The 144,179-nt window shown below is 35.0% G+C and overlaps 2 long non-coding RNA genes across 2 annotated transcripts; both read left to right on the top strand.

Annotated features, from left to right (window-relative positions):
- Positions 1–34,890: 34,890 nt before the first annotated feature.
- Positions 34,891–119,328, top strand: LOC144324640 (uncharacterized). Its single transcript, XR_013390073.1, has 4 exons — positions 34,891–34,971; positions 35,640–35,732; positions 108,998–109,103; positions 119,193–119,328. It is a non-coding gene; the product is annotated as an uncharacterized LOC144324640 (long non-coding RNA).
- Positions 119,329–138,281: 18,953 nt separating this feature from the next.
- LOC144324639 (uncharacterized) lies at positions 138,282–141,435 on the top strand. Its single transcript, XR_013390072.1, has 2 exons — positions 138,282–138,417; positions 140,859–141,435. It is a non-coding gene; the product is annotated as an uncharacterized LOC144324639 (long non-coding RNA).
- Positions 141,436–144,179: the final 2,744 nt, after the last annotated feature.

Genomic DNA, 144,179 nt, shown 5'->3' with positions numbered 1-144,179 from the left:
GTATTTAATTACGTGTTTTCCAGAGAAGATTTTGCTCTTACCTTTGCACATTTTATATATGATAAATACCAGCTGATAAGACAACAGACTGGTGGAATATTGATTCAAGGAGTCAGTACAATAAAAAGAGTAAGTAGTCAATAATATTTCATAAAAGATAAAAAAGTAAATGAAAAGGCAGGTATTCATATATTTGACCTTAGGAATCTTATATATCATATATATATGTATATCTTATATATAGGGTCACTTGGGTGGCTCAGCGGCTGAGCATCTATCTGCCTTTGGCTCAGGTCGTGATCCCCGGGTCCTGGGATGGCATCCTGCATTAGGCTCCCCATGGGTAACCTGTGTCTCTCTCTGCCTATGTCTCTGCCTCTCTCTATATTGCTCATGAATAAATAAATAAAACCCTTTAAAAGGGGAATCATATATAAAATATGAGGGTATTACCATTAGAAATGAGAAAACAAAAATTATAATAAAGTGATACCGAAATTCCAAATTGCTGGCCTCGAGGTGGTTCTCCTACTGCCTACTTCCCCCCAGAAGAACAGATATTATTGAATTAAGAGAAATTGGCATTTCCTGGTATCGAAAGATTAGATCTATTCTTTTTTTTTTTTTAGATTTTATTTACTTATTCATGAGAGACAGACAGACAGAGAGAGAGAGAGAGGCAGAGACTCCATGCAAGGAGCCCGAAGTGGGAACTGATCCCAGGTCTCCAGGATCACGCCCTGGGCTGAAGGCGGCGCTAAACCACTGAGCCACCAGGGCTGCGGTTGATTAGATCTGATCTTGAAGAGATACAGAAGAACTTTTTTTTTTTAATTTATTTTTTATTGGTGTTCAATTTACCAACATACAGAATAACCCCCAGTGCCCGTCACCCATTCACTCCCACCCCCCGCCCTCCTCCCCTTCTACCACCCCTAGTTCGTTTCCCAGAGTTGGCAGTCTTTACGTTCTCTCTCCCTTTCTGATATTTCCCACACATTTCTTCTCCCTTCCCTTATATTCCCTTTCACTATTATTTATATTCCCCAAATGAATGAGAACATACAATGTTTGTCCTTCTCCAGAAGAACTTAATAAAGACCTCTTAATGTTTTGATACTTGAAATAATTTATAAATTAATGTGTAATGCTTCCTGTTAAATTTGATGGATTATCTTTTACTATTCTAAAATATGTTTATTCCCTAAATTTTCTCTGAGTTTAAAGAAACTAATCTGTGGTCATCATCACTTTGTCATATTTTCTACTTCCAGAAGATTTGTGGAGAAATTTGTTGGCCTTGTGTTCTCTCTTCCAATATCCCTGGAACTTTCTTGTAAAAGAAGTATCAACAAAATTCCAAGGTCTGTGAAAGACACGTTAGTCTAGAAGTTGTGGAGCTGTGTTTGAAGGCTGATTGATGAGTTCTATCACTTTTTTCCATATCATTTTTTAAGCATTAAAAAAATAAAAAAGAAACACATTTTTTAACGTGAAGAATCTTTCCAGAAATTGACACAGCATTATAGTTTGATACATATCTTCACTTATATTAACACAGATAGATTGAGCCATCTAAAATCCAATTTATTTTGATATATAGGTATAATATACATATATTTTATTGTTTTCATGTTTGTGGACACTTTACTCACCCCCCAAAATTGTAGGCTACAGAGAGGTTCTAGAGATTTATACTCTCAGATGTTCTGCAGTTGACTCAGGCAGTCATGTAAGTCAAGCTCCTAATAGGTGGTCCTAACAACATTGTTTAACCTCTTTGAGACTCAGTGTCCTCATATAAAATGGGAATGATAATCATATTACTTAAAATACATACTGACAGTATGAGTCTCATAAAAATGACATCATGAGTTTTATTACTTTTATCCATCCTTAAATTAAACTGTCTTATTTGGGGAACCAGTTATGGGTGTATCCAGTTCACCTGTTTCCTTTGAGGTACTAAAACCTACTATCTCCTTTCATCACTTCTATAGCTGAGCTTCCTTTCCATGTGATCCTTGTCCCACAGACTGGCTGAGAAAGTTATATTTCCCAATCTAAAACATTTTATTTCTTCCTATTTAAAAAAATTCCTTTCAGCTTAAATATTTAGCCTTGCAAATTTCCAAATATTTAACTATATTTAGTAATACTCTAAATATTAAAACTTCTACCTTTTATCATAAATAGCTTAAATAAGCTCTTATAGATGATTCAGTGTGTTTAAAATTTTTACTAATTCCTGAATTATGTCCTCTTTTTTTGATCCCTTCATGGAATCTGGACATACACAGCAACAATTTTGTACTTGTGGATAGAGGGGTTCTTTGTGAATACAGTGTTTTGTGGCTTATCACTGTTCTCTGCTACATATCAATTAATTGAGAGCCCTCTCATAAAGATGATAGTGGACATAACATTGCAAGATGGCATAATGGAAACTACTTCTAGAGTGCTTGGTCTAAGCAGTTGCTCATGTTTGGTATGCCACTGAAGGAGTTCAGAACATGTCATCTCCAAAATACGTCACTTTGACATGTTGATTGATTATTTTGAAATAAAAGCACTTCAGAAACAATACCTGTAAAGAAGAAATTTTGACCACCAGTACCCCCTTTGTCTTCCTGAAAGCAGGATATAAAACTCCCATGTGAGAAGTATGCCCCCTGTAGCAGAAGGATAGAAAAGGTCCTTATCACCAGAGTCAGAGAATTTGGATCCAATAAATCTATAGGCACAAACTTTCTTACTCTAATCTTTATTTTCCTGTTAAATTTTCACCATTTTCACCATTTACTACCCCTAGCCCAAACCCCTTTGTCTTGTCAGTTTTTTACAAATGCATTGTTTCTTTGCCCAAATGGTATAAAGGCTTCCTCCTTTGGTCACTTTTTCAGGTTTTCACTCTCTTTTGAAAACTCCTATGTGCATGTAAAAATTTTGTAAAATTTTTATGCTTTTCTCCTGTTTATATCAGTTTAATTCTTAGGACCAGCCAGAGACCCAAAGAAGGTAGAGTAGAATTTTTTTTTCCCTCCTATATGACAGACACCCTGGCCTCTGGGATCAGAAGCTAAACCTTATGCAGGGCACTCACCAAAGCAAGCTGGAACTCCTGGGACCCAGAAGTCCACAGGCATCTAAGGAGAAACCAGAAACAAGACATCAGATTCATTGATGCAGACATTTCATGTGTTGCCAGACACTGATCACTAGATAGAAAGACAGTACTAGCACATTGCTCTCAGTGATTAGATCTGTATCTTATTGATTGGCATGCTGTCTTTTTGGAATAAATTCAGTTGTATTGGTACATGCCACATAAAAAGGGTGAACTCATTACTCTGACCTCTAAAACTTCAGGGCACAGATGCCTAGTATGGAAAGGACTATTTCATGATGAAAAAGCATCATGGTGGTTATATGGAACTTCATCCTGTGTCAAAAGCTGTTGAAACTTTAGCAAATCACCTGATCTTGAGTTTCAATTTATTTTCCAGTACTCCTTCCCCTGAATTCTTATTCTGTTCTAGTCTCTGTCATGTTTCACATCAACTATTTTGGGAAAAGCCTTAAAATATATGTACATGGTATTTCCTCATTTTGAAGACAGGAAAACAGAGGCCAAAGAAAGCTTGTCTATTGGGCAAGAACATATAGTAAATAGAAAAACTTGGTATAAAGTCCAGTAGCCTGGCTTTCAAATTCATGATTTTGCAATCCATCTTTAGCTTCAAAGAGTTCTGCTTGTTTCAATATTCAGTTGGTGTGTGGACATCAATATTTTGACAATACATCTTGCTGCAATGTTAGAACTGCTTTGGGACATAGGCACAAAGACTTTGTCTATCCCTGGCAAAAAAGGCAAAGTAAAGCCCTTTAGCTAAATCTTCCCCAACATCTGTCTTCATACATAAAATTTTACTGGGCACAGCCATGCCCAGTAAATACATTTTTAAAGTATTAGCTATGGCTGCTTTTGTGCTACAATTACATAGTGGAGTAGTTGCAACAGAGACTTATGGACTGCAAACACCATAAACTATTTACTCTCTGTCCCTTTGGAGAAATGTGATGATCCTTGGCATCCTATAGACTTTATTCCTCTTGAATCACTTGAAGATAACCAAGCATCTTATACTTTGAAACGAACAACCTGTCTCATTCTAGCTTTCAAATGCAGTGGCAAGATCTCTAGCCCCAGGTGAGGTAGTTGGTCATCAGAAATATCCAGTAGGTGATACATCCCTAGGAGTGGCGTTGTGGATATGAAGTACAAGGTCAGTGCTGGAAGAAGATGAAACTGGGTATCTGTGAAAGTGAATTCATTCACACATCAAAACAAATTATTTAGAAGTGTCTAATTCATGACGAGATTTGCAGTGGGCATTAGAGTAGAATGGTAAAGGAGAAAAAAATGTTCCCTTCTTATAGTTTAAGGAAGATTGATGAAAACAAGGAATTACCTTTTCATTATAATACCTAGGGTTGACCATATAAAAATACTTCTTCCATTTGTATTCACCTTCTGTATGCAGTACTGGGTTCTTTCCTTCCTTTTCCATGCTACATATGACTTCCTTAGGAATATTTATAACTACTTAGGGTTCCCCATGTGTCTCCCAGTTTCTCACCCTAGTCACTGTTCAGGAACAGTGGGTCTTCTTATCTGACCTCACCCTAGATCTCAGAATTTAACAGGGTGCTTAAGTGGATCTGGAAGGGAAAGCACTCCATGCCAGTCAAACTCACTGAGATAGAATTATATGATTAGTGGCTGAGAGTGCGCAGTGGATGCTATATATCTGGGCTGAAGCAAAGAATTTGATGAAGTGTCTCATGAAGTTTCACATGTAAAATTGGTTCAAATTGCTTGGAAAAAGAACACTGTCAAACTGAGAATTGGCAAGGGCTTAAGAGACAGAAACAAAGAGCTTCTGTATGAAATGTGTGGAGTTCACAAATATCTGGGCTTGTGTAAATTGGTGGAGGATGGGATTTTTTTTAGCACTGTTGTAGGGAAGAGAATAGAAATTATATTTCTATATACCAAGATTTCATAGAATATAATATATCTCCACAAATTTCTCTCCAGCTCTGGTCCTTTCCTATTAAAAAGAAACATAATCATTATTTTCATACAGACCAATACTAAAATTCACTGAAGCTCATGAGGAATGTAGATAAAATTAGATGAAGTCCGGAATATAAATAAAGTTGTTTTTCTCTTTTCTCTCCACACCCCAATGTTAGATATCTCTGCCAGATGCTCAAAATTCTGATTGTCATATTTTACCACTACAGGTCTCTAAAACTACTTTTCTGTCACTCCAAATTGCTCCATTACATCACTTTGTATTTTTTATCTCCTTATTAAGCTTTATAGACTGATTGTCCCACCACATTCATCCTCAGCATCTCCCTCTCACAAACTACCCACATCTGTTCACTCAGTTATGGCCCATTTTAAACTCAGGACTATTCTTCTAACTCCATCTGCACTGCCTCTGCTGGTAGGAAATAGCATATAACTCTACCTGGATGAAGACAACAAATCCATCTAGAAACATAGTTCTCAAACACTGAATATCTGAATTATTTAGAGAGCTTGGTCAAACACCTGTGACTGGGCGGCACTCCAGAGTTTCTGATTTAGGATTTCTGGGGTAGAGACTGAGAATTTGCATTTCTGACAAGTTTCCAGGTGATGATGAAACTTGTGGTCCGGGGACCACATTTGGAGAAGGGCTGCTCCAGAACTCCAGTCTCTATTCTCTTCCTCCATTCACACTCCTTATACTTCACTGTCAGAAATAAATTCTGAATTCTGGGAGTATCAGCCTTTTGCTTGCAATTTTCAGGTAGAATTAAGAACAAACTGCTTCCCATGTAAGATCTCTAAGAATAAATCACAGGTTTAAGTTCCAGCCTCTCTTCCTGCTAAAGCTTTTGGACTCCATCCACTATATACTATACATTAGTTATACCAAATTACTTTTGAATCTATAGAGATCCCTTGCCTTTTCTTCCTCTTGTCTCTGCACAAGCTGATTTCTTTTGTCTGCCTGACAAACTGATTCACAAACATTTGTTCTGTATAGACAGTGTCACCTTACCTATAAAGTATTCTCACTTCCCCTGAAAGTATTAGGCACTTCATTTTCTACAGATCTTGCATTTACATATGTTAGAGTACTTATGCCATTGTGTTGCAATTGTTTTCCTGCTTGTCTTTCTCTAGGAGGGGAATATATATGGATCCTTGAGTGTGCTGGCATGAATGGCTTGTCAATATACAATATACAGTCCCACAGCATCTTGCATAGAACCTGGCACATTTTAGATGCTCAATAATTTTTTTAGATTTATTTATGTATGAGAGAGAGAGAGAGAGAGAAGTATAAGTGGGGAGGAGAGTCAGAGGGACAGGGAGAAGCACATTTTCTGCTGAGCAGGGAGTCCAATACTGGACTTGATCCCAGCACTCTGAGATCATGACCCCAGCCAAAGCTGATGTTTAACCAACTGAGCCACCCAGGTGCCCCAAATGCTCAGTATTTTTTTAATAAAAGGTTTTTCCCGGGGTATCTGACTGGCTCTGTTAGTAGAGCATGTAACTCTTGACCTCAGGGTTTTAAGTTCAAGTCCTATGTTGGATGTGGAGCCTACTTAAAAAAATAAAAATAAAAAAGATTTCTCCCTTATGATGCTGCACCTTGGGCCTGCTCTGTAGGCTAGATCTTTCCTTTCTTCCTAATGTTTCTTCTACAAAATTTAAACTAATCAATGCACTATACTAGCCCAGTTATAGGAAGCAGAGGTGTTTTAATATCCTTCCAAAAAATCCTATTAGAAACAATGTCTTAGGTTCATTCTGTGTAGAGTCAGGTTAAGAATAATTATATAGTAGTACTTTATAATAATAACCAAAACAAACTTAACATTTGATATTTATTCTATTGTCCACTTATTATGTTTGGAGATATTACAATTAATTTCTCATAAATCTTCAAAATAATTTTATTACAGGAGTCACTTCTATTAGTTTTATACTGCAGATGGAGAAACAGAGAAATTAAGTATGTTTTTGAGTAGCATATGGATTATAAATGGTAGTTGATGATTTTAGCCAAGGAAATCTAACTTTAATACCCTGGATTTAAGTGTTCTCGAAATATGTTCACCAAACCACCCTTGTTGACTAATATAATTTCAATATCTATGAGAATCCCAGAATAATTAGACATCCTTACCTATAAAGTAGGTGTATATTAAGAAACAATTCATCTTACACTTGGCATAAGAGAGGTAAGTTATCAATATTATATATTGTGGGATTCTTCAGTCACAAATTTTAGTGGTGGCCCAATGTGACACATCTGAGGCAAAGATGTGTCCATTATCCCTAGTTCTTGAGTGGAATTTCTAGTTTGGGAGAAGAGAATTTCTTGAATAGAATTTCTTTCCTGAATAGAATTTCTAGCCATGGCAAAAGAAAATTCCTCCTTCACTAACAGAACCAAAAATAGGTAAATGAGGTTCTGGAAGACCTAAAATAGATTTTATAATTTAGAAGATCCTAGAAGTCATCATTAGACTGAAGGAGCACAGTGAGACACAGACTAGGATGAGAGGGTATTAGAAGATAAGACAGCCCAGCAGAGACTATCTTGTTTGACTGGTGACTTATTAGGACACAGGAGCTTACTGAGTTCTCCAATATGCCATATTTCTTCACAGCAAAGTAGAGATGGACCTTACATTATGACATTTTACTACGTCGTTCTCTGTTATTTGTATTTTTCTAAATCATTTAACAAAGAGTTTCTCTTATCTCAGAAATGCCATTGATCTTCAAAAAAGTGGCAACATTAGCCTCTTTAATGTAATCAAAATAAAATTAAAAAAAAAATTTCATCTCTTTTCAGTTCAGCTCATTCCTATAAATATTTGTAGAGTGACTACTATGTGTAAGACTGTGAGTCAGGTATTCATCACAGATACGTGGATCAGTAAGACTCAGTCTTACTCTTAACATCCAACAGAGAGGACATTAGAAGCTTTGATATACTTGAACAAAACTTCAAATCTAAACAGTCTGGTGCTAGAGCACTGAGTCACTATTACACTCCCTTCAATGAGTGGGAACAATTCTTGAGAAAGAGAACTGACCTGATTAGAGATCCATATTAGGAAGATTAAATCAGGTAGCAATATTAAGGAAAGTTTAAACTAGGACTAGTGTCTACAGAAAGTGTGACATAGAAAGAAGAGTAGAGCAGCATTCAAAAGTTCAAATTTTTCTTGATTCAAATCCCAGTCTACTTTCCTGCTATGTGATTTGGAGCAATATTGTTTAACTATTCTAAGCCTCATTTTCCTTAATGGTAAGATGGAGAATTCCAGTGTTACTGTGATAATTAATTGAGATAATGTATGTAAATTACTTAAGGTCCCTAGCACTTAACAAGTGTCCAATAGTTAATTATTAATAAGATTGCATTATCATTATTTCTGTTATTTATGGTGGAATGAAACATATATATAAGAGATATCATAGAAGAAAAATAATACAACTTGCTGACATGAGGGGAGGGGAGCAAGAAGATATCAGGGTGACTCTAAAATACTGATTCTGGGTGAAGGGAGAGAGAGCAACATTAAAAAGCATGAAATTACAATGATTCCTGATTCCTAAACCATCTCCCAACAAGAACTGACAATTATAAAATGCAAAGATTACTTGAATTCAGTTTTTCATCCAGTCCACCTATCCCCAGTAGAGAGCCCCGAACTCGATTTGGGAACAGAGATTGACAACAGATCAACAAAATTATGCCTATAAGTAACTATTTGGGAGCCAAAGTGACAGCCACTAAGGCAGTCAATTAAACACCATTTTTCCCCCAAAAAAGCATTAATCCATAATACTTCTGGGCTTTTTTCCTCTCTTACTGCCCATTTTTAATCTTTTATATTCTCAGATTTTGTGACTCCAAACTTGAAATGTTCCTCCCCAAAGGTGTTATGTTGATTAATATATCCTAAAAAAATAATTAAACCCATCAACCTGGTGAACACGTAAGGAAGACTTCCTGGCAAAGCTTAAACTTAAACTTTCTCCCATATGAAATTATGTGAGGCTGATTACAAAAGCTATAAATTCACATGCTAATTAAAACTATAGTTACTCTCATTACAAAGCAAAGATTTAGTTTGTAATAACAAATATGTAAAGGAAATTAGTTTATAAGGATTGTGGGAAAAAAGTAAGTCTATGTCAAGTAGCACAAAGTGGTTATAAATTCTTTCCTTCATGTAGATCCATCCTGCACCTGTCTAATGAGTACCCAGGCACCCGCAGACTAACCTTCCATTCTAGGAACTAGAGGTGATGATTAGCCCGCATTGTAATGGTATTAGATTAGAAATACTCCTGGGTAGCTGTAGTGAGCAATTCAAGAAATGTCTTCTAGAGGTCTTTTCTGAGTATCCCATGCTGAAACCAGATCCTACCACTTGCTCTATTTAAGCCTGTGTCTTAGAAATCAAGGTTCTTTTGTCTGTTTATGTTTTTGTTTTGTCCTTTGTGTAACCCTGTGGAGTTAGCTCCCAGCCAAATATCTATGTGCTATATTCTTACCTCTTCCTTCAAGCTCTTTTCTATGGCTTCCATATTTATTATATGCACTTTGTTTTTTCTGAGGGTTTTCTTCAGTTAGATTTTGATTCTCTCAGTAACTTTTGATATTCCAAGTGCTATATTTTTCTTTGTCCTTAGATTGAATACTGGATTGGGTCTGTTGGATTGGGTCTTTCCCTGGGTTAAAGTTGTCTAAACTCTTGCTTGGATATGACATTTCTTCAAGTATTTATGAGTTACTTTACACAGTCCCTAACCCCCAAGTTCACATTAGCTCCTTCTTCCGCTAAATTGGGTCCCTTATCACTTCCAGGATGATATTCTGAGGCCCATTAAGCAAAAGTAAAATGTTAGCATTTAACACTGGAATATAGAGTTAGATAAAGAAGATGCAAAAGTACTTCATATAAATGAACCGTTTTCTACAGCACTGCCCGGATTACCCATTTCCTGGAAACTAAATTACATTATGTGGCGAGTCACCAGAGAGTCAATGGAAACAAATTATCAGACAATAAGGCCTTTCAGAAGCAGAAATATCTGAATTTAAGAAAAAAATATTTTATTTATTTATTCACGAGAGACACAGAGAGAGAAAGAGGTAAAGACACAGACAGAAGGAGAAGCAGGCTACATGCAGGCAGCCTGATGTGGGACTCGATCCCGGGACTCCAGGACCACACCCTGGGCCAAAGGCAGGTGCTAAACCATTGAGCCACCCAGGGATCCCCAGAAATATCTGAAAATTAATGATAGATCTTAAATTTGGGTACAGTGAGGGTTGTGACCTAATACAAGCCTTTGTATTCAAGAGATCTGGACTAATAGTGTATATTGATCCTTAAAGAACCCCCAAGATTTAGAGATTTAAACAGTTCTGGCCCAGATATTATTTTTGTTTCCTTGATAACTATGTGCTAGATAAAAAATAACAGAATTTCTCTGTAAGAATGGGATGTGAGTGTGTTTGTGCATGCATACATGCACACACACCTACAGGTAGTCACGTGTGTCAATGAAGGAGTATGCAAGCATGTCCTCACATGGAGATAGTTACTGGTGAAAAAATGTGTTAGAACTGTGCTTCCAATATCAAAATGCCCAAAGCTTTACCTCTGGGCATTTGAACTTCTCTAATAGTTCTAATCTCTGTGAACAATGCCAACATTACATTATCTTAATTTCATGTCGAACTTCCATCTGGAGTAAAATGAAAATATTATTAAAGACCTTTATTTGTGTATTTAATTCCAGGTCATTTTATAAGCATGGGATTTACTGATAGTAGAAGGGAGAATAGAGCCAAGGACACTTGGTATTTGAATATTTTGAAGAAAGAGGAAGAAAAGAAGTACAGAAAGTGGAGGACTTGGCATTATGAATGATTTTGAACAAAACTAATTCCTTCTACCACTTTACCTGTCCAAAAGAAGAGTAGCTCATTGGAAAGTAAAATTACAAAATTTCCATTCACCATTTTCTTCTTGTCCTTTCCAGGTCCTAACACTAAGATTCCAGGGTCAGCTTGACTTTTGTAACAAACTCTGTCTGTTGAATCAATCTATTTTATTGTAGAATTCTTTTAGCTTTAGAATATTGTTTCTTAAATTAAGCTAAAATTTGACTGTCTGCTATTCTTTCCTATGAGACAGTCCAGGGTAAGTCAAATTCTTATACTTGAGAGTTTTTCAAATAATTGATGGAACTATTGTGTTTCCCTCTAGGTCTTATCATCTAGATTCATTGTTAATATTTTCCTTGGTTTAATATTACACTAAAATCCAGCTTGACAGACTCTTTAGCAGTATTGTACAAATCACTCTATTATTTTGGCATCATGCGGATTTGACCCTATTGGTTTTTAAGATGAGTATATTTCCTTCTTCAGAACACCTGCCTAAAAAGAAATATGACAGGTTAAAAGGCTTTTAAAATTTGAGTACAGCCATACATGCCATGAAATCATCAAGGAAAGTAGTAAATTCAGTTTTTCAAAAATTTTGGAGATTGTTGAGTTGTAAAAAAATATTATATATGATCAGGAAGTCCAAAGGGATAACTTTGGTTATTATCCACTAAAGAACAAATTTCAAGTATAAAATTTAAAACTTTTTAACTCCTTTTCTGCCTTTGAAAAATGATGTAATCAGTTGTATTTTGTGAGACAATTTCTTCTTTCTGTCTCTCTTTTTTTGATATACAATTACTTTGTTTTGGCTTAGGTTATTGTTTCATATAACTTCTTCTGATTTTCCATATCTATTTTTGTATTTCTGATTAAGTTTCATCTTTATTATACAATTATTTTATTGATTTTATTACATGGATTATTCATAGCATAGTTAATGAAGAAATAGAAACTATAACAATCACTAGACCAATAGGAAACAATCAAATAGATTATAGACAGTGGGTAAACAAATGCCAACAAATCAAGTAATCAATTATTAAAACAGAGATTTGGTCTGTTCATCTCTTTAAGTAAATAGAGCCTCAATTCTGTGCATTCAGCATTTAAGGTTTATGTTTGAATGAGGAATATGGAGAATGGTTTTTACATTTTTTTTTTGCCAAAGTAACTTTAGAAATATTATCTATCATTTTTTTTTAAATTCCTACATAAACACTTATGCAAAATTAAGATTTTTCTTTAACAAATGACAAACCAAATGACAGACAACCGACAGAATAGCACATTTTCATGTTTAAGACCAATAACAAATTAATATCTAGAATTTCTAATAAACTTCTAAAATTAACAACAAAGAAAGACAAAACATCCAACATTTAAAAAAGAAAACAACAACAGAATGGGAATAGGGAATTCACAGAAGGTAAATCAAATAGACTTCATGAAGTTAGTCATCTTTATTAAAAAGTAGTGCTGGAATAAAAGTATGCATTTTATAAAAGAAGACATAAAACTGTCTTTGTTCATAGATGACATGAAAATCCAAAAGAACTGACCAAAAAACCCAAAACCAAAACAAAACCAAAAACTCTCCTGGAACTAATGAGTAATTATAGCAAGGTTGCAAGATATAAAGTTATCAGTTGCTTCCTATATACCAAAAGTCAGTTGCTTCCCTATATACCAACAATGAATAAACTGAATTTGAAATTAAATACACAGTACTATCTACATTAACACTCCCCCAAAATTAAATATTTAGGTATAAATATAACCAAATATGTATTAGAGCTCTGTGAAAGAAACATCAAAATTCTGATGAAATAAATGAATAAATAAATGGGTAGATTATGTTCATGAGTAGGAAGAATCAATACTGTCAAGATGTCAGTTCTTTTCAGCCTGGTCTATAGATTCAGGGAAATGCCAATGAAAATCCCAGCAAGTTATTTTGTGGATATTGACTAACTGATTCTAAAGTTTACATAGAAAGGCAAAAGATCCAGAATAGCAGATACAATATTGAAAAGGAAGAACAAAGTTAAAGGCTTGAGGCTACCTGACCTCAAGACTTACTATAAAGCTACAGTAATCAAGACAGTGTGGTATTGGCAAAGTAATAAACAGAGCAATAAAAACAGAATAGAGATCCCAGAAATAGGCCCCTATAAATAGTCAGTTGATCTTTGACAAAGGTGGAAAGGCAATATAATGGAGTAAAGATAGTCTTTTGAAAATGGTGCTGGGTTAACCAGACATCTATATGTAAAAAAAAAATGGTCAAGGTACTGATCTTATACTCTTCCCCAAAATTAATTCAAAATGGATCACAGACTAGAATGTAAAATGCTGAATTATAAGACTTCTAAAAGACATTATTGGAGGAAAGCTAGATGACTTTTGCTATTGTGATGCCTTTGTAGATACCACACCAAAATACAGATCCACAAAATAAATAATTGATAAGCTGACTTCATTGAAATTAAAAAATTCTCTTCTGTCAAAGGAAGCATTAGGGGAATTAGAAAACAAGATAGGGATTAGGAGAAAATATTTGCAAAAGACACATCTGGTTAAGGACTCTTATCCAAAATATAAAAAGAATTCTTAAAACTCAACAATAAGAAAAAAATCCAATTAATAAATGGCCCAAAGACCTTAACAGACACCTCACCAAAGTAGATATTATATGGATGACAAATAAGCATTTGAAAAAAATGTTTTGCATCCTATGCTATCAGGGAAATGTAAATTAAAACAATGAGATGCCACCACACACAAAAATCCAAAACACTGATAGTACCAAATGCTGGGATGTGGAGCAGAAGGAACTCTAATTCATTGCTGAGGGGAATACAAAATGGTATGCAGCCACTTTGGAAGACAGTTTGGCAATTTTTTTTTTTTTTTTTACAAAACTCTACACACTTTTACCATCTAATCCAGCAATAACTCTTCTTGGTATTTACTAAAAGAGTTGAAATCACAAAACCTGCACATGAATGTTTATAGCAGCTAGATAGCAACTAAATTTACAAGAAAGTTTGCAGTAACTAAAGTGTCCTTCAGAAGGTGAATAGATAAATAAAGCGTGGTATACCTAGACACCTGAATATTATTCGGTGCTAAAAAGAAAGATCTTAAGCCATGACAAGATATGGAATAATCTTAAATATATATTAATAAGTGAAAGAAGCCAATTTGAAAAAGCTGCATATTGTATGATTTTAACTATATAATGTTCTGGAAAATGCTAACCTATGAAGATAATGGAAAGAGCATTGGTTGAATGGGGAAGAGGCCAGTGATAGATGAATAGGCATAACGTAGAGGATTTTTAAGACAGTGAAAATACTCTGTATGATATTATAACGATGAATATATGTCATTATACATTGTTTAAAGCCATAGATTGTATAACACTAAGAGCCAACCATAATGTAATCTATGGACTTTGGGTGATATGAAGTGTCTATGTAGTTTCACGGTAGATTCATGTTGCTGCTTGATAAAAATGCATCATTCTGGTGGGGGATGTTGATAATGAAAATGCCCTGCCTATGTGGGGGCATAGGATATATGGGAAATCTCTGTAGATTTCCCTCAATTTTGTTGTAAAACAAAAACTGCTCTAAAAATTGTCTTTAAAAAATAGCGTGGACATGAGAACATAAAATGTTCAATTTAATCTATTATTTGATAAATGTGAGTTAAAATGATCATGAAATACTACAATATACCCATTAGACATGAATATTAGAAAGTTGGATAAAACCAACTGTTGGCAAGAATTTGGGACAAGAGGAATACTTGTATACTATTGGTGGTAGTAATACTGGTGACATTTTGTGGTATGAGGAGTATGAATACCCCCTGACAGAACAATCTCAATATTGGACGTGTTTTCAGGAAGAATTTTCACATAATTTGTGAGGGTTCTATGCAGGGAAGGTTGTAGCACCTAATATAACAAGGAATTGGAGATAATCTAGATGTCTATCATCTTTGGAATAGAAAATAGGATTCAGAAATAATAGCAATGGAATTTTGTGGAGCAGTACAAAGACCTGAGGCTGATAGACATAAGACAGCATGGATACATCTTTTTTAAAGGTATCAAAGGAATAAAGAGACAGGATTTATTATTGCCATATATTTTACAAATATCCAATACAATGAGTTGGTGCTTATAAAGGTGTGTGTAAGGATTGAATGAAAGTGAGGATCTGAGAGCAAGACAAAACAAGCTAGATAGAGATAAAGACAGAGATGGAAATAGCAATATAGACTCACCTAGCATCACATACCTATGACATACTATGCCACATACTAAAAATTGTAAATAAATCAATGTTATGTACCTGAGGAATAAAATGAAAAGAACTCTCTTAGAATTAGGACCCAAGAACAATATTCTTTTTCACAAGAAGTACATAACTTCTCTCATCAGTTCATCAATTTTCATTTTCATACTGACTGGACATTAGGTAGAACCCATTTCAAATGGAGTTACCTGGATGATAAAACAACAACATTGAATAACCTTGGATCTTCCTCCAAGGTCTCTTCTATCTACTGGGTGTTGGGGCACATACACATTTTTCCTCTCTATTACTCCCTGGTTTCCCTTCTCTAACTCTTTGGAGAAGTCACTGGTGACAGAGCAAAACTAGACAGAAAATTTTTAGTAAAATAAGATGTAGAAGTTACATTAAAAGTAACCAATATTATCTGAAAAACCAGAGTTCACTGTTCATTTGTTCTTTTCTTTCTTTATTTTTTAATTTAAATCAGTGAGCCAGCATATAGTACATACTTAGTTTCAGATGTGTTCAATAATTATCAATTGCATATAACACCCAGTGCTCTTCACATCACATGCCCTCCTTAATGCCCATCACCTAATTACCCCACACCCACCCACCTCTCTTCCAGTGACCCTCAGATTGTTTCCTAGTTAAGAGTCTCTCGTGATTTTTCTCCCTCTGATGATTACCCATTCAGTTTTCCCTCCTTTACCCTATGATCTTCTGCACTTTTTTCTTGTATTCCACATATGAATGAAATTATATGAAAATTGTCTTTCTTTGATTGATTTAACAGTCAATACTAAGCTCAATGGCAGCTATTTGCCCCCAGAATGGAGACAGCAGTGCAGAGGGATAGAGTTTGAAGAGGGAAGGTGACTGAGAATGTCAGAAGATGAAGAGATTCTAGACTACTATGTGAAGTCAGTGGTACATGGAAACATGGAGTTAAAAAAAAAATCCTCAGGGAATAACATATTTTTGACCTTTCAAATGGTTGGCTATTAATCATTTTCTTTTATATAATGGTCTATACCAGCATTCTCTTGTAGGAATATAGAAGTTATAAAATAATTAATAATCAAAATCTGTGCTAACTTTGAGATGTCTATCTACAGAATCATTCTAGTTGGATGAATCAGGAAAAGGAAGTTAGAGAAACAGGGGGAGCGGGAGCAGTTATATGGCTGTGGTGGGCAGAGTTGAATGAAAATTATCTGACTTCAACTCCAGAGCTCTTTCTAATATATTTCAGCTGTGTTTCTAAAAGTGATAATACTCCAAAGCACTTTGTAAACTGTAAAATACTAAACAAATTGAAAGAATTAGTTTGTTGATACACCAGCTATCCAAAAATTGTTCCTCAGCTCCAAATATTGCATTATGCATTCAGTTTGGTCACTTGGTGGGCAATATATCAAATTCCGATTTATAGTTGAAAGTTTTATAAGAAAACACAAAAACAGTGGCAAGCTTGACAGATTTTTTTAAAAAAACATGTAGTCTGACTTAGTTATATTTAATAAACTTTTACCATGCTTATATGACAAATATTCCCCAAGAGAAAACACTTAGGAAAATAATTTATAGATCAACTATCCCTGATCCAACTTGTTGAAGGCAACTTTCAGCTCTCAGGGCCCAGAGTTAGGTCTAGCCAAAGTTTGAAAATACTCATCAGACTCATAACCTGTCTCAATTCTCCTTATGCCCAGGCTGCCAAGGCTGCAGATGAATTTATATCCAATTACAGTAATTCTATTAGCTGGAGTATTTGGCATATTTATATCCCATTCCCTCCATATAGTATTTGAACTTAACATTGAAACGTAAGTGGTCTTATTTTAAATGTCTTTTATTGTAAGTAAACTCAAAAACTTTTAAAGGAGATATAAATTAAAGTTTTAGTAAACAGAAATTAATGAATATACATGCTTTTGGTGAGAGACTTTGGGAAGATAGCAGGACTATTCAGTCTATATTACAAATAGTGCAGATCTTCCTCTCCTTGCAGTGGGATTACCTCCCAATAAACCCATTGTAAGGTGAAAATTTCATTAAGTCGAAAATATATTTAATACGCCTAACCTAATAAACATCATGGCTTAGCCTAGCTTACTGTAAATGTGCTCAGAATGCTTAAATTAGCCTACATTTGGACAAAATCATCTAACACAAAGCCTATTTTATAATAAAGTGTTGATATCTTATAATTTATTGAATACTGTACTGAAAGTGAAAAAAAAACACACATGTGTACAGAATTGGTTATATTGGTTGCTTACCCTTGTGACCACATGGCTAGCTGGGAGCTGTGGTTTGCTGTCACTTCTCAGCTTCATGATAGAGTATCATACCACATATTACTTCCCTGGGAAAAAAGATCAAAATTTGACATATAGTTTCTATTGAATGCATGTCACTTTCATACTACTATAAAGTCAAAGGTTAGAAGTCAAATCATGTACATATGGGAACCATCTATAGTGAGAAAAGTCCCTGCCCAAATATGATCCTTAAAGAATAGATGTAGAAGGAAGATGTAAGGAAGAAGGAAGGAAAATGAAAACAAATGTGGTTCTAAAATACAAGTATAACTGTCATACCACTGAAGTTTTATTGAATTTGTGTAGCTAATATATGTCTTCTATATTTTATCTTGTTTAATCCTTACACTAACATACATATAGTCATTATTTTTATGTTCCTTATACTAATGCTGAGGAGACTGTGAAGTATCTCTCGTCTAGTTATATGTCTAACAAGACAGAGTTGGGAGTGATCACAGTGCTGTTTGACCACAAAGCCCTTTAAAACCACAGAATTAGTTAAAAACAAAACAGGAAGGTAATTATAAGTCACGGTGATTGGGAGTGGTTTCTTGAAGAAGATGAACCAAACTCTGAGTGGGAGAGTTGGGAATGTTTAGGCAGAAGAGCAGCATAATTGATAAAGGCAGGGATATGGTTCTGGGGTGCATGGGGGCAGCATTTGACAATAAAAAAGATAAGATCCAGCTTGCACACTACATAGTCCCAGGTGTAAATCATTTGTTCAGAGATTTTGCTATACCAGTGTATGAGCTGAAGTACACTTTAATTCATATTTTCTTTATATTGACGTACTTTTTCCAACTTACTTATAAAGAAAATATTGTAGCACATCCACAAATGGAAAATATGCTTTAAATAATAGGAAAGCATAATGTAAACTGAAAGCAAAGCAAGTCCTTGTATTCTTGTAAGATATTGATGCCTGTCTGCATGCCTAAGTAAGAATCTGAGTCCAGAGTCTTCCTTTTATTTTAATGGAAAATAGTAATGATATTAATGATTGCTTATTGAATTTGTGCTTTTATCATGTGGAGGCACTTTGTTTTCTAAATATTTCATATGAGTACTATGCCACAGTTGATCCTGAAAACTGCTTAAAGGAGGAGATTTTATTATCTCTTCCTTAAGGATAAGGAAACTATAACTTAGAGACTTATTTGGCAAGTGGTAGAGTGATATTAATACAGATAGACTAGACATAAACCAGATTTTCCTATACCATGAATGAGAAGAGTTGAAAGAAGTTGAGGAAGGAGCTGACTTTCCAGCAATGAGATTCAGTGTGGTGCCCAGATAATTACTAACGCCCAATGTTCTAGCACTTTACTTAATCCCTCCTCTTGCCACCTACACCATGCTTAGGAGCACTAATGGAGGGAATATTGGAGGTTATATATATTTTTTATTTTTAATGAACTAAACAGTTACTTCATATTTGGTATATGAATATATTCCTATTAGTAGGTAGAAGGAAAGGCAAGTAGTCTTGAACTACTTTATAATCTCATTGAGCTAAGATTCACACTTTGCAGGAAGCAAAAGGAAAGTAAAGCAAAAAGAAATCCATAAAGGATCATAGAAGAGTATCCTAATAAAAATCATGTGGATTTCTTATACCAAAAATGTGTATTGGGGAGACAATTTGATAAATTGAGCAAGGAGTTAAATCTCAGGTATTCAGAAGAGACTTAATCAGTTGTACAGTAGCATGCCTCCACCTACTTTATTTAACTGAAGAATTTGTTTCTGTTGAGTTTATGTTTCATATGCTGACTTAATCAACATATTTATTTCTCTTTGGTTACCACTAGAACAGATTCATATAAGATTTATGAGTCACATTGCTCCTGAACTGCAAAGATCTAGATCAATATGATCATGCCTGCACAACACCATGAAGTTAGGTTTACTAATGAGAAAAAGGAAAGTGCTTAAAAGGCTTCACTGTTTTCCTCTCTTCTAATACGTGAATTTGCACTGCATCCCAATTCATAATCCCCTAAGTGATGTTACAGTCTCCAAGAAAGAGAAGTACGTGTCATAGTCCATGTGAAAGGAGTAATCTTTTCTAAAGGGAGAAAAAGACAGAAAAAAATGCAAGATTTCCATCTTCCACAAGAAAGTTGGACTTAGATAATTGATATTTCTTCACTTGTACTGCCAGGTTAGTAGCAGAGGAAAGCTTAGTGCCAGAGAAAGGCATTTACTCTATATGATTTGGTATGCACCAAAATGGCTTTTATCCACAAATCTTCCATAGCACTATGAAGTTATGCTATTGGACATTTATTAAATAAAAATGTACTATGTATGAGATTTAACGCACTAAACATGATTGACGAACAACATTCATACCATGTTAGTGAAGATTAACTTCTCTCTGAGGATGATGCAGTCATAGGACAGTGGGGAGGGAAGGTCATGGTTACCATGAGGTGTTGCTAATGAAAAAGAAATTGCCATATTCAACAATTCAGAAAGTACTACAGCAGCTTTGTGGGGAAGAAGTGATTGCTAAGAGAGACATTGAGCTATGTTGAAAATGGTACTCCTCCACTTTATGCATTTGTTAAGAGTAGGTTCTGTGTAATATATGTACAGTCAACTAATTAGTCACTTAATTCATTCTGTGTATATTGTAGCAAGTAGAAGTAAAATCCAGGCCCCATAATCTTTTCTGGCAATAACTTCTAATCAAATTATTTAGACATATATGCTTACACTTGAGACACAATTTCTTTTAGCCAGCAAGGAAAATTATTAAAATGACCATCTTTTGCTTATATATATGAGCAGTGCTCTTGTACAATAATGGCTTGTTTTTGTTCAGGGTAGCTATTTCTTTATACACCAGAGCATGAAGCAAGTTTTAACTTTACTGGATCAGATTTTCCTCCTTTGTGCTCATATTGCAAACTGCTCATTTCTACCATAGTCCTAACTATTCAGTATTATCATACAAAGAAACAACAACCACAGGACAAGGCAGCCAGATGAATGGTCCATTTATGAATAGTTGCAAAACTTCAAAAGCAGCAGAGACTTGAGCAAATATGGTACCAAGGAACTTCACGGAGGAGCCAGTTGAACTAGCACTGAAGAATGGATAGGGAATGGAGCAGAGTGCAGAAATCACACTGCGTGAATAACATGATTAAATGCATGTGGTGGGAGGAAAAGAAGTATCTAAAACTCCACTTTCCTGGGGTATTTTCTTGATAAATGTCTCCAAAGCAATTAAAAAAAAATCCCTCTCTATTTTTTCAAACCTCACATATTAGAGAGCAGATCAAAGCAGAGGAAAAGACAAAACAATATGCATGATGAGTCATCTGGGCACCTGTGTTGCTAAGGCAACTGCTTTAGACACAGAGGGAGGGAAGGGAGTGTAACCTAACAACAAATAATTGAATCATATCTACCTCTCATAAAAATGTGTTAGCTTGAGCTGTTGTATTCAATAAATGCCTACAGTCTTGTGAATGTCTTCACAATTGTTTTGTGGATTCAACTCTCTCTAACAAAGCACAATTAATTTTATGTTAGCAACCAGCAATTTGATTTTCTTAATATATTCATATTGGTAATGAATTCTTATAGAGCTCCTTTCATTTTCTTTACTAGATAGATATATTTGTACAAAGGCATGAATATTCCATGCAGATTCATTTTCCAATACCTGTTGAAACTAAAAAAAAAAAGAGTATGCTTTCAAAAACGGTTTTACCAGCCTCATCATTCTCATATCTAACCATGGTGATTAAACTCATATTTAGTACTTTCCCTAAAGATCTGTAAATGCTGGTATAAGTTCCATAAACCGAAATACATTGCTGTAAGGTTAAGAGAATATCATTGTTAACAATGCCCCTTAGTGCACTTATAATTTCCTTGTAAGAATTATTGGCTGAGGGGCATTCCCAAGCCATATGGATATATATTCTCTAGTCATTATGGAAATTCCAATGTGAGCACTGGTATTCTCATATTTTACTATGGGCTGTGTTGGAAGTACAGAATGTCCTCAGTTTGCCTCTTTTTAAAAAATCATCAGAGAGGACCAATGTGGCATGCAAAATGAACTTCCTTCAAATCCAACATTTCTTGGGAATGGTTCTGTACTATATTCAGGTTTATTTTCCATTTAGCCTGGATCATTAAGTCTTTTAAGTTGCCATCATTCAAGACGTTTTTATAACTTGGTATCAGACGACTGCTCCTGGAAAATTTTTGGTCCCATTTTAACACCTTAACATGCAAATCTCCATCATCAGGATCTCCAAGCAGTAAGAAGAATCAGCTTATGAATCTAGAAAAGGGAAACACTCTATGGGGTTTTATCATAGACCAAAGAACTTGCACTCTAAGGAACAGGTTGGAGTATTGAAAACACAGCTCTGATTCCTATTTAAGAATCACATCAAATGAATCCTACTATATACTGAAGCTCAAATCCTGTATCCTCCATGGACTTGTCATGGAAAAATCTGTCCCACAGTACAATCTTTCTTGTCTGAGTATCAACTAGATTTAATTCACTACCACCCAGTCAGGCACTACATCATAACCTTATTACGTATTTCATGTTGCAAATAATTGAGAGTTTCTTTAGAGAGTGATTCTTTGATTGTTTAGGGTTTGTTTGTTTTGGCATGCCTGATACTAAAATTTAGTCCTAAAGAAAAATTTAAGAATATAAGCATTTTTTAGGATATTTGTCAACTAGTAAATGAAAAATGTGTTTACATTTGTGTGCACATATGCCATATAATAACCAGAAAAATTAAGTGAATACTCAAGTCTATAGAGCTAGAATGTGAGAGAAATGAAACTTGAAACCAGATAAATTATTTAAAACTATAGAGGGAAACCCTCCACAATTTTATTGTAAACGTTTGAGGAATTTCATATAACTCTAAAATAAAATTTTGAATATATCTTTGTCACTTATATACCATTTATTGTCATCTTCAATCAATTAACCAACTTCTGTTAATTTAGTGTTATAGTCATCATTCACTGAAGGCCTAAGTACTGTACATTACAATATGGACTTTATTATCATATTTGATAACTTACAAAAGGCCTCTGATGGGTCATATTATCCATCCATATTTTATGTATATGAAAAGGTTGAGATTTCTTTTTTTTTTTTAGATTTTATTTATTTATTCATAAGAAACAGAGAGAGAGAGAGGCAGAGACATAGGCAGAGGAGAAGCAGGCTCCATGCAGGGAGCCTGATGTGGGATTGGATTCCAGGATTCCAGGATCACGCCCTGAGCCAAAGGCAGACACTTAACTGCTGAGCCATCCAACCGTCCAGGTTGAGATTTCTTCTTGATTCTATATTGTCAGTATGTCAGGCCATTTTGTCAGGTCCTCAGTAAGCTGAGGATCAGCGACATCAGTTAAGGTTTGTCTATTTCTAAAGCCTGAGTTTATCCTATTTTGCCACACTACCTTGGATTCTAATCCTTTCATTATCCTATCTTTTCCATCCTCCTTTCATTCTTTCAAGCTTCTGTCTCTTCTCACTTTCTGTGTAACTATCCCTGTCCTTTGCAAGAACTCTCTGTGTCCAGTGACTCCCTATCCCAAAGCTATCTGTTCACTGTTGTTGGTACAAATTCCTCAGACGCATAGATCAGCTTCAACTGCCCACTTCCCTGACAAAATCTTTTAAATGATTGGTTCATTGATATTTGATGAATACAATCTGAAAAGATTATCTTGACAATAAAGACAAATCACAAAGTTAATTCCAGATACTGTCTCCTACAGACTATTTTACCTTCAAATTCCGCTCAAATGAAAGGGCAGATCCAGTATATATCCTGTACATCTATTATACATTCCAATACTGAATTTTCTTTTTCTGACTTTCTTCCAAACCTGCTTAATAACAAACCAGTCATGCTTAAAAACCTCAGTTTTAATATGTCCTTTCTCTCTCACTGAAACTGGCAATTTTCTACCCTCTCTGAATTCCCATAACACTTGTTCTATTTCTGTCATGAAATTCATTATCATTTACTTTGCAACACTGTGTGCATGTATTATCTACTAATTAGCCTAATGGATTTTTGAATGTCTAAGACCTTTGACTCTCTTGTCTATACCTCCATTTCTGAATTTGTCCTATCCTACTACTTTGCTCACCCTCCTATCTCCAAATCTTTCACTCTTAACTTTGCTTGCCTCATCCAGTTATGCCATTCCATGTATTGATTGCTAAGACTTTGGACCTCTAATGTACTCTAGAATGACCAACCATCCTGGCTTGCCTGAGACTGTCCCAGTTTTCCTGTGATTGTCCTACTTTTAGGACTGCATAACCTATATCTGGAAAAATCTTCAGTCCCAGGTAAAAGCAGGATGGTTTATCTTCTACATATCCTCTGATAATTATGCCCCTTGTCTTTGTTAGGCTTTTAATCACCAGAGAGCTTGCCAATTTCTAGCTGATTAGTGGCCTGTATCTTTTCTAGACTAATCATAGTGTTCTATTATTCTCCAGCCTCTGCCAATATGACATCCTAGGATTTCCCTACTGCCTAGCCAGTTTTTCTCTTCTATGATAATATCCTTGCCTCATGTCTTTTTCTCTATTCCCAGGGTTTACAATCTTACTTTTGAGTGTGTTGTTGTTACATTGTTGATTTTTTGTCAAGGTTATAATATTCTAATTAGGATGTTGTTCCTGATATTATGTGGATCATAATGATCTGCCAAGTATAGACATAGTAGTTGATGTGGGAAACAAAAGCAGGAGAAAAATTATTAAATTTCCTTACTGCAAACAGCCTACTGACAAGTCCTTGAAACAGGCAGAGTGACATTCCTCTAGGGACTCAACTCCCTCCATGCAAATACTTTGCTAAAGGCAAAAGGCAATCTTAGCCCTATCCCCAAATCCCGTAAATCTGCTTTAACATACAAAAGTTTCTTTAGAAATTTCCTTTATCGCTAGCCACCCCCAAGATACATGTTGGCAGTTATCCCCAAGCATATGGTCTACTGATATACATCTGAAGAATTTCATGACTAAGGTTTTATTAGTCGGTAATAAATTACCTTTTTCCAATGATAGCTAGACCCATCAAGGTCCTGGGAACCTTGCTTCCGAAATTCCTTAGAGACTTACACTATCTCTAAACCCCTCCCAACTTGAAAGTATATTATGGGCCACACCTTATGACTCCAGCACAGCTCTTTCTGTCCACAGGTCCTATCCCCGTGCTTTAATACAATCACTTTTTTGCACCAAGACATCTCAAGAATTCTTTCTTGGTGGACAGCTTCGAACCCTAATGTCTTTTCCTACATCAGTAGTTTGTCTAATTCTTATCTCCAGACTTCAGAGTTCAAACTCTAATTTGTCTAATTTCTGCCTGTTTTCTTTTCCTTGAGAAAGGCTGCCTTATTTGAGGCTTGACTTAAAGAACAGGCTATTGATAGATTGGTAAATATTTATGAATTTTAGATTCTTCATTGTAAATGTTAAATCTGTTCATCTGTTAAAATCTTCATCTCTAAAATGTTATTAGCAAGAATTTCCTATTGGCTTTTTTGAGAGAATTAAACAGGTGGGGACAAAAAATATATCCAATACCTGATATAAATGCTCAATGAATCATAATTTATTATTAGAAAAAAGCATTAGGGATATCTTAACGAAAAGAGTAAATGCTGATTTTCCAGTAGGATTACCATCCTTTGACACACCTTGCAGGGACCTTCAAACACTGGGCCACAGAGGATAATAAAAGTAAAGGAAGAACCATTCAGGGGATTCTCCCCTTGTTGTTTGCAGTAAACTAATCCCACTCCTATTCTGATGGTGATTTTTATTCACCTCAATGCTTATTGCTAATTTGACAGAAAATACTCTGGTGAGATTCATCTTGAAATGTATTGTAAAGTAACACAAAAACAAAATCTCAGAATCTACATATAAAAAAAACATATCCCACAGGGCCAGGACTGGGGCAAGGAAAATCAGATATTTTTTTTAGGCATGCAATTTAAGGAGATTCCAAAAGAATCAGTAGTCAAGATAATAAAATTTAATACACTGTTTTTAAAAAATTTAATACACTGTTTTTTTAAAAGCAAAATTATTGCAAAATATTACAATGAACTATAAGTCAGATTTTAAAATGGAGATATGATAAGTTTTGTCTTTTGTTCCAGGCTCCAGTATGTTTTCTCACACCACTCATCTGCCAATACAAACACAAAACAATATGAAAGAATCTAGATTCATAAGAATATATTCAAAAGTTATTATATTAGGTACAAGGATAAAAGTATTCCCATGGTGTATTCAGCTCGGAGTTTTATATATTTGGTGTTTAGGAGAAAAATTAATAGGAATATTTTGGGACCTTATGGTGATTGTCTCAGAATTAGATAAAACAATAAGCTGTCCGCACTAAGGGGAACAAGGAAGGATTCAAATGTTTACCTGGGATTATGAACACAGAACTCCATGTGTATGCTCTTACTTGATCCTCACAACAACTAATCTTTGTTTTAAACATCAGAAAATTGAAGTTTATGAAGTAAACAGCTCTCCCAAATGATAGGCATCTTGACTAAGATTGTCTAACTTCTATCCAACTGACATCTTCTCTATTACCTTTTATTTAGATTGTTTATACCTTTAAGTAGAATGGAATTGATGGTGTCTAGCTAGACTAGCAGTCCTCTCCTGCCTCTCACTCTCTTTCTTTCATTCTAACTGGCTTGCGGAACTTGCCAAATGTTGTTCTCACTTCCAGTATGTCTTTTCCATCACTTCCGATCTTATAACTTGATTCTTCCAGATGTACCAGTAAGCTTGTGTTCTAAAATTCTGGATCATGAACCCAGAAATGAATAGTGCTAATTAACTGCCACTAACTAGTCTTTATTTTTTCCAAAAAAGAAATGAATTAGATCACGATTCCTAAGAAAACACATTCTGTTCCAAAATTATTGATACATGTCAAGATGAAAGAAATGGGCTTATTGTGGCCACTGAAGTACTTTAGAATCTCTTTTGCCTGCCTTAATTTTAAAAGATTGTGCAATTTAGAATGTGAATATCAGCAGAGGAGGAGAGTAGGGACCCAGCAGGGGAAGGAAGCAAATCTGCATTGGTAATGGGTTGATCAGGCTGGATTTATCAAGTCTGATCAGATCTAGAGGATGTTCGGGTGTTTTTTGTAATTGAAATATTAGTTTTATTGTGAAATTTTATTCTTTAATCATAAAGGCAAAAAGGTAAGGGGAAGCAGCAAACAACTACACAAAATGCACATGTTCCTCACTGACCACATAGGGTCTGTCTGCTCTGATGGCAAACCTCTTCATGGACATTGTGGTAAAATAAAAAGATTTGTCCTCCATACCCCAAGAAGATACCTCATGCTTTTGTGGACAGCTCTTCTAACACATTTCTGGAAAGAATCCAGATTCTCCTTTAAGGGAGCCCTACCTAGAGGTGACATATTTCAATCATAGGAGATTCTGTGGGATGTTGTGCCTTCACATTCAGGGAACTATTTGGATTCTTTGCATAGTTACCTTGGAGATCAGAAGATGATTCAGGAATGGAAAAGTTACCCACACCACCCCTCCCTAACCTATAATTAAATAGTTTCATAGAAATTATTTTCTGTTTCTTGCTAAACATCCTTCCAAATTTCTTACATAACTCTTGGCAGGAAAGATACCTGTTTTATATGAATTCATTAACCTTCTCCCTTTATATCTGATGCAGTGCTATGGAAGGCACTCTATGCTTGGTTGAGGGAATAAATGATTTAATAAGTCTATCATTTATTCATTTTTATATGATCATTCTATGGTCATTTATTTAATTATAAAAAATTTAATTTCATTTTATCATAGAACTCTATATAGGTAATTAGACTGTTTTAGTATATTCTAGCCAACAGGGCTCAATGGCTTTATTTTACCAAATGAGGATTTACTTGGTCACTGAGATTAATCTCACCATGACCAGAATTGTCAGCAACCTTGCCAAATGACCTCAGCAAGCTAAAAAGGTCTGCCCTTGGCCCTCTGCCACAATTCAGTGATGACATAACCACTTTCAGAGAAATGACTTATCATGTGAAGTAAACGAAAGATTTCATGATCCTGCGATGTCATTTTGTAAATTATGTTCTACAGTGCTACGGCTATGTTCCCTCTAAAGGTCTGAGAGGATTGAAGTTGTCTTTGGTGAATGACAGATTGTTGCCTTTGGACAATTTACTCAACAGTGATAACATTGAAATGGAGGTGGTAGACAAGCTGGAAAATTAATGATCATTGAATAATGGCAATGATGGGAACCTTGGCCTCTGTTTTGTAGGAAAGATTCTGTAAAAAGCTATCCCAAAGAATTTGAATATTGTGAAAAAGCAGTGGGCAGCCTCCTCCAAGAGGAATGACCAAGAAACATTCACTTCTCATAGATATTCACATTCTCTCCTACCTTTCAAAGGTTTTCTTCATTTAATAAAAATAGTAAAAACTTCAAAAGGAGCTAATACATTTAAATTTAATGTATTTCTCCATGTTGTAAATTTTTTGTTGTTTTTGTTCCATTTGATATGTGATTTTTTTTTATTTGTCACTTTCATTCATAAAGCCACAATACAATAACCCCCTATATGCTCCTGCACACAAACCTAGCATTTAACAGACACTTAACAAGTGAACTATTATGGAATTAGACCTGGGCAAGGAACCATTAGAAACTTCCATTCAGACATTTTACTGATGGCCCAGTTAACTTCCACCATAATAAATAGGGCTATAATTTCTGCCCTAGATGAGATTCTTAAAATTTGGGTAATGATTTCATTACCTCTGGCATTTTCTGAAGTTCTCCTCCATTTACTTCATGCAAAGTTCTTCACACTTTCCCACAAGAATCTCACTGTGTATTCCTTGAAATAAAATTAGTCAGTCAGTTAAGAAGAAACACAGATTATGTGTTCACATACTTAAGTCTTTAATATGGATGTTGATGGTTTCAAAATCTGTGGATATTCTCTGATATAATTTATCTTTCCCACCCTTCCTTTGTCCCAATCTTGTGAAAGCCTGAGATCAGTTTGAAAATATTGTATAAACCCTGATGAGAAAATGTATCCCTACTATGGAGGTAGGACTCTGATGTTGAAGGTAAATGGGGAAGTACAAAATTTAAAGGAAGATGAAGGGGTTGATGCAACAGTTGATATCCTTAGTTGGGAAAACAAGTGGTCATATTGATGGCCTGACAATGAGTTTCAGGCCTAAGCCATGGCAGACAAGATGTAAAATTCTAATTTGGGAGCCACATAGGAGCCTCAGCCTCAAAGGCATTCCAGGGCATTGGAGAACCTCAGATCTAATTGTCAGGAAAGGATACTCCAGAACAAAAGATGCTGGAAAACAATTTACCCATCTATTTAATCTTTCACCAAATACTTACTAATAATTCGCCATTTTCCAAAGTCTAGTCTCATCTTGAGGGGTAAGTTGGATAAGTAGCTGGATTCTAAGTTCTATGTAGTAAGAGACTGAGATTGTATTTCTTACCTCCGTCAAGATGGGCTTCTGCATAGGGACAGGGTAGTTTTTAGGTAGTAGACTTTAATGAACTTTGGGGAAGAAGTCGAGAAGTAGAAGAGACAGAGAAAATGAACAAGGATGAGAATAGTGCAGGTGAATACCCCTTTAGATATTCTAGCAATTCTTGAATTAAATTTTTTAAAACACTTCTATGATTTCTGCTCATAATTCTCTAAAGAGGACACTGGATAAAAGAGTAATACTGCATTACAATTGTTAGCTTACTTTCTAGATATTTCTGATTCAAAAATCCATGTGAATATATATGTATTTGTGTATCTTCACTTGTCATAAATATTCATTTTTCTCTCATCAGTGAGACTTGCTACTTGATTTGTCTGGAATCTGCATATTAAATTCAATTTTTTTATCTTCATCTTTTTGTATTTCAAAAATAGATAATCTATATATTCTTTTCTATATTTTTAGGGTATTTATGAACCAGTTTTGTAATTATCTTATCAATTTCATAATAATTTTATAATTATCAAATATTTTTATATATTTCCAATATAAACTAAAACATTTAATACTACTACACATACATGTCCATATATATATATATATATATATATATATATATATATATACACACATATAATTAAACAACTCCTAAATTCTATGATGTGGGTTTGAGACCAGTATATTAATATCAATCAAATGAAATTGAGAAATCATTTGTTACAGTAAATGCACCATGCCTATCCCTGAATTAAAGATCTCCAGCTTTAATAATTTCATTTTTTTAAAATATTTTTTTTATTTATTTATGATAGTCACAGAGAGAGAGAGAGAGGCAGAGACACAGGCAGAGGGAGAAGCAGGCTCCATGCACTGAAAGCCCGACTTGGGATTCGATCCCGGGTCTCCAGGATCACGTACTGGGCCAAAGGCAGGCCCCAAACCACTGCACCACCCAGGGATCCCAATAATTTCATTTTTTAACACAAATATCCTAAGTTGCATGCAAAAAGTTAGTCATTACATAAACCTGCCAGCCTTAGGAGAAAAAAATATTAACTTGAATCAGTGACTAATTAATATATATATATATATATATATATATATATATATATATTGCATTTATAATATGTAAGACTATGTTTTAGGTGTAAAATTAATAAAATTATGCCAGATTTTACCTCCTTTAAATTCTATAATGGCATAGTTATAATATGAAGAGAAATTATACTAACTTCAATGCACAGAATAAGTACATCATGTCTCCTGAAGTTCTCTGAAGAGTAAAGTTAGAAGCAGTATTCATTCTCTAAGACATAATTAATAACTGATTTTATATGGACAGTCTTCCCCATAATCTCTCCTTCACTGTTTTTACCCAACCAAAATTCAGCCATGTGTTCTTCCTTATTTTCCCCTCTCCTTTTCCATCTACCACAATCTTTTGGTTGTACTATTTTTCATCTGTTACTTATGTAAGTCATTTTAAGTAATAAATGAGGTAGAGAGACTGGGAGAAGGGAATGATAATGTGAGTCACTGATTTTTCATACCTTCTCCCAACTCACACATACTTCATCCATGACACAATACAGAGTAACTACCAAAAACATTGTGATCCTTCAAAACAGGAACTCAACACATAATATCTAAACTGCATTGCTGCTAACTAGACTCAATATTATTTAGAAATAATCATACAATGAAGAGAAACCTAATAATTACTCTATATGCTCTCTAAATTGTAACATGATTAATCAGATAAACAGAGAAAATACATTCATCCACCTTCTCTATTTCTCTATCAAAGGAACCTTATACCATTTAGGGCATAATTTACCATATCCTGTGACCTGTGACATATGTTCTAGAGCTTTCTTAAAAATCCAGACCTTGGGATCCCTGGGTGGCACAGTGGTTTGGCCCCTTCCTTTGGCCCAGGGCGCGATCCTGGAGATCCGAGATCAAATCCCACATCGGGCTCCCGGTGCATGGAGCCTGCTTCTCTCTCTGCCTGTGTCTCTGCCTCTCTCTCTCTCTCTCTCTGTGACTATCATAAATAAATAAAGAAAAAAAATAATTAAAAATCCAGACCTTATAGTACTGTCAATCCATTGTCAAGATAGAATATATGCCTATGATCTAGGTAGGCCAAGTTTACCATTAGTACCTCAGGGCACTCTCCTTCAGTACCACTCACTTTTGCCTTCCATTCATATAGTTTAGAGCACCTCACTCCAGAGAATTCTTCAAATATCCCTGAGTCAGGACAGAAAGCCACAGACTCAACCTCATTAATTTGCCTAGTACCAAAATTAACCTGTTCATGAGCAATTCCACGTGAATCTTTTTACCCAGGTATATCTAGTTCTGCCTTCTTGCTTAACATGTGGCTCATGTGTCAACAGCTTCAGGATCACCTGGGAGCCTGTTATAAATCGAGGGTCACTGAACCCTCCACTTCTATGTACTGAATCAGAAACTGCATTTTAACAAGATTCCTCAGGATTCATAGGTACATTAAAATGAGAAATGCTCTGAAGAGTTTTGATCAGGAATGAATGCTGTATTTTGTCAAATGCTTTCTCTGCATCTATTAAGAGGATAATATGGTTCTTCTTTTTTCTCCTATTGATATGATCTATCACGTTGATTGCTTTACAAGTGTTGAACCAGCCTTGCATACCGAGGATAAATCTCAATTGCTCATGGTGAATAATCTTCTTAACGTACTGTTGCATCCTATTGGCTAGTATCTTGTTGAGAATTTTTGCATCTGTGTTCATGAGGGATATTGGTCTATAATTCTGCTTTTTGGTGGGGTCTTTGCCTGGTTTTGGAATTAAGGTGATGCTGACCTCATAGAACGAGTTTGGAAGTATTCCATCTCTTTCTATCTTTTGGAACAGCTTTAGATGGACTTTCTTCAGAGAGTTGGAACAAATCATCTTAAGATTTGTGTGGAGTCAGAAAAGACCCCGAATAGCCAGGGGAATATTGAAAAAGAAAACCAGAGACCGGGGCATCACAATGCCAGATTTCATGTTGTACTAAAAAGCTGTGGTCATCAAGACAGTGTGGTACTGGCACAAAAACAGACACATAGATCAATGGAACAGAATAGAGAACCCAGAAATGGGCCCTCAACTCTATGGTCAACTAATATTCGACAAGCAGGATAGACTATCCACTGGAAAAAGGACAGTCTCTTCAATAAATGGTGCTGGGAAAATTGGACAGCCACATGCAGAAGAATGAAACTAGACTATTCACTTACACCCTACACAAAGATAAACTCAAAATGGATAAATGATCTAAATGTGAGACAAGAATCCATGAAAATCCTAGAGAAGAACACAAGCGACACCCTTTTTTAACTTGGCCACAGCAACTTCTTGCAAGATGCATCTATGAAGGCAAGGGAAACAAAAGCAAAAATGAATTACTGGGACTAAATCAAGAGAAAAAGCTTCTGCACAGCAAAAGAAACAGTCAACAAAACTAAAAGACCACCTACAAAATGGGAGAAGATATTTGCAAATGACATGTCAGATAAAGGGCTAGTATCCAAGATCTTATTAAACTCAACAGCAAAGAAACAAACAATCCAATCATGAAATGGGCAAAAGACATGAACAGAAATTTCACAGAGGAAGACATAGACATGGCCAACAAACACATGACAAAATGCTCCGCATCACTGGCCATCAGGGAAATACAAATCACAACCACAATGAGATACCACCTCACAGCAGTGAGAATGGTGAAAACTAACAAGACAGGAAACAACAAATGTTGGAGAGGATGTGGAGAAAGGGGAACCCTCTTGCACTCTTGGTGGGAATGTGAACTGGTACAGCCACTCTGGAAAACTGTGTGGAGGTTCCTCAGAGTTAAAAATAGAGCTACCCTATGACTCAGCAATTGCACTGCTGGGGATTTACCCTAAAGATACAGAAGCAGTGAAACCCTGGGACACCTGCACCCCAATGTTTATAGCAGCAATGTCCACAATAGCCAAACTGTGGAAGGAGCCTTGGTGTCCATCAAAAGATGAATGGATAAAGAAGCTGTGGTCTATGTATACAATGGAATATTACTCAGCCATTAAAAATGACTCCACCATTTGCTTCAACGTGGATAGAACTGGGGGGTATTATGCTGAGTGAAGTAAGTCAATTGGAGAAGGACAAACATTATTTGGTCTCATTCATTTTGGGAATATAAAAATTAGTGAAAGGGAATAAAGGGGAAAGGAGAGAAAATGAGTGGGAAATATCAGTGAGGGTGACAAAACATGAGAGACACCTAACTCTGGGAAATGAAAAAGGGGTGGTGGACAGCAAGGTGGGCAAGGTGTTGGGGTTACTGGGTGATGGGCACTGAGGGGGGCACTTGACAGCATGTGTACTGGGTGTTATGCTTTATGTTGGCAAATTGAACTCCAATTAAAAAATACAAAAAAAAAAAAAAAAAGAAACATAGCTACATAAAGAATTGTAAAAAAATTAAATAAATAAATAAAATGAAAAACGCTGGTTTAGGGGTTTAGGGATAGATAATGATTTGAGATGCAAACCTTCTAGGCTGAATTGGCTATTCAAATGCCTACAAAAGACATGGAGGTGATGAAATGTGACAAGAAAGTCAAACATAAAACCAGACAGGAGTAGTGGTGAGAAATATATTTTATAAATGTTCTATCTAAAATGGCACAAAAGCCACATGTTTCTTGTTGATTATTGTCACTCAAGAAAGATTTTAGATGTGTTAGATCTCCTGAATTTCAGGAGAGGAAATAGTTTTTTTTTTTGTTAAATTTTTAATTCTTAGCATACTTGCAACTAATCACATTCTAACACTGTGTGAACCTAACAAATACATTTGCTTGCTGCATCTGGACTATAGGCTACTAGTTTACAACCACTGTTTGGAGGGCTATCTTCACATTAAAGGAGGTTATTTAATGAAAATTCTGACTGAAGGAGATCTTTCTGTTAATATTTTGGATGAGTTTAGTGAATTTCTTAGGAACCAATATCCTAATTATAACTGAAAAAGGTACAAAGCTACAAGGCGTCTCTTTGAACTCATTTAGTATAGAGAACTAACTAGTGGCAGCTTCCTTAAGAAAGTGAAAAAATAGGTAAGTTCTGATGCATGAGAAAAAATATTTAAGCAAAGGAGAGTAGAAGAGATAAGGAGATGTGGAGAACTTTCCAAGGAGAGAGAAAAGTGAACAAAGGCCCAACGTTGGAACATTAAGTGCATATGAGAAATTGAAGAAAGGCCTAATGACTTAAACAGGCTTGTGATTATGGCATAAAAGGGTTAAATCATGAAATCCACCTTGTATTTTTAGTATTTGCTTCTTTTTTGTATGCAAAATAAGTAGGGAAAATTTTGTGACATATAACATTATAACATGACAGGATTTACCTTTACAAACATACCTTTAATTACAATATCCTATTGGCCAGAAAACTTAACTCCTCTCATGGAAGGGAACATTGAATGGATTCTGAATAGACATCTGAAATATTGGAGCCCTAGCTAACATTCTGATTCTTAATGACGCCTCATTTTGAAGAAGGTTAGAGGCATTCCATTCTCTGATTTCTTCAGTCAGCCTTTCATCTGCTGTGAAGGCACTTGAATGTGTCACCAATGTGATGCAAGTTAAAGGGAACAGTAAGATTTTCCTGAAAACGATTTCTCTATTGTCTTGTCTGGTGCTAGAATCTTAACCACTGAATACCCAGTTCCTTCATGAGTAAAATAAGTAATCTTTATAATTTTATGATGTGTGTATTTACATACATATGTGTGCATGTGTATATGATGTAAGACAATGTGTTTGTAGTTCCTAGGAGATGCTGTTATCAATAAATATTAACTCTCCTCTCCTTAGACATGAGGACAAATAAAAATTTAAAGAAAGGTAGCCAAAGAAATTACTTAAGATAAACAGTATAAAACAAGATAAAAGGAAATTTTTGAAAAATATGAATTCATAGTATACCCTAAGATGAGACCTGTTGAAGGAAACTGATAAAAATTATATAATGGATGTTTTATTCTGTTAGTATCCTCAATTTGTATCTATGACTATATATGTATATAACTGCAATGGAAGAGAACACTAAAACTTGAGGACGTTCGTGAATGTCACATAAATTGCCTTATCTTATTAGACTTTATCATTGATTATGAAGTTATCTTCTTTTTCCAGGAAATAAAACCAATCCCTTTGTGTGTTATTCTATAACACATACATATGCACTCACATAAATACATGCACTCTATAATATTTGAAATAAATGTATTCTTAGATCATCCTTTCTGTTGTTTATTTCCAGGTTGAATTCTACCTTATAATTGTTTAAAGAACAGTTATCCTGCAGCATATTCCCTTTGGGGATGCATTCTAATGTCCTAGAGTGTGCTGAAAGGTACAGATTGATTATAATCTCTATTTACTTCTTGGATCAGTAAGTGATAAATCGCTCTCCTTTGGCCTCCACAAGGTTGCAGTGCTGGTTGCTGCATATTTACCCTGGAGGGCACTGCTGAGCCTAAAATTATTTACAATTGTTGGAAAGTTAGGTGCTTCATTTCAGGAAAGAAAGGAACCTTTTAAAAACTTTATCATGCATATGCATTATATTTGCATCAGTAATTTTCTCCTTTGTCTTCATACTCTCTTTTTGAAAAGTCTGTGCTAGGAAGCTGAGAGCTAAAGTATAGATTTCAACATATGACTCTTCTGCTTAAAAAATCTTTAAATTACACCCTATGGCCTGCTGAAGAAAGTCTAAATGTCACTTACCTTTCATGCTTTAGTAAACTATATCAGACCATGTCACCTCTATGCTCCACCTCCATGCTTAAAATAGTCCATGAATAAAGGAATGAATGAACAATAGAAATAACAGGTAATGAATTGACTTGTAGTTACATAAAGACAGTTGCCATGCACTGGCTTAAATTCTATTGGCATTTACCCCCCCCCCCTTTTTGTTTTGATGCATAAATAGCAATATTTGTAAGAAATGGGAAAGAATTTATATACAGTGTCCTAAGAGTATATATGTAATAAAGTTCATCTTAGCAGATACTTCAAACATACTAATTTTATTATTCTCCAGTTAGATTATTTTGTCAGAGCTTCCAAATATGATTAACAACCACACCACAGTAAGTCCAAGAGTTAGATGTAGAATTAATTCAACAAAGGAAACCAAAAATATCATGACATTACTCCTGGTACTCCTGACAACTGAGGTACACTTCACTGTCAGGAGAAATGATCAAAGACTCCATTGGCCAACCAGCTTTCCTGGATCCAAGTCCATATTTCCATAAAACTTCCATATTAACTAATAATAACTTTCTCATATTCTTCTTTCATTCATTTTCTTCATTTGTTCATTTTATTTTAAAAGCTTGCTTTTATATGTTGTGTACTATTGAATAATAAAAGGTTAAACGGAGATATATCTGGACCTCAGAGTACTTATAGTGTTGTTGAGAGATACTGCATTTTCAGAAAACTAAGGAAAGGTATAGAGTAGTAGGGATCCTACCTATACCATGAAAAGAAAACAGGCTTTGAGAAAAGGTTACTGGGTTCCTATTCTACCCCCTGTGCTGTGAAAGTTTGTCAAAATCTCTGTATTTCAGTTGCCTTCTTTATAAAATAGCAATAGAAAGAATACTTCCCTCATGTGTTGTTATCAGTGCTGAGAGAAAATACAAGAAGTCCTTAAAATAATGTATTAAGTTATAAGCGCTCAATATATATTAGAGACCCAAATAAATTTGTTTCCATTTAGGATCAAAGAAGTTTACATTATACCCATGTATGATAATAAATTTTATTTATTTATTTATTTATTTATTTATTTATTTATTTATTTATTTATTTATTTATAATTTTAGTGTTGTTAACATACAGTGTTAAACTAGTTTCAGGTGTGCAATATAGTTATCCAACAATTATTTACATTACTCAGTGATCATCATGGTTAAGTTTACTCTTTAATCTCTATCACCTGTTTCACTCATTTCCCCCACCCACCTCACTTATGGTAACCATCAGTTTGTTCTCTATAGTTAAGAGACTGATTTTTGCTATTTGCAACGACATGGATGGAACTAAAGTGTATTATACTAAGCGAAACAAGTCAATCAGAGAAAGACAATGACATGATTTCACTCATATGTGGAATTTAAGAAACAAAACAGATGAAAATAGAGAAAGGGGTAAAAAAAAATAGAAGGAGATAAACTGTAAGAGACTCATAACTATAGAGGACAAACTGAGGGTTCCTGGAGGGGAGGTGGGCAGGGATTGGGCTAAATAGGTGATGGGTATTAAGGAGGACACTTGTGATGAGCATTGTGTGTTATATGTAAATGACGAATCACTAAATTCTACTCCTGAAACCAGTATTACAGTATATGTTAACTAACTAGAATTGAAATAAAAATTTGAAGCAAAAAAAGAGAGCTACATGAAAAATTAAAAGAAGAAAAATACTATTATCTTTATTTTTTGATACTATTATCTTAAAAAAAAGTCTGTTTTTAGTTTGGCTTTTTTTTTCTTTGTCCATTTGTTTTGTTTCTGAAATTCCACATATGAGTAAAATCTCATGGTACTTGTCTTTCTCTGACTGACTTATCTTATTTAGCATTATACTCTCTAGTTCCAATCCATATAGTGGGAAATGGCAAGATTTCATTCTTTTTTTATGGCAGAGTAACATTCCATTATGTGTGTGTGTGTGTGTATGTATATATATATATATATATATATATATACTATATATATATATAGTATATATATATATATTGTGTATGTGGGGTACATATGTATGTGTGTATGTGTATCTGTATACTATCTCTTCTTTATCCATTCATTAGTCTATAGACACTTGGGCTGCTTCCATAATTTGGCTGCTGAAATAATGCTGCAAAAAACATAAGAGTGCATATATCTTGTTTAATTATTTGTATTACTTGTTTTTATATTTGGGGGGTAAATGCACATTAGAAGAATTACTACAACAGATGGTAGTTCTATTTTTAATTTTTGAGAACCCTTTATACTGTTTTTTACAGTGGCTATACCAGTTTGTATTCCTACCAAATGTGCATAAGGGTTCCTTTTTCTGCATCTCCTCACCAAGACTTGTTGCTTGGGTTGTTGATTTTAGCCATTCTGACAGGTGTGAAGTGATATCTCATTGTGGCTTTGATTCACATTTCCTTGAAGATGAGTGATGTTGAGCATTTTTTCATGTGTCGGTTGGCCATTATTATGTTTTCTTTGGAGAAATGTCTGTTCATGTCTTCTGCCCTTTTTTAAAAAATTGAATTATTAGTGTTTTGAATGTTGGGTTGTACAAGATCTTTATATATTTTGGATACTAGCCCTTTATCAGAGATGTCATTTGCAAATATCTTCTCCCAGTCAATAGATCATCTTTTAGTTTTATTGATTTTTTCATGTTGATCTTCAGAGCTTTTTATTTTGATGGTGGTCCCAATAATTTATTTTTGATTTTGTTTCCCCTGTCTCAGGAATCATATCCAGAAAAAAAATGTTACTATGGCTTATGTTGGATAAATTACTGCCTGTGCTCTCTTCTAGGAATTTTATGGTTTCAGGTTTCACATGTAGGTCTTTAATCCATTTTGAGTTAATTTGTTGTGCATGGTATAAGCCAGTGGTCCAGTTTCATTCTTTAGCATGTTGTCCAGTTTCCCAACACCATTTGTTGAAAAGACTGGGTTTTTTTTTTCCTCCATTGCATGTTCTTGCCTTCCTTGTCATAGATTAAATGACCATATAAGCCTGGGTTTATTTCTAGGATCTCTATTTTGTTCTGTTGATCTGTGTGTCTGTTTTTGTGCCAGTACTATACTATTTTGAACACTATAGCTTTGTAGTATATTTTGAAACTGGGATTGTAATACCTGTAGCTTTTTGTTTTGTTTTGTTTTTCAATGATTGTATTTATTTATTAAACAGAGAGACAGAAAATTAGCAAGAGAGAGAAAGAAGGAGCAAGAGGGAGGGACAGAGGCAGACTCCCTGTTCTTTGGGGATCCCAACATGGGCCTTAATCCTGGGGCTCCAGGATCGTGACTTCAGCCAAAGGCAGATGCTTAACCAAGTCAGCCACCCAGGTGTCCCATAATACTTCTAATTTTATTATTATTTTTTCAAGATTGTTTTGACTACTTGGGGTCATTTTTGGTTACATACAAATTTTAGGATTACTTGTTCTGTGCTGTGAAAAATATTGCTGGTGTTTAGATAGGGATTGCTTTAAATTTGTAGATTACTTTGGATAATATGGACATTTTAACAATATTTTCCCCCAATTATGAGCATTTTAACAATATTTTCCCTCAATTATGACACTTTCCATTTGTGTCATCTTAAATTTCTATCATCAGTATTTTATAGTTTTCAGAGTATAGGACTTTCACCTGTTTGGATAAGTCTATTCCTAGGTATTTTATTATTTTTGGTGCAATTGTAAGTGGATGTCTTTTCTTTCTTTTTCTGCCACTCTATTATTAATGTATGGAAATATAGTAGGTTTATGTTTATTGATTTTGTGTCATATTACTTTACTGAATTTATTAGTTCTAATAGTTTTTCAGTGGGGTCTCTAGGGTTTTCTGTATATAGTGTCGTATCATCTGCAAATAGTGAAAAATATTTTTCTTCTTTTTCCAATTTGAGTGCCTTTTACTTCTTATTTTTGTATGACTACTATGGTTATGATTCCCAGTACTGTGTTGAATAAAAGTGGTGAGAGTGGAACCCCTTGTCTTGTTTCTTAGGGAAAAAGTTCTCAGTTTTTCACCATTGAGTATGGTGGGTTTTTCATATAAGGCCCTTATTATGTTGAGGTGTGTTCCCTCCACACCTACTTTTTTGAGGGATTTTTATCATGAATGAATGTTACACTTTGTCACATGCTTTTTCTGCATCTGTTGAAATGATCATATGGTTTTTATCCTTTATTATTGATGTGATACATCATGTTGATAAATTTGTGAATATTGAATTGATTGTTTGAATGATGTTTTAATGTGTTGTTGGATTTGGTTTGCTAATATTTTGTTGAGGATTTTTGCATCTGTGTTCAGAGATATTGTCCTGTAGTTCTTATTTATTTATTTATTTATTTATTTATTTATTTATTTATTTATTTTTTATATTTTTATTAATTTATTTTCTTGTACATCTTTATCTGGTTTTAGTATTGGGTAATACTGGCCTCAGAATGAATTTGGAAGCTTTCCTTCCTCTTCTATTTTCTATAACAGTTTGAGAAGAATAGGTGTTAACTATTTTTTAAATGTTTGGTAGAATGCAGATGTGAAGCCATCTGGTCCTAGAGTTTTGTTTGTTGAGAGTTTTTTGATTACTGGTTAAATTTAATTGCTGGTAATTGGTGTGTTCAATTTTTCTATTTCTTCCTGATTCAGTTTTGGGAGGTTATATGTTTCTAGAAATTTATACATTTCTTCTAATTTGTCTGATTAGTTGACAAATGATTTTTGTAACATGCTTTTATAGTTCTTTGCATCTCTGTGGTGTTAGTTATTTCTCCTCTTTTCTAATTTTATCTGAATCCTCTCTCTCTCTCTCTCTTTCCCTTTCTCTCTTTTTAAAAAATTAGTCTGGCACAAATTTGTCCACTTTTTTTTTGTCTTTTTAAAGAATGAGTTCCTGGATTCCCTGGTCTGTTCTATTGCTTTTTAAACATTTCTATTTCATTTATTTCTACTCTAATCTTCATTATTTCCTCTTTCTCCTATTTGCAGTTTTGTTTGTTCTCTTTTGCTAGCTCCTTTGGGAGTAAATTTTTCTTGCTACTTGAAGTAGGCCTGTAGTGCTATAATCTTCCCTCTTAGAATAGCTTTTGCTGTATTCAAAGATTTTGGACTAGTGTTTTCATTTTCATTTGTCTCCATGTGTTTTTAAATTTCTGCTTTGATTTTTTTGTTTGACCCATTCATTGTTGAATAGCATGTTATTTAACCTCCGTATACCTCTGTTCTTTCCAAATATTTTCTTTTGATTGGTTTCTAGTTTCATAGCATTGTGGTCAGAAAAGTTGCATAATATGATGTCAGTCTTTTTTAATGTATTGAGACTTTTTGTGGCCCACTTTGTTTTCTATTCTGTAGCATGTTCCATGTACACTTGAAAGGAATGTATATTCCACTATTTTAGGGTGGAATATTCTGAATATATCTGATAGAACCATCTGGCCTGTTGTGCCATTCAGAGGCACTGCTTCCTTGCTGATCTTCTGTTAGAATTACCTTCCATTGATGTAAGTTGGATGTTAAAGTCCTCAACTTTTTATTAGTATCAGTTACTTCCTTTGTGTGTGCTCATAGCCATTGTATGCATGTATTATGAACCATGTTGGGTAAATATTTATGATTGTTATATCTTCTTTTTTGGATCATCACTACCATGATTATAAACTATCCTCTTTGTCTCTTGTTACAGTCTTTATTTTAGTGGCTTTTTTGTTTAAGTATTGCTACCCCAGGTTGTTTTCACTTTCATTTCCATGATAAATGGTTCTTCATCCCCTCATTTTCAATCTGCATGTGTGTAGGTCTAAAATGAGTCTCTTGTAGGCAGCATATAGATGAGTCTTCCTTTTTTATTCATTCCATCATCCTCTGTCTTTGGATTGCAGCATTGAGTCCATTTACATTCAAGGTATTTATAAGTATGCACTTATTGCCATTCTGTTACTTGTTTTACACTTCTTCTCTGTCCCTTTCTTCTTTTGCTCACTTTTTTCATGGTTTGATGGCTTTCGTTGGTGATATACCTGGATTCCTTTCTCTTTATTTATTTTCACTATTACCTGTTTTTGATCTGTGTTTGCCATTAGGTTCATATATAATATATTATGTATATAGCAGTCTGTATTAAGTTGATTATCACTTAAGTTTTTTTAAATATTTTATTTATTTATTCATGAAAGAGAGAGACAGAGACAGAGACATAAGCAGAAAGAGAGGCAGACTCTATACAGGGAACCCGATGTGGGGCTCCATCCCAGGACTCCAGGATCATGCCCTGGGGTGAAGGCAGACGCTCAAAAACTGAGCCACCCAGGGATCCCCTGTCACTTCAGTTTAAACCCATTCTAAAAGCACTCAATTTTTATCTCCCTCTTGACATTTTAGGCTTATGATATCATATTTTATATCCTTCTATTCTGTGAATCCCTTGAGTGATCTTCATTGATATTCTTGATTTGACTGCTTTTGTGTTTCCTACTTTTCTTTTTTTTTTAATTTGTTTTTATTGAAGCTCGATTTGCTAACATATAGTATAACACCCAGTGTTCATCCCATAAAGTGCCCTCCTCAGTGCCCATCACCCAGGTACCCCAACCCCCTTCCCACTTTCCCTTCTGCAACCCTTTGTTCATTTCCCAGAGTTAGGAGTCTCTCATAGTTTGTCTCCCTCTCAATTTTTTCCCACTCATTTTCCCTCCTTTCCCTTATAATTCCTTTTACTATTTCTTACATTCCCCATATGAGTGAAACCATATGATGATTGTCCTTCTCCAATTGAGTTACTTCACTCAGCATAATACCCGCCAGCTCCATCTACATCAAAGCAAATGGTGGATATTCGTCTTTTCTGATGGCTGAGTAATATTCCAATGTGTGTGTGTGTGTATGTATGTATGTATATATATCTGTGTATGTGATATCTCACATCTTTATCCATTCATCTGTCGAAGGATATCATGGCTCCTTCCATAGTGTGGCTATTGTGGACATTGCTACTACAAACATTGTGGTGCAGGTGTCCTGGCGTTTCACTGCATCTGTATCTTTGGGGTAAATAGTCAGTAGTGCAATTGCTGGGCCATAGTGTAGCTCTATTTTTAACTCTTTGAAGAACCTCCACAGTTTTCCAGAGTGGCTGCACCAGTTGGCATTCCCACAAAGAGTGCAAGAGGGTTCCGTCTTCTCCACATCCACTCCAATATTTGTTGTTTTCTCTCTTGTTAATTTTTGCCATTCTCACTGGTGTGAGGTGGTATTGCATTGTGGTTTTGATTTGTATCTCCCTGATGGCAAGTGATGCGGACAATTTTCTCATGTGCTTGATGGCCATGCATATGTCTTCTTTGGAGAAATTTCTGTTCATGTCTTCTGCCCATTTCATGATTGGATTGTTTGTTTCTGGGTGTTCGGTTTTAAAAGTTCCTTATAGCCACATCTTCTTTATCCATTCATTCAATGATGAATAATTAGGTTGTTTCCATATCTTGGCTACTGTAAATGATGCTGCAATAAACATAGGGGCACACATACCTTTTTGAATTAGTGTTTCATTTTCATTGGATAAATACGCAGTAGTGGAATTACAATTTTAGAATGTTTTCATCTCTACAAACAGAAATCCTGAACCCTTTAATTATCACCCTGCCAGGAGATCTATTTTTAATTTTTTTGAGGAGCCGCCATATTGTTTTCCACAGTGGCTGCACCAGTTTACATCCCCACCGGCAGTGCGTGAGGGTTGCTTTTTCTTCAAATTTTTGCCAACACTTATTTCGTTTTGATTTGAGCCATTCTGCTAGGTGCGGGATGATATTTCATTGTGGTTTTGATTTGCGTTTCCCTGATGATAAGTGATGTTGAACATCCTTTAATGTGCCTGCTGGACACCTTATGTCTTTTTTGGAAAGAAATCTATTCAGGTCGTCTGCTCAAAAAAAAAAAAATATAAATAAAAAATAAAAAAATAAAAAAATAAAAAATAAAAATAAAAATAAAAGTTCCTTATAGATCTTGGATCTAGCCTTTTATCTGATATATCATCTTCTCCCATTATGTAGTTTGTCTTTTAGTTTTTGTTGGCTGTTTCTTTTGCTGTACAGAAGTTTTTTTATCCTGATTAAGTCCCAATAGTTCATTTTTGCTTTTCTTTCCCTTGCCTTCATATATATCTTGGAGAAGTTGCTATGGCCAAGTTCAAAAAGGTTGTTGCTTGTGTTCTCCTCTAGGATTTTGATGGATACTTATCTCACATTTAGATCTTTCATCCATTTTGAGTTTATCTTTGTGTATGGTGTAAGAGAATGGTCTAGTTTCATTCTTCTGCATGTGGCTGTCCAATTTTCCCATCACCATTTATTGAAGAGACTATCCTTTTTCCAGTGGATAGTCTTTCCTGCTTTGTCAAATATTAGTTAACCATAGAGTTGAGGGCCAATTTCTGGGTTCTGTATTCTGTTCCATTGACCTATGTATCTGTTTTTGTGCCAGTACCACACTGTCTTGAGGAACACAGCTTTGTAGGACAGCTTGAAATCCAGCATTGTGATACCACTGGCTTTGGTTTTCTTTTTCAATATTCCCCTGACTATTCGGGATCTTTTCTGATTCCACACAAATCTTAAGATTATTTATTCCAACTCTGTGAAGAAAGTCAATGGCATTTTGATAGGGATTGCATTGAACATGTAAATTGCCCTACGTAGCATAGACATTTTCACAATATTAATTCGTCCAATCCATGAGCATGGACTATAATTCCATCTCTCTGTGTTTCCCTCAATTTCTTTCAGAAGTGTTCTGTAGTTTTAGTGTAGAGATATTTTACCTTTTTGGTTAGATTTATTCCTAGGTTCCTTATGGTTTGGGGTGCAATTGTAAATGGGATTGATTCCTTAATTTCTCTTTCTTCAGTCTCATTGTTAGTGTATAGAAATGCCACTGATTTCTGGGTATTGATTTTGTATCCTGCCACACTGCCAAATTGCTATATGAGTTCTAGCAATCTTGGGGTGGAGCCTTTTGGGTTTTCTATGTACAGTGTCATGTCATCTGCAAAGAGGGAGAGTTAGACTTCTCTTTGCCAATTTGAATGTTTTTTATTTCATTTTGTTGTCTGATTGCTGAGCTAGGACTTCTAGTACTATGTTGAATAACAGTGGTGAGAGTGGACATTCCTGTTGTGTTCCTGATCTTAGGGGAAAGGCTGTGAGTTTTTCCCCGCTGAGAATGATATTCACTGTGGGCTTTTCATAAATGGCTTTTAAGATATTGAGGAATATTCCCTCTATTCCTACACTTTGAAGAGTTATAATCAGGAATGGATGCTGTATTTTGTCAAAAGCTTTCTCTGCATCTATTGAGAGGATCATGTGGTTCTTGTTTTTTCTCTTAATGATGTGATCTGTCACGTTGATTGTTTTATGAGTGTTGAACCACCCTTGCATCCCGGGAATAAATCCCCCTAGGTCATGGTGAATAATCTCAATGTACATTTGGATCCTATTGGCTAGTATCTTGTTGAGAATTTTTGCATCTGTGTTCATCAGGGATATTGGTCTATAATTCTTTTTGGTGGGGTCCTTGTCTGGTTTTGGAATCTAGGTAATGCTGGCTTCATAAAGTGAGCTTCAAAGTATTCCATCCCTTTCTATCCTTCAAAACAGCTTTAGTAGAATAAGTATTTTTCTTCTTTAAACATTTGGTAGAATTCCCAGGGGAACCATCTGGCCCTGGACTTTTGTGTCTTGGGAGGTTTTAGATGACCACTTTAATTTCCTTGCTGGTTATTGGCCTGTTCAGGTTTTCTGTTTCTTCCTGTTCCAGTTTTGGTAGTTTGTGGTGTTCCAGAAATGCATCCTTTTCTTCTAGATTGCCTAATTTGTTGGCATATAGTTGGTCATAATACGCTTTTAAAGTCATTTGTATTTCCTTGGTATTGGTTGTGATCTCTCCTCTTTCATTTGTGATTTTGTTAATTTGAGTCTTTTTTTCTTTTTAATAAGGCTGGCTAGGGGTTTATCTATCTTATTAATTCTTTCAAAGAACGAACTCCTGGTTTTGTTGATCTCTTCCATAGTCCTTTTGTTCTCTATTTCACTGAGTTCTGCTCCAATCTTTATTATCTCTTTCTCTGCTTGGTGTAGGTTTTACTTGCTGTTGTTTCTCCAGTTCCTTTAGATGAGAGTTTAGCTTGTGTATTTGAGGTTTTTCCAGTTTTGAGGGATGCTTCTATTGTGATGTATCTCTCTCTTTTTTTTTTTTTTTTTTTTTTTTTGTATCTCTCTCTTAAGACCACTTTTGCTGTATCCCAAAGATTTTGAACAGTTGTATTTTCATTTTCATTAGTTTCCATGAATCTTTTTAATTCTTCGCTAATTTCCTGGTTGGGCAGCACAGGTGGCTCAGCGGTTTAGCGCCACCTTCAGCCCAGGGTGTGACCCTGGAGACCCAGGATCAAGTCCCACGGGGGGCTCCCTGCATGGAGCCTGCTTCTCCTTCTGCCTGTGTCTCTGCCTCTCTCTGTGTGTGTCTCTCATGAATGAATAAATAAAATCTTTAAAAAATAATAATAATAATTTCCTGGTTGACCCATTCATCTTTTAGCATGATGCTTTTTAACCTCCATGTGTTTGAGTTTCTTCCAAATCTCTTCTTGTGATTGAGGTCTAGTTTCAAAGCACTGTGGTCTGAAAATATACAGGGGACAATCCCTATCTTTTGGTATAGGCTAAGACCTGATTTCTGACCCAGTATGTGGTCTTTTCTGGAGAAACTTCCATGTGCACCTGAGAAGAATGTGTATTCACTTGCATTCAGATGGAAAGTTCTGTATATATCTGTGAGATCTATTTGGTCAGTGTATCATTTAAGGCCCTTGTTTCTTTGGTGATGTTGTGCTTAGAATATCTGTAATTTGCAGAAAGTGCTGTGTTGAAGTCTCCAACTATTAGTGTATTACAATCTAAGTATCTCTTTACTTTGGTTATTAATTGATTGATATACTTGGCAACTCCCATATTAGAAGCATAAATATTCATGATTGTTAGGTCTTCTTGTTGGATAGACCCTTTAAGTATGATATAGTGTCCATCTTCATCTTTTACTACAGTCTTTGGTATAAACTTTAATTTATCTGATATGAGAATTGCTACACCAGCTTTCTTTTGAGGACGGTTTGAGTGGTAAATGTTTCTCCACCCCTTGCTTTTCAGGCTGGAGGTGCCCTTAGATCTAAAATGAGTCTCTTGTAGACAGCATATAGATAAGTCTTGCTTTTTTATCTAGCCTGATACTCTGCAACTTTTGATGGGATCATTTAACCCATTCACGTTCAGAGTAACTATTGAAAGATATGAATTTAGTGTCATCATATTACCTAATCAGTCCTTGTTTTTGAGAATTGTTTCTTTGGGCTTCCTCTTTCTTTTACAGGGTCCCCCTTAATATTTCTTGCAGAGCTGGTTTGGTGGTCACATATTCTTTCAGCTTCTGCCTATCCTAGAAACTCTTTATCTCTCCTTCTATTCTGAATGAGAGCCTTGCTGGATATAGTATTCTTGACTGCATGTTCTTCTCATTTAATATCTGAATATATCTTGCCAGCTCTTTCTGGCCTGCCAAGACTCTGTGGGGAGGTCTGCTGTTAATCTGATATTTCTCCTCATATTTCTCTTTTCTCACATTGCTTTAAGAATTTTCTCTTTATCTTTGGAATTTTCAAGTTTCATTATTAAATGTCAAGGTGTTGAATGTTTTTTATTGATTTTTGGAGGGTCTTCTCTATCTCTTGGATCTGAATGCCTATTTCCTTTCCAAGATTAGGGAGATTCTCAGCTATGATTTGTTCAAATATACTTTGTGGTCTTCTCTCTCTCTCTCTCTCTCTCTCTCAGCCTCTTCTGGAACCCTAACTATATATAAATTCTTCCTTCCAGGCTATCATTTATTTCCCTAAGCCTTTCTTCATGGTCTTTTAATTGTTTCTCTCTTTTTTTTTTTTTCAGCTTCCTTCCTTACCATCAATGCGTCTTCTATGTCACTTACTCTCCCACTACATTAACACTAGAAGTTAGGACATCCAGTTTGGATTGCATCTCATTTAATCTATTTTTAATTTCAGCCTGATTAGATATCAACTCTGCAGTAATGAAGTCTCTAGAATCCTTTATGCATTTTTTTCCAGAGCCACCAGTAGTTTTATAATTGTGCTTCTGAATTGACTTTCTGACATTGTTGAAATCTAAATTCTATAACTCTGTGGCAGAGAGTATTGTTTCTGGTTCTTTCTTTTGTGGTAAATTCTTCCTTCTAGTCGTTTTTTCCAGTGCAGAGTGGCTGTATGAGCAGCTGAATCAGAAATATCAACCATGACCTAAGTAATAATACACCCTAGATGATTCTGGAGCAATCAGAGACCAGAAAATAAAAGAAAAAATAATAGAACAAAATAAAACAAAAGGACCAGTGAAGTGAAAAACAAATTTTAAAACAAAGTAGTAAAAATAAAAGGCCAAAAACCACGAAGAAGAAAAAAGAAAACAAATTAAAAAAAAAAGTTAAGAAAAGAGAAAAGGAGGGTGGGGTGGGTGATGGTGGTGGTAAAGAAGTGGTAGTGTAGAGAGAAAGTAGTCTACCTGAGAAGCCCTAGAGGGTGATCCTCTTGGTTCTGAGTGTATTTTGTTCTGTACATTAGAAGATGCTCAATCCCAAATTTATATAAATCAGCAATACTTATAGAAAGCCCCAACATTGACCACCAAAACATAAACAAAATAAAAGAAGAGGGCATAATGGGAAGGAAGAGAGAATATAATCTCGCAGCATGAACCAGCATGGTATTGGTATTCCACTTGGTTCTGGGTATATGTTGGTCATGTTTTAGAAGGTATTAACTTCCACCATTGTAAAACAAAACAAGCAAAAAAAACAAAAAGCACAAAACAAAAACCCATATGTCATATATCTACCAAAAAAAAATTGAATACATTGAAGGGAATCCAGAAATGAAAAATATATCTAAGACATATAATTGTAGAAATATGAAAGTCAAAAAGGAAAAAGAAACTTAAAAATGAAGAGCTGGTAAAATATTGTAGTTAAAGTGGGCAAAGAAAAAAAAATTGGAAATTTTTAGTCTGATATAACAATGAGTCATAATGGAAAAGGGGGAAAAAAAGAAAAAGAAAGGGACCCTCTAGTTTTATATATTATTTTCCCTCAATTTTCCCTCAGTCCTGGAGCTTTCCAGCACTGCTTGGTCAATAAACTTGCTTTCCCCTTTGTTTTCCAGCTGGTCTTCTGGGGGAGGGGTCTGCTGTGCTGATTTTCAGGTGTCTGTGCCAGGGCACAGATGCCCCGCTCCTTGCCAGGTTCTGGGCTCAGTATGAGCTATTTATTCTGTCAGGCCTTTGTTCCCTTTGTTCCCAACTGCGGGAAGGCTAGAGTGGAACCGGGCCCAGGTTCACCCGCAGTCACCTGCACACACAGCAGAAGGTGCAGACTGTGGTGTGGACCCAGGAGCCGGGGTCAGCATACTGAAGTCAGGCTGTCTGCCTTCGAGGCCCTTCCCCTCTTCCCGACGCAGTTTCACGTCTGGAGCACTTTATAAGGTTGTGGGGGTCAGTTACTACTACACCAGGAAACTGGAATTGTTCACAAATGGCCTACATTCCAAAATATTTTTTATCAATAAACACGAACAATGATTAAACCTGAAAACAAAAAAAAAGAATACATTTTGTGTATTCGCCGCCTCTCCCAGGCACAAGGTGAAACAAAGAGGAAAAACAATGGCAGCAGCCAGATTTCCAGCTCTGGAGTCAGGCTCCCCAGAAGTAACTAACCTCAGTTTCCCAGTCTGCACTGGTCTAGATGCTCCCAGGCCAGTGTGGGTGCACTGATCTGTACAGTTTGTGGGGTGCCCATCAGTAGGAGAGTTATCGTTGTCCTGTGCCATCCCCACTTCCACCTGTCCCGGGGGGATGCAGGATCGCTGGCTTTGTTCTCTTGGGCACAGTGAGATCCAGTGTCTTGTGCCACTGGACCTGCGCTCCCAGGGACTGCCTCTCCGGAGGGGAACGGGGCTCAGCCACCTCAATCCAGAGCCTGCCCATCTAACTAACTGGCTTCTCCCAAATGCCCTGAGGGCTGCAGCGCTCCAGCCCTTTACTTATTTCGACTTTGGTTTGCAATGAGCTTTTCCCCGGTGCTCCTCCTCTTATAGTGACTCAGGGAATCTGGAGGCTTCACTGCTGTCCCTGGGATTTTGCCTGGTTTCCCTGCTAAGCTGTTTTCCATCAGGGAAATCTCCGGGGAAGATTTTCAAAGTTCTTGCATCTCCAGGGCTGGGCTTTCCTGTACCAGATGCTTTTGCCATTCTGCTTTAGCCTGGTACTCTGGGTTCCCCTTCCCTATTTTATTCTTATTTATTTATTTATTTACTTACTTACTTACTTACTTACTTACCTACTTCTTTACTTATTTCTCCCACCTTCCTACTTGTTAAAAGCAAAAACTTTTCTCTCTGTAGCATTCCAGCTGTTCTCTCTTTAAATCTCAGGCAGAATTCATAGGTATTCAGGATATTTTGAAAGTTATCTAGGTAAGTTTATAGAACCAGGTGAGTTAAGGACCCCTACTCTTCCACCATCTTTGCCCCTTCTTAGCTTCCTACGTTTCCTTATTCCTACATTTATGATCTTTCCTTTCTACTCAAAGAATTCCCTCTAACATTTCTTGTAAGGCTGTTTTAGGAGTGATAAGTATCTTTAAATTTGTTTACCTGGAAAATTCTTTATTGCTCATCCTCTTCTGAATTAGAGCCTTGCTGGATAGTGTATTCTTGGGTGTAGGGGTTTTTGTTTGTTTGTTTGTTTGTTTTTTGTTTTTTGGGTTTTGGGTTTTGGGTTTGTTTTTTTTTCTCCCTCCCCCCCTTTCTTTCAAGCAGTTTGAATATATATCATGCTACTCTCTTCTGCTCTACAAAGTTTCTATTGAAAAATCAGCTGATAGCCTTATTAGGTTTCCCTTGTATATAACTTTTATTTTCTTTTGATACTTTTAAAATTCTCTTTATCACTACTTTTTACTACTTTCACTACTAATCCTCTCTTTTCACTACTTTTAGTGTGTGCTTTGGTATGAACCTCTTTATGTTGATTTTGTTGGGGGCTCTCCATGCCTCCTGGATCTGGATTTCTGTTTCCTTCAGATTTGGGAAGTTTTCAGGATTATTTCTTCAAAATAAATATTTGACCTCTTTCCTCTCTTTTCTGGGATCCCTATAATGGAAATGCTATTTATATTGATGATGTTGCTGAACTGTTAACCTATTCTCTTTTCTTATCTGTTAGCATGCCTTACATTTTTCCTGAAAGCCAAACATGATATATCTGGTGATTGTAAGTAAAGTAAATAATTTCATAATTATTGGAAAGTAAAGTAGGTAAAGTAAATTAAAGCCTATTGAAGCAAATAGGCTTTATGTCAATATGGCTAGGAATTGCAATGTGTTAAATATTTGTCATATCTTTGCATGCCAGATGCTTCAAATTCTTTTAGGGTCTTTGTTTTTGTCTCCTCTATTGTCTTCATGTTTTCCTAAGGACTATTTATATGAGGTCTCAGCTTTATAGCTCTTTCAAGAAAAAAAGCTAAACGAAATGAAAATCATTGCCTTTTTTTGACTTATCAGAGATGGAAGCTGCTTTTTTTTTTTTCTTAATATAGGTATAGGAGTAATGATTTCTTACTATTTTTCATTTCAGACCTGAAAGCAGATGTTCTCTATATATTATTTTTATAGATAAAATATTGTTTAATAAATTCCATGAAGGAAATATCACCATTTAGAAAATTTGGTAAATTTGTGTTTTATAAAAAAGGAAAAACAAAAAACAAAATAACAACCTGCCATCATATTGTTTAAAGATAACTGGTATTGTCCAAGAATAGATAAGGTTTTTATAGGTTACTGTCCTACTAAAAATGTCTTTTTTTCCTTGTTTGCTTACTTGTTTTAATTGTTTGAAGGCATAATGAAATATAGAGGTAATGAAATTTAGGTGCTAAAAATTCAGAGAAAGAAGGTCTGCACAGGAGAGGCAGAATTTTAAGGGTGTATTTCACATTGAAGGATTTGTCAGTTATAAAATTGGTAGTTAGAAGCTAGGAAGATACATAGATCTTCCAGATATGAGATCAGGGCCTCCTGAGTAAGCAATAGCCTAGTAAGTATCTAGACTGTCAAATGAGATCCCACAGGAACATAAAAATATAGTAAGAATGAAAAGAAAATAAATCAAAACTCAGAACTAAAGATTGAATGATCTCAATCCACTATGTTGTATTGAATGATTTGCTCCTATTACCTTTCCAAATATTAATAAATGATGTCTAGAATCCCATCAAAATTAATCAGAAGTGAAATAAAATACAACTTGACCACAAATTTAGAAAAACAAAAGATCACGGATACATAAGAATTCCAAATAATAAAGGAATCAAATATATACTGAAATGATTACTGTTACTATTTTACAAAATTAAAGTCAACATGAAGACTTTTAGTAAATAATTGAAAAATAAAAATAAATAATAACTGAATTAAAAGAATACAATGCTAATGTTAGGAATACAATGAATGGATAATATTGCAAATTAGACCTAGCAGAAGAAAGAATTATGTAGAATATTGAACAGAATCAAATACACAGATTGAAATATAGATAGGAAGAAAGAGAACATTAAAATGATAAAACATGTATAATAATCTAATATTAAATGTAGTTTGAGTTTTAGTAAAAGAGAGATATTTTTGAAGATGTAATTACTAAGGTTTTTTTCAAAACTGTTGAAAGATATTAAAATATCAGAAGGCACTACTGACAAGAACCTGGATAAATACATCCTAATAGCATCACAGTAAATGTTAAGAGACTAGATTTAAGGCCCAAACAGTGGTAATTGCATTACAGAAAAACTATGCTATGACAGGATACAGATTGAGCAATTGCACTAAAAAAAAAAAAAAAAAAAAAAAAAAAAAAAAAAATCAAATATATTGCTTATAGGAGATACATTTTTTTTTATTTTTTTTTAATTTTTATTTATGATAGTCACACAGAGAGAGAGAGAGAGAGAGGCAGAGACACAGGCAGAGGGAGAAGCAGGCTCCATGCGCCAGGAGCTGGACGTGGGATTTGATCCCGGGTCTCCAGGATCACCCCTGGGCCAAAGGCAGGTGCTAAACCGCTGCACCACCCAGGGATCCCAGAAGATACATTTAAATATAAGGACCTGGAAGTGTTAGATTACAAAATATATCATGGAAACGCTGCCAAAAATGAATCCAGTTGATCTATACTAACATCAAGCAAGGCATTTTGAAGTTAAAATCATCACTAAAGACAAAGAACAATTCATAAAGATAAAAAATTTAATCCATTATGATGCTAAAAAGTACTAAATTATACAAAATTAATAATAAATGCCATTCAAATATATAAAGGAAAACTGACAAAAATAGAAGAAAAATAGACAAGTCAATATTAATAAGAGAGATTTTAATGGATTTTTTCTGCAGTAATTGATCAATAAAAGCTGAAAAGGAAAATTAATATTTTATAAGATATTGAAACACCAATAAAGTACATCTAAATTAATACATGTAAAACTGCATGCAGAGACTTCAAAGTAAACTTTTTTTTCAAGAGAATCACATACATTTTGGAATATTGGCCATTTGCTGGACTATAAGGGAATTAGAAAATTTTAAATGATTGAAATAATAAAAAATATTAGCAAAAGATAACTATAACGTTTCCATGTGATTGAAAATAAAATCATCTAAATGTCACATAGATCAAATAAAATCCCAGAATTTGAATTAGACAGTCTTTTTTCTTTTTTTTTTTTTTTTTAATTTTTATTTATTTATGATAGTCACACAGAGAGAGAGGCAGAGACATAGGCAGAGGGAGAAGCAGGCTCCATGCACCAGGAGCCCAATGTGGGATTAGATCCCGGGTCTCCAGGATCACGCCCTGGGCCAAAGGCAGGCGCTAAACCACTGCGCCACCCAGGGATCCTGACAGTCTTTTTTCTTAATGTAAGTCTTTATCACTGCAATCTTCTTAAAACTGCTTTTTTTTTTTTTTAATATTTATTTAGTCATAAAAGACACACAGAGAGAGAGAGGCACAGACAGAGGGAGAAGCAGGCTCCATGCAGGGAGCCCAACGTGGGACTCGATCCCGGGTCTCCAGGATCACGCCCTGGGCCAAAGCCAGCGCTAAACCACTGAGCCACCAGGGTTGCCCCTTAAAACTGCTTTTGCTGCATCCTGTTAAGTTTTGGATTTCCATTAAGTTTCCCTTTTTTTTTTTTTTTCCCTCAAGATTTTTTCTCTTTTGATTTATTCGTAGATGCATTGGTTGTTCTGGAGTATGGTGTTTAACTTCCATGTAATTGTGAATTTTCCAATTCTCTTCTTATTATTGATTTTAAGTTTTATTCCATTGTGTTCAGAAATGATAATTCACATAATTTCTATCTTCTGAATTCTTGAGAATTGTTTTGATGCCTAACATATGCTCTATACTAGAAAATGTACTATGTATACTTGAGAGGTGTATTATTCTGCTACTATTCCATAGTTTGTTGTATAAATGTCTTTTAGGAACATTTGATCTATAATGTTCACATCCTCTGTTTCCTTTTTGATTCTCTGTCTAGATGATCTATCCATTGATGAGAGTGGAGTAGTACAGTCCCTAAATAATAATTGCTTTGTTGTTCATTTCTCCTTTTTTAAATGTATCTTAGTATTTGCTTTATATATTTAGGTCCTCTGATACTGATGCATAACCATTTACAATTTTTATCTTCTTGATGGATTAGCTGTTATATCATTATCATTATATAATGACCTTGTCTGTTTCTTTCTACCATTGTTAACTTAAAATCTATTTTGTCTGATAGAAGTATAGCTAGCCCTGTTTTGTTTTCGTTACCATTTGATTGAAATATCTTTTCCTATTCATTCCCAGTCTATATGTGTTTTTAAAGCTACATGAGTTTCTTGGATGGAGCATATTGTTGAATCCTCTTGTGGTTCCTCATTCAGCTACACTGTGTCTTCCTATTGGAGAATTTAATTCATTTACATTTAAAGTAACTATTAATAGTTAAGGACTTACTTTTACCACTTTCTTCATTGTTTTTCCTGACTATTGTAAGTCCTTCATTCCTTGCTTCTTCTCTTGCTGCTTTCTTTTATAATGTGATGCATTTTTGTAGTGTTATTTTGACTCCTTTATCATAATCTTTTTTTTTTTCTGTCTACTGTTTTTTTCTTTGTGAAAGGAGGCTTACATAAAATGTATTTCTAACATGGTATTTTAAGCTGAATACAAGTTAATTTCAATAGGATAGAAAAACTGTATACTTTTAACTACCCTTACATTATAAGTTATTGATGTTATAATTTACAACTTTTTAAAAAATATTATATAACCAATAAAAATTATTCCAGTTATGGTGATTTTTTAAAAGATTTTTATTTATTTATTCATGAGAGACACAGAGAGAGAGAGAGAGAGAGGGAGAGAGAGAAGCAGAGACACCAGCAGAGGGAGAAGCAGGCTTCATGCAAGGAGCCAGATGTGGGACTCAATCCCGGGACTCCAGGATCACGCCCTGGGCCGAAGCCAGGCGCTAAACCACTGTGCCACCCAGGAATCCCCAGTAATGGTGATTTTTAATATGACTCTTAACTTTTAAGCTAGAGTTCTAAGTGAATGCACCACCATTACAATATTAGAGAATCAACCATTAACTATATATTTGCCATTACCAGTGAGTTTTACACATTCTTATATTTTGCGTTATTAATTAGCATCCATTTATTTCTTTTGAAAAATGTTTTTTAACATTTCCTAGAAATGTTAAAACTAGAAGTTCTAGTTTTAATGTACTCTGTCAATTTTTGCTTTGTTTGTTTATTTGGGAGTTTTTATCTTATGGACAGCTTTACTATGCATAGTGTTCTTGATTAAAAGGGTTTGTTTCAGTATTTCATACATATATATATATGTCTGTATATATATATATATGAAATATATATACATATCATTTTATACCCTTTTAATATGTATATATATATAATATATGTATAATCCTACTTTCTCCTGGCCTGCAAAGTTTCTGTTAAGAAACTCACCCTTACGGGGGGTTTCCTAGTATGTGATGAGTTGCTCTTCTCTTGCTGGTTTCAAAACTCTTTGTCCTTGACTTTTGAGAATTTAATTATAATGTGTTTCAGTGCAGCCCTTTAAGGGTTTACCCGATGTGACCTTACGGTCCTCATGAATCAGCATATCTACTTGTCTCTCCACACTTGAGAAAATTCCAGCTATTATTGTTTATTATTTTTTTTTTATTTTAAAGGAAGTTGGTTTTTTTTGTTTGTTTGTTTTTTATGAGAGTCACAGAGAGAGAGAGAGGCAGAGACACAGGCAGAGGGAGAAGCAGGCTCCATGTGGGAAGCCCGAAGTGGGACTTGATCCTGGGACTCCAGGATCATGCCCTGGACCAAAGGCAGGCGCTAAGCCACTGAGCCATCCAGGGATGCCCTATTATTGCTTTAAAAAGACTTTCAATCCATTTATCTTTCTCTTCTCTTTCTGTGATTGTCATAATGTTGTTCCTTTGAATATGTTCCATTAGTCCAGTATGCTTTCTTCACTTTTTTTTTTCTTTTTTAGTCCTCTGAGCAGCTAATTTTATATGACTTATCCTCTAATTCACTGGTTCTTTCTTTTGGTTGGTGCATTCTGAATTTGAAGTCTTCCTTAGAATTCTTTAATCAGTCATTGTATTCTTCAATTCTAAGATTTTTTTTTCTAATAGTTTAAAAATCTCTGTTGAACTTCTCATTTGGCCTATACTCTGGCGTCCTAATTTCATTTAGTAGTCTGTTCTTGTATCTTTGTAGTTCATTCAGCTTCTTTAGAGGATTATTGTGGATCATTTTTTAGAGAATTTTTAAATGTCCATTTCTTTTGGGTCACTTATTAGAGCTTATTATTTTCTTTTGGTAACATCATGTTTATCTGATTCTTCATGATCCTTATGTCCTTGCACTGATGTGTGTGTGTTTTAGTAAAAAGTCTCTTTTTCCAGACTTGAAGATTCTGTTTGAAAGGCAATCTTCCATCAGTAACCTCAGCTTAGGGTTCTGAACAGGTAAGCTGGTAGTATCCTTAGACAGGTGGGCTTTCTATCAGGGTTTCTCTTTGGGTGATATCAGTGCCTGTGCTCTGAGGTGGGAATAGATGTGCCACTGGCCAAACCCTGTGGTTTGGTGGGTGTGTTGACTGGGTTCCATGTTCATGTGGTACTGAAGGGTATACTCTCTCATCAGCTTTTTGCTGTTGTCTATGGCTATGTGGGACCACATAATGGCTTTGCCATTATTTCTGGTTGCATGAGTTTGATGTCTGACTTCCTTATTATGATGCCACTAGTTGGACTGGCAGAGCTATGGGTTTGGGTCCACAATCACTCATGGTTGGATGGAATTCCAGGATATGATTCTTGATTAGATGGTGATTCTGGCTGGACTCTCAAGTTTAGGCAGGGCTATAGACAGGACTTCTCAGGCTCTACTTTGTGATACTCAGAGAGTATCTTCAAATTGGACATGTACACAGGCTGGGCTTCATGATCAGATAGATCACTGGTTCTACTCTGCTTTTGGGGAAGGTCACTGGCTGGGCTTTGTGGTTGGGAGGGGCTTCCGGTTGTGTTCTGCAGTTGGATAGGTCTAGAGACTATGCACTTTGGTTAAGAAGGGTCACTGTCCAGGCTCCTTCATTGGGTGGGGCTATAGGTTTACTCCATGATCTGACTAGATCATTGGCTGGGCTTCTTGCTTGGGTGAGGCTGCAGGCTATATTCAACAATCGGTCAAGGCCATAGTTGGACTGTATTGTGGGATAGGGCTGTAGGGTGAGTTCCTCAACTGGATGGTACTATTGGCTGAATTCTAAGGCTTCCCAGTGTCATTCTTAAGGCTTCCTGGTTATATGGGACCAGAATCTATATTTCCTAGTTAGGTAAGACTGCTGGCTTGGCTTTCTGTCCAAACATGACTGTAGAATAGCATCTGTGGCTATCTAGATTCTAGATCAGGCATCCTGGTTAGAGGCTTGGGAAAATATATAATCAACGGTTGGGAAGGACTCTGAATTTTCTTCCCTGCCAAGACAGGGCTATAGAACATACTCACGGGTAGTATGGCTTACTGGCTAGTCATGCAAATCAAGCAGAACTAACACACCAAACTTCCTGGCCTGATAAGATCACCAGATTGGCTCTGCAGACAGACAGAGCTAGGGGCTAGGTCCTTTGTTTGGGTGCCACTACAAGCATGGCTGAAAAATGGACTACATAGCTACATGGATTCTATGGTTAGGCTTCTGCTCCGGCAGTATGTGGGCTATGTGTAACAGTACTTGGGGCTTGAAATTTGGTTCACTGCCTAGGTGGGGCCATAAAATGTTCTCCATGGTCTGCAGTTTACTTGCTGGTAAACTGCACCAGATAAAATTGCCCATTAAGCTTCATAGCAAGTAAGGCCACTAGCTTGACTTTGCAGATGGGCAGAGCTACTGGCTGAGATCTCCATTTGGGTACAAGTGTGAGGAAGAATGTAGTCTGTCAAAATCTGAGTTCTGGTGGCCATAGGCCCACTGCCTTCTCCATCTCTCTCTGCCCCTCACTTGTTAAACCCAGCAGATTTCCACAATGATCCCTTTGAGATAAGATCCAAGTAGCTTCCTAAGAAGTACCCTACAATTCTGGAGAAGCTGGATGTCCACTTTGGACATCCACTGGAGAAACTATTTCACACTGGAGAAACTACTTTACACTGGAGAAACTGTAAGCCCAAGGAGGACCTCTCAGTGTGGTGCTCTTCTGACCTGGGGGTATCCTAGTATAGACACTCCCGTTAGCCTTCCAATGAGGTCCTTCTCAGTCTGTGGGTCTGGGGGTTATTTGGCCTCATTGTTAGTTCCCAGGATTTTCTCACTAGTGTTTTTTCTATGGATAGTTGCTAGTCAATCTTCCTGTGAGTGGGGCTGAAAGTGGGACAACCTATGCTGCTATCATGATAATGTCTCAGCTGCTTTTTCATTTTACCCCTAAACTGTGTGATGCCTAATGTATGCTTCTAGCCGTCACAACTTGCCTTCCAGGGCAGTATCAGCACCCTATTCTCAATAATCAGGGAACTGTGTAGCTAGGAATTGTGAAAAATCACAAGAGACACTAGAATTGAGTAGGAAGAAACCCTATCCCTTAAGCCCTACAAAGTACAGTTTTTGCTCAACTATATAATAGTGATGGTATAGTATAAAGAAAATCATAAATAAATATTTGTTCTAGACACAAATCTTCTCTTAAGAACATGTATACTTTTAAATTGTATTGTGCTTATTTAATAACCAGAGAAAACATGTTTAATAATATATGTTGTCTTATTGTCACTATATTGTATGTAGATGGGGACATCATAACTCAGAGAAATAAATTTGGTGCCTAAACCACAGAATTGGTGGTTGGTCTGGGAACTAGACTTTGAACTTCAGTTTTCATGGATCTTTTCAGAATTTTCTGAACCTTTGAAAAAATGAAAGGTGGAGTCTAAGGAGAAGTAGCAGGAAGCTTTTGAAGTACAGGATTCTTAATCACAAAATTAAATGTTAGCTATCATAATTAATAAGAAATTTCCAACAAAGAAACATTGAAGATAATATTTTTGCCTATAAAATTCTTAAGATCACCAGTAAAGGAAGTAAAAACATCTGTTGGAGGTAAATACAGCTATATGGGTTTTGTTTTGTTGTTTTATAAATAAGAAAAACAAATTCTGATGGAGGTAAAGAACTTTTTTCAGGATCTTCCAGGAGATAAATGTGGGAATGAGGATTTGAGTCAGGCTATTTTAGGTATTAAGCTTTAAGAAAACTATACTATGATGTCTTTACTATCATCCAATTCCTTGCATTTAGTTTCCCCATCTGTAAAATGAAGGAGTAACATGGGTGACAGTTTTTGTTTGACATGTGGCTAGGGGATACCACTGACATTTATTTCCTAGAAGCCAGGGAAATTCTGGTCTTGTTGATTTTTAAGGTCCTTCCTAGGCTCTGGTTGTCTATGATTGAACTGGTTTTTAATATATCTGAAAACAATATATATACACAAAACATTTGCAAACTGGAAAATATGAAGTATAATGATATACCTACAAATGATTTTGCAGTCATATTTGATAAAATTTCTTAGGTTTCGGTTTTTAAGGGATCGCTGGTGCATTTCTGATTCTTCTCTACTACAGATATTTTAGAGCTGTTTCTTGCCCCACTAAACATCATTATACTCCTGTTTAAAGAACTCATCATGTCTCTTGTTCGTTTTGTCTCTTTCATTTTCTTTTTAGCCAGTAGGCCATGTGTGAATAAGGTGCTTGCAAGTCCTGAGGTTGCAAGCATCTTCAGATCTCTAGAAGTTGACATGAGGTTTACAAATCACCTTTAGCTACCTTCAGCCAGGGCAGACAGGTGACATGGAAACTAATATCTTCCACTCTGAGATTAGCTCCCTGTAGCACTTTGCATCCCCGTTAACATCTAATGGAATAATTGACACCTCCTGTTTGAAAGAGTCAACAGAGTCTGAGCAATCCTGAACACAGAGATCTGACAAGAGGCAGGGCTTGTCTCCTTAACCTCTTCAATTACTGGTACTGAGCATCACATGGGTGTTCCCAAATGACATCGAAGTGATTCCCTGAGAGTTTTCTCCTCTTTTACAGGTAACCAGATGATGCATTATATATCTAGTAAACCCATTTTCACACTACATTAGGAATGTATCAAAGCAAACCAAATAGCTTCTGAACCAAAATGAAGGAATCTTGGGGAGATTTCATGGCTGTTCCTTGCTTTCTGTCTCACATAATGATTTATAGAACTTGTCAGTATTTCCTTGAGCTCATATTAAATTTATGCTATATATATTTTCCTCATTTTATACCTCCAAAAACAATAACAAAATTCTTTCATCTCTGCAAGGCAATAACTATTGTCTTACTGGATACAGCACTGAATCAAACTATATCACTACATTTTGGGGTTTTTAATTTAAGGTACATTACTCTAGAGAAAAATATTGAAAATGCTAAAGTGCTACTGATTTAAATACAATATTATTTGGAGTAGTGTGTTGTCTGCTGAAGAAATCTCATCTACCATCAGACCAAAATTAATGTAATTTCAGATATTAGTTAAATATATTGCAAAGTTTGTCATTTACTTATGTCAGTGCCCTTACAAATGGCACCAATTTAACTTGACTAATTCTTTTAAGGGAGAGAGCCAATAAGAAGAAATCTATGGAACAAGCATCTTAGTTGCTTTCTTGTATGAGAGGAGTGTCTTTGTGATCTCTTTTCTGCCTTTTGGAAAATTCATTTTCTTTGGTAGATTTTGATGTCAATTGATAGGTTTCTGTAGGTGCTAATGGAGGAAGGTTACCATGGAGGGTATTTACTGCAAGGGTAATCATTAGAAACAGAGGAAATGTGATACCTTGTAGACTCCCACTTCTCTTCCTCCTAGGGCTTCACAACCATCTCTTATGCCTTTCACTCTGCCTCACTCCTGATGGCTTCATTTAGGAATCCTTAGGTAATTATCCAAGTAAAATTGTAATGAATTTGACAAAAGCATTGAGACTCTATGCTAGGGGTAAGAGCAATGGCCCAGGAGTCAAATCTAGCCCACTGCCTATTTTTGCATGGCTTATGAAAGAATTGATTTTGCAAATGAACATCTATAATTGGTTTGATAATAGCAAGTGCTGACTTTTAAGATCAATTGTGTAAAATCTCATCTCCCTAAAAAAGAATTCCATTTTCATATGTAGACCTATATTACCAAAAAAATAAAATAAAATAAAATGACTCAGTTGTTATTATATTTTGAATTCATTTAATAAAAATTTGGGGGATCCCTGGGTGGCGCAGCGGTTTAGCGCCTGCCTTTGGCCCAGGGCGCTATCCTGGAGACCCTGGATCAAATCCCACATCAGGCTCCCTGCATGGAGCCTGCTTCTCCCTCTGCCTGTGTCTCTGCCTCTCTCTCTATCTCTCTCTCTCTGTGTGTGTGACTATCATAAATAAATAAAATATTTAAAAAAATTTGTGTTTTAATTATTGTTATAATCATCTACATAGTATCCTCAATTTTTTTTTGGTGTCTCTAAAGCCTAAAATATTGACTATCTGTCCCTTTACAGAAAAAGTTAGCTGACCCCTGCTCTCAAGGTCAAAAAACAATCTCTGTTTACCTTGCAAATGCTATGTCAGCCATTTACTCCTCACCACCTTATAAGATTTATCTTGGGAAAGTTGCAGAATTTCTGTAGTAATTCAGATAATAAGCAGTCCTCTGGTTACTTTCAACCTAAGAATAGAGTCATTTAGTATTTAAAATATTTCTTTCTGTAGAACGGAAGAAACTCAGAACTTCATTTCAATTTCAAGTTTCTCTGACTTCTCCCTCAGCTTGGGCCTGCATCAAGTTGGTAGTTGGCATTTGGTGATGCCTCTTTTTCTATTTCCCTACCTAAGAAGTCCTTCCATCCTCCCCCACTCACTAAATTCCTTGGCTTCTGTACCTTTCAGAGAGGAAGGACGGAGAGATAAGTACAGGAAATGTCATGTGAAACTGGCATTCTTTGAACTAGCTTTGTTTCCCCTATCTTTGGCCATTGCTTGAAGCTGAATATGTCTCTTCTGGTGCTTCCATAGATGTCTTGGAGATTTGCTCCTGAAAGCCTGCAACTGGAACTACCTAGAAATGGCCAAAGCCTATTTTTGTTTTGCTACATGTTAGCTTCTCTCAGTCTCTAATTAGTCTCACTTCTCCTAGGAAAACTTGGGATTTTAAAACTACCTCTAGGGGGATCCCTGGGTGGCGCAGCGGTTTGGCGCCTGCCTTTGGCCTAGGGCGCGATCCTGGAGACCCGGGATTGAATCCCACATCGGGCTCCCGGTGCATGGAGCCTGCTTCTCCCTCTGCCTGTGAATCTGCCTCTCTCTCTCTCTGTGACTATCATAAATAAATAAAAATTAAAAATAAAATAAAATAAAATAAAATAAAATAAAATAAAATAAAATAAAATAAAATAAAATAAAATAAATAAAACTACCTCTAGGGCACCCCGGGTGGCTCAGCAGTTTAGCGCCACCTTCAGCCAAGGGCCTGATCCTGGAGACCCAGGATCAAGTCCCACATCTGGCTCCCTGAGTGGGGCCTGCTTCTCCCTCTGCCTGTGTCTCTGCCTGTCTCTCTGTGTGTGTGTGTGTGTGTGTGTGTGTGTGTCTCATGAATAAGTAAATAAAATCTTAAAATAAATAAATAAATAAATAAATAAATAAATAAATAAATAAATAAATAAAACTACCTCTAACTGACATTCCTGCCATGTCTGGTCCCCTAGGAACATAAAACTATGGCGTCCTTTCAGTGAGAGCACAGTTATTTTTCCCAAATAATCTTACAACCTGCCTCCACAAACTACTTCAGCCAGACTTGTACCTATAGATAATTTTCTCTTTTCCTTTTATTTATTTGTTTAATGCTTAAATCAAATAGTATTCAACTCCAGGAAAACATTATGTTCTCTAAAAGATCTCCTTGAAGCTCTTCTCCCCAAGGTAATACAAGAGAAAGCAAACCTCCATCTTTTCCATGAGAAGAGGGTATCTCACTGAATATTAAGGACTGCTACCCTCAAAAAATTCCTCTCCCAACTATTTAAATCTTAATAATTTCATGCTTTCAAACTGGGAATTGGGCTAATTGTTACTAAATGATTTTAAGATAACTGCTTTCCAAAGACTACACAGACGACTGTCACCCTAGGTCTGTAAAAATACTTGCCCCTTTTTGGTATCTGTGGAACTTACCCAAAACTGACACAAAAGGGAATTAATTTTTAACATGGAGTTGCATCAGAACTCAGTGATACTACACACTAGCAGTTCAAATTTAAAAAGGAATTCCAATAAAAGACAAGAAAGAAATGGACTATTAATAATAGAATTTGAAGCTTCAGCTCCTAAGATAGTTTCAATCAGTATAACATTTCTTATGTTTTTCCTTTTCCCCATTTCCATCAAATATATTGAAAAATCAATTGCTTTGTTTCTTACTAATAAAGCTGGTCCCATTTGTAGATGAATAGATCTTTAAGGCAAAGAAAAATCTGGTGACAAAAATCTAAATGCAAACCTACAGTTTGGGATAACTGATGTGCTGCAGCATTGCTAAATAAATACAGGACCCTCAGTTTACTTTTATTTTCAGGTAAATTAAATCTAAATATTTAAAGGATGTTCCATGCAGTATTTGGGACATAATTATACTAAAAAACATTGTTTAATCTGAAGTTCAAATTTAACTGGGCATTCTGTATTTATATTTTTTATATCTGGCAATCCTGCTTATATAGTCACATGCGAAATACTCCCTACTCCTTTTGGGATTCAGAGAAGTTAGAAAATGATAAGCATACCATTCCGTTTAGCAGACCTGGCCAGAATCCTCATCTCACAGTTCATTAGCAGCATATTCTACTCTTAAATCATTATAGCCAATTAATACAGTTCTTGCCATGATCTTTACAACTATTTGAGGGATTCAGGAACAAAGAGGGGTTACATGGGATTCTGTATTTTTGAAGTTAAATTATCTCATAAATCAGAATGAGTTACAGGCATGAAGAAATTAAATGTGTGGTCGATTGTTAATAGGACAGACCCATTTCTGTTTATTGAGCAGTTTCAACTAAGTGTGATCTGACCATGGAATAGTTTTATTATAACTTTGTAATCACTGACTTTGGTGATCCTCTGTGGTGAGGCTCTCCTTACACAGGGGAGAAGACAAGCTACACTTAGAGCTAACTGTAGGACATCAGATACGTTGCATTTGGTTGTGGGCCCCAACACAAATTCTAGCAGTAAGGCCAATTCACTTAACGTATGGCTACATATTAATTTATGTTCTTTATTTTATTCTTCTCCATATTTCCTTCCTATATATATTTTTCCTTTTTTCCCACATTCAACAGGGGACTATGGTTAATTGTATCAGGGAAAGGCTAAAAGCAGAACTAACAGGCTACTATCCAAGCTTTCATTTTCAAAAGTTTTTAGCAACAAAAGAAAGAATACGACAGAAGACAGAAAGATAATACCTTAAGAAAAAGAAAACTAAGAATGCAGGATTATAAAAGACTCTTCCAGGCTGAGGTCAAATTCTGCTAGCACAGAGCCTTAAGGCACTGATAGATCTTCCATCTGTCTTGCTGGTTTTCTTTCCTTACCCTGGTCTAACAGGCCTTGTGGTAGGACAGCAGGTTCTGGCACTCAGTGTAGCTCAGGAAAGCTAAAAATGAGCTACTCCTTCCTCTTGACTTGGTTCTACCATCAACACCATAAACACCCATGACCAAACCTCCTACTCCCAAGGCACCCTCTGGATCTCAATCTGATTTTGCTATTAGATTTTACAGTTAAAAAGATAATGAGTTATCTAGATAAAATAAGAGTTCCAGTGTTTCATGCCATGTTATTTAACATTCATCACCCATGAGCATCATGTTTCTGGACATGTGAAGTTGAGAAGCCCCCATACTTCTGGGAAGGATGTTCCCTTGAACCAGCTTACTTTAGCTTGAATGTCATAGCTTTTAGTCATAGACTGCGTATGTTTTCTTAGAGCAGGCAATTACTAGGGAAGAACATTTTAACTCATTTTTTTACAGCATATTTAAAGCCCATCTTGAGCTTTTAACCACTTCACTAGACTCTTTCTTTATATAACCTATATATTAGAGTGAAAGGGAGAACTGTTATGATTATCTGATATAATAAGATTAAGGAGGCTGCAACTTGTCCATAGGATCTTCATCTGATACACATTCACCCTCACCTTTTTATAGTAGCCTCAAATGGGTTTTCAGTGCTTTGTCTAAAAGGCTCTCTTGAAACTTTATAATTCTACTTATATTTTTCCTGGCTGGGCACGGTAGATAATTCTTATTTTTTAAAGAAAATTCTCATAGTACACTTTTTCAAAATAGAATTTAGAATGTACATTTGATGATGTGCAATTAATTGTTCATTCATCCTGATGACTCTTTTAGCTTGTTGTTAGTCATAATTTCCTAACCATCTTCTTGCCTTTATCAACATAAACCTGGATGGATTGTAGATGAAGAAATCAAGATTTGACAGAGATATAAAATTGTAATATTATAAATAAGGGCAAATTTTCTGCTTAAAGGTTTTCAGGGATGGAGATTTTATTCATTTCCATTCATTCCCCTTTCCTCTCTTCTCTGTATTTCTCTATTGCAAATGGTATTTTCTTATTAAAGAAATGTTAAAGGCTATAGTCTCTGTTTTCTAGTTAAGGATTTCCTTTCCAAGTATAAGTTCATTTTTGAGGCCCATATTTACATATAACTACATGGTCACTACCTTTTTTGAATATTTCTTTTGTTATATATATTTTACATTATTTCTTATAATAATGTAAGAGCTGTTCTGGCTCAAACTCTCCATGTGTTTTGGAATAAAGGGAGAGGATCCAAAATTGGGATATGATGCAAGTGAAGTACTTTCTTGGTGTGCTTAGTGCCCCTTTTAAGTTACTTTCTTTTTGTACTTCTGTGAGACCCACATTTTTTCAATATGTTATGTCTCATCTCAGTATCCAACATCCAATAAATATTTAGTATTTGAGGTTTAACTGTTAATGCTCAAAAAAGTAGTTCTAGTGATCTAAAAGAATTAGTTTAATATGTAATATTCAGAAGTATTCCTGTTTTAGAAGATCACAGAGATAAATTCTAAAGAAAAAAGTAACAACATTAAGAATTTCAACTGCTGGTACTTGATATCTGGGGACAAGAGAAGATATTTGGAAGCCCATGAACTGCCTGATATCCTAAGTATCCTTAGATATCAGAAAACTCTTTAGGTATAGTTGTACTTTTCAATGCTAGAATTCTGTGAAATATTTTTGCCTTAGTTATAATTTTCCTTTTCCAAACACAGATTATTTAGGCTGCCTAAAAAAAATCCCTATGTAGATTTTTATGTTTATCATTTCCTTGTTTTAATTTATAATGGTAAATACCTATGTAAGCATCCCTAGAAATATAGCTTGACTTTGCATGTCTTTAAAATTTAGGTAAATAGATTCATATTATACATATTCTTTTATGTGTTTTTGTTCAACATTGTAAGATTATCCACATGTTTTGTAGCTGCAGTTTATTTACTGTTATTGCAGAAGTAGTCCATTGAATGAATACGTCATTATTTATTGATGGATAGGAGTTTCTATTTTTTAGCTATTGAAAGAATGTGATTATGTCATTCATGCACACACACACACACACATACATGTGTATTTTCTTTTCAGTATATACTTAGAGGTGAAATGACTAGTGTATTAGTTTTTTATTGCTGTATAACCAATTATCACAAATTTGCCAGCTTAAATTAACATAAATTCAGTATCCTATCGTTCTATAGATCAGAAGTCTGGGCATACTCAGCTAAATATTCTGCTCAGAGTCTCACAGAGCCATCATTAAAGTATTTACTGGGCTAGACTCTTACCTGGAGGCACTGAAGAAGAATCCGTTTCCTGTTTCTTCAGGTTTTTGGCCAAAGTCAGTTGCTGGTGGTTGTAGGACAGGAGTTCTTTAAAGTTCATTACTGGTTGTCAGCCGAAAGCCTCTCTCAGGTCCTGGAGGCTACTCATACTGTTCTTTGTCACAGACTTTCTCCATTTTTGCAGCAAAGTACACCCCTGTGCTAAATTACTGTCATGCTGCAAATCTCTGACTTTGTTACCAAAGTTACCAGCTGGAAAAAACTCTCTGATTTAAAAGGGGCCATGTGATTTCATACATATCACTCAATCTCCCTGTTTTAAAAGCAACTAATTAGTAACCTTAAATGCATTTGTAAAATCCTTTTTGCTATGTAATTTAACATAATTGTAGGAGTAAAACCAGGGAGAAAAGGTTGTAAGGACCATGAAAATTCTCTCTACCACAGCTGATTATAGAGTTTACATATTTTCATATTTGCTCTATAATTTCAACGTGTTTTCTAATATGAATTAAGGAATGTATATACATCCACCAGTAGTATGTGAGACTTCCTACTGCTACTACAGCAATACTTAATATGATTACACTTTTTAATTATTGCCAGCTTGGCAGTACATCTTATTTAATATTTTTGGCACTTCTTCAGTCTTTATTTTTATTTAAAATATCTTCAGATTGCCAGAGAAGTTGGGAGACCAGTATAAAGATCATTTTTGCTTTTATTGTTTCCGTGGTGCCCTATCATATCCAAGTACTTTAACTTTTCCTGTAATCAAAACATTGTCTTACATAAAACAGTTACCCAAATAAAGAAACCAACACTGATATATCATTGGCATGGAATCCACAGACTGTATAGAAATTTTACCAATTGTCCCAATAATGTCCTTCACAGTAAAAACACCCGATCCAGATCCAGACTCCATGCTCAGCAGGGGGTCGGTTTAAGGTTTTCTCTCTGCCTCTCCCTTTGTTCATGCTCATATTCTCCTTCTCAAATAAATAAATAAATATTTATTTTTTAAAAAGACCGATCTGGCATTAAAAGTTACATTTACTATTGTGTTTATTTAGTGTACCCCAATTTGAAACAGTTCTTCAGTCTTTTTTAAAAAATTGAACAATAATTAATATACAACATTATATTCATTTTGTGTTAATGATATAATGATTCAGCAATTTTGTACATTGCTCAGTGCTCCTCAAGATAAGTGTACTCTTAATCCTCTTTTATCTATTTCATGCACCTTTCCTTTGGCAACCACTAGTTTGTCCTCTGTATTTGAGTATTTTTCTTCTTTTTTTCCCCTCTGTTTAGTTTCTTAAATTGCATATGTGAATGAAACATATGGTATTTGTCTTTCTCTTATTGTACCTAACATTCTATTTTCTAGGTCCATATGTTGCTGCAATTGGCAAGAACTCATTCTTTTTTGTGGATGAGTAATATTCCCTTGTGTATATATATCACTCTTCTTTATCTATTCATCTATGAATAGGTACTTTTCCATCATTATGATGTCTTAAAGAGTATTTTTACTGCCTTGAAACTCCTGTTTTCTGCCTATTCCTTCCTTCCTACACCTAAACTCTAACAACCACTGATATTTTTGCTATATCCATAGTTCTGCCTTTTCTGGAAAGTCATATGGTTGTAATGATACAGTATGCAGGTAACATTTTCGGATTGGCTTCTTTCACTTGGTAGTAACATTTAAGGTTCATTCATGTTTTCTTGTAGCTTCATACCTCATTTATTTTTAGTGCTCATTTATATTCCATTGTCTGGATATTACAATTTATTTATCCATTAATCTACTGAAATATATCTTGGTTGCTTAAAAGTTTGGGTAATTCTTAAAAAAACAGTTTGGGTAATTATGAATAAAGCTGCTATAAATATCCATGCGAAAGTTTTTGTGTAAATGAAAATCTTCAACTCCTTTGGGTGAATACAGAGACTGTCAATTTTTTTTTTTCCTCCCCACTTAGGTGCACAGGAAGGTTAAAGTTGGGTATTTCTCTCTTCCCAACTCACTTAGGCTCTGATAATAACTCAGATGGTTAGGATCTGGTTAATTAGTTTCCCCTGAGGGCAGGCCTTATTAAGGAAGGTGATCTGGCATGTTTCAAAATGACTCCTTTTCTAGACCTCCTCAAAAAATTATGGCGGGCTTTTCCCCTAAAGTTTACTATGGGAACCTGATAGAGCTCCTGGAGATTAAGTCTTAACAGTGTTTTGGGGACCCCCTCCTATGACTGGGTCCCTGTGGCATTTTAAATCTCAGATTCATCTACACCAAGCCTTTCAGCAGCAGTTTATGAATTCCAGCTCAGGTTTTCCTACCCTGGCACTGGGTCTTCTGGATTTTCTGCTTGTGAGTTGGCGCTACAGGAATTGGTTATTCACTCCATCAGCTTGACTTCTCTCCAAAATTAGGGACAGTGGTTTGTTCTGTGTACTCTCCTCTCTTACAGATCCAAGAAGGGTATTTTAGTTTTCAGTTTGTTGAGTTTTTTGCTTATTCTTAAGGACAGAGCAGTGACTTCCATGCTTCTTACATGTAAAACCAGAAACCTTTTGTTTTATTTTTTTTAGCCTCAAAGTATGTCAAATTTTATCAACAGCAATTTTTTCTTATATAATTTGAGTTTATCATATGTTATATCTATCCTTTTGTCATTTTGTATAGTAGGTTACATAGATTGATTTTCTAATAATAAATCAAAATATATTTAAGGAATATATTATTCTATTTATCTATTACTTGAATCAGAATTGTTATTTTGCTTAAGAATTTACAGCTATGTTTATGATTATGTAGATTAGACTATTTCCCTTTCTTCTGACATTTTTTTTACAATGTTTTCTAGTATACACTGCCTGCATAAATGAGTTCTGAAGTATATATTTCTTTGTGATCACTGGAGAATTTATGGCAGATATCAAATTCATTTTATATGAATATTAGATACAAGATGCTAATGGTGCCATCTAAACTTAGGGTTTTAAATTCTCTTTTAAAAAATATTTATTTATTCATGAGAGACAGAGAGAGAGAGAGAGAGAGAGAGGCAGAGACATAGGCAGAGGGAGAAGCAGGCTCCATGCAGGGAGCCTGATGTTGGACTTGATCCTGGGTCTCCAGGATCAGGCCCTGGGCTGAAGGTGGCACTAAACCGCTGAGCCACCTGGGCTGCTCTCTTTATATTTTCTTTTATTGAGTAACACTCATGTATTAAGATGTAATTTACATACAGTAATATTCATACTAAAAATGTTCAATTCTAAAAGTTCTGACAAAGTCATGTGACCATCCACAGTCAACATATAAAACAATTACATCAAGCCCCAAGTTTTCACCATTCCTCTGTATATTTATGACCTACCTCACTCCTAACCCATGGGAAAGACCATGCTGTGTCCCTAGAATTTTGCCATTTTATAATGTCATATAAATGTGTCTTTCGAGTTAAATACATGTGAAATTCATGTGAAAATACATGTGAAATTCATCCATATTGTTGTATGTATCAATAATTTGTTCCTTTTTATTGCTTAGTAGAATGTCATTTTATGGATGGATTCAGTTTTTGTTGTTTGTTTTTATTTTTTAAAGATTTATTTATTTATTCATAAGACACAGAGAGAAAGGCAGAGACATAGGCAGAGAGAGAAGCAGGCTCCTTGCAGGGAGCCCAATGCGGGACTCGAACCCCAGACCCTGGATCATGCCCTGAGCCAAAGGCAGATGCTCAACCACTGAACCACCCGGGTGTCCTTGTTGTTTGATTTTAGAGAGAGAGGGAAAGAAAGCAAATGCAAGAGCACACTGTGGGGAGGGCTAAAGGGAGAGGGAGAGAATCTTAAGCAGGCTCCATACCCAGCATGGAGCTAAGGTAAGGCTCCATCTCACCACCCTGGGATCATGACCTGAGCAGAAATCAAGAGTCATTTGCTTGACTGAGCCACCCAGGTGCCCTATGTTCTGTTTTTATTTTGTTTTATTCTCCAAATTTTGAAGAATGAATTATTTCAGTTTTTAGGGTTTATGAATAATGTTTTTGTATAAATTCATGTTAAAAGGTTTTTGTTTTCTGGGTTTTTTAAACTCTAAGTTTTAATTTCTCTGGGTAAACACCTAAAATTGGAATTTCAGTGTTCTATGTAAAGTATATACTTCACTTGGTACTGTTCTATGTAAAGTATATACTTCACTTGGTACTGCCTGAAAAAAAGATTTCAGCTAACATTCTGAAAATCCATGATAACTTTACTTTATTGTTACTTTGTAAGTCAAAGTTGGCTACTAGCCAGTTGTTTGAAGAAGCAGCTTTATATACATGCAGGTCAAAATTTCAGCTGTTTATTTTAACTGTCCTTCCACCTTAACTTTTCTGTACACATTAAACAATCAATGCATTCACTGTGTATTTAAAAAATAATCATTAGTCTTACTTATATTTTAGTATTCTTTTTTTATGGGAATAGAACTGGAAAGTATTATTTTACTCATCTTTATGTGGACATTTTAATTTATTTTGTATTAAATTTTTAATTCCAGTATAGTTAAAATACAGTGTTATATTAATTTCAGGTGTACAATATAGGGAACAATTCCATATATCGCCTAGTGCCCATCACAATGAGTACACACCTTAATCCCCATCATCTATTTCACACATCCCCCCCCCCACACACACACACTCTATTCTGGTAGCCATCATTTTTTTCTCTATAATTAAGAGTCTGTTTCTTGGATTCTCTTTTTCTTTCTTTTCCTTTTGTACATTTGTTTTGTTTCTTAAATTCCACATATGAGTGAAAGTGTATGCTATTTTTCTTTCTCTGACCAACTTGTTTCACTTAGCAGTATACCCTCTAGTTCCATCCATGCCATTCCAGATGGCAATATCTCATTATTTTTTATGGCTGAATAATATTCTATTATATATACTTTTGGATGTTGAGTTCCATAGTTCTTTACATATTTTGGATACTAACCTTTTATCAGATATGTCATTGGCAAATGTCTTCTCCCATTCCATAGGTTGCCTTTTAGTTCTGTTGATTGTTTCCTTTGCTGTGCATAGCTTTTTATTTTGATAAAGTCCAAGTAATTTATTTTTTTTCTTTTGTTTCCCTTGCTTCAGGAGACCTATCTAGAAAAATGTTGCTATGACCTATGTCAAGGAATTTACTACCTATGTTCTCTGGGATTTTCAGGTTTCAGGTCCCACATTTAGGTCCTTAATTCATTTTTAATTTATTTTTGTGTATGGTATAAGAAAGTGGTCCAGTTTCATTCTTTTTGCATGTTGCTGTCTGCTTTTCCCAATAGAACTAGAGACTGTCTTTTTCCCATTGGAAATATTTTTCCTGCTATGTTGAAGATTAATTGACCATATTATTGTGGGTTCATTTCTCAATTTTCTATTTTGTTTTCTTGATCTATGTGTCTATCTTTGTGCTAATACCGTACTGCTTTGATCACTATAGCTTTGTCATATAACTTGAAGTTCAGAATTGTGATGCCTTCCTTCAGCTTTGCTTTCCTTTTTCAAGTTGCTTTGGCTATTTGGCATCTTTTGGGTTCCATATAAATTTTAAGATTGTTTTTTCTAGCTCTGTGAAAAATGCTGTTTGCATTTTGATAGGAATTCCATTAAATGTGTAGATGGCTTTGTGTAGTATAGCCATTTTAATAGTATTTGTTCTTTCAATCCATAAGCATGGAATATGTTCCATTTTTTGGTGTCCTCTTCAATTTCTTACTTTAATATTCTTAAAATACTATCTAATATATTATCATTAACAATTACTATTACAAGACTATTGTTTAACTTTGACTTATTTTGCCTGCTCAGGTGTAGATACAGCTAGCTATGTTTGAGAGAAACTCCTAATTATTGTTTAAATAAAACTTATGTTTATTTGTCTCTCATGCAGACCAAAAATAAGATGGAGTTTGGTTATCATGGACTAAGACTCCTTTCAGTGTAGTAGTACTTTGCATACTCTAAGTTATGTCATGAGTGATCCATCATTTCTGCCAGAGCTCTAAATGTCATAAAAAGTAGAAACACTTTTAAGGAACTTTCCTGGAATAACTGCTTGTAGTCACATGGCCACTCCTAACTATGTGGGAGGCTGGAAAATACATTACTATTATTTGCTTCAGTGGGGCAATTGTTGCCACAATAATAAATGAGTTGTATTAGTAAAAAGCAGGAACATGACTAGCTAGTTGGAGTCTAGCTGTCTTTGAGCCATTTCAATCAGATCTGATTTTTTTAAGGTGGAGTTGGAAAACCTATAGTGAAAAGAATGAAGAGAAAGTATATAGAAGCAGTTGCAATGGTTTCTACAGGAGGTGATCAATGTATGGATTATTTATTTGGGTTTGAGAATAGAGAATTTTACTTTTAGTTCAGCAGTTATATTGATCATCTATTGTTGCCATTTATAGTACTATACATAAAGCACATACTTCTAGCCTAAAGAAGCTCACAGTGTCCTTGGAGAAATAAACAAATTAATAATTTCAATAGCAGAAAAGTCAAGAGAGATATTGAATGGGCCTAGAGAAAGTGAAGGCTATGCCATAGCTCTGAATATTTTCATTTTTGTTAAGTAAGACCTCACTAGCTGGTCACTGTTAAGTGAGAGATAATTGACAAAATAAAATGACCTTGGCTGATAAGGCTCGATGGTAATGAGTTTGAATGTGTCTATAAATATTTCAGCACTCCCACTATATTTGACATATATAGACAGCCAAGAAATGTTTGGTGTGTAAATGCAAATAAGTAGAGATGCTTATTATATACTTTATTTTGATGTTCAGTAGGTATTACAAAACCTGACTGAAAATTTTGGGTATTTATAAGATCCAGATAAAGTGCAGATGAGGATCCCTTAGCAGCTACAATTTATTTTGTCTTTGTTTATCTATTAATTAATAATTTTTCTTAATGGTATACCATTTATATTAGTTTCATTTGTACAACACTGAGATTCAATATTTGCATACAGTGCCAACTGACCACAACAGTAAGCTGTTACCATCTGACACCATACAAAGTTGATACAATATTATTGACTGTTCTTAATATTCTTCATCCCCATGACTTGTTTTATAACTGGAAGTTTGCACCTCTTGATTCCCTAACCCATTTTGCTCCTTTCTAACCACAATCCCGTCAGGCAAACAATAGTCCGTTCTCTGTATTTTCTCTAAATTTTCTTTTCTTTTGTTTGTTTCTTTGATTTTTAGATTACTTATAAGTAAAATCATATACTATTTGTCTTTGTCTTGCTGACTTATTCCACTTAGCATAATACCCTCAAGGTCCATCTATGTTGTCACAGATGGTAAGGTCTCATTCCTTTTTTATGGCTAATAGTCCAGTGTGTGTTTGTGTGTGTGTGTGTGTGTGTGTGCGTGTGTGTGTATCACATCTTCTTTATCCATTCATCTGTTGATGGACATTTAGGCTGCTTCCACATCTTGGCTATTGTAAATAATGCTCCAGTGAACATCAGGAGTGTGTGTGTTTGTGTGTGTGTATATATATGTGTGTGTGTATATTTTTTAGAGTTTTGATTTTTTTTCAGATAGAGACCTAGAAATAGAATTGCTGGATCATATGGTAATTTCATATTTTTTTAAATTTTTTGAGGAACTTCCATACTGTTTTCTACATACCAATTTATATTCCTACCAACATTGTATGAGTTTTCCAGTTCTTTCATGTATTTACCAATACTTGTTATTTTTGTCTCTTTTATACTAACCATTCTGACAGATGTGAGTTGATGTCATTTTGTGATTTTGATTTACATTTCCTTGATGATTAATGATGTTAAGCATCTTTTCATGTGTCTCTGGGCCTGTATATCTTCTTTGGAAAAATGTCTGTTCATCTCCTCACTTTCAGCCTGTGTGTGTACTTACTTTTGTTGTGAGTCTGTTGTAGGCAGCATACAGATCTGTCTTGTGTTTTTTATCCATTGAACCACTCTATGTCTTTTAATTGGGAAAATTTAGTCCATTTATACTTAAATTAATTATTGATAGATATGTAGTTTTTGCCATTGTCTTGTTATCTAGCTATTTTTGTAGTTCTGCTCTGTTCATTTCTTCTTTCTCTCTTCCCATGTTTTTAAATGCTTTATTATTGTGTTTAGATTCCTTTCTTTCTTTTGTGTATTTAATATGAGATTTTGCTTTGTGGTTATTATGAGGTTCATATATAACCTCCTACATATATAGCAATATATTTTATTTTTTAAGTTTTTATTTACATTTTAGTTAATATATAGTGTAATGTTGGTTTCTGGAGTAGAATTTTGTGATTCATCACTTACATGTAATACCTCATGCTCATCACAAGTACCTCCTTAATACCTATGACCCATTTAGCATATCCCCTGCCTACCTCCCCTTCAACAGCCCTCAGTATTTTTCTCTATAGTTTAAGACTCTCTTCTGGTTTGCCTCCCTCTTTTTTTCCCCTTCCTCTATGTTCATCTGCTTTGTTTCTCAAATTCCACATGTGAGTGAAATTATTTGGTATTTGTCTTTCTTGGACAGATTTCAATTACTTAGCATAATACACCCTAGCTCCATCCATGTTGCTGCAAATGACAAGGTTTTATTATTTTTTATAGATGAGTAATATTCTGTTGTCTATTTATACACACACACCACTTCTTTATTCATCAGTCAATGGACATTTGTGCTTTTTTGATAATTTGGCTATTGTTGATAATGCTTCTATAAATGTTGGGCTGCATGTGCCCTTTAGAATAAATACTTTTATATCCTTTGGGTAAATGCCTAGTAGTGCAATTGCTGGCTCAGAGAGTAGTTCTATTTTTAATTTTTTGAGGAATCTCTGTACTGTTTTCCACAGTGGCTGCCCCAGTTTGCATTCCCAACAATAGTGTGAGTGGGTTCTCCCTTCTCTGCATCCTTGATAACATCTCTTGTTTGCTATATTGTTAATTTTAGCCATTCTGACAGGTGAGAGGTGGTATCTCATCATAGTTTTGATTTGCATTTCCCTGATGATTAGTGATGTTGAGAATCTCTTCATGTGTCTCTTAGCCATTTGTATGTCTTCTTTGAAAAAATGTCTATCCATGTCTTCTCCCCATTTCTTAGCTGGGTTATTGGGGGGGGGGGGGTTTGGTTGTTGAGTTTGATAAGTTCTTTATAGAAACTAAAAGGCATGGGAGAAAGAAACTAAAGGAATTGAAGAAGATATTTGCAAATGACATATAACAGTTGATAGCAACTTAAATTTAAATATATTCCCAAACTCTACATTTTTATCCACCCCCCCCCACCAAGTTTTTTTCTGACTTCACATTTTACATCTTTTTTATGTATCCCTTAACTAATTATTGTAGTTTTAAAAGTCTCGTGATATACTGACTAAGCTAACCAGGCACTTTATTCATTAGAGTTATAGTTAGTTTCACTACTTTGTTGTTTAGCCTTTATACTAGCTTTATAAGTGATTAATTCACTACTTTCACTATATATTTACCTTTCCAGTGAGGTTTTTACTTTCCTATGTTTTCTTATCATTAATTAGTGCCATTTGTTTTCAGTTTAAACAAGTTCCTTTAATGTTTCTTGTAGGGCCAGTTTACTGTTGAAAAACTATTTTGGCTTTTGCTGATATGGAGAACTATTTTTATCTTTTCTTCTATTCTGAAAAATATCCTTGCTAGGTATAATATCTTAGCTAGAAGTTTTCTCTTTGTTTTTTCATTTCATTACTTCGAACAGATCATGCCACTCCCTTTTGGCCTGCAAACTTTCTGATGAAAAATCTGGTACCCTTTTGGAGTTTCTTTTGTATGTAACAAGTGATTTTTCTCTCCTACTTTTAAGATTCTCCCTTTATCTTTAATTTTTGACCTTATAATCATAATGTGTCTTAATGTAGATCTCTCTGGGTACTTCATATTTGAAATTCCCTGAGAGGGCAGCCCGGGTGGCTCAGCGGTTTAGCACCGCCTTCAGCCCAGGGCCTGATCCTGGAGACCTGGAATCAAGTCCCACATCAGGCTGCCTGCATGAAGCCTGCTTCTCCCTCTGCCTGTGTCTCTGCCTCTGTGTGTGTGTGTGTGTGTGTGTGTGTTTCTCATGAATAAGTAAATAAAATCTTAAAAAAAAAAAAAAAAAGAAAAGAAAAAGAAATTCCCTGATATCCTTCGTTCTGGATCTGTTTCCTTTTCCAGGTTAGGGACATTTTTGGCCATTATTTCTTCAAATAAATGTCCTCCTTTCTTTCCCTCGTCTCTTTATGTGACTTCTATAATGTAGATGTTATTCTGCTTAATTTTGTTCTGTAGCTCTCTTAAAGTAGCTTCACTTTTTCTTTTTTTCTTTTGTTTTTTTTGTGTGTGTGTGTGGGTGAGTTCTGTTGTTTTGTCTTCTGTCTTGCTGATCCATTCTTCTGCCTCATCTAGTTTATTGTTGAACCCTCCTATTGTATTTTTCAGTTCACTTATTGTATTCATTAACACTCTGACTTCTGTTTGTTACTGTCATATATTTTCTGTCTCTTCATTGATGCTCTCATTGATGTTCTCAATGTGTGTGTTCATCCATTCTTCTCCTGAGTTCAGTGAGCATCTTAATGACTATTAGTTTGAACTCTTTATCAACTTCATTACTTTTCTCCATTTCATTAAAGTCTTCTTCTGAAATTTTGTTTTATATTTTTACTTTGGAAAATACTTCTCATATTTCCTTCATTTTGCCTGATTTTCCCCTGGCCATGGTGTGGCTGTGGCATATTGGGTGGCTGTGGTATTGGGAAGAAGAGTTGGGATGATTACCTTGCCAGCTGTGGCATAGTTGTGGCATGGAGGACTGTGGGGTACTCACCCATCCAGTGGTGGAATGACTGTAGCATTAGGGGGTTCACGTTGGTATTCCTTTAACATAGCTACCTGTCACACTGTCTGGAGGGAAAGCCTGAAATAATGGGATATTTGAACTAATTAAAAATCAGCTAACAACTAGTTCAAAGAGAAACAAAGAGTTAAATAGTCCAACAGAAACAAATAGTACAAGAAAAGGTGTTGATTAATGGTAAGTCAATGTAAAAATAAGTTATATTATTACTCCTTAATATAACTTAATCTTATAAGTTATATTATTATTATATATAATAAGGATAATATGTTGTTTTAATTGTATCCTGGCAGCTTTGCCAAATTAGACATTTGCATGTTTTATAATTTATTTGTGGTAGCTGTATAATTACACAATTCCAGATATAGTGTTTTGTGTGGCTTTTTGGGTAAAACAGATGATATGTAAAAACAGATGATAATACCTAAAATATAGTATTAGGCAGTGTGAGGCAGTATAAAAGACACACACTAATACAGTGTCAGATGCATTATAAGAACTCAGTGTATATTTACTTATGCATGTATTTTTTTTTTTATTTTTGGTTATCCTCTGAAAAACCTTAATAACACTTCTGTTCTTAGATGTTGCAGAATCATAAAGGAATGTTTCTAGAACCATGGACTACTCATCTTAGACTGAGAATAATAAAACTCTTCTACTTTTGTCAGTACCCAGACAGGTTGATTGAAAAAAATAAGATCAGTCTTCAGGCAGTACTGTTTTACTCCCCATCATGCTGCCTTTTAATAGGGTAGGACCAGGAGAAAAGAATTAGTGTAAAGATCTGAAGTTTAAGACAGCATGAGGTTACGGTGACAAGTATGCTTTGGTAAATGATCTGGAAAGTTCACTCCACAACAGCAAAGTACCAACTGTCTATGGAATGCATTAGACAAGTGCATGCACTTTCTGTGTGATTATTTAGAAATGCCAAGTGGCAAGATCTGGGCAGGTAGTGAGAAAATAAAGTGCTAACTAAAGTACTTCAGTCAAGAAGTGGAGGAGCTGATGCAGTGTTGGTCTTATAAATACAGTTTTTCCTTTAGCAAAAATGGAGTGCTAATTAGAGTAAGCAAACTTTTCAGTAGGAATGCATCATTTCCATATATTGAATCTGAAGAATCGATAGGGACAGGATGCTGCTAGCAAAACTCTTATGACCAATTGAATATACACATTTAAGGCAGTGCTATTAGAAATGGATGTAGTGTAGTTATAGAAAATGACTGTGGGAGAGGCAATAAATAGTTGAAGAGGCAAAGGAAACCAAAGTTGCATGGAAATAGTTTGCTCATCAAGAGGGATTATGAAAGATGACTTGGTTAGCATGCATGCTGTGAAAGGCAAAAAGTGATAAGAAAGTCAGACACTAATGAGTATCTTGGATCACATGGTATCAAAAAACTAAAAATGAAAGTAGAATGACAGAGCCAAGTAAGAAGGGCATTACCATAAAGAGGTGATGATTGGAGGCCTGGGAAAGAAAAGGTTGTTAAAATCTAAAGTTTTCAACCCTTATCAGATCACATGCTATACCACCATTATTAATTCTATAGATGGAAAAATCAGCATGAATAGTAGATTTTTACTACTTGGAAATACAGTATAGAATTCAAAAGTTCTACATATGTTTTATGGAATTGTTTATTTTCCATTGTAGGACTTTTTTTTAAGCAAAAGGTTGGTATTGATTTGTCTAATTCAGAACACATGCACTGGTTTGTGAGGGCTGTTTGGAATGTAAACATAGGGCAGCCTAACTTCAGTATTCAAAGGTTATAGCAGTCTTCAATCAGAGTATATCATACCAAGAACTAAGAGCCCTAGATAAAGTAACGACGAATCCCTAAAGTTGAGCATAATATGATGGTGAATAATCTAGGTGGCTAACAATATTACATGTAATGACAGAAAGGTCATACATGGTACAAGTCACTCATCGTATAATATGACACTAGTCATTGACACTATGCCCAGGGAGGCAATAAGGCACTAGACAGTTAAGCTGGGAATAACCTTATTATTATAAAGAATAACCAGAAATCAACTCTTGAGATTTTGGATCTGGACTTCTGGTATAGTTAACCTCATACTGGTATAATGAAATCACCAAGTTTAAGGGAACTTCTGGTTTCAACATTAGGATAACTAATATGGGCATATTTAATGTTAAGCCCCATAATATTTGAACTAAATGAACTAAGAATGGCTAAAATATTTTAAAGTTTTCTGCCATATTAAGAAATGGTTTGGAAGGCATATTAAAAATGAGAAACATTAATGGATCCAACTGACAATGGTAGGGGAAATATGAAGATAGCAGACTATTCACCAATAACTATACAAGCCAATAAATCTATATGGCTTTTTCTTGGCTATATATATATATATATATATATATGATCATTATATATTAATTATATATTAATACAGGCTAGCCTCACAGTCTAAATATTATACTCCTTCTTAAGTAATTAGAAGGGGTGCCTGGGTGGCTCAATCAGTTGAGCAACTGACTCTTGATTTCTGCTGGGATCATGATCTCAGGTCCTGAGACAGAGCTCCATATCTCATCAAGCTCCATGCTTGGGGTGGAGACTGCTTGGATTCTCTCTTTCTCCCTCTGTCTCTCCCTCTCCCCCGCCTCTCTCTAATAAAATAAAAATAAAAGTAAAATAAATGTCTTTTTACAAAAAATGTCTTTTTACAAAAAGAAAGTAATTAGGATGCTTGACTAATTAGGGTTCTCATTTCTCAGCACAACTTGTTCTTTCTCAAATTCCAGTCTTTTTTCTCTGAGTGACTTTTCTACATAATTTGATACATTATCAGTTATTTCTTTCATGACAACTGAACCTACTTTTTTTTTTTTTTTTTTTTTTTGTCTTTTACTCTCTTCTCTTACTAGGGAACTTGTCTCATAATTACAAACAACCCAAAAGAACTTTTCCTGAAACTAAATATGACAAAATAAAGCTATTATTTTCTCTTCCAAATTGGTTCTTTTTCTAGACTCTAACATATGCAGTATCCTCACTGTTCATGGATTCCATACTTGTGAATTTTTTCCTATTCATTAAAATTTGATTCCAAAATCAATATCTATGGCATTTTGGGGATCATTTTCCCACATGCACAGAGTGGGAAAATATTTGAGTCACCTAGTACACATGTTCTCAGCTGAGGTTAAAAAAAACAAAACAAAACAACAACAACAATGCTCTTCCTTCTTCTTGTTTTGGCTTTTATAATGTAACAAGTATTTGTTTCATGGCCTATTTAGTGTCACATTTTTACAATATTTTTGTGCTGTTTGTTAGTGATTTTGGTATTTAAAATGGTCCCCAAGCATGGTGTTGAAGTGCTGTCTAGTGTCCCCAAGCACAAGAAGGATGCTGTGTGCCTTACAGAGAAAATATTTCTTACATAGCCCTGTTTAGGTATGAGTTACAATGTTGTTGGCTGTGAGCTCAGTGTTGATGGATCAAAAATATTAAGCAAGGTGTCTTTAAACAGAAATTACACATAAGACAAGATTATGTACTTACTGACCAATGAAAATATTATGATCAGAAGCTCAGAAGAACTTAACTCTGTAACTCCTCTAGGAGTAATACTTCAGAATTTGATAATTGAGTGTTAATAGTGATTTTGTAGGACATAATTACTGAAAAGTATGAGAACCAGCTATATATTAGCAACTACAATATTGTTAACAGCATTGAAACTTTTACCATCTTAAGTTTGGGTCTTCTTTTTCATTATACCTTGGATGAATGGAGAGGAGAGGTGAATTCTGGTTTAGGCTAGGGGAAAAAAAATCTCTGGTGAAGAATATGTGAGACCCAAGAGTAAATGTACAAAAAATAGATGACTGAGTTATCTAAAGATGCATAGGTAAGTATGAATTAAGAATTATATAAGAAAGATTCAGAAAATGAAAGTCAGATATAAATAAATAGTTCTAAAAAATGCAAGGGCTTCAATACCAAGTTATGGATATATAAGATATAGTCCTGCCATTCTTCACCATGGGTGCCATGCATGTGACACATCATCCTGCCTTCCTGGGAATAGGCCCACATTATTTCTGATGTCCTTACACCTGTGTCTCTTCAGAATACTGACATTTGTTTGTGTGTTCATAGGTATATATTCCATGGTTTTAAGCATTCCATCCTACCGAGTCTTATCTCATCCACTGCATTTTTATTAACATTTTTCACCTTAACGTACCTAACAAAAGCTTTGCAGTTTCAGCCTTGAGCTCTCCCTGAATAAGGCCAACACTGGTAAGAAACCATGACCATCATTTCCTTCATCATAAGCAGAGATAATATTAATACCAGATGCCCACATTCAGCATGGAATGGCTGTGAAGAAATTAAGCACACATCTATTAAATTATACATTATCAGAGCATTTCATTGTTCCACACCATTTGGGGCTCCCCAATGGCCATTTAAACCATTTTATAGAGGCTGGGTATAATTCAAAGATGATTATTGAATACTGACAACCAAAGGTGTCTCCCTATGACCCACACTGCTGTGGGGTGAGATTCCTTTTCTGTTCAAAGGAAATAATTGTAGAAATTCTGGATTGTTCTGCAAATTCCACAATGTTCAGTAAACCAAAACCATGTGAACCAAAAGCTTCTATGTAGCAAAAGCTTAAGGATCAGTATTTTAAATATCTTTTAGATTGTATGTTTCAGTACAGTGATTTCCCACTTACTGTGAATGTTACAAACAAATACAATTAATCCTAGAGCTGGAAGAAAATTTGAGGTTGAGTTTTAGTTGGTCTGCATTTATAACAAGTGCACATGGAATTTTTTAGAGTTAGATTGTGATAATCTTTAAGTTACAATCTAACTTCAGGGTCAGAAGGCTCATACATTTGGGTAATAGGAGGTGATTTCATGGAATTGATGGGACTAGCTCCAGTCTGAATGAGTGGATATTAGCTGTATGAATGTGAGGGGAAAAGTTATGGTTGGTTTGCAATCAGCATGAACACAGGCAGAATGTGGGAGTAAAATTATTATCTGAATGCTGCAATGCAGTTTCCTGAAAGAAAATCGGATTTAAGCATGGGGCCAGATAAACAAGATAACTATAGGACTTTCTACTTGATTTAGCAATCACTACTCTCTGGAGTAGATTCAAAAATGTGTTTGACAAAATAAGTAGGATGGATTAGAAAGTAAAGAGGAAGGGCACCTGGGTGACTCAGTCCATTGAGTTTCTGCCTTCAGCCCAGGTCATGATCCTCAGGTTCTGGTATTGAGCCCCTGTGTGGGGAATCTTTGCTCAACAAAGAGCCTGCTTTTCCCTCTCCCTCTGCTCCTCCACTCTACTTGTGCACTCTCTCTTTCTCGCAAATAAATAAAGTCTTAAAAAAAAAAAAAAAAGTAATGAGGAAAACTAAAAACAAAGTAACAAACTGAAGACCAGTCTCAGATGATTAGCCTGGAGTCAGTGGCACCCTGGCCCAAGAGTCTCATTAACTGGAATATGATATTTCTTCTGGGATTTTTGCTGAAAAAAAAATGGTAATAACTAGGGCAGATATTTGGTTGTTCCTATGTTCCAGGCCAGTAATACACCTTGAAAGTATTCATCAGATGGTGTCACTTCCCAAATTATTTATTATAATAATAATAATAACTCTTCTTATTTTTACTGCAGCTCCATGGTCTCTTAAATGAAGCTCATAACCCTCAGCATGGCCCATAAGATCCTTTACTATCTTTCTTTTAAATTTATCTCCCATCTTTTCCTGTTAAAAATTCTATGCTAAAAAAAAAAAAAAATCTATGCTAAACATGCTAAACTTATCTGACATGCTAAACATGCTAAACACTATCTTACCTGATTATATTATGCTTTTTATGCATTTGTGCCTTCTTAATTTTCGTATCTTTGGTCTTTAGTGTCCTCTTCTATCCTTCAGCCATCTGTAAAGTTTCAGATCTAGGGGTGCCTGGGTGGCTCAATCAGTCAGTTAAGGATCTGACTCTTGACACTGGCTCAGGTCATGATCTCAGGGTCCTGGGATTGAGCCCTGCATCAGCTTTGCGCTCAGTACAAAGTCTTCTTGTCCCTCTCCCTCTGCTCCTCCACTTGCTCCCATAAACAAACAAACAAACAAACAAATAAATAAAATCTTAAAAAAAATAAAGTTTCAGATCTAATGTTACTTTATTTGTAAAATCTTGATTCCCTTAAGTTAAACCACTTTCTACTCCGGGAAAGCAGACATAGTTATGAAAACTGAATTTGTATGTATAAATAAATAAATAAATAAATAAATAAATAAATAAATAACTGAATTTGTAATTGTACAGAACTGCATTTGAATATATTACACTTACAACTGTGAGATTTGGTTTTACACATTGCAAGTATCTCATTATCTGTAAAGCACTGATAAAATTTATGCATCATGTAGTTGTTTATGAGGATTAAATGAAATGAAGTGGGAAAGTCAAGATAATAGGAAGACCTCACTAAATAAAAGTTATTATTACTAATTATAACTAAGCAATTGTCTCACTGTATTGTAACAATTCCTTGTAGCTTTCCTGCCTATACTGTACTTACAATCCTGAACCATAAATTTCTAAAGAAGAGAGGGTATTTTCTTATTTTCCTATATCTCCTATTTGCTATCACAGTACCTGCCACCTAATAAGCATTCAGCAATTATTTTGTTTACATCAATATGTAAAATCATGGAAGCACACTGAAGATAATGTGAATAGTCTTACTCATAAAGTTAGAAAGATGTAAATTTAAGACTAGAAGAAAAAAACCCTCAGTAGCTCAGTTTTCTATTATCTCTTTAGTAAAATTTTCCAATGTGTGGTATAAATAGTCTGAGTCCTATGACTAAGAAAAGAGGCCTGTGATTAAATGACATGTTAGACTCACTCACCATACTGCCTCCTCTTTTTAATTATTAAGAGAATTTCCTAATACTCCTGACCCTGATCATTGTGTTTGAATGAATGGGTAATGAGTAGTTCCAGTCATAGAAATAATTTCCAATGACACTTTCATTGAAAATTCTTCACCAAAAAACTTTTTCCCCCAAATCAAACTCACAACTTTATTTTACATCTAGACTTTAGTAAATTTTTTTCAGTAACAAAAGCCCTCACTATATCTGGCTGGATATAGGCATTTCTAGCTTATGCCATAGGGCCTGAGGACTCCTAATTATTTGAATCTCTGTAATTGTCATAATTATGTTTCATAACTATTAATTCCAAAAAACTCCTGTGAAGATCTAGTATAAAATAAGTTCCCAAATAAGGAGAAGATTATTTGAAAAGATCTAACAAAGATTTATGGGTCTTTGACACAAAAAAACTAAAGACTGAGTGAAATATTGACGTATTATTCCCAGGAAGTCAAAGAAGTTGTTTTTCTTCTATTAAAGGAAAAAAAAAAAAAAAAGAATAAAAAATTTGAAAACTCCACCTTTCTCTTTACCTTTCATTTGTGATTCTTGGACATTTGCCTTACAGGAGAGTTATGTGTCAGAGAAGGCAATAGAGCAAAAATGACAATGACCTTGGAAGAAATATTTTAAATTCTCCAGATGTTCCTTTGGCCTTTGATATCTTTTGAAAGAAGCATAGGAACAAGAATCCACTTACTCTTTCTACCCATAGGAAAATGGTGGAAACTTGTTTGAAACCCAAGTTCTTCTTCATAATGACATTAAGAAGAGACTTGTTATGAGGGACGATACCTTGAGCCAACACAGATTTCACATAGAGAAGTTGCTTACTCTTCATGAATTGTCCTTCCAGATGCCAGGAGTTAAAGAGCTAATTTTGCCAACATTTTTTGTTTGTGCTGTGAGGGGCAGGATCTGAAGAGATGAATTTGGTAATTAAGGGGATAATCTCCATTTAAGAAGGCTTAAGAGCATTTGAAATTTAATGACCTGAACTCTGATAATGCTGTGGGTCCGGGGCTACAGCTAGAGACAAACTGCCAAAAATTCATGATCCACATGGTTGTTTTAGAAATGCATTCTTTGAGATTGTGAACTAGAATTCAAATTGGAAACATGTGAAATTACCAAAAAAGAGTAAAAGTTAATTACACCTGTGTATGTTCATTACTGCTTTACCGAGTAGTCATTTTCACAGTTGATCATTGATAATCTTATATTGATGAGTAACAAATACCTTCTAAAATATTAGTGAAATAATTTCACATATACATTTCTGATTTGAATTGCTATACACTTTATCAACATCGGAATTCTATTATGCTAACTGTGAGAAATAGAATTTCAAAATATAGAATCCACATTGGTGGTTATCTTTTACCAATGATTGATTAACTGTGTGTCCTCAAGTAAATCCCTTCAGTGTAATGAGGACTGGTTTCTTACCTGTGTTGGAAGTCAGATTGCATTTTTTTTTTTTTTTTTGGTGACCACATTCAACTAAATTCAATAAAATGTTGAGAATAGTGCTTTAAAAAAAACTAACATAGAGCCAATACATGTAAAAAGAAAATGTTTGCAAGCTGCATAAAAGTGTAATTATACAAAATGTGTACAATTCACCATCATTAGCCTAGCACTCCTGCCTCACTTTTTTCTTCACAGTAATGTCATATATATTTTTCCTTAAAAATCCATAATTAATTTCATGAATGCCATTACAGCAAATGACATAATTACTCATTAGAGTTGTGGGCAATCATTTAAAAAGCCATTAAGAGTTAGTCATTGTGTTTTATTTGATTTGTTAACTAGAAACATTATTAGGATTTTTTTTCCCCACAGGCAAGATAAAGGGGAAAAGTATGCATTGCAGTATCTATTTTCATCTTATTAATAAAAATGATTTTTAAGGCCATGTCTTCAAGACAGAGAGATTTCCCATCCTGTTCTATTAAAACTGAAATTGATTTAGCACTCACAATTCCCCAAAAGACTCTGGTACAGTACCAATCCTTGACTTCCTCCATGTTATGTAGAATTTCCATAGAACTTAATCACACCTTTATACAATGAAGAAGCAACAAATTATTTTATAAATTATATATTTTAACTCCCTCGTTATCCATATGAAGAATCTGAAGGCCAGTGAAATAAACATCTTGGAGAATTATTTATCTTGTAGGTCGCCAAGTCCCTCTTAACTCAGGAAGCAACTACCTTTTTTCCTTTTCTTCTATTTGAATAGTCTCTATAATTCCTATAAATAAACCAAGGTGGTCTCTATTCTTTCACACTGCTATTCTGGTACTTCACATTGTATGACAGTATTTATATAAATTTTCCCTTTTATATCCCTAACCTATCTAAATTATAACCATGCTTTTAGGCCTAGTACATGTTCTCCATACAGTTATCTTTAATCATTCCAGTAATAGTGATCTCCCCCTTCTTTAAACTATTTGCAACCTTATATTTTTTCATAATAGGTGATATTTATTGCATGCCTTATGTAAGATGTCATGTGTTGTTTCTAGTGTTATTATTTCACACTGTTATTTAATCTCTTTGTATTATGACGCTTGGAAGGACTATGCCATCAATAACTCTAGATTATAAATTTCTTGAGAGAAAAGGTGAGGGTCTATGTAATGCAATGTTTTCAGGATACTGCATACTATTATAGAGATAAGTATTTAAGGCTAAAAACTGTTCACTGACTGGCAGACTGGCAAATAAATGTCTACCTTATCTTTCTTGTTTTTACCCAAGACCTATCTATTGTCTATTTTAGTTTTCTATTAGTGTAAACACAGAGTTAACTGAACTTCTTAAAATCTTGATAAAGTTGTCAGAGGGGAAACTGCAGTGACCATGGGACTCACTGGATCCTTCCTCAGTTCCTTGCTCAGTCTCCTATGGAACCTATTTTTTACTTTTTTCCAATTTTCATCTAACTGTTTTTTACAGGATAATGTTCTAACATTAGTTATGAGAAAAACAAAAGCAAAAATAACTGTTTATGTATTGATGATTTTATCTTTTAGAGTACTTTACTATCATATATTATCTTACTCTCATTTATTTTGATATGTTCTTATACCTTTTACATGTAAAGGAAATCCTGAATAATGGTATTTTCTTTTCTTTTTTTTTTAAGATTTATTTATTTATTTATTTATTTATTTATTATTTATTTATTTATTCACGAGAGACACACACAGAGAGAGAGAGGCAAAGACACAGGCAAAGGAAGAAGCAGGCTCCATGCAGGAAGCCCAATGTGGGACTTGATCCCAGGACTCCAGGATCACACCCTGGGCCAAAGGCAGGCTCTAAGCCGCTGAGCCACCCAGGCATCCCTATTTTCTTACAACAAAAAGTAAATACTATTTAGTACTTGCACTTCAGGAAGAATTTCACAAAATACATGTTACTCAGTTGGGAATAATTAGCAAGTTCTGTTTTACCATGCAAACAAAGAAACACACAAAATAGGGTGAAAAATATTTAAAAACACATACATCTATGTTTACATAGCATATGAACCATTAATGAGCTGTGCATAGAAAAAAGACTTTTACAATTTTTTAATCATTTATACGATATACATTAATATTCATTTGCAATGAACAAATTCTTTTCATTTTTTATTTTTTTTAAGTTTTTATTTAAAATGTAGTTAATTAACAGTGTAATATTATTTCCAGTTGTACAATATACTGATTCAACAGTTTCATACAACACCTGACGCTTATCACAAGTGCCCTCCTTAATCCCCATCACCTATTTAGCCCATCTCTCCAGCCCATCTCCCCTCTGGTAACTACAGTTTGTTCCCTGTAGTTAAGAGTCTGTTCCTTGGTTTGCCTCTCTCTCTCTCTCTTTTTTTTTTTTTTTTTGGTCCCTTTGCTCATTGAACACATTGTTTTTAGCTAAATGAGCAGGTCAAAACCTTGACACTGATGGGTACCCCTGGGCAAAGGAGGGATGGATGTGGGATGAAAGAACCAGCTGTATGTGATGGCAAAATAGCCAGTTTAGCCATTAGAACACAGTCTTCAAACTATACGGTACTCCACATTATGGAGAGACACTGGAGTGATAGTGTAGGGATGTACTTCCAGCCAGAGGCAACAGATGTATCACCTGATACAGAAGATTTGATAGTGAGCATATAATGAACCAGGAGTAGGGATTAGGAAAAACTAAAACATCCAAAATCAGAAGAAAGGGAGAAAGCAAGTGGCCACCTGATCATATTAAAACAGAAGAAAAGAAAAGAGCAAGCTGTCTAGTAAGTTAAACTGGCATACATGGTCTGAAAGAAGCCAAGTCAGCTTCAAGTTTAATGTGCAGTGAGATATTTTTTAGCAAGAAGAATGGTATCAGCAAGCTAAGGTGATCATATTTTGGATTTTTGCTGTCTTCTTGAAAGAGAAAATCCTAGGATATTAAAAACTTAGAATGTTCTTTCTTCTATGGCATTTTTTTCAACTTTTCTTTTTAATCCAGCAAAACACATTTCCATTTCTTTGTATCACCTTCTTTATTGTTCTTTTTAAAAGGGTGTGTTAGTCCTTTCAAATCTGATAGAAAGAATGATTTACTCAGTTTGTTGTTTTAGGCTAAAGCACAGGTATCTGGATCAGAGCTTTAAATTTTTGAATTCCCTTCAATGTTTATTTTAGTTATGTCAGACACTTGGGAAATTTTGTAGTCTTATATATTTGTGCTGTTTTTTCTGCCATATGTATACATTAGCATGAGGGTAATCACAGTTTTTGATACTTCATATAAACTAAAAGCTAGAGCATTGATTTTGCTCAGTACTAGTCTTTATGTCATAATATAAAAAAATATTTTATTACTACATTTCAAAACAATCTCTCCTGAAGGTATGTAACCAGAATTATAATGTAGAGCTTTTTTATAATATTTTATAATTTTTCTGACATGTTAAAATTAAAAATGTATCTTAATATCTTATAAATACAAAATGTTTATGAGATTCTTAATATTTTATTGTACTGTATCATATCTGTGAAATGTTATTAGTTTGTGAGTGCATAGTTTTATATTCTATTCCATAATTTTATTAAGAATTTTCCCCTTTTATTAAATATTGCTTGATGAAATAACCCTAACCCACTCACCTCTTTTATTCAACAGTACTGTTTCTGTAGATGTTTCATAATTTACTAAATTTTCCATTTAATTTACTAAATGTTTACTGGTAAACATTTAACTACCCCCTGTTAGTGGAAATGGGAAGTGATTTGTAGAGTTTACCAATTTATGTAATATAAAAATTCCTGCCATTGCTGATTGTAAGCTATTAGCATGAAAGTGAAAAAAACAGCATGTCAAAATTTATAAGACACAGCTAAAGCAGTATTAAGAAGGATATCCTAGCATGAAATGTATACATTAGAAAAGAAGAAAGATCTCAATAATCTAAGATACCACCCTAACAACTGAGAAAAAAAAAGAGCAAAGTAAACCCAAAGTAAGCAGAAAGAAGGGAATTCTAAGCACAGAAATCAATTAATTAACAATAGAAAAAAAATATAGAGAAAATCAATGTAAGAAAGAACTGGTTCTCTGAAAATATCAAGAAAATTGGCAAAATTCTAGAAAGACCAACAATAAAAAAAAGAGGGAAGATACAAATTACCAATATTTGGAACAAAATGGGATATCACTATAGACTTCACAGACATTATAAGGACAATAAAGGAATGCTGCTATAAGCAATTCAACGCCCGTAAAACTGATGATGTAATGAAATGGATGAATTCCCTAAAAGCCACAAACTACCACAACTCACCTCATAAGAAATCTGTACTTTGAATATACATAGAGCTGTTAATGAAGTAGAATTCATAATTTAAAAAATTTAAAAAATTCTCAAAAAGAAATCTGTAGACACTGGTATCACTAAATAAATTAAAGAAGAATTTTACCACCAATTTTATGCAGTCTCTGCCAGAAAAAGGATAATTGCCCAGGTTATTTTATGGAGCAAGTATTACCTTGTTACCAAAACCAGACAACAATACAAAACAAAAACAAAAACAAAACACTACAGACCAATATTCCTCATGAATTACAATGGATAAGTTCATAACAAAACATTAGCAAACTGAATTCAACAGTATATAAACATAAGAATACAGTGTAACCAAGTGAACTCTATTCCAGGGATGCATGGCTAGTTCAATATTCATAACATGCCAATGAAATCTGTCAAATTGACTAAAAAGAAAAATCACATGATCATACAAACTGTTTCAAAAACAACATTTGATGAAATTCAATACCTGTCCATGACAAGAACTCTCAGAATAGGATGTGAGGGCGATCTGGCTGCAACATCTATCACCCTCTTGATTGCCAGGATTAATTCTGCTGATCTGGTTGGCTAAGGGGATGTCCCCTTCCTCCCTCCTCCCTCGCAGCTCAAAGTGCAACCTCTCCAAGGTGACGGTTTGGTGGAAGAAGACAACATTCCCTGATAGAGGAGGACCGTTCTTCCATCAAGGGAATAGGAATAGCTGGGCTCCTCCAAACAAGCTCTCGTAGTCCATTCGTAGGACTGCCTTCCTTTAAAACAAACAAAATTGAAACAAACGAAAAGACCTCTCAACATTTTAGGGATTATAGTGACCTTCATCTACTTGATAAAGAGCCTCTGTGATATATATAGCTAACATTATATATAATGGTGAGAGAATGAATGCTTTCTCCCTAAGATTAGAAACAAGGCAATAAAGCCCACTCACCTCTTTTATTCAACAGTACTGGAAATTCTGGTCAATGTAATAAGGCCAAGAATATATGCTAACAAAATTTTATCATGAAATAAAAATAATAAAATGTAGAGTACCTATGCATATATTTTTATATTTATATAAATGCATATAAATAAACATTTATAATGAAAATAATATGTAATTGCTAAACTTGAGTACATTAAAAGATTCTTCTTAGGAGAAGGTACAGAATAGATTTCCAAGCTAATTTCAAAGCTAAAATTTTATGATAAATATGCATTAAGACCTTTTTATATTTGATATGTATATTTATGTAAGTATATATTATATATTAAATGTATATTATATGTAATTGTGTTGCATATATACTTCTGTGTTTTATACATATTCTTCTGTATATATAGAAAACAATATAAATATATATATACAAATATGTTATGTGCATATATATATACATGTGCTTCTAGTTAAATTTTACTTAGGATTAATAACAGATTTTAAAATTCAAGTATATTTTCTCAGTATCCCGATTAATATTATTATTTCCTTCTGTGAATTTCTTGACGTATACTCAGATAATCCAAACAAAAAAGGAAAAGGAAACATCTGTAAAACTATGAATCTGCTGAAAATACCTTGCCCATAGAATGAAAGGTTCGGAAAACTATAGAATCTCACAACTGTCAAAGTTCTTTAAAGCTTATCACTAAATAAAGCAAGCTGCACTACACTAGATCACATATATATTCAGTTGTCTCTTGAACGCATTCAGTAATGATGAACGCATTCAGTAATAATTCACAGGCTTTTAAGAAACAACAAACCAACCCGAAGTCTAGGAATCTGGGATTTTTTTTCAAAACTTGACATTTTCATGTGACTTTGAAACCCTTTGGCAGAGAATGCTCCCTCAGTCCTTCTGGAAATGTGGCCAGGTGGAATGCTAATAACCACTAAGCTGACTTGAGGAATTGAAAATGATAGGCTATATCAGAATGTTCCCTTCTCCACATAAATACATTTTTCCTCTTCATATCCCGCAACAAAGACTTGTATAATAAATGACTCTATGATGTACAGTAGCTCTTGAGCATTAAATTATGCTTTTTACCTCAGGACTTATCATTCATAGTACATATAACATACCTAGAAGGTCTTTCCAGTGAACAATACTGCTTGCTAGTGCGGAACCCAATTTAAATCTCCCTAGACTCACAATGAAATTGCTTGTTCGCCTGATTGTTTTATTCGACTAATGATTTTGCAATATCACATTCAATTGAGTAATTATACAAAAAAAGAGATGCTGAATGCCCATCTTTTCTAGATTAGAATAATTTATAAGTGCAGTTTTTCTATTCCATTAAACAGTACCACCTTTTAATGAGACATAAGCACAACAAGGCAGACACAATGATATGTTATAAACAAGAGAAAGAAAATACAATTTGGGTAGGCAGAAATGTTAGTGGAATATATGTCAGGGAAAGGAGTTTCTATGTATCATCACAGAACTATGTACTCGTAAGAGCCCCAAGAATAGCTTTTTTAAAAAAGACACATACACACACACACACACGTGTGTGTGTGTATTTACATTTATGCATTTAAAATAAATAAATGGAAAACTAGACAATTGACATTTTTATCATTTTGTATGGATGATTAGTAGCAGAGCCAAGTCCAAACATTTTTTATCAGGACTTGTTTTTCTCTTGAAAAAGTCTGAGCTCTATTCTGAGTGAAGATAATATGTGTACTTCTCTCTTGAGAATTTAAGGGAAATGTTATTTTGTCTAGCTTTCTCCCCCCCTCTTTGCTCATGCCCTCAGTGTGTTCTCCTGTTTTTGCCATGCTGTCCCTCTTTAAACTCAGTTTAATTCTGACAGTCTGGTGCTATTTATGAAGGCCCCATTGGGATGCCAGATGGCAGAACTATTCATCTCTCCTGTGGGTGCCTGGCCATGGGCCATAGGTTATTCATTTCTGGATTTTAGCTCCACTGTGAAGTGAGAATTGGCTATAACATGCTTACTTTTGGAAATAGCAAACCTAATTTTAAAATACCCTTACTATAAGTGTATCTGTATAATTGATTGGGAAAAAGTAAAAATATTTTACATTGTTTAATCCAATGTTTACATTTTTAATTGTTCTTATTCATAAGAATCTGGGCATTTTTTATTTTAAAAATGTTTTATTTTTAGGTTTGTGTATATGTTAAGATTTTGAACAGAAAGCCATTCCAGAAACATACTAGCATACATTTAAATCAAATAATCAGGTACATAATTGTGTCTTTCTTACATCCAGGACTTTGTATCAAGAGACAGTTACAAGAATCATGTCCTTAATTTAGGGGAATAATATTTAATTGTGTATAGAGATAAATAACATTGTAAAAAGCAATCATTTGGTGTTATAGATCAGTGGTGTACAATTTGTTTCTTGTGTATGCGTTGGGTGCCACTGTAGGGAGCAGGATTGGGAAGTTCTTTACAGCTAGGTTTCTCCAATCCCACTTCATCTAGGGTAGCTGTGTTTTTATCGGGTTGATGTATAAAACAAGGCCTATGCACTTGAAATGAGAAATAGTTTTGAGTAAACTCCAGAAATTTTTATTAAAATTTTGTAATCCAGTCACTCTAAAGTCTGTATTTCCTACAGAAAGAATTATGTATACATAATGCCAAAAGATTTAATTATCTCAGGACCCAAATGTCTTTGTCAGAGATATCCCTTAAAGAGTCCAACAGGAAGAGCTAGCAATTTCATATTGGAACAATAATCAGGGTTGTAAGAAAGGTGATACGTCAGGGTTGTGGGCATTTCCTCAGTTTCAATAATGATGAGATGCAGAGGACAGCTTGAAGCATCATGCCAGGAAAATGTTCCACATAGGCACAGACCATAGTGATTTTAGAGCAGGACAGTACTGTACTGTGCTGTGCTGTAAGCAGTGGCAGAGGAGAGCAGAGGAATTAAATACTTTATTATTGCTATCTTATTTTCCCCCCACAGTCTGTGAGATGTGGAAACTTCCCAGTTTTATTCAATAATCAGAAATATTTATTACCCTGTAAATTTAGATAATTTTTAAGACAAGAAAAAGCAGTTTCCTTCTAAAATAGTGACTGTTACTTATTTGTTTCTAATAATGATAGGAGGAATTATTTGGAAAAATGGAAAATTTATAAAATAGAGCTTTGTCGAGACACCTGGGTGACTCAACAGTTGAATGTCTGCCTTCGGCTCAGGGCCCTGGGATCGAGTCCCACATCAGGCTCCCTGCAAGGAGTCTGCTTCTCCTTCTGCCTAGGTCTCTGCCTCTCTCTCTCTCTGTCTCTCATAAATAAATAAATAAATTCTTTTAAAAAATAGTCTTATCAATATTTTTTTAAAGATTTTATTTATTTATTCATGAGAGACAGAGAGCGAGAGAGAAAGAGAGAGAGAGAGAGAGAGGCAGAGACACAGGTAGAGGGAGAAGCAGGCTCCATGCAGGGAGCCCGACGTGGGACTCGATCCCTGGTCTCCAGGATCACACCTTGGACTGAAGGCAGCGCTAAACCGCTGAGCCACCAGGGCTGCCCCTTATCAACATTTTTATTTTATTATTTTTCTGAGTAAACCTTGTTTCCTTCTAATCATAAGCTATAATACATTATCACAATAATTACATATTTATACAGGTGACATTTTAACCCAAAATCCCAAAACTGTAAAACTGGTTAAAAGCCTAGAATTTGGGTCACAAGTTCCCCTGTATTCAAGTCCTATTTTCACAGTTTATCAAATATTTTATTTGGAACATGTTTCTTAAACTATCTGTATTAATGGGATAGTTGTTGTGAGGCAAATTCAAAATCACACTTACCTCTGAAGAGTATTCAGTTAGCACAACATAAATCATCACAAATTCTATTTGGTACTGAAAGAGGAAAACAAATCTTCACAGAGGTGCTTCTTGGTATATTTTTGTCATTGAAATTATATAATTTCTGATATTTAGAATTTATGCAGTAGCTTAATGAATTTCTGTAACATTCATTTCCAAAACATGGAATTCGTGAAATGTTAAAGTATGTCTCATTTATTTCAGAAAACGAACCACCCTGATGTTGAAATTGTATAGTCATATCAGAAATGTCACAGAGGGGGCCATTTTCCTGTAATACATCACTTTTTTGTTTAGATTGAAAGTGATAAAGAGGGCAAGGCAAAATAATAGATGATATGCCTCATTCTGAATGCTTTTTTACTCTAAAAAGAAAAAAACCCACAGCCATCTGTTATCTGCATGTCAAGTTGTTGCAAGTGAGTAACATTTTTCTTTTTTATTTGAGAAGAAATTTATGGAAATGCTGAACAAAGTTAAATTAAAAACATATGGTGATATTAATAAAGCAGTTATGTAAATACTAAATCCTTATTATTATCCTTTGCATTTATGGACCTGGATTAGTTTTTTTGCTGTATTGGGTAAGCTCCAGAACAATCCTTACTGCTCTCACTAAGAGAGACTTAGACTGTGTCTGTGCAGCTAACATGTGATAAAAAAAAAATTATCAATTGAGTAATTCTAGATCATTAACCCTATTCTCCTAGAAAGTTAAATAATTGTGATTAATATGTAATTGTCACTTCTGCCTTTAACAACATACTTGCCTCAAGTGTCTATTTCTTGTGTTTTTATGTTTATAATCATAATCACTCCAATATTGATACAAGTCTCGGGTGCCTGGGTGGCTCAGTCCATTAAGCATCTGCCTTTTGGCTCAGGCCATGATCCCTGGTCCTGGGAAAAAGCCCCACATTGGGCTCCCTGCTCAGCGGGGAGCCTGCTTCTCCCTCCTCCTCCCTCTTCCTCTACCTCTCCCCACCCCCAGCTTGTGCTCTCTCTCTCTCACTCTTTCTCAAATAAATAAATAAAATCTTTTTTTTTAAATAAAAAATAAATAAAATTGATAAAAATTCATAAACATCTGTTAAGGAAGGGAATACATGTGCAGTTAGAGATAAAGGATTCCCTTCTATTCAAGTTAGAACTGAGCTATGCCAGGAGGATTGATTTGACAGGTGGATGCTTCAGAGATCAGAGGAGACAATCTGTTCCTTCCCAGTGTCACTAACATATGAATATATATTATTTTATTATATTTTATTATTAGAGAGGAGAGGGGTTGATTCAACTAACTGAATGTAAATTCTTTTGGTCTATACATAATCTTGTTCTTTTCTTTCTTTTTTTTTAAGATTTTATTTATTTATTCATGAGAGACAAAGAGAAAGGGAGAGGCAGAGACACAGGCTGAGAGAAAAGCAGGCTCCCTGCAGGAAGCCTGATGCAAATTCCATCCCAGGACCCTGAGATCAAGACCTGAGCCCAAGGCAGACGCTCAACCACTGAGCCACCCAGGTGCCCTGGATCTGGTTTAGTTTTGTATAATATAATTTTCATCACCATTGTATGATTTGAGAAGTGACCAACAATTTTTTTTCTTAACTATATCCCACCATTTTGTCAACTAAATGTCCCCAGCTCTACAGGATAGTGTCTCCACGATGATAGATAATTTGCCAAATTGGAGATTTCATTCAAATACAATTATTTTTTTTGGAAAGTAAAGTGATTGTTAGTCATTCTGCTAAGCCATTAAGTCATTCTGCAAAGCCATGACTCAAGGCAATAAGAAGCACATGGTGTCAGGAAGGGTGATGGAAGGATAGAAAGGTGGAAGAAGCAAGCTTCCAAAAAGTGGCCACTGTCTTCTGAATTTATCCAGAACTTACTTCAAAATAACATTCTTGATAATATGCAAGACTAAATGTTGCCATTGAAATACAATATGTTGGCAAATGAAAACAGCATGTACAAAATCCCAAAGTTAAATGTATACTTTCTGATCTATCATTTTTATCTCATATATGATGATGGAAATATTTTTATATAATTGGGCTCTTTTGAAGATTAATTATATAGGTATTAGCCTAGTTCATGTCAGTTAATATGCAGCTAGGCACTAGTTCTTTCTATACCTTGAATTTATCTTTCAGGTCAATTTTGTTTACTATTTTCCACTTATGTTGTTATTTTTACTGAAGACAGAGAAAGAGACGTGTACTAAATTATAGCTTCTAACTGCAATTGATGGCATTCTGTAATAAAGTGGTACAGCACTGAGCAGTGAAAGGCATATGGAGAGACTCAATTTTGTGATATAAGTGCCATTGTTTTAAAGGTCAGAAAGAATAAATTTTTTAACTTTCAGTTCTACCGCTCTCTCTGTGACTTTGGTGAAAAGTTTGTCTCCTCTGAGTTTCTGGACCATCTGTTAACTGAGGAGAATGATACCTACCTTATAGAGATAGTAAATTGGTAAAGATTAATTATAATTTTCAACACTTAGCAGGCTGCCTGATATTAACCTCTGTCCTTTTATTCACTTAAGAAATTAGAAAGTGAAGTTATAGAGCTTTTTAAAACACACTGCTTGTTTTCCAGCAAATCACTTAATCCTTTGGACTTATTTTTCTCTACTAAATTACTATTACTACTAGAAACACAGTACAATAGTGACTGTATTTCCCACATCTTGGAATTAGGGTTGGATCTATGAGACAGTGGATGCATATGACTTCTGAAAAGCACAGTGATCTGCTCGTATAGAAAGTGACTGATAAAATTTTATTTTTTGCTGAGCTTTGGCTCAAATATAATCACAAAATCTGACTTTGTAAAAATAACCATACTCATGCCTTAAAAACCTAAATAATATTTCTTAAGAAATGCATGCTGAAGTACTTAGGTTTGAAATATCATGATGTCTACAACTTGCTTTTATTTTTTCCAGTTTCACTAAGATACAATTGATAAAGTATAAGATGTACAACATGATGTTTAGTATATGTGTATATTGTGAAATGATTACCACATTAAGGTTAGTTAACATGTCCATCACTTCATGCAGTTACTTTTTTTGTGGTGAAACAATTCAGATTTGTTCTCTTAGCAAATTTCCAGTATACAATAGAGTGTCCTTAACTATATTTACTATGCTATGCATTAGATGCCTAGAACAGATTCATCTTATAACTGAAATTTTGTACCTTTAGATCAAAACTTCACCATTTCCCCCACCCTATTTCTACTCTCTGTTCCTATTAGTTCAACTTCTTAAAAATTCCACATACAAGTGAAAGTATTCAGTATTTCTTGTTGCTGCTCATTCATGTGGTAACAAATGGCAGGAGTTGCTTCTTCTTTAATGCTGAATAATACACTATTATATGTGTATATATACATATGTGTGTGTGTATTTACATTTTCTTTATCCATTCATCTATCAATGAACAATTAGCTTGTTTCTGTATTTTGGCTAGAAGGAATAGTGCAGTGAACCTGAGGATGCAGATAATCTCTTTAAGATAGGAATTTCATTTCCTTCAGATATATACCTACAAGTAAGATTGCTAGATCATATGGTAGTTCTATTTTTAATTTTTTAAGAAACTTCCAAATATTTTCCATAATGGCTGTACTAATTTACATTCCTACCAACAGTACAGAAAGGCTTCCCGTATCTTTACCAGCACTTGTTATCTCCTATCCTTTTTGATAATAGCTATGCTAAAAGTGGATGTGTATGTGGTTTTGATTTGCATTTTCTTGATGATTGGTGATACTTGAGCACCTTTTCATGTACTTGAAGGTTATTTATATGTTTCCTTTGTAAAAAATGTTCAGATCTTTTCCCCATTTTTAAATTGGTTATTTAGTGGTTTTTTTTGGCTATTAAATTGCATGAGTTCATTATACATTTAGTTATTAGATGTTTGTAAGATATATTATTTGCAAATATTTTCTCCCATTTTGTAGTTTGCCTATTCATTTTGTTGTTTCTTTTGCTTTACAGAAGATTTTTTTTTTGTGCTATGTTCCCACGTTAATTTTTCTTTTGTTGTTGTGCTTTTGGTGTCCTATGCAAAAAAACCCCTGCCGAAACCAATGTCTTAGAGCATTTTCAATGCCAGTAGAGCTCTTTCTTTATATTTTTTTCCAGGAATTTATAGTTTCAGGCTTTATATTTAAGTCTTTAATCATTGAATCTATAGAGCACTTTGGGTAGTATGGGCATTTTAACAATATTATTTTTTCTGAACAATCAATGTAGGCTATCTTTCCATTTGTGCCTTTTTCAATTTCTTTCAGTGGTGTCTTACAGTTTTAAGTGTACAGATCTTTCACCTCCTTGGTTAAATTTATTCCTAAGTATTTTATTATTTTTAATACTATGGTAAGTGGGATTGTTTTCTTTATATCTTTTTCAAATAGTTCACTCTCAGTGTATAGAAATACAACTCGGCATGCTACTTTTGTATCATGCAATTTTACTGAATTTATTTATTATTTTATTTATTTTATTTATTAGTTCTAGCTATTTTTTGGTGGCATCTTTAGGATATTCTCTATAAAAGATCATGTTATCTACAAACAGACACAATTTTATTTCTTTCTTCCCCCATTTGGATGCCTTTCATTTCCTTTTTTTGACTAATTACTCTAGCTGGAACTTCCAGTACTATATTGAAAAGGAGTAAAATTGGGTAGCTTATCTTGCCTAATCTTAAAGGAAAAACTTTCAACTTTTCATTATTGAGTATGATGTTAGTTGTGGCCTTACCATATATGGCAATTATTATGTTGTGGTATGTTCCTTCTATACCCAATTTGTTGAGTATTTTTATCATAAAATAATATTATGTTTTGACAAATGCTTTTTCTGCATCTATTGAATAATCACTTGATTTTGTCTTTCATCATATTAATGTGGTAGATCACATTTATTGATTTGCATATATTGAACCATCCTTGCATCCTATGGATAAATCTTACTTAACCATCATGTATGATCCTTTTAATGTGTTGTTGAATTTGGTTTGCTAGTGTTTTGTTTAGGATTTTTGCATCTATATTTATCATAGATATTGGCCTGTACTTTTGGGTGAGAACATAGGCTGAGCTTCATGGTTGAGTGAACCACTGGTTGTGTTCCACTCTTAGGAGAGGTCAATAGCCAAGCTCTCTAGTTTGATGGGGCTATAAGCTGGGCTATACAATTAGGTGGAGGTTTTAGAATTTCATTTTCCCACTGAAGAAACAATAGGTTTAGGGGATGCCCTCAATGTGAATCTGTGCTAATTTGGGAGAGTGGCAGTGTGGTCAAAGTGAAACTGCTTCTCTTACTTTTCTGGGTTTTTATTTTATTTTATTTTATTTTATTTTATTTTATTTATTTAATCATGAGAGACACAGAGAAAGGCAGAGACAAGCAGAGGGAGAAGCAGGCTCCATGCAGGGAGCCTGATATGGGACTTGAGTCCAGGACCCCAGGATCATGCCCTGAGCTGGGGGGAGACGCTCAACCACTGAGCCACCCAGGTGTCCTTCTGTTGTTTTTTGTTGATGGTGATTTTTTGTTTGTTTGTTTGCTTTGGTGGTTTTTTTTTTTTTGGGGGGGGGGTTGTTTTGTTTTTGTTTTTTTTTGTTTTTTATGGTCTAAGATGGGAAGGGGGGGGTGATTTAGCTTCATTCCTAGGTACTAAGATCTTCAGAAAAGAATCTTTCTATGCATATTGCTAATTGCTGTTTTGTGAGAGGGGACCAAAACTAGGAACTATCTATTTTGCCATTTACTGACATTAGCTATACTCTGCAACTTACTTTTAAGTAGTTCAGCAAATATAGTCTATCTATCTGTCAACCTATCTATCCATTCACCTCTAGTAAGAAATGAGGCCAGTAAGAGCAAATATTAATGAAACAGGTGAAGAATATTTAAGTGTTTATTATGCTACTCTTTCAACTTCTCTGTATGATGGAAACATTTTAAAATAAAAATGTTGGGGAAACATGAATAAAAGTCATTTGTCTTTATTTAATTGATAACTGCAATATTTTAGATGACTAGCTACTTAGTCTTCAATAATCTTTGTACCTAACTATATATATGATACCAAGCATTTATCATCTTATGTAACTCCAAATGGTAGGTTTTATTATAACATTTCCCAAATATAAAAACTAAAGTCTAGAGACAGAAGTAAGCAATGTGTCTCATAAGTAACAAAGCCATGTTCTATTGAGAGAGAGCCAACTTTTCCAGGATATAGTCTATGTCAAACATCTTTGGAACTTCTGAAAATTGTAACTGAGTTTAAAATGTGTAGCTTTTTAAAAAAATTTCAGACTCTATATTATACCTCAGCAAATGCTATTATAAAAAATAAGTCTATCACAGTTTAGATGAAGACATAACATACAGCTTCTAGCTCATTGTGTTCATTCTCTTCCTATCTGTATTGCTCTCTTTAACAAACATCCAAGTGTGAGCTCTTCTTAGGGATATAGTTGAAATGAATCATAGCTGAGTTCTTTATAAAATGTGTCTTATCACCTACTAGTGATAACTCATATCTCACTTTCTTTACTTCAGACAACTCAACCATCTTTAGTTGAAGTAAAGCAGAAGGAAATTAAGCTGGAAAGTAGATATAAAACTCCAAACAATAAGTAAACAAAAACATATTGAACGTGCTTACTTGCATGCACTCTCTCTCTTCCCCTTTTCTCTCTCCCTCTTTCTCTCTCCCCCTCTCTCTCTTTCTTTGTCTCACACATGCACACAGGCATGCACCATGTGAGAGAAAGAAACCTACTTCTTGATATGGGTTGTAAAGTACTTCTTTCCACAAAATTCTACAAAATTTCCCTTCCAATTATAAAAGACTAAGAATATGCTCCCAGAAATGAAAAAGTTTAATTTTAAATATACCTATTTATGGCACTATAAAGGATTCATACAGTAATCCTGCCAAACTCAGGATTCCTTTTCTTCCCCCTGTGCTTTGATTTTTAGTTTAAATTTTCTATTTATTTCTCACAAGAAAAAGACTGAGAAGAAAATGATTGAAAGTAAAAAAAAAAAAAAAAAGTATTCTTGTCTCGAAGAATTATTAACCTAATTTTTTATATTTTATTTCTCATTTATTTATGAATTGCCACAGATATTTGGATTAATTGGAAATCTAAACACATATCAACTTAAATTAGGTCATTATGGTACACTTGATTTTTAATATGACTTGCTATTTGTATTCCCACCTCATTTGTTAAAAATGAAAAATTTACCTTATTCCAGTAATTAAGAGTGTTATTAGGATAGAAACAACTTAAATTATGTGACTAAGATAATTAATATGAAATAATTACATACAGATATGTTTACTATAATTCCTGAAATAATAAGACCGAAATTATTTTGTATTCTACAATAGAAATGAGTGGGCTGTTTTTGAAATCTGTTGACTTTGAACTACTTTATTCTACCTAGAATACATCCATATCAAACCTCCCAGTCTTTTTTTTTTTTAAGATTTTATTTACTTATTTATGAGAGGCACAGAGAGAGAGAGGCAGAGGGAGAAGCAGACTCCATGCAGGGAGCCCGATGTGGGACTCGATCTCAGAACCCTGGAATCACAGCCCGAGCCAAAGGCAAATGCTCAACCACTGAGCCACCCAGGTGTCCCTCAAACCTCCAGTCTTACACCACACGACAATTCAATAGTTTGGTAATTTTTAAAATCATAGAGAAAGAGAAATCTATCCCATACTTAGGTGTAGTTTCTGTATTGCTGGGATATATGAGACATACATATCCCTGTATGAACATATATACAATAATACTTTTTTTTTTTTTTCACATTTTGTAGTGTAAGGTACTAATTTTTAACAAGTATTAACTTCAATGACTGGTGCTCCTGGATAGCATACATTGGAACCAGCCTTGCAATGGGGTAACTCATTACTAAGTCAGTGTTTGCAGAACCAGAAAGAAAAGCCAAGGACTAAGAGATGGTGCTATAATCTTGAAAACAAGAATTTTTGCACTGCACCAAATTTGGATGTAGTGATGGAATATCAGACAGTAACTTAAGTAGATGAAGTATATAGCCAGTTAAAAGACAACCAGAAATGAAACTTAAGTACATTGGATTTCAGCTGTCATGTGCTTTATCTTTATAGTAATGAAGTATAGTTTACATTAAGGTCATAGGGAAATATACTTACATAAAAAGACTAGATAAAATGAATTAAATGTTTCATACTCTCTGAAAATAGTATGTTGTATACTGTTCATTAAATAAAGGCACTTTGGCATATGGCTAGTCTTTTATACTTTCAGTAATGTATTTGAACTGATGACACTCACTTGCCCAAGTAAGGGTAGTTCACAAGTCAAAACTTTACCTTCATCCTTACAGGAGCCTGCAGTGAGAGAAACAAATCTTAAAAAAAAAAAAAAAAAAAAAAAAAAAAAAAAAGAAAAGAAAAGGCATGCTTCTTTCCAGATTGAGCCTCTGAGTAATAAACTAACCATGATGATGATAAAAGGGTTATGATTATAATGGTGGTAATGATGCTGGTAATCATAATGATGTTACACTTTTATTGAGTTTCACTATATTCAAGTACTATATTATGTACTATACACAGTCTCATTTAATTCTTACAGAAATGCTAGGTAGACCGTTATTACTGTCCCTAGTTCAGAAGGAGGAAACTGAAGCTCTGGCAGTTGAAATAACTTGTACACACGGTCAAGTAGCTAGTAAGAGTCAAAGATAAGATGTACACTTTGATCTGTTTGCTTTCAAAAGTCATGCGTTTTCTCATTAGAGTATGCTTAAGACATTGTTTAAAGCAAGCAGTATTCACAATAAACCCAGTTACATATTTTTCCTTTAAAACACAGAGTAATACCTGGAAGGGAGATAAGTCTATTGCTTTCCAGTTCTACCTGAGCACAGGTATTGGGACTCTTCCTTCTCTTCCATCTCTCCAAGTAACAGAGATTGCACATTCTGTTTTAGGGGTGAATGGGCTTCTGAGTATTCTAACCTTTTTCCAGGAAAGGGGGCACACTAGTTAAGATGAAGCTTAGAAACTCTTGAGACATAAGCAGATCACACTTCAGTAAATTAACCTACAGGGTCTGGGTGTATAAGCACATGTAAATAAGGAGGTTTACCCAGTGGATATGGCTCCTTTGTAGAGAAGACATGTGATGCATGCTTAAATGCTGATTGACAGGTTACCTGAGGTATTGGCTCAGCCTCAATGCGTTTCTGTTGTGATACTGATATATGGTTATTACCCCCTGCCCGTCTTTAGCTGGTTCCACTTAGGACCCTTTTTCTTTACCAAATTTATCCCCAGTAAAACATCATTCTCCCAGGTGTTAAACTAAGTGACTCTTATGTCTCACATATTGGTTACTCTGGGTCTTTAGTTTTCTTCTCATTCTGCCGTTTATCAGAGTCTCAAATACACATGCTTTTCAAGTTTTCTTATTTCTGAAATTAACATGTACCTTGGAATCTGTGGGGTCTTAAAGTCAGTCAAGCAGCAATCATGATTTAGTTGTTATTATCAGGGCACATGTGAACTATATCAGAGTTGTACATATTGTAATATATGATACAAATTTAGGTCTAAATTAATTTAAAAGTACTTTTTAGTTAAACATAACATTTATTTTATTTTATTTTTTTAATGATAGTCATACAGAGAGAGAGAGAGAGAGACATAGGCAGAGGGAGAAGCAGGCTCCATGCACCGGGAGCCCGATGTGGGATTCGATCCCGGGCCTCCAGGATCGCGCCCTGGGCCAAAGGCAGGCGCTAAACCTCTGCGCCACCCAGGGATCCCTAAACATAACATTATAAGATAAACACTGTTATAGTGTAATTGGCAGAAATTTAGTATATTTAAAATTATGCTGTGACATAATTTATAACATCTCAGAGTACACAAAGAGTAGAATTATCACAGTACAAACTCTGCAGCTTGCTTCTTTAGTCCTTTCTAATTTTTATTTACAAAGGCCCTTTTCTTTTTTAGTATCTTCATTGAAGGACTTTATATAACATAGAATTTTCCCCTTTTAAATGTTCAATTCATTAATTTATAGTAATTTTTTAAATCATGCAAATATCACCACAATACATTCTTGAAACCATCCCAATCCCCCCTAAAAGACCTTGTATCTATTTGCACTTTATTCCCATTCCCACATCCAGCCCCCAGCCATAGGCTTCCACTATTATAGATTTGTTTTTTTCTGTCCATTTCATATAAGTGGAATCATATAATATATAGTCTTTCATGACTAAACTCTTTCACTTTCTATAACATTTAGATTCATCTGTTTTGTAGCTTGTTTTCAAAATTATTAGAAGTGCAGAATAAATGGGTGTCACCCAACTGATATGATTAGCACCAAACCATTCCTATAACAGGAATGTTTATGCTGTGATGCATAAAGAAAGAGACAGGGTGGGAGGGAGAGTTTTTGTGGGTTTTTTTTCCTTTCATACTTTTTAAGAACTTGAAGAAAAATGAAATTAATTTTTAACAGGAATGACTTTGAGGGGCCTCCAGGTGGCTCAGTCAGTTAAGCATCTACCTTCCACTCAGGTCATGATCCCAAAGTCCTGGGATCAAGCCCCATGTCAGCTTTGTGCTCAGCTGGGAGCCTGCTTCTCCTTTTCCCTCTGCCTACTGCTCTACCTGCTTGTGCTCTCTCTCTCTCTCTCTAACAAATACATAAGTAAATAAAATCTTTAAAAAAAAAAAAAAAGAATGATTTGACCTATTTAAGTGAGAAAAAGCTAAAGAAATTTGCAATACTTATCTTGAAGGAGAAGTGATGCATAGGGAACATGCAGCTGACTTCAGGTATTTATGAAGGGTTGTCTCAAGATTTATTTGTTCTAATATTAATGAGAAGAGATTACAGGAGAGTAGTCTTCTTTCATTCCAATATTATGCAAAAATACTTTGTAGCATTTAAAATTTATATCTCTTTTCATAATATATTCAGATTGCTCTCTAATAATCAGACATGTCCAACACCAGACCAGGTTGTCTTAAGGTACAGTAGACTCACTATAAGGTGGGGTCAGGTGTAGAAAGCGCCTGACCACTAAAAAGATAGTATTCCTTGAATGGTTTAGGAAGTAGACTTAATGGTCCTGCAATTCCCTTCCCACTTATAGTCCCTTCCAGTTATCAAATCCCAATTCTATAGAGCTTTTTGTAAGAACTTTTAATGGCTTGTACAATGGAGTTACAGATGATGGAATCTCAGGGTGGCAAGAAAAATATTTTAGAGCATAAATAGTTCCAACCAACTGCTCCTTTTCGTATTTTTCTTGGCAAAACTATCAAAATATGACACCCGCACCCCTGAAGATACGTTTATTTTATAGTAAACAAAGGGGAAAGCAACTGTATTTGAATTTTTTAAATTTTTTAAAATTTTTTTTTAATTTATTTATGATAGTCACAGAGAGAGAGAGAGGCAGAGACACAGGCAGAGGGAGAAGCAAGCTCCATGCACCGGGAGCCTGATGTGGGATTCGATCCCGGGTCTCCAGGATCGTGCCCTGGGCCAAAGGCAGGTGCCAAACTGCTGCGCCACCCAGGGATCCCAAAGCAACTGTATTTGAAAGTGACTGCTTTGCTTTAAGAATCTGAATCTAAATGTACTTATCTCAAGGGAAATGGAGAAAAGCTATATGATATGGACATCTGTTTTATACTTTGGCATTTTTCTGCTCATACCTTGCCTCTTTTCAAAATAAAACACTTATCTCTTTGAGGAATTTACCATCCCAATTTCTGTGTAGTTCTTGGAGGTTATATTTAGAGTTCTCTGGCTGTAGAAATAGACATGTGACCCAATAATGGCTAATCATTATACACCATTCCCCTGCTCCTTCTTTTAGAGTGATTGGTCAAAGGATGGGCTCATTATTAGTTGACTACCCCCAAGAGTCTTTCTCTTTCTTTTTGGTTTATAAATTTCAGATAATTCAAGCCTTAATTTCTGTGTAGGTAAAGTTCCATTTCTAGAAGCAGAGGGAAATTAGAGTAAAACCCTTTAAATTATTTATTTATTTATTTATTTATTTATTTATTTATTTATTTATTTATTTTAGAGAGAGAGAGAGAGCAACCATAAGTGCAGGGAGAGGCAAAAGGAGAGGGAGAGAGGGAGCCAACTTCACACTGAGAGTAGAGCCAGATGTGGGGCTCAATCTTATAACCCGAAGATCATTACCTGAGCCAAAATCAAGATTCAGCTGCTTAGTCAACTGAGCCACCCAGGTGCCCGGCAGTGCAAAACTCTTATAAGGATCTTGGAGAAAGAAGAAAGGAGAGAGTGTGAAAAGTCAAGCATTTTGCATTTCTGAAGCTTCAGAGACCAACTCACTCTCTAGACTCCTATAGTAAGTGAGCTAATACATCTTCATTATTTTTTTCTTAAGCTTGTTTGAAATGGATCTCTGTCTTTTGCAACTTGAACCTTGAGTAATAGTGACAATACTACTAGTGGTGAATGTGACAAATTCCAATGCACAGGATTTGGGGAAGGTAAGTAATGAAGATTCCTTTATATCTGAAGATTCCTTTATCTGATTAGGATATTATGATGGTAATAATAATGCTTGTCATTGAATCATGTTTGAACTATCAGCCTCTCAGTCTTCATAGGCATTCTTTTATTTGTGTGAGTTTTGGAAGTTTAATTTAAAAATAAGTCAGAAACTTGGATTATGTGTAGGCTGCTCCCAACATCCTTTTAAAAGACTACACAGGGCACCTGGGTGGCTCAGTGGTTGAGCATCTGCCTTTGCTCACATCATGATCCTGGGATGCTGGAATCGAGTCCAGCATCAGGCTTCCCACAGGGAGCCTGCTTCTCCCTCTGCCTATGCCTCTGCTTCTCTCTGTGTCTCCCATGAATAAATAAATAAAATCTTAATAAAATAAAATAAAATAAAATAAAATATTCCACATAAAAGAGAAAGATGTTTGTAAACTGACATGTTTGGTAGCAAAAGGAAGCAGCAAAAACTTTTAACAAAAGATGGACACTTGAGGAGCCAGAGAAAAAGAGAAGACTGGTATCTCAAGATCCTCCCAAATATCTCCTGATTAGTACCAAATGATCTGAAAAGGTGGTGATTATGTCATAATGTACCTTTCACTGAGGACAGCCAAGTGGCAGAGAGGCAATTTGCCATGCCTTACTGTTCCAGCCAAATATTTCACTTTGCTTAGATACAAGGTACAGTATAGGGACATTTAGTTGAGGTGTAAACTGCCTGGTTTTTAGTTTTAGAGACTAAACATAGGAAAAGTAAGATAGATGTTACAGGACCATGAGTCAATAGTATTTCTGGTTATTAAGTACTGGAGAACACTGGAATTGTCATATAACGTAGCTGATGGTGTTTTCAAGATTGTGTTGACAGAGAAAATCCAAGCTTGCCAATGGTAACAATACTCCAGATCAGAAAAAGGATGTTGTGCCCAAGATTGCGAATCCGAGAAACCACCAAGGAGCTAACACCGATGCAAACACATGAGGGTTTATTTACAAGCTCGAGCTTGGGTCCAAGTATACCCGACACAGCTGAGCAGGGACTTGGACCCCGAGGTGGGTTTCAGCTGAGTTTTATGGGCTGGTCTAAGGGACCTCCAAAAAGGGTGGAGGAATTTCTTAAGTTCTGTTTACATTTTGATATGGAGCCTTCAAGGGCATTAAGCTCTGTTCTTATTCTAATAGGGGCTTCCTGCCCTTGGCTTGGGCTCTGTTCTTATTCTAATATGGGGTTTTCTAGGACATTAGGCCGGAAACTGTCTTGTTCCTGTAACTGAAGTAAGGTAAAGTTCAGCTCTTCTTCACAGGGGCCTGGGATGGCTGTACTTGTGCTAACGCTAAACTTGAGGTGGAATGGCCTTGATTTTTCTCGGCCTCCACAAGGAGAGCTGACTCTCTGTACCACATGCCTTGAAAATGACAATAGAGAAGATCCATTTAGGTTATCTTCTTTTCCTTCTATTATATAGTGTGAATTTTGTAGTTGATTACAATGATCATTGACCCAATGGTATCAGGATCACATCTGGATTCAGGCCTTTTTGCTGGATGTAGTAACTGAATAACTCTGTGTGCTTCACCTTTGGCCTGGGAGCACTTGTGTGTGTGTGTGTGTGTGTGTGTGTGTGTGTGTGTTCAGAAAAGTTGCATTATAGCAGGGGAGGAAATTCTTGAAAATAAACTTGTGAACACTGACAAAGATTCTCCCATTGAGCAAATTCTACTGAAACTCTTCTGAGCTCTTTTTCAAGTAGACCTTGACTTTTGGACTTCCATGTTTGTCTCTGCTTGTCCAGTTTTAGCAGGAATTCTGCTAAATCGGGTTAGCCATCCTTAATCTCTGATTGAGTGCCACATCTTCTATTAACCCCCAGGTGATATCTGATCACCTTGGCTTCCCTTCAACAAAAATCCTGTCAGGTTGGTTTAGCTAGACTCTCCTCTTACCCTGATGTTTCTTCTGAGTAATTTTCTATTCACTGACTCCTGCCTTGCTCTTTGGTATAAATTCCAACTTTTCCTTTCTGTGTTCAAAGGTCAGCTCTATCTCTCTCCCCTACTACAAAACCCCATTGTCATAGCCCCCTTGTATCCTTATGATGACAGTCTTTTTTGAGTAAAGTCTATCTCACCATTTTTTAACAAGAATCATTGAATAAATCATTTATCTTTAATAAAACAAACAGAAAATCCATCCTAAATTCAGATTTTATTTAATATCCACAAAGAGACATTTACATTTCTGGAAAATTTTCACTAAGTACCAATAAATTAATCTTTATTTAGGAAATTTCAGGCATCAGTTGGAAAAGTATTTTGGTACAGAAAAAGAATTTTGTCACTCTTAAAAATCACACAATTTTAACAACTATCCCTGCATCAGCAAGTAAAAATCAAGTTGTGTTTTCCATGGCAAGAAGTTGTAGCTTTAAGCATGTGAACTCTATGTTTGGCAACACGGTTATGGAAAACATATACACTTTCTAAGTGATATATGATTAAAGGGAAAAAAGTAAGACCTGTAAGAAAAGGCCAAAAGAATCTGGGGTGAAAAGTGCCAATAATTTTCCAGTGTGTGGGGAAAAAAACTTTCTGAAAACCAACTAAGATGGGACAATTGCATACTAATTGCCTACCAATTAGACACAGTAAAATGATGTCAATGAGCTCCCCGAATTGCTGTTATTTTCTGTTTTCATGAGGTTTTAAAATTATCCTTTTATTCCATTCACCATCCCTCCTCGGCTATAGAATTTCATTACCCCCTTTTTTTGTCTGAAATTATAGCTCAAATTCAAAGGCCTAATTAAGAAAGAGGAATTCGAGCAATTCTGACAACTTCTTTTCAATAGAAAATCTTCTCACTGAGCAATTCAGTCCATTCAAGAGTAACTACAGCAAAGCTTTCCCTTAATGATCGATATTGTTCTCCACTAAGGCTCTGACCTCATCAGAGTAGTTAGTCCTGCCAGTTTGGTAACTTTCTCCCAAATAATTCTTTGCATTTAAAATTATTTGCTGCCTGAAGGCACAGCAGTATAGCAAATCTAGACCAATGGTTGCAATATGAGCTTAACATAGAAATTTTTAAAAGGAAGGGAAGGGAAGGAAAAGGACAGAAAAGGAAAGAAAATCAGAGACAGTAAATTCTCTATACAAGAATTCTGGGAGGTCACCCTATTTGCCATTTACACCTGTTACTGCCACCATTTCTGCCCACCCCCTACTTTCATACTGACATAGACTTGTTTTGACTGAACTTTCCTCAGGCTCCTCTGAGCCGCCCTTGTAATTAGGTCATGATATCTTTGCATCACTCAGTTTTAGCAAGAATCCTGTTAAATCAGGTTAGCCAGACTGTCCTATCCTTGATAATCTCCTTTGGTGCCTGATGAAATTCCTCATTCCCTACCCTTGGTATCTGATCACCTTTAGGTATCTTCAGAAACTCTTGTCAAGTCAGCTTAAGCAGAATCCTCCCACCTCATATTTCTTTGTAAATTTATATCTATTGATCCCACTCTGCATCTTGGTTAAATCCCCATTTGTCTTTGTTGTATTTGGTATTGAGCCCAGTCCTATGCTAAGATGTCATTTCCCCTATTGGAATCGTTCCTGAACTAAATCTGTATTTACCACTCTAAGTAATGTCCAGCTCTGGTTTTCTTAAACAGTACCCAGCACTCTTTCTTCATCCCCTGGTCTGTAAAACTAAACTGACCCTAGCATCTGCATATAAACAGATGCATTATCTGTTTATAATCTCTCTGTCCACTTCTGTATTCAATTTTCAAATCTCTATTCTTAAAGATAGTAAACAAGTGTTCCATATAAACTACTATGGCATAAAAAATAATTTTGAGTGGAAAACATCAGAGTTCCTGAAATCCCATATCTGCCTAAAAGCAGCATCTCCTGGAAGAACTCCATTGTCATATAAACTCCTAGGGAGAAACTCTAATCTCAGAGAAAAGAAGTCAGCACCACACCCAAACAGACACTATCACAAAGCTATCATCTGTCCCATCTAGTCTCTTAAGGGCTCATTTATCTTTGCAAAAACACATTTATTTTTACTTAAGTGCCTTTTCCTCCCCTTTGTAAGAAGTCATTTGTTTTCCCAGAAGTGCCCCTAAACCCTTCCATATTAAGATTTTATAAGCCACAAATTCTGACTCCTTGAGTCACATTTCTTTATGAACTTTTGCTTACATATATAATTAAACCTGTTTTATTCCCCAGTTGTCAATTTAATTTGCAGGCCCCTACACAAAAGTCTAAGAGGGTAAAAGAAAAGTTTTTCCTCATAGAAAATAAAATGTCAAGGTCAGATCCCTCCACAATAACTACCTACAGAGCTACAACCAGGCTCCCATTATATGATGGATGTATCTTTATTTTTTTTTAATTTACATATACATAACTCTGTTTCTTTCTTTTTTTGAATAAACTCTAAGTTCTTTTAAAGTATAAAAATTATTATATTCATCTGTAGAACTTCTTTATGCCTTACACAACATGAAAGCAAAGTATCCTTAATAAATGCATGTCAAATGAATGACTGGAATACACAAGTGAATATATTAGTTATCCTATAGAGGAATTGTCAACATAGTCAGAACATTGTTTCAACAATCTTCTAGGTTCTTTGATTGTATCTCAGAGATTCAATAAATCTACATCATCAGTAAAACACAATATCTGAAACTCAAAACAATCCCAACATCCTCTCAAAGATTTATAGATTAAAGATACACGTGAACTAGCTTATTTCATTATTATCTAGGCAGTGGGTCTAAGAACACAATTACATAGTTGATGATTTAACACATTTAACACGTATGAGGAAAATAGCAAACATATTCAAGGCTATTAGTTTTCAGTCATATTACCTGAAGTAGTTTACTTAATTTCACAAGAATGCTATAGGGAGGGATTCCTAATTTCATAGGAGGAAACTAAAGGCTATTAGTGTAAGTAACTTGTTTCAGGTCATGCCTCCAGTGATTCTTACACTTAGAATTCAAAGTTTTTAATTATAGTGTGTATTTTTAAAGCAGTTTAACCTAAGTTTCCTCCTCGTAGATTGTGATTTTTTTGATTCTCTAATACCAATAGGAAAGTCGAGATTTTCTCTTCATCTAGAAATGGGGAAGTCGAGAAAAACTGCTGGGTTGCAGCTTAAGTTCTTTTACCAGCTGTATTTCCTACTGAGAGTACAGTTCAGCAAAATAAGGGAATTTAGTTTCAAGATAAGAGCATCCCACTGTGATTAAACTTGAAAAAACCTTTTCAGGGAAATAACTAAGTATTTTACATGAGTGTATCTTCCAAAGGAAATATCGGTCAGACCCATTGCAGCCTAGCAGTTCTACCCTCTTGAGAAAATATAAATCATTGATGAAGGAAACAGTGTAAACAAGGTTCCCATGAATTAAGTAGCTATTTGGGAGCTGTCCTAGTTTGTTATCTCTACTAGAGTACAATAAAAGGACAGAAAAAGGAATTAAAGTAAAAGCAAGCAGAAGCATTACTTACGAAGGAATCATACAAGATAATTCCAGACAGGTTAGAAACGACTCTGAATGAAGTATGAAGTACCCTGGAAGAGTCTTCACTACAGGAAAGGAATAACCAGAGGGAGGGGACTATAGTGGTCCAACAAACACATAGTGCCACCCAGCAGTAGGTTAGTTCTAGACAAGGGACTATGGGCTAGCCCACAGGAAATCTTCAACTGAATCAACTGAAAAAAAAAAAAAAAAAAAAAAAAAGAAAGAAAGACATATCAAAATGAGACCCGTTAAAGGTTTACTTAAAAATGTTGCTAAGTTTTCTATTTATGCACTGTTTTAAAAGCTATTTTCTCAAATAGGCCATCCATCAGGGAGAAAAAATCTAATTTACTAGAACTCAAAGAATCCCCCCCAAAAACCTTCATGTTTTTTCCTAAATACTAAAATAATGAAAGTAATGAATACTAAGGAAAATAATATTACCAGTTAGAAATTGTTCTAAATGTGATTTTTGACACATAAATCCTTGCCTATCCATGTCTAATTAAAATCATATATTTTATCAGTATTATTATATCATATTTTCTCTTATAATCATTCCTTCAAGCACTTGATATCTTTGTATATATAAACATAACTTTTAAAATATTTTATTTCAGTATATTAATGTATTTAACTTACATAAATGTTTTCCTCTTAATAGTATTTCAGTTTGTCTCTCTGACAAATACACTTTTGTAAAAATCTGCATGCATATCAAAGATTTTTTTAGATCTGGCTAAGTTTTTCAAAATTACTATATCTGAAAGATGTATATTTAAACATCTTACAAACATTGCCTGTTGCTCTTACTAGTACAGGAATCTCTACCCATCTTGCATCAGTGGCTGGGCTGGGCTCTCTTCAGATTGATCCATGCAGGCTGTATGATTGCTTTGTTTTCATTTCATAATATTTAAGACAAAAGTAAAAGTAAACCCTAAAGCCACAGGTGCTGGAACACAAATGGGTCGAATCACTCCTACCTTCCTACCCACCCCTATAATCCCTGCTTCTTGTGTCTCTGGTACCAGATCTTGGTCTGTGGCCGGTCTTTAGGTAGTACAATTTTATTCTGAAGTTTGGGGAGAAAGGATACTAAGAGAAGACCTGAGGCCTAGAGAGAATTTGGAATGATTTAAAATTGGAAGCAGGGACAGTGGTATAAATTTCTCTTCCATATTTGAGGAGATCCTCAACCACAGAATGGCTATCAAATTAATGGGAAAATAGTTGGGAAAGTTTGAAATTCTTTCTATGTCAAGCCAAGGCCCTGAAGGGACATGGTTTAGCAAGTGACAACTTCTGTAGCATTAGTCTTTGTGTCAGAAATTTGGTAGGGCAAGAGGATCCCTGACAGTGTATTTAACAATTTTAAAGAATTCTGCACTTCTGGCATATTCACTGCTGCCCTCTTCATTTTATGTCTACCTGCATAAGAAACAGAACATCAGTATTTTTGTTGTTTTTGTATTTTTTAGTTGCTGGGTTTTTGTTTTGTTTTCTTCAAACTTCAGGTATTTTGGGATTTGCAGGAAGAGGAGAAGAATGAATATTGGGTTGATGACCAATATAACCAATTTTGCAAAGCACTTGGCAGTAGTCAATAAATATGTGCTAATATTGTTATATAAATCAAAGCAAGATAGACAGATGGCAATTTATAGAAAAATAAAAGAAAATTCTGATCCTTCTTAGTCAAAAGATGATATTCCAGGTTCATACTTACATAACACATTCGGATATAGGAATTGTATCTCAGCTCCAAGTCTACACATGCCTGTTGTCTCTAACTAGAGCATTTTCATCCTGAACTACAAAGATAGAAATATTTAGTGGGAAGAGAATATCTCCCAGATAAGAGTTCTACCTCAGTTTCCCTCACAGAATTGCAATACGTGTCGAACCCTCCCCAAACTCCTCTAGGTACAGAAGTTAATGGCTAGAATTTCCCACGTGAATACTGGCTGTGCATTACAGGGTTAATCAGTATAATCCTGAGACTCTCCCTCTAGTTCACAGGTTCCGTTGTAGGTAGAAATTCTCTTTCCTTTTTAACATTTGCAGCACTGTACAGCAGCTTTAGTAAAATATACTAAATTCAATATATGTGAATTAAATTAGCTATTTATGAAAAAATATTTAATTGTTTTGGAAAAGAGAATAAAGTGTGTGTGTGTGTGTGTGTGTGTGTGTGTGTTCTTTTTGAAAAGATTTCAATCTTAGTATTTCAAGTCTGGTTTTTGTATTTTGGCTTTTGATGATAAAAGAACAAACATTCCTGATATATGTCTTTCCTGGAGAAGCCTTTATATTTTAGTTCTTATTAAAGTAGAATTAAAGAGTCAGTTTTTGGGTTCAATTGTCTATTTAAAGTAGTTGGCAAATCATCTGAGTCATACACAAAATGAATAAAAATAATTGAGAGTAAATAAATCTATGTATTCCAAGATTTAAGGCTAACAAATGAAAGCAATGTGTCATAATTTTAATATGATAAAGTATTTTTGATTTTGTTGCATACCAATGCAGACTACGTATTGCATCTCAATTAAGAGGATGTTTTCATTGAAGTAGGAAGTACGTTTCATCCAGGTATCTGTTAATTACACCTTCATTATCATAAACATTATAAAGTGGCCAATGATTCAGACCTCAGTAGAATCTATACACTTCTGCTTGTTCTGGCTAAGGTATCTGTTCTATCTGCTTTGAATTTATATACTTCTATTTATTCTAAGGCAGTTGCTTTATCTGCCTTAGCCATGACAAACTTGAATACATAAGAGAGTATAAAGAACATTAGATTTCTGTTCTAGTTTTCATCTGAAAGCTTAAAAGCATTTTTTATAGTAATAAAAGCCACAAGAAATAAGAGCCAGAATTAAAGTGTTGCTTTGCAACTCTCTTATATTAAAATAACCATTACATATATATATATATATAAAATGGTATATATATATAAACATATATATACATACACATACATATACGCACACACACACACACATACACACACACTAGCCAAAAACATAAGTTTAATTATTTGGACTTCAGATAAAGAGAAGTAAAGATTTGGAAAGCACCCTGGATCCCTTTTTTTCCCCTTTCTCTTTCCGTATTCAGCCCAATTCCACATGCTTAACTAATCCCTTTACTTCTACTGTTACATCTCTGTTAGACTATTGCAAAATTAATTTCTTTTAGTTCCTCTCTCTGGCTAAATTTGTTCCACACTTGGGGATTTTGCTCTAGTTGTTTCTAGGTTTAGAACATTTTCAGTTGAGAACTTTGAATTATGAGGTCCTTTTTGACCAAGTCTCAAAAAAGTGTCCTTCAAGAGTAAGGCTTCCTAATCAATGAATCTACAAGATAATTTCTTACTGAAGTCATTATCTATCACTCTATTTTTTATCTTTGTAAAAAAGATAGTATTAAAAGTATCATGTTCAATTATTTGTACTGTGAATTTGAAAATAAAATTATACAACGAAAAATATAGAAAGGTAGTATAAATTTTTATTTCATAAAATTTATGAAATCCTTTTCATGAATTCCCCAATGTTTCCCTACTAGATAGCATTACAACTTAGACTGGTCAATTAATATCTCTTCTAGGTTAAGTTTTTTTTTTTTAAACAAATTTGATATTTTGTCCATTCATATCAGACCTCAGTTTGGGGTCATCTACTTTGGTTAGTAAATAGTCATTTCCCTGCTCTGCACCCCATCCCTTATCAACTCTCAAGATGAAGTGTGAATGCACAAGCGAGTTTACTCAGTCCTTGCAGTATTTGTAGTATTTGTTCCCTGGAGCAAAATAGCTGATGACATTTGGTTCCAGACATGCACTGAGATGTGACTGATCTTTCTAGACATTCAGAATGAGGGGTGGAAACAACCACTGGAATCCGATTCTCACTCACTTTGGTTTTAAATACTTCTGCACATGATGACATCTCTATCTTTTCTTTGGGTTATGATGGTTTGTGTTTCCTGTCAGAATTGTCATGTATCCTTAACAAATGTACAGGATTTCTGTGCACCTGTATTCATAGGGAACTAGGTACACTAACCATATTCTTCTATATTATTTATTCCATCTGCCATCTCTTTTGCTCTGTGTTGGGTATAGAATGCAATCTGCCCCATGCCTCTCCTTCTAGGATTAGATCATTATTTCTGATGCATTCAGGCTCCCACTTTCCTAGACTCTGTTTCTAGATATTGAGTCTGAGGGTGTACAAAAAAAAATGGCTAACTTAGCAAGACTAAGACTGTGATCTTATAAAACCTGCTGGCAAGGTGATCCTTTGGTAACAGCTGATTGGTAAAAGTGGCTCACTGTTCCTAGACATTTTGTGCAAACAATATGATTTATGCTTTCCTTCTGGGAGCCTGAGATTTTGGCACATGTTAGACAGAAGGTGACTGTGTCACCACCTACAATACATGCTTTGGAATCAAATCTCTAATGGGCTTCCCTGAGTAAAAACATTGCACCCATGTTGTTGTATTTAGTTGCTGTGTAAGAAGAATATACTTCATGAAGCCACCATGGGAGGAAGAAAGCATAAGGAAGCCTGCACATGGATTTTTCCAGACTCCACATACTGTATATCCTTCCAACATTGCTGTAATAAGTCTTAGCCATGAAATAAAGAAATGATGAATCTTGTGACTCCTTCTAGTAAATATACAAATAAGAGGGTCTTAAGGACCGCAGCACAGATCAGTTTAGGTGAGAAATAAACAGCAACAACAAAACCTGCTTTATCTCCATGCTTTCATTACTATGATGTATTTTTTTCTGTCCCACAACCTTCTGGGATTTATTTCCTACTGGGTATGTTTTATAACTGCATTTCTCTGAAAAATGATTTCCTGAAAGCATTCAACAACTATACAGGTACTTTGGGATCATTTTTGAGGGGATGTGTGCCCATTAAAAGTTACTTGCACTTTTTTCCAGGGAGAAAAAGTATGTTTTGTGGAAGATTTCAGTCAAGGGACCACATGGAACTCTGATGGAAAACTGTACAGTGGATTACATTCAATAGGTAGAGAGGTATTTAAGATGCTTATCTGAGACAATAGTTTAGGATAAAAGTGACCTGAACCAAGGTAATTAGAGTGGAAAAAAAATGGGGGGGTGATATTTTAAAAGGTTTAATTTATATGCCTGCACAACAAACAGAACATAGCACTTGTACTTTGATATAACTCTCCTAACTATCCTTTTATGTGCCTGCTTTACAATGGGGTAATAAAACTTATATGCCTGGAAGAACAAAAGAAAATTTGATTCACTGTATAGCTTTATGTTGGTTATTTTTTTAAAAGATTTTATTTATTTATTCACAAGAGATACACAGAGAGAGGCAGAGCCATGGGCAGAGGGAGAAGCAGGCTCCATGCAGGGAGCCCAATGTGGGACTCGATCCTGGGACTCCAGGATCACGACCTGAACCAAAGGCAGATGCTCAACCACTGAACCACCTGGGCACCCCATATGTTGGTTATTGAATGTAACACAAGTCAATGCTTTCTTTCTGAGTTTTCTTCTTGTTTAGATTTTATCCAGTGAGTACTGCCAAAACCCTATCCATTTAAATCCTAGAATTCTCTTAAGTTTACTATTTTTCATAAATGCAGTTTTGAAGTTCTGAATACCATTATGGACATTAACGAATTGTATATGTAGGCATCCTCATTTCTGAGACATGGAATAGAAGAGAATGCTAAAGCACCCAACTTCTTCAATCTCTAAGGCTTATTCCCCCCACACATCTTTCTTGCGTTTCCCGCCAGTCATAAACGGCGTTAAATGTTCCACTTACACCTAGCTAAAATAAATAAGGATGAGAGAAAACATTCTGTGATAACATAGTAACAGGGAATCAGGTAATGACGTGGATCAAGGGCCCCATTCAATGTTTATTGAACAAATAAACATTTTGAACTTTTATTTTGAACCAGGCAATATGTTGGGTGGTACAGGGTTTACAAAAGTGAATAATGTATGGACCTCTCTTTAAAAAAATTTATGGTATCTTTGTGATTAGAGGATGTGAGAAACTTGCCTACGGAAGTCATTTCCTTTCTTCTACCCAAATAGATGTTAAGGTACCCTCTCTATGGCCTTTCTAAAGTGTACTTTTAGGAATATCAGTCTGTTAACAGCCAGAAACATGCACTGTCTAGGGCAGAGACTGTAGCAGGAATATTTAGTAGGAGACAATGATAGTATGTTGCAGTGAAGGGGTAATTAAAAATAAAGGTAAAAGATGGAGAGGATAAGAATCACATTGTCATGTGAGAAAAAATAAATTGGACTTGGGAGGTGGAAGGAATGGACAAGACATAATGATTCTTAGGTTAATTTGTGATAGAAAATAATTTTAGTTCTCTCTTGGAAAAATTAAAAATTATTAGGAGTATTAAATGGAGACATATGGAATTGAGGGGGTGGGGAAAGTTTCTCAGACTATATTTACTTTTAAATGCCTTTAGTTTAGTGCACTAAAGAGCCATCATATTAGAAACAGTCGATATTTATCTTAAAATTTGACCCTGACACAGTGAATGCAGGGTCAGGTAACACCATGTACATAGTTCCAATGATGGTGTGTAAAGAGAACTAAAATATATATGAACTTTTATTTTCACTCATCTTCCAAGAGCAGCTTCATTTTCATCTTATATTGGCAAGTATTTTTTTGTTTCAAAATAACCAAAAGAATAAGGTCTCTTCTGGAGGTAATCATTTTTATATCCATAATGTAATCATTTTTATATTACTGGAGTATATTTTTAATCTGTTGACATGGTGCTGTATGGCTTTAAAAGTATTGGGTATTACTGGGGACGCCTGGGTGGCTCAGTGGTTAAGTGTTTGCCTTTGGCTCAGGGCATGATCCCGGGATCCTGGGATCGAGTCCCGTATCAGGCTCCCTGCTTGGATCCTGCTTCTCCCTCTGCCTATGTCTCTGCCTCTGTCTCTCTGTGTCTTTCATGAATAAATAAATTTAAAAAATATTTTTAAAAAAGTATCATTTATTGGGCAGTCACTGTGTTCTAGGCATATGTGATATATGTTTTGTATGCAATGTCTCATTTTAAATAGAACAGTGTCAGAGGGTGGGTTATATTACTTTATTGTACATGCAGAATTCTGAACGCAATGCAATATGTGGCTGATGCAAATCCTAATAGCTGGTAAGTGGCGGAGTCAGATTTGTGTACATCATGTATAGCGTTAGTTAATACATCCATAACAAACAGATAATAATTCTTACTTCCTCATTCTTAATTGATTCTGCGGAATGAACTGCCTTAAATTTTATTCTAATTCAGTGGCAGGTGAAAGTGTGGCTCCTTCATTGTCCTGCCATTGATTATGATGTGTACAGAAAAGGAACTGCTTTCTGTTCCAACCGTGGTGCAGACTGCCACCCCACTTATCTCCTATTACTGAATGTTCCCCCACTACAGTTCTGTGTTGAGTCCTTGATATCTGCTGATTTGGAGGCAATATGGAAGTCTTCTTTTATGAATTTTGGAAGAAATTATTTAAATTTCCATTTGGCTAATGGTCCAGGAAACTACCTAGGTTCTTTTCCAAAACCTGAACTGTACAAGGAAGGGTGTGGGGACCAAATTTTGGCACAGATGGCATATAGATGAAAACAGTAGAATCCAAAAACTTTATTATGATGAAACTCAGTGGAAAAAATGGAAGAGAGTTTGAGAGCTTTTGGAAGGGAACTTGTTTTCAATAGGCACTTTAAAGAATACTATATAGCACTGAAGCCTAAGCTGATATTAAAAAGCACAAATGATTAAGAGAACAACTCAGCACTCTTTTCTGATTATATGCAGCAGTCGTTCAAATATAATGCAGAAAAGGAAACAAATATTGGTGAAAAGTATCAGGGTGGCAATATGAGTACAAATGAAGATCAAAAGTTGAAATACATGGGAGATTAGTGAGGCACAGTTGATATGACACTGGAGGATTTCTCTGTTTAATGGAAGTAGCAAAGTTAGTGTGGGTTGATGGTACATGTGGAAGAAAGGAGGCCAAAATATGAGTCAAGGATAGCTTCAGTAAGGCAGGAAAACCAGAACTAATGATACTGGCAGAGGAAGAATTTCAGAATCACTATGGAAGACCTTAACTGTGGTCATTTGTGTGGGTAAGTAACAGTGAAGTATATTTGGGGATTATCAGGGTAGAGGAGCTTGAGGTACTAAGAGATCATAATGATGCTAAGAAATTGAGGGGAAGTAAAATACTGATAAAATATCAAAGTTAAAAGACTATTGAAAAGGTTGGAAGGCTGTGATAGTAAAATATAGAAGTTTCATTCTCTCTGATCCTTAGTTATCCTCCTCAATAAATTCCCCTGATGTAGTGTTCATATTTTCATATGTGTGTCTGTTCCCACACCAGGATGGGAGCTCTGCAAGGGCAGAGCTTGGATGTTATTTTCCTTCTTGTCTGGCATGTACCTAATACATGTTCGTGGGATAAATGGATAGATGGATGGAAGGCTGAATGGATGAATAAATTAGTAAGAGTATAATATATAAGAGAGGTGTGGATGTACAGGGAAAATGTTATTGACATATAGGGAGGGATAGTGGTGTAAAACTATCATTAGAAAGTTTAACTGTGTAGAAAATTTTCTTACTATTCCATGAGTTAGGAAAATGAGTATCTTCTATTAAGAGGTGCTTTTCTTAGGGAAAAGGTGCTCACTGAGGAAAAGCAGAGGAGAGGAGTAAGTGATCACACATGGAAGAACTGGCATGGGATAAGGAATGTAGTTAAACTATATTATAATAAGTTTGTGGGTGAAACAGCAAACAGGGGTACAATTAATGCACAAGAGAGCTAGTGTGGGTAAGGGGAATGAAAAACACAGAAGCCTGTTCAGTAGGCTGCAGGAGCTCAAGTATAGCAAAGGGAACAATATATAATTATAGTTGGTATCTGTTTCATATCAGAGACTGGCAAGTTTTCTCAATAATGATTCAGATGGTAAGTATTTTAAGATCTGTGGGCCATACACAGTTTGTTGTTATAGTATGAAAACTATCATGAACAATTCATAAATAAATGAGATTGGCTATGTTCTAATAAAACTATTTTATGGATATTGAAATTTGAATTTCATATTATTTTAATGTGTAATATTATTCTTTGGATTTGTGTTCAACTTTTTATAAATATAAAAAATCATTTCTTTAGGGGAAAAAATCAAGTGGCATATTGAATTTAAAAAAAAATTTATTGGCGTTCAATTTGCCAACATATAGCATAACACCCAGTACTCATCCCGCCAAGTGCCCCCCTCATTGCCTATTACTCAGTCACCCCAACCTCCCGCCCAATTCCCCTTTCACTACCCTTTGCTCATTTCCCAGACTTAGGTGTCTCTCATGTTTTGTCACCCTCACTGATATTTTCACTCATTTTCTCTCCTTTCCGCTTTATCCCCTTTCACTATTTTTTATATTCTCCAAATGAATGAGACCATATAATGTCTGTCCTTTTCCGATTGACTTATTACACTCAGCATAATATCCTCCAGGTCGCTCCACGTCAAAACAAATAGTGGGTATTTGTCATTTCTAATGGCTGAGTAATATTCCATTTTATACATAGACCACATCTTCTTTATCCATTCATCTTTTGATGGACACCGAGGCTCCTTCCGCAGTTTGGCTATCGTGGACATTGCTGCTATAAACATTGGGGTGCAGGTGTCCTGGCATTTCACTGCATCTGTATCTTTGGGGTAAATCCCCAGCAGTGCAATTGCTGGGTCATAGGGCAGATCTATTTTTAACTGTTTGAGGAACCTCCACACAGTTTTCCAGAGTGGCTGCACCAGTTCACATTCCCACCAACAGTGCAAGAGGGTTCCCCTTTCTCCACATCCTCTCCAATATTTGTTGTTTTCTGTCTTGTTAATTTTCCCCATTCTCACTGGTGTGAGGTGGGATCTCATTGTGGTTTTGATTTGTATTTCCCTGATGGCCAGTGATGTGGAGCATTTACTCATGTGCATGTTGGCCATGTCTATGTCTTCCTCTGTGAGATTTCTCTTCATGTCTTTGCCCATTTCATGATTGGATTGTTTGTTTCTTTGCTGTTGAGTTTCATAAGTTCTTTATAGATCTTGGATACTAGCCCTTTATCTGATACGTCATCTGCAAATATCTTCTCCCATTCTGTAGGTTGTCTTTTAGTTTTGTTGACTGTTTCTTTTGCTGTGCAAAAGCTTCTTATCTTGATGAAGTCCCAATAGTTCATTTTTGCTTTTGTTTCCCTTGCCTTCATGGATGTACCTTGCAAGAAGTTGCAGTGGCCAAGTTCATAAAGGGTGTTGCCTGTGTTCTCTAGGATTTTGATGGATTCTTGTCGCACATTTAAATCTTTCATCCATTTTGAGTGTATCTTTGTGTATGGTGTAAGAGAATTGTCTAGTTTCATTCTTCTGCACGTGGCTGTCCAATTTTCCCAGCACCATTTATTGAAGAGACTGTCTTTCTTCCAGTGGATAGTCTTTCTTGCTTTGTCGAATATTAGTTGACCATAAAGTTGAGGGCCCACTTCTGGATTCTCTATTCTGTTCCATTGATCTATGTGTCCGTTTTTGTGCCAGTACCACACTGTCTTGATGACAGCTTTGTAGTACAACCTGAAATCTGGCATTGTGATGCCCCCAGATATGGTTTTCTTTTTCAATATTCCCCTGGGTATTCGGAGTCTTTTCTGATTCCACACAAATCTTAAGATGATTTGTTCCAACTCTCTGAAGAAAGTCCATGGTATTTTGATAGGGATTGCATTAAACGTGTAAATTGCCCTGGGTAACATTGACATTTTCACAATATTAATTCTGCCAATCCATGAGCATGGAATATTTTTCCATCTCTTTGTATCTTCCTCAATTTCATTCAGAAGTGTTCTGTAGTTTTTAGGGTATAGATCCTTTACTTCTTTGGTTAGGTTTATTCCTAGGTATCTTATGCTTTTGGGTGCAATTGTAAATGGGATTGACTCCTTAATTTCTCTTTCTTCAGTCTCATTGTTAGTGTATAGAAATGCCACGGACTTCTGGGCATTGATTTTGTATCCTGCCACGCTACCAAATTGCTGTATGAGTTCTAGCAATCTTGGGGTGGAGTCTTTTGGATTTTCTATGTACAGTATCATGTCATTGGCAAAGAGGGAGAGTTTCACTTCTTCTTTGCCAATTTGAATGCCTTTTATTTCTTTTTGTTGTCTGATTGCTGAGGCTAGGACTTCCAGTACTATATTGAATAGCAGTGGTGAGAATGGACATTGCTGTATTGTTCCTTATCTTAGGGGAAAGGCTCCCAGTGTTTCCCCACTGAGAATGATATTTTTTGTGGGCTTTTTGTAGATGGCTTTTAAGATGTTATATAGATGTCCCTCTATCCCTACACTCTGAAGAGTTTTGATCAGGAATGGATGCTGTATTTTGTCAAATGTTTTCTCTGCATCTATTGAGAGGATCATATGGTTCTTGTTTTTTTTCTTGTTGATATGATCTATCACATTGATTGCTTTACGAGTGTTGAACCAGCCTTGCATCCCGGGGATAAATCCCACTTGGTCATGGTGCATATCTTCTTAATGTATTGTATCCTATTGGCTAGTATTTTGTTGAGAATTTTTGCATCTGTGTTCATGAGGGATATTGGTCTATAATTCTCCTTTTTGGTGGGGTCTTTGTCTGGTTTTGGAATTAAGGTGATGCTGGCCTCATAGAACGAGTTTGGAAGTATTCCATCTCTTTCTATCTTTCTGCACAGCTTTAGTAGAATAGGTATGGTTTCTTTAAACTTTTGATAGAATTCCCCTGGGAAGCCCTCTGGCCCTGGACTTTTGTGTCTTGGGAGGTTTTTGATGACTACTTTAATTTCCTTGCTGGTTATTGCCCTGTTTGATGACTACTCTAATTTCCTTGCTGGTTATTGGCCTTGCTGTTATTGGCCTGTTTTCTGTTTTTCCTGTTTCAGTTTTGGTAGTTTGTGGTTTTCCAGAAATGCATCCATTTCTTCTAGATTGCCTAATTTATTGGCGTATAGCTGCTCATAATAAGTGGTTAAAATCTTTTGTATTTCCTTGGTATCTGTGGTGATCTCTCCTTTCTCATTCATTATTTTATTAATTTGAGTCTTCTCTCTCTTCTTTTTAATAAGGTTGGCTAATGGTTTATCTATCTTACTAATTCTTTGAAAGAACCAACTCCTGGTTTTGTTAATCTGTTCCACAGTTCTTCTGGTCTCTTTTTCACTGAGTTCTGCTCAAATCTTTATTAACTCTCTTCTGCTGGGTGTAGGTTTTATTTGCTGTTCTTTCTCCAGTTCCTTTAGGTGCAAGGTTAGCTTTTGTATTTGAATTCTTTCCGGTTTTTTGATGGATGCTTATATTGCGATGTATTTCCCCCTCAGGACTGCTTTTGCTGTATCCCAAAGATTTTGAATGCTTGTATCTTCATTCTCATTAGTTTCCATGAATCTTTTTAATTCTTCCCTAATTTCCTTGTTGACCCTTTCGTCTTTTAGCAGGATGGTCCTTAACCTCCATGTGTTTGAAATCTTTCCAAACTTCATCTTGTGATTTAGTTCTAGTTTCAAAGCATTATGGTCTGAAAATATGCAGGGGACAATCCCAATCTTTTGGGATTATTGATAAGACCTTATTTGTGACCCAGTATGTGGTCTATTCTGGAGAAAGTTCCATATACACTTGTAAAAAATGTGTATTCAGTTGCATTTGGATGTAAAGTTCTGTAAATATCTGTGAAATCCATCTAGTCCGGTGTATAATTTAAAGGTCTTGTTTCTTTGGAGATGTTTCCCTTAGAAGATCTGTCATTTGTAGAAAGCACCGTGTAGAAGTCTCCCAGTATAGTGTAATATTTTCTAAGTATATCTTAACTCTGGTTACTAATTAATTGATATACTTTGCAGCTCCCACATTCAGGGCATAAATATTCATGACTGTTAGGTCCTCTTGTTGGATAGATCCTTTAAGTATGATATAGTGTCCCTCTTCATCTTTTACTACAGTCTTTGGGATAAACTTTAATTTATCTGATATAAGGATGGCTACCCTTGCTTTCTTTTGAGGACCATTTGTTTTTTGTTTTTTTTTTTTTAAAGATCTTTAATTTTCTTTTTTCTTTAAATTTATGATAGTCAGAGAGAGAGAGAGAGAGGCAGAAACATAGGCAGAGGGAGAAGCAGGCTCCATGCACCGGGAGCCCGACGTGGGATTCGATCCCGGGTCTCCAGGATCGCGCCCTGGGCCAAAGGCAGGCGCCAAACCGCTGCGCCACCCAGGGATCCCTTTTTGAGGACCATTTGAATGGTAAATGGTTCTCCAACCTTTTATTTTCAGGCTGTAGGTGTCCTTATGTCTAAAATGAGTCTCTTGTAGACAGTAAATAGATGGGTCTTGCTTTTTTATCCAGTCTGAAACCCTGTGCCTTTTGATGGGGTCATTAAGCCCATTCATGTTCAGAGTTACTATTGAAAGATATAAATTTAGTGTCATCATGATACCTATTCAGTCCCTGTTTTTTGTGCATTGTTTCCTTGGACTTCCTCTTTCTTTTACAGGGTCCCCCTAATATTTCTTGCAGAGGGGGTTTGGTGGTCACATATTCTTTCAGTTTCTGCCTATCTTGGGAGCTCTTTATCTCTCCTTCTATTCTGAATGAGAGCCTTGCTGGATAAAGTATTCTTGGTTGCATGTTCTTCTCATTTAGGACCCTGAATATATCTTGCCACTCTTTCTGGCCTGCCAGGTCTCTGGAGAAGTCTCCTGTTATCCTAATACTTCTTCCCATAAAGGTTATGGATTTCTTGTCTCTTGCTGCTTTAAGGATCTTCTCTTTATCTTTGGAATTTGCAAGTTTCACTATTAAATGTCAAGGTGTTGAGCGGTTTTTATTGATTTTAGGGGGGATCTCTCTATCTCCTAGATCTGAATGCCTGTTTCCCTTCCCAAGTTAGGGCAGTTTTCAGCTATGATTTGTTCAAATACAGTTTCTGGACCTCTGTCCCTTTCAGAGCCCTCAGAAACTGCAATTTTTTCCTTCTGAGGCTGTCATTTATTTCCCTTAACTTATCCTCATGATCTTTTAATTGTTTTTTTCCTTTTTCCTCAGTTTCCTTCCTTGCCATCAACTTGTCTTCTATGTCACTCACTCGTTCTTCTACCTCATTAACTCTTGTCGTTTGGACCTCCAGTTTGGATTGCATCTCATTAATTGATTTTTAATTTTGGCCTGAGTAAATCTAAATTCTGCAGTCATGAAATCTCTGAATCCTTTAAGCTTTTTTTCTAGAGCCACCAGTAGCTTTATAATTGTGCTTCTGAATTTGCTTTCTGACATTGAATTGTAATCCAAATTTTGTAACTCTATAGGAGAGAAGTCTGTTTCTGATTTTTTCTTTTCCTTCTAGTCGTTTTACTCAGTGCAGAATGGCCAAAAGCAAGTTGTACTGGAAAAAAGGAGAAAAAGAGAGAAAAAAAAGGAAAAAAAAAAAAAAACGGGGGGGGGGAACAAACAGAAAACAAAAAACAAGGGGGAGTATCCTCTGATTCTATATACTATTAATCCCTTGACTTCCCCTGGAACTTTCCAGTGCTGCTGGGTCAAAACTTGCTTTTCCCCTGTCCTTCTAGCTGGTCCTCTGTGGGAGGAGCCTACTGTGCTGATTCTCAGGTGTGTGGGCGTATTGAATTTGATCCATGTGCCTTTAATAGGTATATGCATATGCAACTTTCTGGATCATTTACTCCAATAAAGAATATATACAATATTGCTGTATATACATATATCTCTTTTTAATATATTTTTTTACATTTTTAAGAAAAAAGTAACTTGGTAGCAGTAAGAGTTTAATGATGAATTTGACTAAAAAGGAAGAATTCTACTCTAATAGTTATAATTGTCATTTATCCAGGATTTTCTTTTTAAATGGATGAGGAAAGATGATCTTTCAGAAATACCAGTGCTGCTTCAGTTAGCAATTAGAATAAAAGGGGGAAGTGAAATGTTCAAACTTAAATATATCGGAAAACTAGTCAATAATTTCAGTCTCAGCCTCCAGATACTCATTTCTCTATCCTTAAAGAAATATGCCAAATAAATATATATTGACTTTTTTTTCCAGTGGAGTCAGATAAAGATCCTGCTACAAACTCTATTAGAGAATATGGCATCTGTATAAATATCTCTTAAATATTGAAATTTTTATATCCTCTCACCTAGAGAGATATCTTTGATAGTTTTACATTTTGTGCATTCTGAAATCTGGCTCCTATGTTAAATACCACATCCTCACAGGAGGCCTCTGGGAGACAAATTTTTTCAATGGGTCATGGGTCTGAAAAAACATACCCAACTCTGAGGTCTTAAAGAGGGCTCAGGCTTTCTAGGTGAGACAATAGGTGATATACAAATTTAGGGCAAAATCCAAGATAAAAGCATTGAATTACTTGACATCAAACAAAAATAACTACTGTCAACATTATTGAAGAGCTGCAATGTGCTAGACACTGAGTAAAAGCTTTTTGCATATTATTTTCTCTCATTAGCAATGATCCTTGAGATATTATTATTCCCCATTTTTATGATAGCAGAGCTGGGATTTGAACCCAGGTTTGGACCTATTTTATGTGTCAAAACCCCTGAGCTTTAAGAAGTCAAGAGTACTGGTTTCTGATGGAGAGAAGAAAACAGATAGTTGGAAAGGGCAGTGCTAGATGGATTTAGGATTACGGATTTAGGTTTTAAATTCAAACTCAAATAAATAAATAAATAAATAAATAAATAAATAAATAAATTCAAACTCAGCCTCATACCTTAATGGTATGGACCTTTGGAGAAGTTACTTATATCTGTGAAATGAAGACCAAACTACCTAAAATGAAGAGTAATTATCAGCCTTTGTTTTTATTTTTTTTTTTATTTTTTATTTATTTATTTTTTTTTTTTTTAGCCCTTGTTTTTAAAACTATGTGTAGGGGCATCCAGATGACTTGGTTGGTTAAACGTCCCACTCTTGATTTCAACTCTGGTCATGATCTCACTGGTCATAGGATCCAACCCTACATGATGCTCCATGCTCAGTGGAGAGTCTGCTTAAAGATTCTCTCCCTCTTTCTCTCCTCCCCCACTCTGCCTCTCGAATAAATAAAAAATCTTAAAAAAAAATATGTATGAAGCATATAAAATATTGTTACATGTTTTGTAGGGCTCTCAATATATGGAAGCTGTCATTTGGCCCCCGGTTAGAAGCAGCTAGGGCCATGGACTGATCTTATCACCAGGAGAGAAGAGCTTTGCAGAATTATACCCTGGTTATAACAGCAAAGTTTTCCTTTAATTTCTTTTTTTTATTCTATATACTTCCCTTCAGAGTCCAAATATAGCATTTTACATCGTTCTGTGTTCTTGGGAAATGTATGTATTTTCTCATGTAACTGACATACATTACTAACGTTACTAACACTTTATTGTTAGTAATGATCATGAATTATGTAATCAATTTAAATTAAAATAATTAAAGTATAAATTAAATAAAATTAAAAGTAAATGAAGTATAAAGATTGAAAAACCATTGGTTGTACATTTGATTCTCTTTCTCTGTGTCTGTCATGAATAAATAAATAAAATCTTTAAAAAAACAAAAATAAAAAAAGAAACTAAAATTAGGGTACAATAATCCTCTAGCCATCAAGGGAATTTTGATTAATCAAAATTAGAATAAAACCCTGAAGCAATTGGCCACTTGGGTCTATTATTTAACCACATCTCTTATTTTTCTTGAATCACCACTTTTGGCTGATTTGGCCACATTCAGAGGGTGCTGGTGAAAGATGTCATTGTTCCACAGTCTTTGTATAGGTGAGCCACAATCAGAAAATGAAAAGTATTTACTTTAAAATAAATTATGTGTTGCATCATAGATTATTTCTCAGTAGAGACATGAGCCACAGTTTAGGGAGCTGATGGAAAAACAGAAGAGTGGTATAGAAGACTAGTATCAATCAATGGCACATGTCAGGCTGCTGAGAAAAGATAAATCTGATTCAGGAGGATTCTAGGGGAAAAGTACAGGCAAAATGGAAGAAAAGAGATATATAAACAGGGATTTATGATTTCACAGATCCCTGCATAACACATACTTTTGAAGAGGTAGAGGAATGATTAGATTGAATAATCTAGGTTTTGTAAAAATATAGATCATAAGAAGAAAATTGTACATTCATGTCAGAATGCCTTTAGTTTATCCTTGGCTGTTTTTGAAACAATATTATCTCTATTCTTTTTCACATTTCATATTTCTTACATTATTTGCCATATCACCTTTGATTCATTTATTCCTCCACTCTTTATTTTTTATGAAATTTCTCTCTTTTCTCAAAGTCATCTGATTATAGCTAAAGAATATCCTGGGAACTTTATTTCCACTTCTATTTCTAGCTTATCTTATAACCTGGAACAGACTTCAAAACTTCATAGAAGTACTTGACTATCAGAGCTGAAAGGAAACTTTAAGATCACTTACTCTAATATTTTCTCCTTTTACCAAATTAGAAAAAAAATGAAAGTAAAGTTTAGGGAGTGAAAAGAATTGCCTGATATCAGGAAGTTTATCAGTAGTGAAACCAAACTGAAGCTGGATCTTCTAACAAGTATTTCAGAACTCATATTAATAAGCCATTCAGCTTTAAGTGACATGAAAACCATTGCGAAAATATTGTTGTTGTTTTTTAACATAGAATGTTTTAAAGACTAAAAGTAATAAACAGAGACCTCTATGGGAAACCAAGTCATAATCAAACATTTATGTGGTGATAATATTATTCAGTGAAAGGAATCAAATGAATTGAAATGCTAAATGAATTCAGATCAGTCTGCCCTTATCAGTACCATAATAAAAACATCCTCTACTATTTAAAATGTTATGTGTTTATATGCTGTTTTACCATGAAATGGATCACAGAGACATACTTATTAAATTAGATATGATCAAAATGGATGAGGGAATTTCCTAGTAGGAGAAAGATACATGTGTCATTCACCACTTCACCATCCAACTTTTATAAGAGTAAAAGAGATAGATTTGCCAATGGAAATAGAAACTAAAATTAGAGCTTAATAATCCTCCATCAGGGGAATTTTGATTAATCAAAATTAGAGCAAAGCCTTGAAGAAGTGAGTGAGGTGTGTTCTGTACAAATAACCCTGCTCTGTGTCTCCAAAGAAAAAATGGGCTACTCAACTGATCAGGAGCTGGGGACTCCTGCTGTCAACACAGGAACACCCTTCTTAGCCTGATAGCACTGGTTCTCCCCTTTCCTCACTTATTAGAATGCACTTGTTCTTTACTTTAATTTTGGGACTGCTGTTACCAAAAATGCAATTTTACTAATGTATACAAGGGGATAGATGGAAGTCCTTTAAGTTTAGTGATACGAACTTAAACACAATCATAAATAAGAGGGAACTGGTCTTTTCTCTCATGGACACCTCAATTTAAAAAAAAATATCAGCTTTTCAATTTAAGATTTGAATGGAATAGTTATAACAGGAAAGATAGAGATTAAATGCATATTCTGTGTATTAGCATAAATCAGGACTGCACATTCAATGATAAGTAAACAGAAAGGAAGAAAATCACATTGAGATATTGAAAAGAATCTGTATTTTAAAAACAGAACAAAGGGTTCCCCATGTAAAAATATAGTTTTTGTGTGTGTTCTCAAAAGAAAATTCAGAGCTTTACTTGATATGAGTGTTTTATTGAGCAAGAAACAAACGTTCAGGAACAGGGAGACGTCAACCTGAACCCAGTACAAAGTTTAGAGAGGTAATGTTATGGGTTGGCTTATAAAGTGAAAATGAAGAAGTAGTTTAACCTTCACAGTTATTGGTTTTTACAGTGGGCCTACCTAGACAGTAGGATATTGGTTAAAAGTTATTATCTTATACCATTTTAGGAAGGTGACTTAAGTTTAATTTATGATTATCAGAGGCACTTAAAAGAAGTAATCTGTTTTACCTACATTTATGAAATACAGTAGACCAAGTTTAGCTTGAAATGGTTTTGTTTGCATGGGGGGTCTTCAAAATTGGTTCCTTCTTAACAGTGTGTAATGGTGGCTCAGTTGGTGAAGAATCCAGCTCTTGATTTTTGGCTCAGGTCATGATCTCAGGATCATGGAATTGAGCCCCATGTCAGGCTCCTCACTCAGTGAGGAGTCTTCTTGAGGATTTTGTCTCTCTCTCTGCCTCTTCCCTCACTCATACTCCCTCTCCATCTCTCTCTAAAGTAAATAAGTGAATCTTAAAACAAAAAAAAAAAAAAAAAAGAAACTGTGTTATGTAACCCAACACACATGCAGAAAACTGCAAAATTTATACTTGTAAAGCATAAAATATTTTTAAAATGTAAAAAAAAAAACTCTTATTAAAACCATCCATGTAGGGGCACCTGGGTGGCTAAGTTGGTTAGGCATCCAACTCTTGATTTTAGTTCAGGTCATTATCTCAGGGTCGTGGTATCAAGCCCTGCTTTGGGCTCTATGCTCAGTGGGAAGTCTGCTTGAGATTTTCTCTCCTTCTGCCCCTTCTCTCTCTCTCTCTCTCTCTCTCTCTCTCTCTCGTAAATAAATCTTTAAAAAAGAATCCACTCATTTAAAAAAATGCATTATAACCAACCATCTAGTCAGTGTTCATATGTAGCTATTTATTTGCCCCTTATTTTTTTTTTAATTGAGGTAGAGTTGACTATAATGTATTGTTAGTTTCAAGTGTACAACATAGTGAATCAGAAACAGAATCATAAATACAGAGATCATACTGCTGGTTACCAGAGGGGAAGAGACTAAGGGGGTGAGTAAGACAGGTAAAGGCAATTAAGAGGTACAACGTTCTCTTATTTTTTAATACCTCTTCAGATTTCTGTGATTTCTTTATACATGATTATATTTTTTCTTTCTGAATAAATCATTATAATACTTAGTGTTATTTAGATGGCCATAAATCCTCTTTTTTTGTGTACTGATAGTTTTAATTCACATTTACCTTTGAGGATTTTTCTTTCTGCATTACAGATTTTCAGATTGCAATTATTCTTTTTTCTGCTCTTTAAGGCTGCTGTTCCATCTTCTTTTCATTTTTATCATTTTCTAGCAAGAAGGCAGTTCTAAGTCCAAGTGTTTCTTTTAAAGGTAATAGAGCCCTGGTGGCTCAGTGGTTTAGTGCCTCCTTTGGCCCAGAGCAATCCTCCATCCGGGATGGAGTCCCACCTCGGGCTCCTGGTGTGGAGCCTGCTTCTCCCTCGGCCTGTGTCTCTGTCTCTGTCTCTCTCTCTCATTAATGGATAAATACAAAATCTTAAAAAAAATAAAGGTAATAGTATTTTTATCAGATATCATTGAAAATATTCTCCTTGATGTTGTTTTTCAGCAGTTTTACTACTGTGCCTCGGTGTGTTGTGAATCTAGTAGATGATGGTATGTGACACCTAGATTTTCCCTCCAGGATTGAAGCACTTATTCTCCCATCTTCTGAGCTGTTGGCCGTTAATTATACTCATTTGAGTGTGTCTTTAAGGCTCCCAGACTTTAGAAGAGTTTCAACTTACTCAAAGTAACACTCTCTTCTTCGGGGCTATTCACATTTAATTATGTACACATTTATAGGCCTCACCCCTAACCCCCAAATTAGAACAACTCTGAAGGGCTCGCTGACTCTAGAGATCCCCATGAAATTAGCCACAGCCTTTAAAATTCCATTGCAATTCAACCTCTCCCTCTGACCAGTTCTCTTTATTCCACTCTCCCACAGATGTTGATCCCAAGAGTACTCCCTATTAAACTTCCCATATGCAAATATCCGTCTCAGATTCAACTGCTAAAAGAATCTGAACCTGTAACACTATGTGTGAGTTATGTACACTGCTTGAGGATTGTGATGATTCTTGATTCTGTGACTTGATATGTCTTCGATAATTTTGGAAGTCTTTATACTATTAAGTATTCAATATTTCTCTTGCCTTATACTTTTTCTGTCATCTAACTAAAAATACATTACTAGGTGTACTAAATATACATTTAATCAGATTTTTACCATTTCCAAATATATGTAATTTTGTTTTATTCTTTGTGCTTCAGTCTAGGTAATTTCTATGCACATATCTTCCAGTTCACTAGTCTTGTACTACATTTTCTACAAATCTAAAAGCATCCACGGGGGAAAAAAAGTACTCAAAATGTATAAAAAACAAACTTATCTCAGATATGTCCTTCCAGAATTATACTTTAGATAACAACAACAAAGAGACTAGAGAGAAAATTTGGAGAAATAATACTATACTTATGAAATTACCTTTTCTTTTTGGGGGGGCGGAACTCACACAAGTGCCATTCTTAGCTGCACTAGGGGCAAATATAATATTGAATGACAGAAACCAGACATATAAGAATGAATAACAGATGTTTCCCTAAAAAATTCAATAAAATAAAAACTATAGCTGGAAAAATGAGGAAACCATTTGATTTTGAGAACGATGGAGAATTAGAACTAGAGAGAGATAAGAGAATGTCTTATAGAATGTGAGAAAACTTCTCTTTCTTGATCTGAGTATTGGTTACATGTGTGTTTATTTTACACTAATTCATCCAACTGCACATTTGTATTTTTTTTTTTTGCCCTTTTGTGTAGGTCTACTTAATTAGAACATGTATTAAAGACATAGATAAAAATCGATCTTATAAATGCCAGAAAAAGGCCACCTGTATTTAGAAAGTTAATTAATAAATAATTATTAGGTATCTCATCTCACTCCATAAAGTAAATTTAAAGTGTATTAGGGCAGCCCGGGTGGCTCAGTGGTTTAGCGCCACCTTCAGCCCAGGGCCTGATCCTGGAGACCCGGAATCGAGTCCCACGGCAGGCTCCAAGCAGGAGCCTCTGCCTGTGTCTCTGCCTCTCTCTCTCTCTCTTTCTGTGTCTCTCATGAATAAATAAATAAAATCTTAAAAAAAAATAAACTGTAATAAAGATTTAAACATGAACTGAAACAAAAATATAAGATTTATATACTTGATCATCAAAGAATCAAAATGAGAATATATTAATATAAATATAATATAAATATATATATTTAATGGCTAAATATGGTAACATTTAATCCTCAATATATTGCTATGCATGATATATAGGTAAATCTTTCAAGTCATAATAAAATGTTTAAGGGACTCCATTGAAAACTGAGCAAATTATTTGAAAGTATAGACAAACTTTTAAATCAGGTAATATCTCTATGTAGAGCTGTAGAGCAAAAAGTAACTCATCATATGCTGAGAGAAGTTACAATTGACTTAAACACTTTGGAAATTTTTGCATTACTAGTAAATTTAAACACTTTCCCAGTCCACTGACAGGTATGTGCTCTAGAGAAATTCTTGCAGTTGTTTGCCTAGGATAAATGTTAAAGAATGTAGCAACGTTGTTTATAATTATAGATAGGAAGAACCCAAATGTTCATTACAAATTAAATGGATAAATAAATTAACATCTATTTATATAGATAACAGAACAAAGGAACACACTGCAGTTATATATGTATCATTTTTCAAAGAGTGATTAGTACACAAGAAATGGACATAAAAATTCTACACCATACTTTTAAGATATTTTTGTTCCGAAGAGGGAAAGAGAGGCAGAGTTGCAGTTGAAAGGAAATATTGGAAGAAGCAGGTTTTGTTGTTTTTGTTGTGACTTGTAATAGGAACTGCTCTATCACATTTGAATAATATAAGAAATGATCTAGTAGAAAGGGGCAGAGGAGAGAAGTTATAATTTCAGTGATGAAGGAACAGAGTTTGTGAGAGGTGATGGGTTTCAGAGGATATGCTGAGATTACCCAAGTGTTCTATCTAGTAAATGGCAGAATGAAGATATTAGCTCTTTCTTTCCTGGTGGTCTGCTTTAGGTGGCTGGATTCACTTCCCCTTCTGCTTATTGTTGGTTTAAATATCAATGGTAGCAATTATCTCTTTAGTCTTTTTATTAGCCTATAGTATCAAGAGATTGTAAGTAATGGTTTCACACACAGGGCTCTAAGCCTCCGGCTGCTTTTCACATCTCTGTGCTATGTAGCTCTGTATTCTTGAATCAAATAAAATATATCTTCTATTGCTATGACTCAGTCCTCATTCATAATTAGAGAGTGAATAATACAGTGGTTAAGAGTTGGGCTTTTAGGATAGACCTACCTGAGTCTGAATCTGATTCAGTCACTTCCTATCTGAACATAATAAGCAATTTAAATGTTTATAAGCCTCACTTTCTTGACCTATAAAATGAAAGCATCTACTGAAAAACTATGAAAACTAATAAGCACCTATCTCATAAGAATGTTGTGAAGAGAGAAGTGCCATTATGTATGCAGTGCTTAAAATAGTAGTACATAATGAGCTCATAATACATCTTAGTTATTACTTCATAAAACTCTAGGTGTCCACTGACCTTAGTGGGAATGAGGTATATAGCCGTCCTCAGTTTTAGTTAGAATGAAAAATAAGCATTTGTGTCACCTTGGCCAAGCGATTTATCATCTCTAGACACCCATTTTTGACTGTCATATGGGGAGATGGATCTACTAATCTGGGGTACATTGAAATTTAAGAGAAGAAAGCCTAGACATTTAAGCAGAGTATTTGCTAACTCTAGGAGATTAGTTGTAGTGATTGGATTACAAATAATATAATTTATTGACATTATGCCTATCTCTTTAACATGTAATTTAATAATACAACCCTTAGATTTTTACTACTTTTAAGTTACAAACTTCTGATAAAACTTTTCTTCACCTGTTCCTTAATTTTCACAGCTGGCATTACTTAAGTCTCTGCTGAAAGCTATTGGAATTTCTCCCCAAATGGGTAGAGGGAGGATACACAATCTGCAAATAATTTCAAGTGTATCATTGTCTCCCCATTATGTCCAGAGACCTTCTTACAGATCCATGAACCCAATGTTAAGTATTTCTGCCTTGAATTTTTTATTCCTATTTGTCATGTGGTAAAATACATATAAAATTTACTATCATAAACATTTTAAGTGTACAGTTCAGTGATATTAACTGCATTTATATTATATATAATGCAGTTATCACCACCCTCCATTCACGGAACTCTTTTATCTTGAAAAACTAAAACTCTGCACCCATTAAATAACTTCCTGTGATTCCCTCCTCCCAACATCTGGCAACTACAATATTAGTTTCTTCCAGTTTAGTCTTACCTTTTCCTACACGCCCCCCAGACTCTGATAACCATGATTCTATTCTTTGGAACAGTGAATTTGGCTTTCCCCCACCTTAGATAATACATATAAGTGAGATCATGCAATATTAGTCTTCTTGTATCTGTCTTATTTCACTGAGCATAATGTCCTTCAGGTTTATCTGTGTTGTCACAAATTGAAGGATTTCTTTCTTTTTTAAGGGAATATTATATTATTGTGCATGTTTATGTGTATTTGATATATATGCCTATCACATTTTCTTTATCCATTCATCTACTGTCACTTAGATAGTTTACATATCTTGTTTTTTTATGAATAGTGCTGCAATGAACATGGGAATGCAAATATATCTCTGAGCTAGCAATTTTATTTCTTTTGGATATATATCCGTATGTGAGATTATTGGATCATATGGTAGTTTTATATTTATTTTTTCAGGTAATACCGTATTGTTAGTATAATGGCTTTACTAGTTTACATTCCACCAATAGTATACATGTGTTTCCTTTTCTCTACATCCCCACTAACATCTATTTTCTTTTAATTTCTTTAATAATAGCAATTTGAACAGGTGTGGAATGATATTTCATTGTGGTTTTGATTTGCATTTCCTCTATGATTAGTAATGCTGAGCATCCTTTCATATACCTGTTGGCCATTTCCATGTGTTTTTCAGAAAATAAATGTCTATTCAGGTACTTTGCCCATTTTTTAATTGGGATTTTTGTTGTTTTTTTTTTTGTTTGTTGTTTTTGTTTTGTTTTGCTATTGAGTTGTAAAAGTTGTTATACATTTTGGATGCTACCTCCTTGGAAACATAAGGTTTGCTAGTGTTTTCTCCCATTCCAAAATTTGCTTTTATATTATGTGGACCATTTCCTTTGCTATGTAGAAACTTTTTAGTTTAATATAAATATTTGCTCTTGTTGTCTGTGCTTTTAGTGTCATCTCTAAAAAATCACTGCCAATACCAATGTCAAGCTTTTCCTGTGTGTTTTCTTCCAGGAGTTTTATTGTTTCTAATATAACATTTAAATCGTAGTCCATTTTGAGTTGATTTTTGTGTGTGGTGTTAGATAGGGGTCCAGTTTCATTCTTTTACATGTGGATATCCAGTTTTCCCAACATTATTTATTGAAAAACTGCCCCATCTTCATTGTATATTCTCATCACTTTTGTTTAAAATTAGTTTACTGTGAATTTGTGAATTTAATTCTGGGTTCTCTAGTCTGTTCTATATATCTATATGTCTGTGGTTTCTTTTTTTTTTTTTTTTTTTTTTGCTGGTATCATACTGTTTTGATTACTATAGTTTATATATTTTGAAATTAGGAAGTGTGATGCCTCCAGGTTTGTTCTTGCTCAAAATAGGTTGAGTTATGCAGGGTCTTTTGTGGTTCCAAATTAATTTTAGCATTTTTTTTGTTTACATAAAAGATGTCATTGGAATTTTGATTGGATTGCATAGAATCTACAGATTGATTTGGGTAGTAAGGGCATTTTAATACTTTTGTCTCCAAATCCATGAACATAGGATACTTTTCCATTTATTTGTGTCTTCTTCAATTTCTTTCATCAGTGCTTTATAGTTTTCAGTGAACAGGTCTTTTACCTTCTTGGTTAAATTTATATCGAACCTAAGTATTTTATTCTTTTTGATATTTTAATGAATGGGATTGTTTTCTTAATATCTTTTGGGTAGCACACTTTATAAAAATGCGACTAATTTTTTGTATGTTAATTTTGTAACCTGAAATTTTACTGAACTTATGTACTAGGTCATACTTTTTTTTTTTAATTTTAGATTGCATTTATTCATGAGAAAGAAGCAGAGACATAGGCAGAGGGAGAAGAAGACTCCTCATGAGGACCCTGATGTGGGATTCAATTCCAAGACCCTGGGATCACAACCTAAGCCAAAGGCAGATGCTCAACCACTGAGCCACTCAGGCATCCCCCAGATCAAACTTTTTTGATAGAGTCTCTAAGGTTTTCTATATAAAAGATTATGTTATCTGCAAACAGAGACAATTTTACTTGTCTCTTCCCATTTGGATACCTATTATTCTAATTGGTTCGGGAATGAAAGAGGAAGGAAGAAAACACAGACACAAGATTCTGCAGTTTAACTCCATGCTGCTACAAAAGTGGAAGGCTGATCTGAGCCTTGCACTGAATTGAAAAAGTGGCCTAGATCTAGTATATGAATCCCAACAATTTAATCCCACTTATGTGTGATGTTATCTCATCTGGCTTCTTTAAAACTAGTTCATTTGGAAATAAGGTCTGTCCTTTTCCTACATGATTGGTATGAGAATCAAAAATTACACTGTGTATAATACATATAAAACAACAATATAAATCATGAAATGTTTTGCCCATATGTATCTATGCTGCTTTATTATCATCTGTTATGTTTTTAAATCCTTATCTGTTTCCTATGGGCATGACTTAGAAGAAAGAAATGAAACAGACTTTGTAACAGTGTTCATTGATTTGTCCATCTGAGTGAATAGTTCATCTTCCTATAGAATTCATATTCAGGAATGAGGCCAACGTAGGAATATCCCATATATCAGAAAAAGGGCACTTAACTGGGGTAAAGAATGTGGTATATGTGTCAGAGGAGTAGATGTCTATCTGGTTCTTTCTAAATGAATTCAAGAGCAGATTGCTGGTCAAGGGCTAGAAGGGACCTGACAGGGTGAAGCAGTAGCCCTGGAAAGTCTGCTTTCATGTCCATATTTTATTTGTAGCATGATACAAACCATAGGTAAAAATTTATCTCAATACTTTTTTGGTATAATGTTCTTGGTATGCATATTGGAAGGTGGAATGTTTGTCAGTAGGTTTCTAATCCATATTGTTTTATGTATTCTCATGGAACATCATTTTATAAAGGTGAAGTCCTTTCTTGCATATGCTATTCTTCTAAGACTTAAGTACTCCATCTTAACACTTGTTGGGAAAGAAAGCACTTTGTGTGCCGAAGCACTGGAAGAAAGGATTGAAAAAGGGAAAGGAGAAGTCTTTCTCTAATAATCTTGTGATAAATCATGCATCTGAATTGCTTTATGATTTTGTTATGGAAATGATGAACTTCTCCTAAATGGATTGCAATATGCCCTACATTGCTGTTTTCATTTCCTTACTTTGCACATAAATGAATGTCCCATTATAATTGATGGGAACTTACTTAATGTTGACATGAATGTGTTTTTAATGAAAACTGTTGATATGGTTTTGTCAGTTCTTAAAATGATTTTTTCCCCCATAGTCAGTGGGAGGAAGAATAAAAAGCCATTATGTTAGGCAGAAATCCTAGGGCCTTTTCTCCAACAAGATATTTTTGGCTTTGGATACTTTCCCCTGTCATTTTAGACATTCTAACAACCCAGAGACTGCTACAAAGCTGAGTGAAGTGAGATTGTAATAAAAGCAAGGAAATGGATTTCTTTCAGTCACCCTAAAACTGCTTTCAGAAAGAAAATAGTAGTTTTATTTTTAAATTGAAAAGACCATCTTAATTACTACTTAGTTCAATAGGGCCTTAATCCTTCTTAAAAATTCAGAGAAAACATACTAAATCTGGACTAAGAGTTAAACTTAATGAATTGAAGGCAAAAATGCATTTTATATTTCCCTGCAGATTTCATTATGGTGACGGTAAAGGGGAAAAGATATAAACCAATGAAGATTGAGAAAATGAGTTTAGCCAGCAATGGGGCCAATATGCCAACAGAGTCCTAGAAGGTATAAATGGGCAGTAGATGATTATTGACTGATTAACCAGATTAAAAGGAGCCTTATGTGATATAATAGATTGGAGTGACTGCCTACAGAAAAGAATGGCAAGGAGAAGCAAAGTTTACTGGATAGAAATTTAAAAAATGGGGCTTGATGGCACAGATTACCAAGGAAAATAGGGGTGAGGCTTCAAGCAAAAACCAGAGAGATTAGTTGAAAGTCTGTCAAAATTGTGAGAACCATGGGCATACTCCTTTATCCATTTGCCTTACCCTCAATCTCAGAGTCATTTAACCAATCCAGCCCACCTCCTTAGAAGATGTAGTTCTCTACAAATATTTTACATAAGAGCCTTTGGATTTCTGGATGGAATGGCAGAAGAGGGGGGCATAGAGGGCTAAGGTGACAAAATGAAAACACAGAGATGAGATGGAAGCTGAAAACTGAGTGATGAAATATTTTAGCACCTTCTATCACACTGCAATTCTTCTCTATCCTCCCTCATTTGGATCCTGGAAGATAGTTTTGTTTTTGTGCTTTTTTTTTTTTCCAAAGCATTGAATTTCTCCAGACCTATCTTTAAAAAAAAAAAAAAATCTGAAATGTGGGATCTTCCTTCAAAAGATCTCCCTCTCCACCCAAATACCTAAAGTTCAGGACCTCTAGTCAACATGTCCCCTCTATTAACTTGAGCTTCTAGCCAGATTTCCATTGTTTTATTCTTAATTATAAATGAGGAATCAATGATTACCATATGCTTGAGAGTGCTTACATGAATGGAAAGGGCATTTAGAAGTAAAGTTGAATAAAATAATACAGGAAGCAAATGAAAAAAATGCAATTAATAACTTCAGATATCACATTAATTACACTGAAGGAAAACACCACTAAAATATCCAGAATAAAAAGATCATGTGAAATTTTAAAACTAATAATTAAAGTAGCAGAACAATGGTAAAAGGCTTTGAATATAAGTTCAAAGAAATCTTCTAGAAGACAGAACAAACAAAGATGAAGAAGGGAACAAGAAGACTAGATCCAAAGAGGTCCAGCTACAGGAGATAACAGGAATATTAAAGAAATAAAAGGGGAAATGGAGTTATAGAAATTTAAAATTAATATATAAAAATGCATAAGAAATATAAATTTGCCAGACTGAATTTTGTGTATTTTCTGACCAACATAGTATTAAGTGGGCAGTACTTTGAATGATAAAAAGCCCACAGCAAGCCAAATCCTTATGTAATTACAGGCTACCAGGAATAAAGAGAAACACCCAAAAGCATCCCAGAGGGGTAAAAGAAACATCACACACAAAAGGAATGAGAGTGTAAAGAACTTTATTTTTTCCAAGAACCACTCAGGATTTTGGAATAAA

Source organism: Canis aureus, chromosome 12 (assembly GCF_053574225.1).
Source record: "Canis aureus isolate CA01 chromosome 12, VMU_Caureus_v.1.0, whole genome shotgun sequence".
Taxonomy (NCBI): domain Eukaryota; kingdom Metazoa; phylum Chordata; class Mammalia; order Carnivora; family Canidae; genus Canis; species Canis aureus.
The sequence above is the reverse complement of the archived record's forward strand: the minus strand, read 5'-3'. Positions and strand labels throughout refer to the sequence as shown.